Here is a 144179-nt window from a genome sequence, read left to right on the forward strand (position 1 = left end):
TTTTAATTAATTAATTAATTTTGCATGATCAAGGATTGAACAGGGCCTTGAACAGGTTAGGCAATCACTGTACCACTGAGCTACATGCTTAGTCCTTATACATTTTACTTTGAGACAGGGTCTCCCTAAGTTGCCAAGCTGCCTTTGAGCTTTGGCTTCCCCTGCCTTAGCCTTCTAAGTGCTAGGATTGATTACAAGTGTGCCACTATTCCTAACTTCATGATTTTATTTTTTAACTTAATTTTTTTGAATGTATATGGATGTTTTGCCTGTATTCATGCCTGTGGTACACAGGACAGAAGAGCACAGAACAGATGTTTATGAGCCATCATGTGGGTTCTGAGAGTCAAACCTGGGTTCTCTGGAAGGGCAGCCAGTGCTGTTTCTCAGACACCATGACTATTTTTCACATAAGCATAGACTATTACCTATCAGGTGCTGGCTGAGTATCTCTTTGGCAAAGGCCCATAACAGAAGATACTTTAGTAGAAAGGCAAAATCAAGATGGGGCTGGAGAGATCACTCAGAGGTTAAGAGCACTGGTTGTTCTTCCAGAGGGCCTAAGTTCAATTCCGAGTAACCATCGTCTTTAATGGGATCGGATACTCTCTTCTGGCATTCAGGTATATATGCAGAACACTCATACATAAAATATAAATATATTTTTATATTTGCAGAGGACCTAGGTTCAGTTCCCAGCACCCACATGGTGGCTCACAATCACCCTTAAAGCCAGTCCCAGGGGATCTGATGATCTCTTCTGACCACCATGGGCCCATGCAGGCAAAATACTCACATGTTAAAAGAAAGGCTATTAGAGCTAGGCAGTGGTGTCGAGTGCTTTTAATCCCAGCCCTTGGGAGGCAGAGGCAGGCAGATCTCTGTGACTTTGAGACCAGACTGGTCTACAAGTGCTAGTTCCAGGATAGGCTCCAAAGCTATACAGGGAAACCCAGTATTGAAAAACAAAACAAAAGAATATTCATAGTAAAAATATAATAAGGGTATAATGGCTAATCTTGAGAGTTCAGTTGACTGGATCGAACACCAGGAGATAAGTGAAACTCACTTCTGAATGTGTACTGATCAAACAAATAGTTTAATTCATTGATTGATTGCAAATAATGCATTATTGGGGAAGAGAGGTAAAAGTCCTTACAAGGTTGGAGGAAGTAGATTCCTAGCTCACTTCTGTCATCCTTACCTTTCTGTTTCTTGTCCCAGGTTATAAACCACTCTAACATGCCTCTCCACAATGATGAAAGCCTCCGGAAATGTAGGCCAAAATAAACCTTTTCTTCCCTAAAGTTGTTTATGTCAGATATTTTGATTATAGTTACAAAGGCCTGGTCACCATGAGGGAAGTCGAAGGTCCATCTTTTTTAGTATAGTGTTGGATATGGTAGTCCATGCCTCTAGCATGCTAGGTAACTTCCCTACCAGGGAGCTATACTCCAAGCGTCCTCCAAATTGTTATTGACAAATAATTGTGTGCAACTCTGTTTTGTTTTTCAAGGAGTTTCTCAGCCCTGGCTGTCCTGGAACTCTCTTTGTAGATCAGACTGACCTTGAACTCAAAAAGGTCTTCCTGACTCTGCCTTGGGAGTGCTGGGATTAAGGGCATGTGCCACCACTGTGAGGCTATGTGCAATTATTTTTGTAATTAAAAAAATCTACTAATGATTAGCAGGTACACAGCACTGGACAAATAAACATACACTTCTTCAACTAATATTTCACAACGACTTTCCTCCTAAAGAATTATTGCATCTTGGACAAGTATGTCAAAGGAGACAACATAAAAAAGTCAGTAGTATCTTGAGGTAGAATGTTGATTTAGGATGGTGATTGTGGAAATGGGAGACAAATAGAGAGATTTGAACAAATATTTGGGAAGTCAAACTGGAAAGAATGGATAATACATTTTGTTTTGTTCAATTTTGAGACAGGGTTTTTTTCCCCACTAAATAAGTCTTCTAAGTGTGAAATTACAAGTGTTAGCTTGTCATTTCTGGCAGGAGATTGGATAGGAGAAGTCAGAAGTTGTATGTTGCAAACATGACCAATTCTATATCTAATATAGAAAAAAAAGTATCATTTAAATTTTTTTTAAATGTTTAAAACTTTTTGTAACTATACATGTACACTGTGTTCATGCCTTGGCTACTGAGGCCAGAAGAGGGCATCATATCCCCTGGAACTTCAGTTAAAGACTACTGTGAGATGGGAGCAGAATTATGGTCCTCTGGAAAAGCAGAAGAGTCATCTCTCCCCTTCCTTTGGATTTTTTATTCATGTGTATGTGTGTGTGTGCCATACATGCCTATGGAGCCAGGAGTAGAAATCAGATCACTGGGCCTGGAGTTTTGAGCCACCTAGTGTGGGTCTAAGAATTGACTTCTGGTCCTTAGGAAGAATAACACCCTTAATGGTACAGCCATTTCTACAGCCACCAGTATTTATTTTCTATGCCTCTTTCTACTGCAACTCAGTGAATAATAATACCATTCACTGAGATTAGCAATGTGGGAGATGAGGAACATTTGCGGGGAGAGTGAGCTCTCAACTTGCTGGTTTGTGGAGCCTTTCATCAGTAGGAAAGAAGGCAATATGCAAAGGGCCTAGACCTCAAAGAAAGATAGATAGCATTTTGGGAGTTGTCATTGTATCAATGGGAAATTATCTTATGGCATGAATGAATTTATCTAGGGAAAAAAATGACCAAGAAGAGAAACTACAGTCAGGATTTGAGAAACTCCAACATTTAACGGCTGTACATATGAAAATTTAGTTTATGAAGGGTGGTGGTGGCTTGTGCCTTTAATCCCAGCACTCCAGAGGCAGAAATAGATGGACCTCTGTGAGTTCGAGGCCAGCCTGGTTTACCAAGCAAATTCCAGGACAGCCAAGACTGTTAACAGAGAAACCTGTCTTGAAAAACAAAACAAAACAAAACAGAACAAAAACCAAACAAACAAAAAACAAAGAAACAAAAAAGTTAGCTTAGTAGGATAATTCTTCAAATTGTGCACATTTAATGAAAAGCTTGTCTTTAGGCATCCTGGGAAATAACATATGAGTCCTTGAAACACTCTAGTATACTAGAGTTCCTATCTATTTGAAGAAGTAGACACTGTACATTGGACCTCTGGGAGGACAGAGTGAGTAGTTGAAATGTCACCAGAGGATTGCATGTCTATGGCACTGACTCCCAGTAAAGATCCTGACAGCATGGCTTGGGTGAGCTTCCCTGATTGGCAGCACAATATACACATTGACACATGCCATTGTTGGGGGAACTAACAACTCTAACATGAGGGGACACCTGGAAACTTTGAGCCTGTTTTCTACTAGACTTTGTTCTCCATGCCTTTTCCAACTTTGATGATTTTTACCTATACCTGTCAACTTTAGTAAATTATAGTAGACTTTTGAAATTGTGTAGGATCACTCAGCAAATCACTAAGCCTAATATGGTAGTGGGGGCCTCTGACAGAGTGTGTAGCATGGAAACAACAGTTCAAGTGGCAGGAGAACCAGCAGAGGTGGAGAACCAGCCAAGGAAGTGATTCCGGAAGAGAGAGTGAGCAAAAGTGTTAAATCCCTTTGAGAAGACAATGATGGTTAGGAGTCAAACATGTACACTTAATGCAAAAAATATAGAAATAAACCACAGTGTTGGTGAAAATTGGTAGAGTGATATAAGGGGAAATCTGGCCAGAGTGGACTCAGAAATGAATGGAATATGAGGAAATAGAGATCTTTGGAGTGATGTGAAAAAAACTGAAAGTTAATTTCATTCATATGTATGAAAAAAATGCATTAAAACTATTTTTTTTTTTTTAAAAAAGGATTCCTCTTTCTCCACATCCTTTCCAACATTTGTGTTTAGGTTTCTTGATGATAGCCATTTTTGACTGGGGTGAAGTGGTATCTCAAAGCAGTTTTTATTTTCATTTCCCTGATGACTATGGAACTTGGACATTTTAAAAAATAGTCATCAGCCATTAACTTGCATTTTTGTTCCTTTCTTGGAAAATATTCATTAGCCCTTTTGATGACTGGTTATTTTAGCTGCACTGTTTTCTAGTTTTTGGTAAATTCTGGATATTAGCCCCTTGTCTGAGGTATAATTGGTAAAGATTTTCTCCCATTCTGTGGACTGTCTTTGTACTCTACTGATATTTTCCTTTGCTATGTAGAAACTTTTAATTACATGTAGTTGCCATCTGTTGAAATTTGGAGCTAGTACTGTGCTATTGTTCTGTTCAGAGAGTTCTTGCCTAGCCTAATGGTTACTTATTAGCCTAAGAGATTTGAATATTATTAAAAACTTTTAAAATGGCCATATTTAAATCAGCAATTTCATTTTTAAGAATATTCAGAAGAAATAATTGGAGACATATAAAGTATGAACACAGTATTTTGTTTCTTTCTTTTTTGAGACAGGTTTTTCTGAGTAGCCCTCCCAGGCTGTCCTGTAACTCCTTCAGTAGGTCAGGCTGGCCTTGAACTCAGAGAGATTTGCCTGCCTCTGCCATGGAGTGCTGGGATTAAAGGCTTGCTTCATTACCTACTGGCTGCACAGTATTGTTTTTTAATAGACATTTAGAGCCAGCTGTGGTGGCGCAAGACTTTAATCTCAGCACTCTGGAGTCAGAGGCAGGTGGATATCTGTGATTTTGAGGTCAGCCTGTTCTACACAGTGAGTACCAGGACAGGCTACAAAGCTACAGAGACACCTGTCTCAAAAACAAACAAACAAAAAATTAAAAACCACCTTATTGCTTAGAAAGATAGCCATGAATCATATTTATATAACAAAACATACTTATTGTCTAAATTAGAACACATTTTACTACTTGCAAGAATTAGAGATAATAGATTTGAAAGTACTTTGTAAACTGGAAATTTCTGCTTAAATGCTTTTGTATTTATTATTAAAATAACCAATGTGCTCCTCAATAATCTTGGAAATATAGAAAAGCTGGCAGATAATTAGATGCAGAACTTAACATCTGTTCTCACTCTCTTGATACTAGTTCAATGGGTGACAAAACTCTGGAAGTATTCCTTGCAGGCCTAAGTAACATACTTCCTCCAACAAGGCTATCCCTTTTAATCCTTATAAGTAGTTCCGCTCCCTGATGACCAACCATTCAAATAAATGAGCCTATGGGGGCTATTCTTATTCATATCACCACAATAGTCTTATCTAAAGTTCTTCTCAGCTCCCTGTTAAACCATTCTAGTCACACAGACTCCAGGCTGATCCTCTACTAAACCAGGAATCTCTTTTTGCCTCAGGCCCTTTGTATTTGCCACCTGTTCCTCTATCTGGAATACTCTTGTGCAAGCCAGGCTTTGTACCTTATCAACAGAGCCTTTACTCAATCAACACCGATCCTTTACACTTTCCTTCTTTTTACTCGATAGCACTTGTCATTCTGACATATTATCTATGTTCATCCATTAAACTTGTCAACTTCTTGAAAGCAGAGAGCTTCTTTGTTCTAGTCTTTGCAGAAACCCCAGTGTATCTAACGCATAAGAGGTCAGCAGAGATTTTGAAGGGATTAATTAAAGACATTTTTCTGTATATTTAAGGACTCAGACAAATACATTTCCTGCAATAGTATCTATTGTTCAGGATGGATTTCTGAGCCTAACATTAAAACAGCTGCTGAACTTACATACATTCCCCCTCCCTCGTTTCTTTTTGGAGACAAGGTCTCCCTATGAAGCCTAAGCTGGCCTTGAACTCTGTCTGCAGGTGATTAAAGGTGGCCACTATCATGTTACACCTGGGCTGGCAGCACTGGGAAAGTGGTCTGATCCCAGCCAGAAGCCCAATTTCAAACAAAGCAAAACCCTTTCAGAAATCTATGTCTGAGACGGTGAGGACAGTCAGCTAGCTCATCCGGAGACACTGAGAGTCTCAGGATATAATATTGGTTAGAGACCTGGTCTCCTAAACTGGCACATCAGCCACAGGGAATTTTCAACGTTCACAAGCTCTCCAACTTCCTGATTCTGTTCTGGGGTGTGGCCCTGGCATCTCTGTTTAGAAAACGCATTTGATTGGCTTCCAGGTATGTAGCAACGTAGGAGAATCACCTTAAGAAGCTAAAAATAGCTATTAGGAGACTTCTTTCTCACCGGAGGAAGCCTATTTAGGGTGTGTGTGGGAGTGTGGGTTCTGCTCGGCTGCTCTCTGGAGTCACAGCCCTCCAGAGAGCGCGGTCCATGAACACCTAGCAGAGACCAGGTGGTCCGCACCTCCTAGCTGGAAGGCCGCCGCGTCCCAGCGCGCGACAGGTGAAGCTTCCGCGGAGGCGCGCCCGTCGCTGGGGACAGCGTCGCCGCGGAGACGCTCGCACGGGGACGAACGCGGGGAGACCTCTATGCTAGCACGCTTTCCCTCCCTTCTCCCCGCGTCACCGCCCCTCCGGCGTTAGCAGCCAATTCCCCGCCATAGGGACCCAGCTCCACCAACTTCAGGCTTTAAAAGCTCCTTCCGAGCTCCCGAAGGCCAGCTCTGTCGCAACACAGCGCCCCGAGGCGCGGAGTGGCTTCGCAGACCGTTCCGCGTGCGCGCACGACCCGAGTTCCCGCCTCCCTCCGGAGGACGTCGGCGCGTGCGTGCGCGCGCCCGCCCCTCCCGCCTCCCGACGCGAGGGTGGGGGCGCCGCGTGCGCGCGCGCTCTCGTGTGTTCGCCTGCTCGCTACCTCGCTCGCTCTCGGCGGCCGCTCTCGCTGTGGCTGCGGCTGAGGCTGGGGGCGGCGGCGGCGGCGCGAGCGGCGGGCGGCGCGGGGCGGTCCGGCGGGTTCAAAGAGGAAAACATGGCGGAAAACAAAGGCGGCGGTGAGGCAGAGAGCGGCGGCGGGGGCAGCGGCAGCGCGCCGGTAACCGCTGGGGCCGCCGGGCCCGCGGCGCAGGAGGCGGAGCCGCCTCTCGCCGCGGTGCTGGTGGAGGAGGAGGAGGAGGAAGGCGGCAGGGCTGGCGCGGAGGGCGGTGCGGCGACTGGGCCCGACGACGGGGGGGTGACCGCGGCCTCCTCGGGCTCGGCTCCTGCCGCCTCGGTCCCCGCGGCTTCAGTGGGCTCCGCGGTTCCCGGGGGCGCGGCATCGACGCCGGCCCCAGCTGCAGCGTCGGCTCCGGCTCCGGGTCCCTCGTCGGGGCCGCCTCTCGGACCACCAGCCTCGCTCCTGGACACCTGCGCGGTGTGTCAGCAGAGCCTGCAGAGCCGGCGTGAGGCGGAGCCCAAGCTGCTCCCCTGCCTGCACTCCTTCTGCCTGCGCTGTCTGCCGGAGCCCGAGCGCCAGCTCAGCGTGCCCATCCCCGGGGGCAGCAACGGCGACGTCCAGCAAGGTGAGCTGCGGGCCGCACCCCGGTGAGGCGCTGGAGACGCGGGTGGGGGTCCCGAGGCTCCTCGGACCGTACGGTGCTGAGAGGTTTCAGAGGCGAAAGCCGCGGCCCCGGGGACGGTTACCAGAGAAGCTGCACCGCCGGAGATACGGGGAGGCAGAAGGGAGGGGTGCCGGCAGCGAGGGGCTGGGGGAGGGGATGCTGCGAGGGAGGTCTGAGGCTCTTCTGCAGAGGGTGGACTAACGGGCAGAAAAGGGGTCTGCACAACCCGCCGTGAGAAGTGCTTTTTGGGTAGAAGGGCCTGGTTCCGAAGAGTTCGACGAATGAGTGGTCAGATAGGGGTTGGGATGGATTGCTTTGGAGAGGGGGATTGGCTTGTTCTCGGTTAGGAGAAAGAACTACAGATAAAATGATAATAAGACATTGGAGGCCTTGAGCTAAAAGAAGGCCCTACTATGACATTGGGGTGAGGAGCTCGGTAAGCGATACTAGTTGTGAGGGGCCTGCATGGTTAGGAGAAATCCTTGGATTTGAGGATGAAGAAACGAACTTGGAAGGGAAGAGTTAGGAGTTGGGCTTATGTTATTTCATTTGTTAGGCACTAATAGGCCCAGGTATCCAGGGCACTGTGTTAGGACTGAATAAACTATCCAGGATTTCATTCATCATTCAGTCTTAATAGGGGAAATCTATGTAGTCTGCAACAGTAGAGGTGAAGGTCTGGGAAGCTTCCCGGTAAGGAAGTTCTGGAGCATGTTTCACGATGAGTGATCGATCGCTTTGCTGGGTTGATATTCTCAGCACAGAACATTTCTACAACCCTTTAACTAAAGGATATGTAAGGTGATTGGTGGAAGTTAGGTTGTATTAACAGACTCTGAAACTGTTAGGTTTAGATGTGTTAATGGATTTGAGATGCAGTTTTGGAATTTTCCATTTTCCTAGAAAGATCTCCTGTAGTACTCTAGTAGGGTATAGGTTAACACACTCATTATGAAACAATGTTTCTATATAGAAATTAATACATTAATGGAGTAGATTCATCCTACAATTAAATGGAGCATAAAATTTCAAAGCTTTTTGAATTGATTTTGGAACTGTCTTGAAGGAATTGTGAATTACATACACCAAAGGGTCGATTGAGATTTATCCTGTAGACTAGAGGACGGACTTTCCTGAAGGGTCTCTTTTATCCTAAGCTGGCTTCAAACTCTACATAGTGTCTAGGATGACCTTGAACTTCTAAGCTTCCTGCTTCTGCCTCCTGACATCAGGGAGTATGGCCATGAACCACTATTCCTATATTTATATAGTACTGGTTGTAGTTGGAATTTTCTTTGGGGTGCCAACCAGCCCAAATAAAGACACAGAGACTCTTTAATTACTAGTGCTTGGCTTTTCACTTAGCCTTGTCCCACTATATACCTTAATTTAACCTGTTTCTGGTCATCTACGTTTTGCCTCATGTTTTTTACCTTTCTTTCATTCTGTATGTCTTACTTGCCTGCTGCCTCTGTGTCTGTCTCCTCTGGTTCTCTTCACCCTACCCCCCCCCCCCCAACTTTCCCTGTCAGGAAGACCTGCCTGTACCTCCTCACTTACTACTACTGGCCCTTCAGCTTTTTATTAGACCCAATCAGGTGCCTTAGACAGGCAAGGTAAAACAGCAATACATTTTTGCATAGTTAAACAAATATTCTGAAGCAGCTGGTGATGGAATCCTGGGTTTCATGCATGGTAGGCAAGTGCTTGGTCAACTGAGCTAGTCTAACTTCTGAAGAATTTTTATATCAAAAGGAAAAAAAAAAAAAAACCAGTTCAGATTTGTGATCCAGAAAGATGACTTAGGGCACTTGGAGGGACAAGGAGAGGCAAGGCTGCAGGCAGGGAGACCAGTTAGAATCTTGACAATGATCTAGTCAAGAAATTCTTTGGAATGGGTAGTAAAAACTGATACCAGATGTTGCATGGGCACATTTGGTATTAGGGTGGGTATTGACTTTGTGCGAAATGCTGAATTTAGGTTTTTCCCTAGGGTCATTTTCTACTAAGAAATTGGAGAGATGAATTATTTCTTCCTTCTTTGAGACAGGGTTTTTGTGTGTAATCCTGGAACTCTTTCTGTAGATCAGGATGGCCTTGAGTTTAGGGAGTTTTCCTTTGCCTCCTGAGTGCTGGGATTAAAGACATACACCACCAATTGCTTGGTCAAGAATAAAGTTCTGAGCTGGGTATGGTGGCATATGCCTATAATCACATCACTTAAACTGAGGCATGAGGATTGCTGTTGTATTCAGGGTGAGTCTGGTTTACATAGTGAGTTCACAAATACAACAATATGAAGTAAATTAGAATTTGAGTGTTGGTTGATGGAGATACTAAGTGATAATAGATGTAAAGAGGATAACTGCTTGTGGCCCTTAAGTGCATAACAAGACACATGAGAGTCAGTGTTCTTGTGAAAGCCTGTGTTAGGGGAGACATTTAGAGGGAACCAAAGATGCAAATGTATCTGACTGATTAGCTGAGGGACTGAAATTACAAAGTTGGCTCTCTAAAATTCGTGGACAGAGAATAATCTGTAAATTTCCTCAATTCTCCTGCCTTTTGTTTTGAACTAAAATAAGTGGAAATTAATAAACACAGTCACTTCTAAGTAATATTGTTTTCTAAGTAATTTTGCTTTCTGAGGAATATCTGAAACAAAGTATTGAATCAGCCATTTTTAGGCAGTCTAGGAAATATTTTGTCAATAGTAACTTTTATATGTACCTTTTTCATTTCATAACACAGTTTAAATCTAATTTTTTACTTGCTCATCTCTATTTCATATTTGCAGAATGAGTGTTTAGTAAATGACTCTTGAGCAAATAAGAATCATCTAAAGCCAGGCAGTGATAGCACACACCTCTAATCCCAGCACTTGGGAGGCAGAGGCAGACAGATCTCTGAGTGGGTCTGAGCCAGCCTGGTCTGTCTACAGAGTGAGTTCCTGGACAGCTAGGGCTATACAGAGAAACCTTGTCTCAAGAAAAACAAAAATAAAAAAAAAATAATCTTCCTAATGCTTCAACTCTTTAATATATACAGTTCCTCATGTTTTGTTTACCCATAAAATTTTGTTGCAACTTCATAAAATACTGTTATGAATCTGTAATGTAAATATTTCTTTAGATAGAAGTTTAGTAAAGGGGTTGACACCCACAGGTTGAGAAACTGTAGAGATGACTTCGGTTAAGAGCACCAGCTACTCTTTTTTTTTTTTTTTTTTTTTTTTTTTTTGTGTTTTTTTTCCAGACAAGGTTTCTCTGTATTGCTTTGGAGCCTGACCTGGAACTTACTCTGTACATCAGGCTGGCCTGGAATGAACAGAGATCCATTTGCCTCTGCCTCCCAGGGATTAAAGGCGTGTGCCACTAATGCCCTGCAAGAGTACCTATTACTCTTAGAAATGACCAAAGTTGGGTTCCTAGCACCATGGGAACTCATTGGGGGCTTACAGTTGCCTGTAACGTTGCCTGTAGCTCTAGCGTGGACACAGGCGCATACATCTTTTAAGATATGAATCATCTGTAGATCTTATTGAATGTTGGTTTTTGGTTTTTTGGGTTTTTTTTTTGTTTTTGTTTTTTGTTTTTTTTTTCCGGAGATTGTTTGATTTGAGATTGACCTCACGTAACTGCACCTTTTAAAATAATTATTTGTGGTGTATTTTGCCTGCATGTTTATCTGCATGTGTGTGCCTGGTGCCTTTGGTCTGAAGCGGGCATCAGATCCCCTAAAACTGACTGTGAGCCACCAACCATGTGGGTGCTGGAAATTGAACACAGGTCCTCTTGAAGAGCAGCCAGTCCTCTAATAGCTAAGCCATCTCTTCATTCCTCTCTGTTTCATTCCATTCCTTAGATTGTTTTATTTATTTATTTTTACTATTTTTTAATTTAACTGTGCCTTCTTTATTTTGAAGGGGGGGAGGTTGAATTCAGGGCCTTTATCACTTGAGGCAGGCTCTCTACTACTGATTATACTTCCATCTCTGGTATTTGCACTTTTATTGTTGTTTTTTGAAAAGGATCTCATGTAGCTCAGGCTGGCCTTAGACTTGCTGTGTAACTGAGGATGATCTTTAACAACTGATCTCCCAAGGACTAGGATTATAGGCTTGTACCACCATATTGAGCTTTGTACATACACTTTTTACACGCTCCTCCTGTGATTCTGGTGCAGGTAATATGTGTCATACTTTGAAGAACTTGGATTTTAAAATTTGAATTGTCGTCTTTTGAGTGTTTTGTCTGGATGTGTATGTACACACCCTGTGCATGCAGTGCCCATGGAGGTGGAAGGGGGCGTTGAGTTCCCTGGAAATGAAATTATAGGGAGTTATGAGCTGCTAAGTGCATGCTGGGAATTTAGCCTGGGTCCTCTGCAAGTGCAGGGTTTAAGTATTTTGAGGAACAAGTTTAATTTATTGTTAGGTTATTGGAAAATCAAACTAGTTCATACTTGTTGAATCTCAATAGTGAGCTTTTAAAAGTACTTTTGTGGTTTAAAAAAATGTTTGGTGCCCTGTCAGATTGTGTCAGAAAAGCTTTCAGTAGTGTGCACACTTAAATCTATATTGTAGCAATAGATATACACACTTTATTGATGTGTCAGAATAAAGTTTCAGATAATTCCCCCCACCTCCAGGATAGGGTTTCTTTGTGTAGATCTGGCTGTATTAGTACTTGATGTATAGACCAGGCTGGCCGGGAACTCATCTCTGCCTCCCAAGTGATTTGGGATTAAAGCCATGTGCCACCAGATTAATTTGTGATAGTACAACGATGAGGCTTTTGATCCCCTAGAGATGGAGTTATAGGCAGTTGTGAGCCACTTGATGTGAGTGTGAAGAATTGTACTTTGGTCCTGCGGAAGAAGAGTACATACTCATAATAGCTGAACTCATCTCTTCAAACTCACTTGAATTTTTTTTCTTAGTTTTATTTATTTTGTTTTTTTGAGATGGTTTCTCTGTAGCTTTGTAGCCTGTCCTGGAACACTCTCTGTAGCCCAGGCTGTCCTTGAACTCAATAGAGATCTGCCTGCTTCTGCCTCCCAAGTACTGAGATTAAAGGTGTGCACTACCACTGCCTGACTATTAATTTTAATTTTTTGAGGTAGTGTCTTGTATAACAGAGTCTTGAACTCAGTATATAGTTGAGCATGACTTTGAACTCATCCTTCTGTCTCTACCTCCTGAATACCTGTGATTACAGGTGTGTGCTACTACTCATGGTTTATATGGGGCTGAGGATTGAATTTAGGGCTTCATGCTTGTTAGGCAAAATTCTACCAACTTAGAATTTTCACCCTGTTATTCCAGATAAGGTCTTGCTGCTTTGCCAAGACTGTCCTTGAACTCCTGGGCTCTAGGCTCAAGTAATTGATCCTCCTGGTTCAGTTTCTTGAGAAATTGGGATCTTATCTTAGGCCAGGTTACCACTTTGGCTAAACAGTAGTTCTTAAGGGGGAGCCCACAGAATGTGAGTGTTATTAACTTTGAGACCCTTTCATGGTCTGCAGGGTTAAAAAGCATTTCTCTTTTTAGTAACTACACTGCTACATTATTTGCTTTAGTTAGTGTGCTGAAAAATTGATGGGAAAAGAGCAGTAATGGGTAAAACTGCTGGTCCCATAGCATAAGATGCCTTACTACTGAGCTGTACCCCCTGCCCAGCCTAAGTCATTGCATCTGTACTGCCACTTTTTTTTTTTTTTTAAGAGTTTTGAGTTGAGTTAGCTGTATTTTTTTAAAATGGAAAATAATTTTTAATTGAAAGTGACTGGCAAGCGATGTTTTCAGGCATGGGTGTTTGGCAGCCATTATCTCAAGAATGAATGAATTGAACCTGTCACTTCTAGGAAAACAAGTTGCAGTATATGTTTGCCAAGGATAAAAATTGAGCTTTTAAAGTTGGAATTTCAGAAAAAGGGTATCTGTTGCTATGAGCCTGACAGTTTTTCAGTATTTAAATCCTTTTCTGATGAGATTGGTAGTGTGTTGTGTGAGCATGTATTTATATTGGATAATAAAATGTCAGCATTTGGAAGAGCTATACAACTCAGTAAATGAATATTGTCCAACTGATCCGTGAGTAATGCTGTAATATGCTTAGGGAAGAGACTCGAAGCACAACCAGCTACATTTTTTATATTTTAATATGAGAGAAGTAAAAGTATGCCTATGAGGTTTAGGGATCCACATTACTATAGACAGTTAAATGTACTTTTGAAGTTTTTCTGTTATGTGAAAGAACTGTCAGTTTTCCTTTAATTATTTTAAAAGACTATGAAATGTAACCTTCACTTTTCTTAAGTACATAGTTATATGAGGTGAGGTTTTTATGTGCTTTAAAGAAAAAAATCTAAAGACAGATTAAATGAGCTTGGCTTGGTGTTGTATTTCTGTAGTCCCTGCTACTTGAGAACCTGATAGAAGATTGTCTAAGGGTGCAAGTACAGGGCCAGCCTAGTGGAACTTTGACTAGACAACTCTGGTTAGTGTGGAAGCTTATATCAGGCCAGCTTCTACTAGCAGACATTAAAGAGATTGGAAGTAATGTAGCAAAGTGCCACTCTAATTATGTATGTATGTATGTATGTATTTATTTTGGTGGTAGAGATTGAACCCATATTGGGCACATGCTATGTCACTGAGTTATAGCTCTAGTTTACATGCGTCCATCTCTGTCTATCTATCTACCTACCGGTCTATCTATCTAAGAAAACTATTTCTGATAGAATTATTTTTTGTTATGTGTGTGGTGTGTTTAGGTACATGTATGTGCAAGTATATGTTCACATGTGGGTGCCTGTACATGGAAGCTGAAATTTATGTTGGGTATTGTCCTTGAATACTCCACTTTACTGAGGTAGAGTCTCTTGGTGAACCTGGAGTTTGCCACTGCCAGCCAATCTAGCTAGTGGTTCCCCTGTTTCTGACATTCAAGTGTTGAGTGTCAGCAGTCAGGCATAATACTGCTTTTTTTCCCCCCCTTGTTTTTTTGAGACAGGGTTTCTTTGTATAGTCTTGACTGTCCTGGAGTGTACTCTGTAGACCAGGCTGACCTTGAACTCACTGAGATCCTCCTGCCTCTCTCTGCCTCCTGAGTGCTGGGATTAAAAGCATGTGCCACTGCCACCTGGCTGGATTTCTATGTAGACCAGGCTGCCTTAAACTCATAGAGATCTACCTGTCTGCCTGTGCCCTCTGCCTTCTAGCCCTCTAGCTCCCTAGCCCTGTGCCTTTCTGACCTTGCCTCCCAAGTGCTTGGATTAAAGATGTAAGCTCCCATGCTCAGCACTGTACTGCCCTGTTTTTTTTTTTTAACATACAGGTTCTGGGGATCTGAACTCTAGTCCTCATGCTCATTCAGCAAGTACTTTGTATCCATTGAACCATCTCCCCATTTCCTAATGAATTGATAAATATTTAAAAATTTTTAATATTCTATGTACAAATAGCTATAATGTAGGCAAAAGTGCTTTGAGTCTTTTAAGTACTAGAATATAAGTCGGGCGTTGGTGGTGCACATCTTTAGTCCCAGCACTCTGGAGGCAGAGGCAGGCGGATTTGTGAGTTTGAGGCCAGCCTGGTCTACAGAGCAAGTTCCAGGACAACCTCCAAAGCAATACAGAGAAGAGAAACCCTGTTTCGAAAAACCAAAAAAACAAAAACCCAAAAACCAAACTAGAATATAAAGGTTCTGAGATCAAAATAAGACCTGTTGTTTTTTTTTTTTTTTTTCCTCTAAAGGACAGTAATAAAATGATTATTTACAGTCATTGGGACAGTGAGAAAGAATAAGAGATGACAGATATATGCACTTATCTTGAAATTAGATGTATCCATCATTGTGTCTCTAACAGAATGCAAAAATGAAGTAAGTGCTTTTTAGCTGGAGTTACCAAAGACCTACTGATCTTGTTTTCTTTATGGTTATGACTTTCATCACTGTATTTTTCCTAGTGCCAGGTTCAGCGATTAGGCTCAGGGTGATGGATAAACTAACCTCTGTCTCTTCTGTGAGCCACAAACTACCCTTCTGTCCCTAGCCATTAGACCCAAGGGACAGTGAAAGGGACTGCAAGAATGAATGAACACAGATGCAGCCTTTGTAGAAAATGCTTAGTCTGTGACTTAGTGATGAAAAAGCATGCACTACATGGTACCAATTTGGGATTCATCCTACGACCTTTATATGTTATGTTTGTGTGTTAGACAAATGCTGAGCTATATACCACAGCTCCAGTAGTTCATTCATATATGTATGTGTATGTATGTATGTATGTATGTTGTATGCTTTTAATTTTCTTCAGACTGCTTATCTTTGTTTTTGCAAGAATTCTCAGTGGATTCTGTTTGATTGAATATATAAACTGAAGATTATCCTGAGCCTATGTATTTTGGTATGGTAACCAGCCTCTAACATAGACCCCTTGTTCCTTGTCTCTTAACTTGTGCCCACAGATTCTCAAGGCTGATCTGTATGACTAAGAGAACACAATTGACAATGACTTCCTAAGCAGCATCACCAGCTAGATACCAGAACCTAAGGGGGACATTTCTCACTCAAATCACCACACCAACTGAATAGGCAACTAGTCACCTGCATAAAACAGTGGTTATTTAGTGAAGAAGGAAAATGAGGCTTGAATAGAGTGCTCAGTATGAGTGTGTTGTGAGGTGGGGGACAGTAGGGGAAGAAGAGAAGGAGGGCAGAACTGTGATGAGGTAGGGTTGCAGGGAATGAAAAGGAAACACAAGAAATAAAAGAATAGAGGTATCTGTAATGGTTTGATGACTGTAATCATCAGTGCTTTGTTGGTTAGCAGCAAGACCAAGTGTTCAACATCATGGCCAAGTACATAGCGTGAGCTATATGAGACCTTGTCTCAAAAAAGCAACTACCTAAAATACCCCCAAGAATTTGATAGTTTTAGCTCAGTGCTTCTAATGAGGCTGTAGTCAGAATCACTAGGCTACAGTTGGTCTGAAATTGATTAGGCCAGAAGATGCTCTACCTCCAAAGTTGCTCACTCATGGCAGACAACTTCTTTTCTATATGGGCCTCTTTCAGAGTACCATAAAAGTATTCTCCCAGGACAACAACTTTCCCCCAAGAACCAAAGGTCTCATATATGTATTATATGTGATTGATTTTGGTCCTTATCTTTTTACAGCTCAGGGTGTTCTTACATCTATCCAACATTTTCTCTTGTTTGTCCCTCATTTAATATTGTATGCTAGATGGCAGGAAAAATTAGCTTTGGACAGCCAGTGAATTATTTGAATACTTCCTTTGAATTAGTCTAGAACTTTGTAAAATAACATGAAATCCGAGCCAGTATTGCTTGTCTATAATCCAGCAATTGGAATTTTGAATTTGAAGGTAGCTTGGTTTATTGCAAGTTCCTCTGAAAACAAAACAAGGAAATAATCAGTCTCAAAGTAAAATTTTTTTTGTGTGTATCTTTGGAGCCTCTCCTGGCACTTGCTCTGTAGAATAGGCTGACCTTAAACTCACATTAAAGGAGTGTGCCACCACTGTCTGGCTGTAAGTCATTTTCATGGTACCTTATTGCTTATAAAGATCTTCTCAGAGGTATAGTAAATGTTACTTTTCTAGTGTTAAGAATCAAACTCAGGACTTATCCATGTCAGTGAACCATCTCTCCATATTTGTTCGTTCGTTCGTTTGTTCGTTCGTTCGTTCGTTCATTCATTCATTTCTTTGTCTGCTGATCCTTTCTTGATCCTAGGTATTTTGATTTGCAGTTTCCTGAGAACTAGTAGTTTAGCATCATTTTGTTTGTTGTCCGTCTTTCTTCTCACCCTCTTGTTTGTTTGTTGTTTTGCAATACTGGGGGTTCTCTACCATTGAGCTACACTTTCTCCAGTCCTAGGTATCCACATTTTCTTAGTGGATTTTCTTCCCTTTTTTCAGTACTTCTGTATGTTTTTTCCAGATATAAGCCTGGTTTGTGGCCTGACTTATACTTGCATTTTATAATTAAAATTACTTTTTGCGGGGCTAGAGAGATGGCTCATTGATTAAGAACACTAGTTGCTCTTCAAGAGGTCCTGGGTTTAATTCCTAGCAACCACATGGTGGCTCACAACCATCTGTAATGAGATCTGGTGCCCTCTTCTGGCCCACAAGGATACTTGCAGACAGAACACTCATATACACACACACACACACACACACACACACACACACACACACACACACATATACACATATATATATACACACATATATATACATATATACATACGCATATATACATACATACACACATACATATATAACTATACATACATGTATATATGTGCATATGTTCAATATGTAGATAAATATTTAATATTAATAATTATATAATAATCAATGTATTGTATAATAATATAATAATAATTGTATAATCATATAAATATTTAATTATATATATATATAAATAAATACATCTTATGATGTAGGGAGGTGATGCATGTGTGTCACAGCACATGAGTGGAGGTCAGTGGTGTTGGTCCTCACCTTTCATCTTTATATGGGTTCTGGGGATAAAACTCAGGTCATCAGGCAGGTGTAGCATTGAGCCACCTTGCTGTCCCATATGTTCAGTTTTTAAAAACTTTTCATTTATATTAGCTTTTTATTTGTTCAAACATTAAATAAATATCCAGAGCTATACAAGGAAAAAGTTGCTAACATTTCCTGTTTTTGTGAGGTTCCTGACCCCTAACTCATAGCTTGTGTTAAATTTGTTTTGACTGTCAGTGTATCCAGTTTATTTTCTACTAGGTTATCAAGTGGTGGAAAAAATGGTCTCTTCAGGAAAATTATATTGGGAAAATTGGATTTTCAAGTACATACCATATGCAGAAATGAACTTCAGATGGGCAAACAGCCTAAATGTAAATGCTAAAATCATAAAACTCTTTGAAGTAAATAGTAGTAAATCTTCATGACTTTGGGTTTGATAATGGATTTTCATATTGGACACTAAAAGTGTGAGCAGCAAAAGACAGAATTAGGTAAACTGGACTTTATCAAAAAACCTGTACTTAAAAAGGGTATTATTAAGCTGGGCAGTGATGGTACACAGTTTTAATCTCAGCACCAGCAGGCAGAGACAGGCAGATCTCTTTGAGTTCCAAACCAGCCTGGTCAACAAAGAGAGTCAGGACAACCAGGCTGCACAGAGAAACCCTGTTGAAAAACAAAAACAAAAAAGAGAAAAAGAAAGGAAGGGAGGGAGGAAGGAAGGAAGGAAGGAAGGAAGAAAGAAAGAAAGAAAGAAAGAAAGAAAGAAAGGAAGGAAGGAAGAAAGAAAGAAAGAAAGAGGGAAAGGGTATTATTAAGAATGTGTAGAATATTAGTGAGGTACCTTAGCAGATGGGAGGCTCTTGCTGCCAAGCTTGTTGACTCAAGTTTTATTCCCTGAGACCTGCATCATAGAAGAAGAGAACTTATACACATAAGTTGTCCTCTTACAAATACACACACAAACTAAATGACTGTATTTTAAAAAGAAAGCCTGTAGAATATAAGACATTATTTTAAAAGTAATATATTGGACAGTGGTATAGTATGCAGAAAATCATAGTCATGCTAATAAAAACATGAAAAGATGTTCAGAACTTTATTTTTAATTTTAATTATTTTTTTCAGAACTTTTTGATACTTAGAGAAATATAATCATGGGCCAAAGATACAGCTCATTGGTAAAGCTCATGAAACATAAGGCTGTGTGTATATATGCTTTGGGGGTGTCACCAAAACCATATTGAGATACTACTTCACACCTCTTAGGATGTCTATAATAAGAAACAAACAGGAAGTGTTGGCCAGGGTGAAGGGAAATTAGATCATTTGTACATTGTTGGTGGGAATATAAAATGGTGCTGCCACTGTGATGTTTATTGAACCCAGGGTCTTGCACATAAAAAGCAAGTGCTTGGCTAGTAAGCTATACTCAAGTTTCAGGATTCTCTATATTAAAATAAATCAGTGAAATTTCACTGTTTGAAAAACAGCCCCCAAAGTGGGAAGCTGAAGTGCACTCTAGTATTTCATTCACCCACTCACCCATCTATCCATCTACCCATCTACCCACTCTAGTATTTCACTCACCCACCTATCCACCTACCTGTCTCTGCCTGCCTGCCTGCCTGCCTGTCTATCTATCTGAATGCTCTATTTACGTGTATACCTATATGCCAAAAGAGGGCATCTGATCCCACTGTAGATGGCTGTGAGCCACCCCATGGTTGCTGGGCTTTGAACTCAGGATCTCTAGAAGAGCAGCCAGAACTCTTAACCACTGAGCCATCTCTCCAGCCTGCCCTCTAGTATTTCTAAGTGCATTAGAGGTGTGTGTGTGTGTGTGTGTATGTATGTATGTATGTATGTATGTATGTATGTATGTATGTGTTGTAATAGAGGTTTTGTTCAGGTAAGAAGATTGATAGTTACTAAAGGCTGGAGAGTTGGCTCAGCTGTTAAAGCACTTGCTTCTCTTCCAGAGGACCCAGGTTTGATTCTAGCACCTACAAGGCAGTTTGGTTTGATTCTAGCACCTACAAGGCAGTTTATATATAACTCTATAATTCCAGTTCTAGAGGACCCCAAATCCTCTTCTGACATCTGTGGTTAACTAGGTATGCTCAAGATGCACAGACATACATCTATCTAGGCATATGCATAAAATAGTAAAAAATGGAAAGAGACACGCCACATCTTTAAAAAAAAAAAGTTTCAGAACTCTGTGGATTCAGTGTGATTGGTCCAACAGTAAATATTAAAAAGCGTCTTAAACAGAAGATTGTATAGAACAATAATGAATGGTTGAAAATGTGACCAGAGTTTTGCAAAAACCCATGTTGTATTTTTTTTAAAGGGTAATAGTTCAGTATTTGTTAGTTTTTGTTTACAAGCAGCTTTATAGAGATAGCTAGCCTACACATAATGAGAGTTGTCCATGCAAACAAAGTCAGTCTAAATGGAAACACTTCACTGAAGGCTGATCTCAATATAGCTACTCTCAGATATCTTTTCTTCTTTTTTTTGGGGATTTCAGATGTAGCACCTTGGAAGGGGCATGCCGCACTGGCCTCAAGGCCCTGGGTGTTCAATCCCTGGCACTGCACAAACAAACCTTAATTGGAGGCTGAAGATAAGGCTTGGAGGTTGTGAGCTACCATGCTGACACTAGGAACTGTCCCCAGGTCCTTTGCAAGAACTTCTCACAGAACCATCTCCTGCACACTACCTTGTTTTTAAGGGTTTTCTGCAAATTCTCTATATGTGTGTGCATGTGCACATTGGTTCGTTCTTATAGGCCCCACTGCCTGTGTATGAAGGTCAGAGGTCAGAGGACAAGGACAGGACAGCTATGGGTATCTGTCCCTGCCTTCCTCTTTGTTTTTGGTGACAAGAGTCTCTGTTTTGTCACTGAATGAATATGCAAGCCTAGTTGGCCTGCTCACTTGGAGGGATTCTTTGCCTTCCATCTCACTGTAGTAGCACTGTGACTGTATTACATACCTGGTTTTACATGTGTTCTGGGTATTCGAAAAAGGTCCTCACATTTGGGCAGCAAGTGCTTCTTTACCCACTGAGACATCTCAGTCACCTGGGCAGATTCTTTAAGCCTCTGCTTTGCAGTGCTAGATGGGAACAGTGGATTAGTTTTTGGGTTGATGTGAGCAGGATGTTGAGATGAGGGGAGCCATAGCTATTGATTTCTTTGCTTTCCTGGAATTTGTTGTTGTTTTCCTTTTGGTTTTTCAAGACAGGGTTTCTCTGTGGCTTGGAGGCTGTCCTGGAATTCTCTTGTAGACCAGGCTGGTCTCAAACTTACAGAGATCTGCCTGCCTCTGCCTCCTGGTTGCTGGGATTAAAGGCAAGGTGTGCATCACCACCGCCCTACAAGTGAGCTGTGTCATTGTCTTTTGGTCTGCCACGCTTTCGACAGAATGTTTACACTAGGAGTTGGGATTGGGAAAAGAAGGAAGCTTCAGATCTCTGACTGCATACTCTGTCTTGGCTTTGGGTTTGAAATCAAATAGGTGGGATAAGAAATACTTGTGGCTGTTCCTTCTTAGGGGTGGATAATTTAGTTCTTAATCTGTGCTTGATCAAAAACACAAACACAAAAATTTTTTTTGACTGTTCATCTGGAGTATTGCTTTCATTATTCTTGATAGGAGAGGTTGGGGAGTTGGGGAGTCAGTCATAGTTCAAGTGTCACAGACTTTAGTCTTTTTTTTTTTTTTTAATTTGTTTTTTACATTCCAGTCCCAGTTCTCTCTCCCTCCTCTTCTCCCCCCTCCCCCATCTGCTCCTTGGAGAGGGTGAGGCCTCCCCTAGGAAGTCTACTAAGTCTGCCCTATCATGTTGTTGATGCAGGACTAAGCCACCTGTCTCCCCCACCAGCCCATGTCTAGGCTAAGCAATGTATCTCTCCATACAGAATGGAGCTTGGGTCAATGGTTAGTTGTGGATTTCTGCATTGTTCTTCCACCTGTTTCTGGAAAGAGGGTTCTGGCTTTCCTGGGGTTGTGGATTGTAGGCTGGGTATCTTTTGCTTATGTCTGGTATCCACTTATGAGTGAGTACATACTATACTTGTCATTCTGGGTCTGGGTTACCTTGCTCAGGATTTTTTTTTTTTTTTTTTTTTTAGTTCTGTCCATTTGCCTGCAAATTTTAGGATGTCATTGTTTCTTACCTCTGAGTAGTACTCCATTATGAAAATGTACCACATTTTCTTTATCCATTTTTTTAGTTAGGTTGTTTCTAAAATCTGGCTATTACAAATAATGTTGCTATGAATATAGTTTGAATATAGTTGAGCAAATGTCCTTGTGGTGTGAATGTTACTCCTTTGGGTATATGCCCAAAAGTGGTATTGCAGGGTCTCGAGGTAGGTTGATTTCTAATTTTCTGAGAAATCACCATACTGATTTCCACAGAGTATATATATACAAGTTTGCACCAGCAATGGAGGAGTGTTCCCCTTACTCCACATCCTCTCCCTTGGTGTTTTTTATCTTAGCTGTTCTGATCAGTGTAAGATGGAATCTGAGTAGTTTTGATTTGCATTTTCCTCATGACTTAGGATGTTGAGCATTTCCTTAATTGTCTTTTTGCTGTTTGAGATTGTTCTGTTGAGAATTCTCTTTAGAGCTGCCCCCCCTCCTTTTTTTTCTTTTTCGAGACAGGGTTTCCCTGTATTGCTTTGGAGCCTGTCTTGGAACTAGCTCTATAGACCAGGCTGGCCTCCGAAAACACAGAGATCCATCTGCCTCTCCCTCCCAAGTGCTGGGACTAAAGGCGTGTGCCACTAATGTCCAGCCTGTACCCCATTTTTAAAATTGGATTATTTGGTAGTTTGATGTCTAGTTTCTTGAGTTCTCTGTATATTTTGGAGATTAACCCTCTGTCAGATGTGGGGTTGGTGAAGATCTTTTTCCATTCTGTAGGGAGCTGTTTTGTCTTGTTGACTGTGTTCTTTGCTTTACAGAGCTTCTCAGTTTCAGGAGGTCCCATATATTATTTGTTGTTCTCAGTGTCTGTGCTACTGGTGTTCTATTAGGAAGTGGTCTCCTGTGTCTATGTGTTCAAGGGTATTTTCCACTTTCTCTTCTATGAGGTTTAGTGTGGTTGGATTTACATTGAGGTCTTTGATCTCCCTCTTCCTCTCCCTATCCCCTCCCCTTTCTCTCCCCTCCCCCTCCTCTCCCCTCCCCTCCCCTCCCCTCCCCACTTTTTGAGACAAGGTTTCTCTGTAGTTTTGCCTATCCTGGCCTGGAACTGACAAATCCACTTGCCTTTGCCTCCCAAGTGTTGGGACTAAATAAAGGAATGTGCAACCATGTCCAGGCAGGTTTTTATTTCTTTTTCTCCATTTTTTTTTTATAGGAGTATGCATGCATAGGGATGTCCAAGGTTGATGTCAGAAATCCTCGATGGCTCTTCCACTGAGGCAGGGTCTCAGTCAAACCTAGAATTCATTAGTCTTGCTGGCCAGCTTCCTCTGGGGATCCCTTGTCTCTTTCAGAGGCTGGGTTTAGAGACCTCATCACCTGGCATTTACATGAGTTCAGGGGATTTGAACGTCAGTCAAAGCACTTCAATCATTGAACTCTCTCCAGCCCTTTGGTATAATTTTATTTACTTTTTAATTTCTTCACTATGTAGCCCTGACTGTCCTGGAACTTACTCTGTAGAACAAGCTGTCCTCTAACTCAGAGATCTGAGTGCTGGGAATAAAGGTGTGCACTGCCACTGCTCTGGCCCTTTGATATAATTTGATTTGGATTTCCCTCATGGTTAGGGATGCTGAAAAATTTATTCTAGGTATATTATAGGCCATTTTTAAAATACTTTTTGAGAGCTGTCCGTTCAATGCATTTGCTTATGCTTTGATTTTATTTTGGGTATTTAATTTTCTGAGTTCTTCACATATACTAGTATTTGAAAAATGCTTACATTTAGTGTAAGTGTGCGTTCAGTGGGTCAAATTTAGGTCTGGTTCACACAAGTGCCTTTACCAGCTGGAGCTATCTTGTAGAATTTAATTTTATATGGATGAATAATGTTTTCTGCTGTGTTTTTTGTGTGCATGGTATGTGTTTATGTAAATTCACCACATTTTAAAAAATCTATTTACGTATTGATGGACATCTTTTTTTTATTCCATATGTTGTTTGGGTTACTACTGCTACATTAGACAAGGGGAATTTCAGATATCTCTAGTGCATACTGATTTTGTTCCCTTTGACTATATACCCAATATTGGGATATCTGAATTTTAAGGAACTGTTATTTTACTTTTTCAGAACCTCCATATTGTTTTGTATAATTGCTGTGGTAATTCCACACTCTTACAGTCTTAAGATTTTCTCTTTTGCTTCCCCAACAGCATTTATATTCTATTGTCTTTTTGATAATAGCCATTCCAACTGGAGTAAGAGCATAACTCATTGCACTGGTATTGGTTTGCATTTCTTTGTTATTAGTGATGTAAATTTTTCATGACATTGTGTGCGTGTGTGCCTGCGTGCATGCTCATAGGTCCACATGTGTACAAATGTGGGTCATGGGGATTGAATTTAGGCCTTTGGGCTTGCAGCAAGTAATTTTACTTTCTGAGCCATTTTGCCCATCCTTGAACAGTTTTTATATAGTTGCTGACCATCTGTATGCCTTGAAGTATCCAAATCACTTTTCCTTTTTTTTTTAATTGTGGTGGGGACTGATTACACACACTAGGCTGTGGCTCTGTTTCTGAGCTTCATCCTTATCTGTTGGCCTGTTATTAGTTTGAATTATAATATTACTGGTGTTTGCTGTTGTTTAACATATATTCTGAGATGACTAATTTGCAAGTATTTTCCCATCCTGTAGATTTGTTTACTTTGTTTCCTTAATTATGTGGTTTAATTTTTCTGTTTTTGTTGCTATGTTTTGTAATTTGACCTTCCTGAATAATTTACTTCTGTTGCTTTTCTATTTCATTATCTTCTAGGTTTTAAAATGTAGAAATCATTTATTTCATTCTTGCAGAGGTATTTCCTTTCAATTGAATTTCTCTGAGAGTTCTTAATTGTGCTGCTGCTGCTACCACCATTGTAGTTTACCCCTCCTATTTTGATTTTTAAAACCACTCTTCTTTCTTCTGCCTCCTCCTCTACCTTCCTTCCTTCAATTCTTCTTTCCTTTTTTCCCTTAGGTTTTCTTTTGTTTTTTCCATTAGTTATGCCTCAGTAGGAACTTCCCAGCCTCTTCAGATTGTTCAACTTGGTTTCCTTCAAAGTACCATATCTTCTTAAATGGGATATACTTGTTTGCTTATTCATGAGTGTGACTCCCTTTACAAGATCAAGTTGGTGCATGGCTTTGTAGTTATTGGTCAGTGGTGAGCCAGCAGACCATGATAGACATGGTACCCTTTGCTTCAGTTACCCTATACTGACTATATTTTCACATTAAATGTTGTATCCCAAGAATAACAGATCCTCCCTGTTCTTGATTGGCTAGTACAAATGGAATTGGAATAGTCCTCTCTTGATCTTATCATAACTGACTGAGTCTCAGTACAGAATTCAGATGACCTAAAGGAGTCAGTGAGTAAGCAGATGCCTTGAACCCTGGAGGCCATAGGCTCTGCAGTCTTCATGGCTACAACTCCATAGTTCCTTGGGTTTGTACAGTTTAATACCTCCTTCCTGCATAAAGAGGAAAAAATGTAGTTGCAGGTAAGTTTACATATGCAAGCATCTGCATATGCCTGCAGACAAAAGCCCTGTGTCCTGTGAATGTATCTTTAGACTCAGGATTTCCATACTTTGGAATTGAATATTTTAAGAGCTATCTTGAAATTTTTGGTTATGAAGTACAGTTTCTGTCTATTTCAGTGAAAAAAAAATCACACAGTAAACTCTGTGTGAAGGACTATATAGTATATGTTTCTGTAGAAATACAAAATCAGTTTTAAAATAAACATTAACATTCTACAATTTCTTATGTATATAATGTATTTCAATGGAATTTTCTCCATTATGTTTATACCCTCTTCCACTGAACACTATATCAAATCCTCCTCCTACTTAAAAGTCATTCTCAGGTTAGTAGCTGAAATATTTTACTATTGATTTGGTTTGATTTTGCTTTTGGGTTGAGATAGAATCTTACTCCATAACTGAGGCTTGCCTTAAACCCACAGCAGTTACTGCCTCACTCTCCCAAAATACTAGAATTATGGCTTTAATTTACCTAAACGTTTAGAAAAATGTATTTGTTCATTTGTGCGTGTGTATATGCATTTGAACATGTGCACATTAGGCATTCTTTAAAAATTGTGTTTTATTATTTTATGTATATGGCTGTTTTACTTGTTTGTATGCCACTGTACCATATGTGTGCCTAGTGCCTATGGAGCCCTGAAGAGGGTATTGGATCCCCTGGAACTGAAGTTTCAGGCAGTTGTGACCCACCGTGTAGGTGTTGGGAATTGAGCCTGGGTCCTTCAGAAGAGCAGCCAGGTCCCTTAACTGCTGAGCCATCTTGCCTGTCATACCATGGCATTCTTGAGGTCAGGACAAGTTGTAGGAGTCAGTTTTCTCCCTCCAAATGTGAGTTTGAAATGCTGCTTTTGGTTTTTCAAGACAGGGTTTCTCAGTGTATCAGTCCTGGCTGTCCTAGAACTTGCTTTGTGGACCAGGCTGCCCTTGAACTCACAGAGATCTTCCTCCCTTTGCCTCTTGAGCACTGGTTTTAAAAGTGTGAACCACCACTGCCTGACTTGGAATAATGTTTTGTTGGCCCTATTTTACTTTTTAAACTTGCATTTAAAAAAATATAGTTAACAAACTATAATTATCTTAATTATATGTATCACTGTTTGAAATGTATGTTTTTTAGATAGGCTTCTGCCATGTTGAAAACTTGTAGTGCATTTTAAGTGATGCTGAATATTGTATTGCTATATTGATTCATTGTTTTCTGGTTACATAAGATTTAAAAATTTTAACTTGTAGTTGTATAGATTCTTGAGAAGATATAAAACTTTAGTCCTAGTACTTCGGAGGCAGAGGTGGGATGATCTTGAGGCTAGCTAGCCTGGTCTGTAAAGTGAGTTCCTCAACAGCCTGGGCTACACATAGAGAAACCCTGTCTAGAAAAAAACAAACCACACACACAAACTATGTGAGACTATGAATATCAGTAATTATTTACTGTAATATCTAAACATATTTTCATTATGCTTGATATCAGAATTGGGCTTAATATGATCATGTGTGCACATATATCACCACATTACTAATTTCAATAAATATTTTCATGCATAGTGCTAAAACTTGTAGGAGCTTGCTTGTATATTTATAAGCATAATCTAAACATATGTTGATTTATGGTATTATTTTAGGGATGAGCCAGCTCATAAATTGTGTATTATTCCTCTAATTTTCTTTTATTTAGATTTATTTTATGTGTGAGAGTGTCTGCATATGTCTGTGTACCATGTATATACAGTGCTCTCAGAGGCAAGAAGAGGACATCAGAATTTATGAAACTAGAATTACAGATGTTTGGATGCTGAGAATTGAACGTGGGTCCTCTGGAAGATCAGGTCTTTAACCACTGAGCCATCTCTCCAGCCCCCATGCAGTTTCACCTGTATTAAGTAATGGCTTTTTGTTTTTTTGTTTTAATTTGGCTTCTCTTGGCCATTCTGTCCCTTTACTTTTTTGCCAGTTGTTTTGTCATAGTTTTCAACACTTCTCATCTCCAGCTCTCTATGTGATTGTTAAAATCTGTCTGCTGCTATCTCCGTCTTCTGTTATTTTGCAGGGCGGCAGTTGAACACAGGGCTTACAAGTGTAGTGGCAATAAATGCTTACCACTGAACAATAGACCCAGCCCTTCCCTGCATTATTTAATTTGATCTTCCTACAATTAAATGTACAGGAACTTCTCATTGCTTGGACTGGCTTCTCACTTAAGTAATTAGGGACCATATGTGTTAATTTTGTCAACAACTTCAGCTGAAAATACCTGCATTAAAAAAAAATTCTTTACATATTTTCTGAAGAGGCTTGTTCATAATTGGAAGATGTGAATGACTATTCAAAGATATCAGAAGGAAAATCTAGGATTGAATAAAAAGGTTGTAAAGTAATGCAAATAACTGCTGGTCAAGTATAGTACATATTTAAAAGTAAGTTGCTGCAGAGATGAGAAGCTAATTATAAATGATTAACGAGAAAGTAGTTTAAGTTACATGTTTATATATTTAGTATGAAAATGTTGGAGAGCTGCTTTCTGTATCTCAGAATTCCTCAGATGTGTAAATCCTGACATTTTAAAGAGTACTGTGTTTAAGCTGGGGTTCTAACTTAAGTCCATATGCATGCTAGGTAAGCTTTCTACTGCTGAGCTATATCCTCACCCAGCCCAAGTTCTGTTATTTGCCTCTTAAGTAATCAAAGTTGCATTTTAGGTTTGACTCTTACATCCTGGTGGTTCAGTTGAGAAGCTAGTTAAATAGTGTTTACTTAAAACATATTTGTTACTTTTGACTAAAACATCTTTTCCTCATTTTCAATAATTAGGAACTAAAAAAAAAAATCTAAAGTTCCCAATTTCTTCCTTAACTATAAATACCGTATCACCAGAAATCATTTATTTATGTTTTTGTGTGTATGTGAACATCATGCAGTTCCTTCAGGTGCTGTATACTTTGCTTTTTTTTTTAAATTTAGGTGTGTGTACGAATGTATTGTATGTGTGTACCAGAAAAAACTATTTTATCTGTTAAGATGGGGGAAGACAAAAAGATAATATCTAGATCCTGAAGCAAGAGGACACTGATGTTTTCCTTTTCTTTCTTTTGGTTTTCGAGACAGGGTTTCTCTGTATTGCTTTGGAGCCTGTCCTGGAACTTGTTCTGTATAGATCAGGCTAGCCTCGAACTCACAGAGATCCACCTACCTCTGCCTCCCAAGTGCTGGGACTAAAGGTTTGTGCCACCAATGCTTGTCTTACCACTGCTGTTTTCTTCAGAAATTTTTTAGCGTGGAGATAACAGCAGACAGTTGTTAAGGGAATGGTGATTTTCCCTGGAACTCACCAGGTAGGCAGGCCAAGCTGCTAGCCAGCAAACCCTAGGGACTCTTTCTTTCTACCTCCCCACCAAACTACCACCAGGCCTGGCCTTTTGACTATGTTTTGGGGATCAGGTTCTCAAGAAAGCATTTTACTGACTGAATTCTCTCTGTAGGCCATGCAAGTCATTTAAGTCCATTTGATTCTGCTGCATTTTTCTTTAGTTTTTTTTAAACATTATTATTTAAATTGTTCTGTATGTGCAACACATGCATGATGTTCCTACAGAGGCCAGAACAGGGAGTCAAATCACCTGAAACTGGAATTACAGGTGGTTAGTTGTAAAATGCCCTGTGGGGTGAGTTGAACACAGGTCCTATCGGAGGCAAGCCAGTGCTTTTAACCTCTGAGCCATCTAGCCCTAGCCAGTTCTCTTTAATTTAACTCGTTAATTTACCTTTAAACATTTATTTTATTTTTTAAATTATGAGCATATGTGTGTGGGGTATGTGCAAGTGTATGCAGATACCCGAGGAGACCAAAGGCGTTTGACTTCCCTGAACTAGTTACATGTGGTTGTGAGCCACCTGATGTATGTGCTGGCAACCAAATTCAGGTCCTCTGTAAGAGCAACAAGTGCTCTTTACCACTGATCCATCTATCTCTTAAACCCTTTAATTTAATTTTCCGAAACATATAATTCGGTGTATGTGTCTGTATGTGTTTGTACATGTACATAGGTGCCTGCCCCGTAGAAGCATTGTATCTTTGGAGTTGAAGTTGCAGTAGTTGTTAGCACTTTGGGAAACAAGCCCTTGCCTTTTGCAGAGTTCTGTCCTTGCCAAGAGCAGCAAGTATTTTAACCTCTAGTTGAATTTACAGTGATCCTTCTGCTTCTGTCTCAACTGCTGGGATTAAAGGAGTGTGTCACTATGCTCAGCAACTTCTTAGATTTGTTTATTTTTTGTGTATGAGTATTTTGCCTGTATATGTGTATGTAAGCCCATATGGCTCTTTTCGTACAGCCATAGTTCTGGTTAACCCTTTCTCACCTTCACTCCCACATATTTGCTTAAATTTTCATGCCTAGTATTCTCATTTCTACTTGTATTGCATTATGTGTTCTACTGTTCTGCCAAACCTATATTTTCCACTTGCCTGCAAATTTAATTAATATTTTCCTTTTTCTTTGTGACTTGAACCACATTTTCATCACCCATTTATCATTGACACATTCCCCAACAATAAATAGGAGTTCTCCTTTCTTTGAACTCTTCCAAGCTTTTGTTGTGCTTGTTTTATAGATAATTGTCATTCATTCTGACTGGGGTGAGTTGGAATCTCAAGGTAGTTTTAATTTGTCATTTCCTGGCCCCTGAGAATTTAACGGTTTTCAAGAGCATGTGTCATAGATTCTGTGTGCCTTCTGACCCATTTATATCTCTGTCCTTGAGCAAGTTTTTTTTTTTTTTTTTTTCCTGATTATCCAGTTTTTTTACCTTTTAAAATGGGGGCAGTCATTGAAACTACTTATGCTAAGAAGTCTAAGTGAAACAATTATGCATATTTTATAATAAAATTTAGATCGTTGGCACATTGTGGTGCATTCTTTTAATCCCAGAATTCAGGAGGTAGGCTGATGAATCTCTTTTAAGAGTTTACAAAGTGAACACTTATACATATAAAATATGAATCTAAAAAAAAGCAAAGACCCTTATTAGTGAAAATTTCAATATAACTTGGACATTATTGAGTTATCTCTATCATAGCCCTCATTTTTTAAATGGCCAAGTTTAAAAATTGTTGAGAAAGTGCAGGTTAGAGCACAGTTGAACTGTGCTCAATGCATTAGACTGATAGGGAGTGGAGAGTTCTTCCTATCTCTTCACTGCTTTCACAGGCATTTTTGTTTGTTTTTTTGGTTTTGTGAATCAAGCTGGGGTGGTGGTACTAATAGAGATTATTGGAATCCTTGCCCATAGTATAGAATAGCTGTACTTAAATATGCAGTATGGTCCTCAGCTGCACCTTTGGTGTGATATCTAACTGTTAATCTCTGAAAGTAGTTACTGGGTAAGCTGGCCTGTACAGATTATTTGACTTTACAGCAACTGGACTAGTTTGTGTCATTCGATTTTATTTTTTAGGTTCTCAGTTAATCTGTTAAAACAAGGTTTTGTACTAGGCGGTGGTAACCCATTCTTTTAATCCCAGCATTTAGGAGGCAGAGGCAGGTAGATCTCTTGATTTCAAGATCAGCCTGATCCAGAGTTCCTGGACAGCCAGGGTTACATAGAGGAACACTATGTTGAAAAGCCAACCAACCAACCAAACAAAAAAAACCCCAAAACTAGGTTTTATTCTCCCCCCCCCCCAGTTCTTTTCTCCTTCCCCTTCCCTCTTCCTTGATTGGCTCCTTGACTCAGAAATAGCCTTAGCTCTGCACCCTTTTGAAAACGGAATGTCTTTTTAAATGTCTACTATGATTCTTATAAATGTACATTCATATGCCTTAAGAAAGTTTAAGCCCACACAGCATTGTTCAGTTTTCAAATGTTAAACCTTTTAAGTCTTAAGAACTCTTAGTAAGCAAAATGAACAAAACAATTTTTACTGATAGTAAACAAAGTTATGTGACATTTTCTCCAGTTACAAACTCCATTATTACAAAAACTAAGAATGTAAAGAACAAGAGTATTTTTAGCTAGGTCTGGTTCCATTTCCTCATTTGCTGTTTTAATGTCTAAATTTTGAGGTGGAATATTCTATGTCTGAAACAAATACAATAAATAGAATTTAAGTATGGACCAAGGTTGAAAGACAGTCCTAGGAAAACTGTTTCAAGCAAACAAAAACATATTTTCTTAATCTCTTGGGTTTTTAGTTATTGTTGAAAAGCCTGACACAAGCAACTCCATCTTGTTGGTTTATTTTCATAGTTTCTGTATGTCTCCTGGGAAGTTCTGGTCATTTTTTAGTACAGTGGTTCTCAATCTTAGGTCTCTGCTCTGAGGTGTGTCAAATGACGACCCTTTTCAGGGGCCACTTAAGACCATTTTTGTAACAATAGCAAATTTACAGTTATGAAGTAGCAACAAAAATAATTTTATGGTTGGGAGTTACTACAGCAGGAGGAGCTGTATTAAAGAATCACAGCATTAGGAAGGTTGAGAAACACTGCTTTATAATTGGCTGTGTTTGTGTGGTGTGGAGTCAGTTTTTAATTATGTTGCTCTGGCTGGCTGTTACTGATCTCTCAGGCTCAAGTGATTCTCCTGTTATCAGCCTCCTGAATAGCTGGGACTACATGTGCTTTCCAGCATGTCTAGCTAGAATTGAAATTTTGTTTACATTTTCATTTTCAGTCAGAATGATTGTATAGGTACTGTGGTTTGTATACTACATAGTCTTGGGAACTGTTTATATCTTGGTCTTTGCATATGGTGTTTCCTGGAATTTGTGTGTTATAAATCATAAACATACACTTATTTGAGCCTTTAAGGATTTGTTTTGGTTTTGTTGTTGTTTGGTGATAGGGTCTTGCTATGTGGTTCAGACTGGCCATGAATTTAGAATACTTCTGCTTCTCAAGTTTTAAGATTACCTGCCATCGTGTCCAGCACAAATCACCTCATTTATTTTTGAAAGTCTTTTGTTTTTTAAAAATATTTTATTTTTATATGCATTTCTCTGTGCGAGTATGTGTGCATACTTATGAGTGCAGGAGCTTTGAGGGGCTAGAGACATTGAATTACCCTTGGAACTGGGGTTACAGGCAGTTGTGAGTTTCTCTGACATGGGTGCTGGAAATCATACTAAAGTTCTCTCGAAGTGTAGTCTGTGTTAGTAACTGCTAAGTCATCTCTCCGGCCCAGATTATGTCCTTCCCTCCGCATCTGCCTCATTCTTATAGGGTCCCTTTTCTTTGTATCTGGGTGCGCGCGCGCGCACACACACACACACACACACACACACACACACACACTCTCCCTCCCTCCCTCCCTCTCTCCCTCCCTCCCTCTTGGGTACACACATACACCCCTCTGCATCTGCCTCATTCTTATAGGGTCCCTCTGAAAAATTCAGAAATAATTTACATTTCAAGCACCTTGAAGAACATTATTCAGTATTAACCCCTGTCTCTTTTTTTTAGTTGGTGTAATACGGTGTCCAGTTTGTCGTCAAGAATGCAGACAGATAGATCTTGTAGATAATTACTTTGTGAAAGACACATCTGAAGCTCCTAGCAGTTCTGATGAGAAGTCAGAACAGGTATGTACCTCAAATTTTTCTGAATATTTTCCTTGTTACCAAAATGTAAATTATAAGAAAAGCATTTTAGTAAGTTGTTTAGGCACTTAGGCTATATTTCCAGTGAGAAATAAACGATAACTTCCACACCCTTAGACTTGGTAAAATAAAATAGTTATTAAGATTTTTACATAGACTTTTATGTTCTGAGTATTAGATTTTTACCTATCTAAATGTTTTATTGATAAAGGGAATTTTGTTGAAGATAAATGGATAACAATGATTTTATTCTTTATGTAATGACTTAGTATCTTTGAGAGCAAGTTGCAAAGTTTTACTTCTTGATTTTGTGGCTCTACATTTGGCAAATGTCATTTAGATTAGTGTTTATTTCTCTTTTAGGTTTGTACTAGTTGTGAAGACAATGCAAGTGCAGTTGGGTTTTGTGTAGAATGTGGAGAGTGGCTATGTAAGACATGTATTGAAGCACATCAAAGAGTAAAATTCACTAAAGATCATCTAATCAGGAAAAAAGAAGATGTCTCAGGTATGATACATATAGTAGTTGCTGTGTCTTAAAAAGTGTGTGTGTGTATACTCATGCCACATAGCATATTTGTGGAAGTCAGAGGACAGCTTTCAGGAGTTAGTTTTCTATAGCATTTGAATCCCAAGAATTGAAATTTGGTCATTAGGCTTGGATGGCAGCATATGACTTTATCATTGAGTTGTCTTGCTTGTCTCTATACATGTAATTTTAATGTTTACATTTAACCTTTGAGTAAAAAATAGTGTGCTCTATTTATTTATGATCTTTGAATACTAGCACCAATAAAAATAGGGAAAGTTAGTCAAAAGTTTGATTATTTAAAAATGTTTCATTTTGTTACAGAGTCTGTTGGAGCATCTGGTCAGCGCCCTGTGTTTTGTCCTGTACATAAACAAGAACAGCTGAAACTGTTTTGTGAAACATGTGATAGGCTGACATGTAGAGACTGTCAGCTATTGGAGCACAAAGAACATAGGTACAGAAGTCTTAATTGTTTACTGGAAAATGTCAGATATAGTACTGATAAATTTATTTTTAAACAAATATTGGTCCCATAATTTTGTGTATTTAAGCCCAGATTTTATTTCTTGAAGCAATCTGTATTTGATAAGATAATGTCTTTCATGTTCATATCAATTATATTAAGAATATTTGTTAGGTGTATCATTAATGTGGGTTTGGGTTTTTTTTTATTTTATATAATTTTTTTATTTAATTTTATATAACAAAGTCCAATTAAATGAAAACAAACATTTATACACAATATTTGGGAATTTGGGCGTCGTTCTTTCCAAACTACTTCCTGCTGGTAAGGGGCGCTGTCTTGGGGGATTCGAAGAAGATTCAGATATCCTAGCTGTAGTCTGTAGGGCTGTTTTGTCCAGCTGTTTGGAATGTAGGATCAGCTTGTACTCTGTTTCAGGCGGTCTGGCGTGATCAAACCACATTAGTCTGGAAGGAATCCACATCTTTTCATTTTCTGTGGAAACAAAAATAGAAATCCTTTTCCCCCGTAACTTGTTGTGGGTTTGGGTTTATAAGATTGGAGTTATGTTACTTCCTTGTTCATTAGTCCTATCGTTCAAAGCTTTTTTTCAAATTTAATGTATTTAGGTTGTATGGAGATCACTAATAAATATTCTCACATATATGGCTGATACCATGTTTTAATATGTAAGCATAAATACATTGGTTTCATGTTAGATATATAAATTGCAGGAAAATTAGGACTATAAACAAGTAAACATTGTTACTTAGTAGAGTTTTAATACATAATTTTTATTAACCTTATTTTAACTGAATCAGCAATCCTCACACATGTCTGTTTCATCTGAAAGGTTTTAGAATTACAATAGACATTTTAGTTAGGCATATAACAAAATTTTTACAAGCTTTCTCACCATAGCATCTGTTTATTAGGAATAGTAGGTGGTATGGCCTGTCTACAAATTGGAATTATCTAGGTTTAGTTTTGTTGTTGTTTTTTTTTTTTTTTTTAAAGACTAGATTTTGTAAGTGGATGAAAAGTAAGTTTATTATCAAGAAAGGAGTTTCTGCCCCAAACCTCAACTAACCTATATTGTCCATTTCCCTGTTTCTTATTTTGTCAAATGAAGTCTTACTGAGTTGCCCAAGTTGGTTTTCAGTGTTTGATCTTCCTGCCTCACTCAGATTCCCAAGCACTTGGGATTGTAGGGATGTACAAGTGTGCCTGGAATAAATATTTTTCTTAACTGTGTTTTCTTCAGTGAATTTATTGAATCTAATTGCTAATGGTTAGTTATTGTACTTATACTGGGCACTTTTCTTAATGCTGTTCATTTAGTTCATGAAGTATTGATGTTAGTACTGTATGAAAGGTGAAAGAACCTACTTTCAGGAGGCTGTAGTTCTTTGTACAAGTGGTAGAGCCATGATTTGAGTACCAGTGTTTATACTCTAATCTCTTTAATCTGTTTGTTCACTTCTCCATATTGTATAGAAACTACAGAATATAGTATATAATAATATATAAAACAGCTCACATTTGATTATATAGCAATAATCTTTTTTTTCTTAAAGAGAACTCTCACTGTTACAGAGCATTTTCTAAATCTATATAACCATAGTTAATTATATTCACAAATGTTTCATGTCTCTCATCTGCAATTTGGCCGGTGTTTTATCTGAAGTGATTAATCTTATGGAGGACTTCACCTACAGGGCCAAATCACAGTATTATTTGTCCTCTAATTGTCTCACACATTAAATTATCTTTGTCACAGCTTCAGCCAGATGCTCTGATTCCTTAAAATTTCTTTCACAGTATCTTATTGTGGACTGGAGTTTGTAGGGCTGAAATCAGGGTCAGCCAGTTGGCCCCTGGTCTGTTCCTGAGTCAGGGTGTGTGGACAAGGGAAAGGAAGACAGAGACATAATGTGATGTCAGGAAGGCAGACTCAGTCCACACTGAATGCTCCCAGTTTGTTTCATACACCAACTTAAGTAATCAACCAAAGGTGGGGACAATGGCAGAAGACTTCTGTTATGTATAAAGGGCAAATATCCCTTAATCCTGTACATACTCTCTGCCTACAGGTTGAGTGTAAACCTGTCTGGGCCCAAGTCTGTTGCTATTTAGATAGGAGCCATTCCACAGAGGCCCTGGCATCCTGTAGCCTGTAAGTTAATGTCTTAAGGATAACAGGAGTGATTTGAGCTCTCTGAATTCAAGCAAGAAGGAGTGGATTCCCATATACGGGTCCTGACATTATTTAAAAACTTTTTAAAAATTACAGTTAATGATTGGAGAGTGGAGTGCCAAAGCTCAGTGTAGAAGTCAATACAGCTTTCAGAATTGGTGCACTCATTCCATCATACCACTCCCAGGAATTGAGCTTAGGTTGTTAGGCCTGACAGGAATTGTCTTTATCCTGATGAGTCATCTCTCAGTCTACATAGTATTATAAAATAGTTGGTAAAAGGAGTAAGGAAAGGAAGATGGTATACTTTTCCTTGTGACAAAACAGCTTTGTTGGTCATTGCTTAAAGAAGTAGAGGTTTCTTGGGTAGGGAGTAGTAGAAAAGTAGCTTCAACTACAGCCTTTTTTCCTTTATCATTTACATCTTAGTTCAAATTATCTTAATGTGTTCTTGTCTTCTGTTGTTCTCACCCTTTTCTCCTTTCGTGGCAACCTGGAACTTGCTATGTAGACCATACTAGCCTACACTTCTAAGGAACCTCCTATTCCTGTCTCCTAAGTGTTGGGATTATTAAGTATGTTACCCTACCCAGCCCTGATGTATGGTCTTGAAGATGGGGGGGGGGTGTAAAAATAAACCTTTTTCCTTCTCCTGTATTCAGCTTCAGAACATTTTTGTGACCATTTTTATGTTTGTTTTTATTCTTAGTGTTAGCAGTTCTCTGACACCAACTACATGTCATTTAATCCACTTAGAACACCTATATACCTCGAGTTAGTTTAGTCTGACTGATTAAAGGTCCTTGATGAGGTGCTCCTACTTCAGATATCAGCTGTAAGTTGTGTTGTGGTTCATAGACTAGGACATCTTCAATTTAAAATTGAGCTTATTGCAAAGAAATTTTTGACTTTTTTTTTGGGGGGGGGAGATGAGTTTATTATCCTTATGTTCAGTAACTAGAAGCTCTCCAAAGTCTGCCTTTTTTTTTTTTAAATGTAGGTTCATTATATATGCATGATTGTAAAGTCAATGGTTGTTTGTGATCAGCTCAACTTGCAAACTCTCCCTCTTAAGTTAGAGGGACAGTGATGAAATTTCCTAATGACATAGCACTTATAGTGTGCCACCCATTAAGAAGCATATGACATACATCATAGTATCACATCTTACTTTAGTGAATATTTGTTTTTTGCCCCTAGGTCTTGCTGTGTAATCTAGATTTGCTAGATAGCTTATCTAGCCTCAAACTTGCTGTCCTGCTGTAGTCTCTCAGATTACAAATATGACACATGCTCAGGCCTTCATCTGTATTATGCTTTGCCTGGGTGTGTGATTGTAGACCTGCACTTAAAAAGCTCTTGTTTCACATTAATGCAAAGAACTTATGGCTGGTCCGTCTGCTTTGAGACCTGTTATGTTAAAATTTTTTCCTATCTACATTGCTGCCTATTATTTAGTTCAGATATGTTGTTAACATAAAACTTCGGTGGCAACAACAAAATATAAGTGGCTTCTCTGTAGTCAAAAGTTTTCAGTGTGTTGCAATGTATAATCTTTTTTCTATCTTCATCTGTTTACAAGACTACTTTTATTTTTGATATCATCTTCAGAGTACAGCAAAAGCCCACATATTTGGGCAAATGACATATCCTACAGAGTGGTGGTGTTCTAAAGAGGATGCTAGTCATTCATGCTGTAATTATTGTCTATAAACGATACAACATTTTGCTAACCAAGAACAGTTTGCTAGATCCTAATCAAAGGATCCAGCAGCTCTTTGATTGATCCCAGGTTACCCTTGCGGAAAAGGGTACTTGCTTACAGGTATGATGAGCACTGTTTTGCTTTCTCCTGCTTGCATATTCCTTCATAAAATACTTTAATTTTATAAGAAACTCTGCTGGATGCTTCTTTCCACATTAGAGTTTCTCTTAATACTTGAACTTTTGAAAGTTATTCCTGGTTTCAAGATTAATTTATGTCCCCCAGTGATGACACAATGTTGACTAATGTCCTACCAGCTAACTTTTTCTCAAATGATCTATATCTATCTATCTATCTATATATTGATATCTTTAAATCTTTTTTATTTTAAATTTCATTTTACATTCTAACCACTGTTCTCCCTCCCATCCCCTTGCCCCTAGATGATTTATATTATTTCTTAGTATCTAGTAATTTCCTGCTCCAGAATTGTAATGCTTACCATTGGGTACCACTTACAGCCTTTGTCATAAGCTATAGTCTGCATAAAAGTGTTGCCAGATATTTCCAGAAATCACATCTAAGTTGTATCATATATTAAGTGTGGCCAAGAGTATTGAAAGACTTCACTCCCCCCCCCCATAGTATTATTACCACTCCTCCCCCCCTTTAGTTTGGCTTAAATTTTTTGTCTTCCCCCCTAAATTCTTACACTAAAGAGAAACAATAGCGTGCCTGATTTCTAGCATGTAGTTTCAATAATGTTTGAAGGGGGGAAAAGTTGTTTGTTTCTTTTTGTTTCTTGAGACAGGTCTTGTATATAGCCTGGGATGGCCTAGAACATAGTATGTAGCCCATGCTGGCTTTGAACTCAAGATTTTTCTGTATTAGTTTTTGAAATGCTACAATTCAAGACATGTACCCACTTTGGCCATGTACTTTTTGTATATTCCTTATATCTCTTCTCTCTCCTTGTTCTGATTTTTATGAGGTTATCCCAGACATCAAGAATGTGAGCCTTTAGCTATGTTATATGTTGCACTACAGATGAGCTAGAGGCTGTGTGTTATGTTAGTTGTTATGTAATTTTCTAAAAAAAAACCCAGTTATATATAGTTCTGATTTACAAATGTCCCCATTCTCTTTAATTGAAGTACTTCCTTATGTTACATGTCTAAGCATACTGTTTGTCTTTTGTGGTCCTACTTATTAAAGCTAGGACGTTGCATATGCTAAACATGTACCCTATCATTTAACTACACATCTCCTTTTGTTTTGTTCTCTTGACTTACTTTTCCTTATTAGATCTGTAAATCTTTCTTCTTTGGCCCTTAAAGCTGTACTTCTTTAATCATCTGTACTTCTTTATTCTTTTGTCTTACTGATGGCTTTTGGATGATATGTAATTCTATTGAATTAATATCTATTTAAATGTTTTACTTTTTTGTATTTTTGAGACAGGGTTTCTTTGTAGCATTGGAGTATTTTTAGTATTTTTCACTTCAGAAGTTCTGTAACTTTACAGAATAATTCAGCACAGCTGGGTGGTGATGGTGCACACCTTTAATCCTAGCACTTTTAATCCTAGCACTTGGGAGGGAAGCAGGCAGACCTCTGTGAGTTTCAGGCCAGCCTGGTCTAAAGAGCTAGTTCCAGGACAGCCAGAGCTGTTACGCAGAGGAACCCTATCTCAAAAAACAAAACAAAAAAAAGTACAGAAGAGAAACTTCAAGAATGTTACATGTTTAAGGCTAGACATAGAATAATTTCTAATTCTTTGTTCATGCTATCTGTGGATTGAATTTCTAAGCTGCTTCCCACTGTATGCTTAATACAGCTAATAAAAATATCTGTGCCAAATTTCTTTCCATGTACAGTGGCTATTGAGAGGGAAAGTATAGATTAATCAGTCCCTTAGAATCAGTTAAAAATTGAACGGGAAGATTCATAATCTCCCTTTACTCAAAAAAACTTTCTTATGAATGGGAAGCTTCATAACATCCCTTTACTCAAAAAATTTTTCTTATCTTATCCAAGAAAGGCAATGTAATATTTTTGTACCATGTTAAGTGATCTCCCTCCCTAACACACATGCACGCACGCACACACGTGCACATACACAGCTCTACTTGTACCCATTCTTTGTATTGAGAAATAGTAGTCAGTTGTTGGAATTAATATGCTGGATGAACATTGGACTCTTTAAAAAGGTAGTATATTTTATTATATAGATTTTCTTGTATATTTTATCACATTAAAAGTTTAAGTTTGGAAGTTGGTGGCACACACCTTTAATCCCAGCACTCAGAAGGCAGAGGGAGGCAGATCTTTGTGAGTTTGAGGGCAGCCTGGTCTACAGAGCTACTTCCAGGACAGGCTTTAAAGCAATACAGAGACACCCTGTCTCAAAAAAAAAAAAAAAAAAAAAAAAAAAAAAAAGAAAGAAAAGAAAAGAAAGAAAGAAAGAAAAAGTTAAAGTTAGCACCTTACTAGCTATTTTCTAGTACAGATATCCATACTTTATTTTGTTTTATTTCTTTTTGAAGTGGTCTCCGGAAGCCAAGCTTGGTCTTCTGCCTCTCCCTCTTGCAGGTCTGGGGTTCACTTTCCTTTATATTGTTCTCCATTCTTCCTTTCTTAAATCCCACTACTAAAAAATTTCTCTTTTTGGTAGCAAGTGTTCTTTTATGTAATTTTATTTAAATATTTTAGCTCAGACACTCACTGAAGACAAATACCTCTAAGTTCAAAGTTTTCTTACTCATTTCAGTTCTTGACTCTCCAAATACACAACTGTAATTTTTTAGTATCTTAATTTCCTCATCCTTGCTGACCTATCTTTTCCTCCCTTTTTGCTTTTTGGAGACAGGGTCCTCCTACTTTATCTCAAGATGGTATAGACCTCACTTTGTAGTCCAGACTGACCTCAAAATCTCCAGAGGATTGATGGGAGTTCTTCATGAGCCTCAAGTGTTCAGGCTGTAGGGGAAGAAGAACTGGCTCTGATTGGGTTAGGCATTCAACACTCTTTCTCTCCCTTCTCCCCAGTAGAATATCTTGTATTTATTCTTTGATAATTTGATATATGTAAACAGTGCATCTTGATAGTATGTAACCCAGTTCCTACTCTCCTCCCAGAAATCACTTCTCCACCCCCATCCCCCCACATGCCTACATCCTCAATACCCCTAATATTACGCACAGTGTTTCTTTCTCTGTAGCTTTGGAATCTGTCCTGGAACTAGCTCTTGTAGACCAGGCTGGCCTCAACTCACAGAGGTCTGCCTGCCTCTGCGTCCTAAGTACTGGGATTAAAGGTATGTGTCACCACCACCTGGCCAATGCTTGTTTATTTATTTATTTGCTTACTTACTATGAATGCAATGGTCTGACTGCACACACAAGAGGGCACCACTAGATCTCATTACAGATGGTTGTAAACCACCATGTGGTTGCTGGGAATTGAACTCCCAATTTTTTTTTTTTTTTTTTTTTTTGTTTCCCCCTTTTTTTCTTATTACCCACTCAGTCAAGTTAGTGCTGTCTGTTGTAGAATATTGATTGATCTTGCTGTTCTTAAGCCCTTCTGTGATTCTATCTCAGCTGGGGCAAGGGTGGGATGGTGGAGTGGTAATGTTGATACAGGTGTCCCATTCAGGACTGACCACTCAGTGGAGAGTTATTCTCAGAACTTTGACCAGTTTGCTGGGTATTGCAGAGAGAAGCTTCTCTGGTTAGGGCTGAGAACAGGGGTCCAATCTATGGGTCTGAATATAAATATTTAGAAGACAGTTTGACAACTTCTTTAGCTTTTGGCCAGATTTATAGTAGCGGGCTCAGATTCCATTCTGTGGACCAGACCTTAAATCTAACCTCAAATAATTAGTTACCCCTGTAACTTTCATGCCACCGTTGTACATACCAATGGGCTTAACAGTGACCTCTCACATCACTAAAACATATGATCCCATAAAAAGCAGTACTTTTTAGCTGGTTTGGCTATGTCAGCCAGCAAAAGTACCTTGATCTTTTGCTTCGCTTCTATCTTAGAATTTAAACTACTCATGCTGTCTCATATAGGTTTTATGCTGGTTTTAGTTTTATATTTCTGTTGGATGATCTTCCTAGAGTAACCTAAATTTTCATATTCTGCTTAGCATTCTTCAGGGGCTACTTATTGCATAGAAAACAAAACGAAACAAACAAACTGAAATAGTATATCTAGCCGTTGATTTTAAATTAGCTTATTTTAAATTAGGTTTTATGTTCTGACATTTTGTATATTTTTTGACCCTGTTGAAAATGTAGTTAGTAATGTACTAAACATTCCTGTGCTAAGTTCAGGACTTCTCTGTGAAGCTTCCCTATTCTTGAAGCCATTTTTAGACTGTAGATTTTTAGTACAGATTATATCTTGCCACAGTGATGTCAGTGCATATTTGTGCCTACTTATTACTATACTGTGAGCCATATGGGTCTTAAATGGAAAGTACACTGAACAACATCATAGTCAAAAGCATATCAGAATTAATTTGTTCATTTAATGAATAATTTGTAAAATTGAAATAAAACTATTCTAGCATCCTGTTAGCCAAGGGTTCTGGACCTGAACATTAAATCTATATATCTCATGTTAAAAATTGGAAAATTTGAGGATATATCAATCATTGCTGGATATTTCATTGTCTTTATTTGATAAAATTTCTTTGGAAAGCCTCATAAAACATAGTAGATAGTAAATCAGATGCAAACTATTTTAAAATGCTTAATTAGGTCTGTGGGTGTAGATCAGTTTCAGAGTACTTGCCTAGTATGTGAATTCACTAACAGAATTCAGTCATTAAGAAGACAAACACAGCCTGGTAGCAGCTATTTTGGAACTTTAGTGATTTTGATAGTATTTGTATAGTGTGTTGTATTTTATGATTTTAATTGTATGCACCTAATTCAGATATTTGGATTAAAAAGTAGAACTCTCAAGTAAAACTCTGTTATTAGTAAGAGTACTCATAGTTTTCTGAGGAAATTTTTTCTTTCATAGTGGCTTTTCCAGACAGTATTGGATTGCCTGCCATTTAGTTGCCTTTGTAGTGACCAGCCACAGATAGAATTACTTCAAGATTGACTCATGTATGTAACTGTTATTTCCTTAATGTTAATTATAAGTTTTCTGATTTGAATATAGTTTTTGTTTGTTTGTTTCAAGGTATCAGTTTTTGGAAGAAGCTTTTCAGAATCAGAAAGGTGCAATTGAAAATCTGTTGGCTAAGCTTCTTGAAAAGAAGAATTATGTTCATTTTGCAGCTACACAAGTGCAGAATAGGTAAGTCTTGAATAAAAAATTGCTGTAAGGATTGTTAAGGAAGAATCCATCTAGATTAATTTTGTTTTCCTATTACATTAAACATTTGTAGAAGATATAATTTTTAATAGGCAAAATGATAAAATTTAGCTTGATGTATTTAATTAAACAAAGTCTACCAAAAACATTAAAAATTTTTAGGTCACATCATTGACTTTTTATAATTAATAAGACTTCAGTGTATTTAAGCTTTGAACTTTGAAAAGCAAGTTAATATGAAGAGAACTGAATTGTAAAATTAAAATAGATTGTATGGAAGATACAAAGAGAGTATTGATAGTGGGTAAAGCTTTAGTGACTAAGAATTTTTGATGTGTAAACATGAGAACCCATACGGAAAGCTGAGTGTGGCTATACACCTGCCATAAGCCCAGAGCAGTGAAAGTTAGAAACAGGAGAATGATTGGGTCTTGCTGCCCACCAGCCAAGACCCAGGCTCAGTGAGAGACCATCTCAAGGAAATTAGGGGGGAAGTGATATAACTGGGCGTCCAGCATCTGTTGACCTCTACGCTGTGCTCTCACCTACACATATGTATGCAAACATAACAACACAGTACAACAAAACCCACAGTAGTGAACAAATTTATTTTCCCATTAAACAAGCATTCAAAACTACCTCTTTAGCCGGGCAGTGGTGGCACTCGCCTTTAATCCCAGCACTCAGGCAGAAGCAGGCAGATCTCTGTGTGTTCAAGGTCACACTGGTCTACAGAGTTCCTGGGCAGGTCCAAAGCTACAGAAAAACCCTGCCACAACCCCCTTCCAAACCAAAAACAAAAACTGCACAGTAAAACTACTTATCTTGCTAGCATTATTAAAAGGTGAATCTATAATACAGATTTTGATATCTTAAGCACCCAGCAGCTGTTACTTTTATCATTGCCATGACTGTGACCCTGATTATTTTATAATTATTCTATGTAGGTACATTTATTTTATCTAAATTTTTGTATTTAAGATTTTTAACTTTGTTTTTATTTTTTTATTAGTGTCTTTCACATGTGTCTCAGTCCTTTTCATTTCCCTGTCTCTTCATACCCACCCTCTGCCCTTGCAACCTCCCCCCCAAAATAAAATAAAATAAAATCTAAACAAGAAATAAAAAAACGGAAAAATCAATCTTGTCATGGGAGCTATAGTGTTACACAGTGAGTCATGCAGTAAACCCTGTTATCCATGTATTTTTTACTTGCAAGTGTTCAACGCCTCTGGTTTCTGCTACACTATTGATGCTGGGCCCTCACTGGGACTCCTTAGATATCCTGTTGTTGCCCTGTATCATGAAGATCTGCAGGTTTGGGTCTACAGGGCTAGCTTAGGTATATTTATAAACAAGCTAGGTTATTTATAAGGAAAAGTGGTAATAAATTGTAAAGAGGAAAAATTAGTAAGGTTAGGACTTTTGTCATTGGAAAAACATACTTAGAACTGGAACACTTGAAACCTGGGAATTCCTAAGAGCATGAATAGGATTAGATTGGAGTTAATTGTATAGACTCAATGATATTGAAACTTTGTCTTGAATATTAAAATCATTAGTTTGTGATGATAAAATGACATAAAATATACACAGTATTAAATATTTGAATGAATAAAAGTGATGGTTCATATATGAAACAACTTTTCATCTTCAATGAAACCAAAAGAAGAGACAAAACTAGAGAGATGCACAGCAGTTGAGTACTTAGTGCGCTTCCAGAGGATCTAGGATTGGTGCCCAGAACCTGTGAGTCCTGCTTATTAAGTGGGTACTGTGATCTGAACTTCAGTCTTTAACTCTGCAGCAAGTTCTTTTTAATTAGTATTTTCTGCACAACTCCCCTCCCTATTATTTTAAAGTCTTAACATATTTACATTTAAAAATACTTTTAAAAATATCTCTCTTGTTTATGTGCACATGCACCAATTTGGGCCCACAGAGGCAGAAGAAGTGATTAGAATCTTCTGGAACTGGAGTTAGAGGTGGTTATGAACCACCTGGTGGGTACTGGAAATGAACCCAGGTTCTCTGCAAGAGTAGCAAGTGCTTTTTAATCACAGAGCCGTCTCTAGCCCACACTATTTTAAAAACTTATTTATTACACACAAACACATGTATGTGTGTTTTTCCTGTGTGTATATCTGTACCACTGTATGCTTGGGGCTTGAAGACACCAGGTGTTGGCTCCCCTCAAATTGGTGTTACAAACAGTTGTGAATTGTCATGTGGGTTCTGGGAATCAAAACCTGGATCCTCTCATTAAAAAAAAAAAAAAAAAAAAAAAAAAAGTTATAACCTCCTAACCACTGCTCTATATTTGTGTGGCGCCCCTTCCCCCATATAACAGTTCTGACTGTCTTGGAACTCACTTTGTAGATCAAGCTGGCTTAGAAACTTGAAAAGATCATCTTGCCTCTGCCTCCCAAGCACTGGTATTAAAGGTGTGTGCCACCACTGCCTAGTAGGAACTTTATTTTTTATTGTTTACTTTAATAAGAATAGAATTCAATAAAATTTGCAAATAAGCAGGGCAGTGGTGGTGCACACCTTGCCTTTAATCCCAGCACTCTGGAGGCAGAGGCAGGTAGACCTCTGAGAGTTCAAGACCAGCCTAGTCTACAAGAGCTAGTTCCAGGACAGCCTCCAAAGCCACAGAGAAACCCTGACTCCAATACACACACACACACACACACACACACACACACACACACTGCAAATAAGTAAACAAGTAGTGATTTACAGGCAAAAGAGAAAAAATTGCATTATGTTGCTGAGAGTGTGTTTAAATTGTATGTGTATTTGGCTAATGAAAGACTATACAAAGGTAGAATACATAAAGACTAGATATTATGGTCAGATGTTGACATTTCACTTACATTAATAAAAGTGTTTGCTTCTCATTTTATAAATATGAAAGCAGTCCAACACTTAATAGTCGTAACCAAAACATTAACAGATTTAATTGTAATAGATGGACATATTTATTTTATGTAGGAGCTATTTTTAGAAATGGGTTGTTTCTTAATCTTTGGGGGATAAAACACATTCTTAGCAATAAAAGAGGTCATGGGTCACTGGTAGCAGGGTCCCTACCCCCAATTACTAATAAGCTTTTTTTTTTTTTTTTCTTCTATAATGTAAAGCAAGTTTGAGGGGAAACATTGAAACATTCTTAATTAGAAGCCACATTTGAAGTGATAAAGTTGGAAATGAAAGTAGATGCTTGTAAGTTAAATTCCTGCTCTTCCAAAGGGTTGTAACTATTCATTGTGATAATTCTTTTGTATTTTCTTTGCAGAAAGCATTTTAAATGGAATTAAAAAGGATTATACAATATATATAGCAAATTTGATTGACAGTCAAAAGTGTTAGGTATTTGTGTGTCACATTCATGCCACAATAATTTGATGATGTCCTACAGGTGAATAAACTGGCCTTTATGAGCTTATTTTAAATTACTAAATATTGAATTCATTCTTTGTATGACTTGTTTGAATCTAATTAAATGGTTAGGGCTGCTGCAACATAAGTTGTACATTTTGACAAATATTGAACTTTAATTACTTAGAAAAGTGCCTAGTTGGATGACTCAGAAATAAGTCAAGTAGATAACCTAATGATGTTTTTCTCTTATTCAGGATTAAAGAAGTAAATGAGACGAACAAACGAGTAGAACAAGAAATTAAGGTGGCCATTTTCACCCTTATCAATGAAATTAATAAAAAAGGAAAATCTCTCTTACAGCAGCTAGAGGTATGGTAAAGCCAAAATACAAAAACTGCTTCTCTTGCTCTTCAGCTGTTCTCAATGTTTATTGAAAGCTCTTTCTAAATGGGTTGGAAGGTATTCTTCCTTGCAGTATTTTCCTGAGGACCCAGGATTGGTACTACTGGGAAAGAGAACTTTTTATGTTTAGCTACTTTATAGTCAATTTTAATAGCACTTTGATTTTTATTTTTGCTCCACTTTGTGTTAGTCTTGAACCTATAGAGCCAATCTCTGTCTCCAAGTGTTAGTATTAAAGGTATGTACCGATGTATCTGACAGAAAACATCTTTTCTCGCTATTTTTTAAAGCCATATAACTAGATAGGTAATAGTGATACTTAACGTCTTAGGAATAAATTACTAAAGCATGATGTGAAGGAGACAAAGTAGTCGCTTTGAATTTCTTTTCTTCCCTTCTGTAAGAGGCCTCCATTTAAATTCTTTATATAAATGCAGTTGGGCTTATGTTTGAGCCATTTTATGTACTTTTGTAATTTGCCAAAAACATTCTACATTTTGAACTTAATTACTAATTTTATAGTATTTTTATTTGTGTTTCATATTTTGAGATTTATATGTGGTTACGAATTTTCTGAGAATCTGTTATAGTTTTGAAATCCAAATGAAGTTTTTTTGTGTGTTTTGGTTTTTTTCAGACAGGGTTTCTTTGTGTAGCCCTGGCTGACCTTGAACTTGCTCTGTAGATCAGACTGGCTGGGAACTCAGAGATCTGCCTGCCTCTGCCTCCTGAGTGCTGGGATTAAAGGCGAGTGCCACTACTTGTCTGTCCTCAAATTAAGTTTTAATCTAAACCTTTACTGCCCAAAGTTGATGTGTTCTCATGTTCTGAGAAAATCTGAAATGTGAATTTACTTACTTACTTATTTATTTAGGCTGAGTTTCTCTGTGTGGCCTTGGCTGTCCTAGAACTCTCTCTAGACTAGGCTGGCCTTGAACTCACAGAAATACGCCTGCCTCTGCTTTCCAAGTGGTGAGATTAAAGTAAAGGCATGTGCCATCACTGCCTGTCCAAATGTGGATTTTAAAGAAGTTGAATTAACAGATAAACATTAAATTATCCTTAGAGGGCTGTTTCTATTTCATTGATCCATAGACCCCTTTAAAGATATGAGACAGGAAGTTATATGCACATAAAGAAGTGTTGTGAATAAAATAACTGTATTTTTGTCTTTTGAATACATTTTGCATTGAACAATAGTGATATTAAAAATCTTGAACATACCATTAAGGTTTGGAGCCTCTTATTGCACATGTAGTCAGTGAGTCTTAACTGTAATAGATTTTTTTTCTTTAGAATAATCATATCAATTCAGAGCGGTTAATAGTAGCTATTTTTGATACATTTTAATATATTATAAATACGTTTTATCCATATATCTAAAAGTGGTCATTTTAAATTCAAGAGCTTTAAAATTTAAAAATGCATCTCAAGACTAAAGTTTATAAGAATATTTCTGATAAATATTCAATAATGAACATGTTAATTTTTAAAATAGCTATTTCTTGTATAATACAATAGAGTTTTCCGAACCTTTGTTAAAGACTTGAAATTTTTTTTTTTTTTTTTTCTTATTTGGTTTTTGATTTTGATATTTTTGAGGTGGTTTCTTTGTGTAGCTATGGCTGTTCTAGAACTTGTTCTGTAGACCAGGCTGACCTTGAACCCAGAACCCACAGAGATCTGCCTGCTTCTGCCTCCTGAGTATTAGATCAAAGGTATACACCACCACTGCCTGACAGAATTGATGGTTTCTAATGAGGCTGTAGATCAACATTCTGTTTGTTGAACAGGTTTATCTATTTATATTATAAATGTTCCCTTTTGAAAAATACTCCTTAGTAAATGAAGTTGAATAATTTGGGGAGAGAAAATGGTTAAGAAAGAAGTAGATAGATTATTTTTGGCGAGACATAGAACATTGCCCATGCTTTCTTGGGTAGTGGTTTCTTTTGAGTAGTTTATTCTTCTTGCAGCATTTTCTTGAAACTGGCTTCTCTTTATGAACTTTGTTGTATCAGTTTACCAAATTTCACCTTTAGACCTCTGGAATTAGTCATTTTTCCTTTTGTTTTGAGAAATTTTAACCTTGTCCTCAAGCTATACCACTAGGTGGCAATAGTAACTCAGTATTTTCTTTAAACCACAAAGTATAGTTAAGATTATATAAAAATGATTCTTCAAGGTCAGCTCATTCTGTTGGATTACCTAAAAGTAGGAAGACACTGTTTTACACAGTTATTATTTGATGAAAGAAAAGCCATGAACTATTGCTGATGTTCTGAATGAATGTATTCATTTAGAGCAGGTGTGTTTAGTCCCACTCTTGTTACTTTCCTTCTGATTGTTCATAGACTCATCAAATAATTATAAGCTTCCCTTCTACCATTTTTTTGAAGGAAATATAGTTATCTCTGTATGTTTTAAATTCTTCAGTGAGGCTCTTGTTCTATTTCAGAATGTCACAAAAGAAAGACAGATGAAGCTACTGCAGCAGCAGAATGATATCACGGGCCTTTCCCGGCAGGTGAAGCATGTTATGAACTTTACAAACTGGGCCATTGCAAGTGGCAGCAGCACGGCACTACTGTATAGCAAGCGTCTGGTGAGAAACATAGTATCTTCATTTTTACTTAATGGACCTATTATTTATAAGCGTAGAATGTTTATATTATAATTAGAAAAACCTGTTAGAGTATAAGTATGCATTTTGGCTGTTGTAACCATCTGTATATAAAGATACAGAGTAGCTGAGCTTGGTGGCATATAACTGTAATTCCAGCCAGCACTTGGGAGATTGAGGCAAGAGAATTGTGAGTTCAAGGATAGCTTGAACTACATTTAATCTCAAGACTAATGTGAATTTTTTTTCCTTGAAGATTACTTTTCAGTTACGTCATATTTTGAAAGCACGATGTGATCCTGTTCCTGCTGCCAATGGAGCAATCCGTTTCCATTGTGATCCCACCTTCTGGGCCAAAAATGTAGTGAATTTAGGTGAGAAGTCATTTCATGGTTGTGATTTGGACTATTAAGTTGAAAAGAGAGGACATTAAAGTAAATTCTAGATAAAAATTTTAAATTTTTAGGTGTGAATGACATAAGAAATGTGCTACGTTGGAAAAGAAACTTTAGTTGTAGGCTGATTTTTGCTGTCGGTGGTAGGGCTAGAAGACTGGCCTCTTGTACCCTGTGTGTACTCTCTACTCTTCAGTCATTGTAGAGTGGTCTATTTGTAGCCTTCATTTTCAAAACTAACACTGATTATTTCATAAAGAAATGATTATTCTCTGCGCAATTCTTAGCTCTTTACTGATTATGTCGAGTGGTGCTATGGAGGAAGTGTTCTATAGTCACATCCCAAGGAGCGCTAGACAAAAGGCACTCTTTCACGGGATAAGGAAGTAAACTTGGTTTTTATTGTTCCACATTGATCGCCTAAAGACCATGAAAGTTGTATGGGTAGATAGTAAAGACGAAAGCAGAACAAGCACAAAAACTTGAGAACTAAAAAGCCAAGCAAGTGGTGCATGTTTTAATTTTAGTTACTTAAGGAGACTGAGGCAGGAGGATCACTTGAGCCTCAGTAAGATCCTGTCTCTTCAAAGTAAAATAAAATGGAACAAACAAAATGACTCAATGAAATCTGCCATCCATTGGATTGTTTTCACTTTCAAAATAATCATTTGAATTGCACTATTTAAAATAAGGCATTCTTTGGGTAATTGAAAGAAAAGATGAAGTGAGAACCATAGAATTAGAATAATCAATTTATTAAAGGGTACAATGAAAAGATACATTCACAGTTACTGAACAAAGCAGATGCTACCGCTGAACCCACTGCCTTCATCCAGCCTTTCTGCCCAGGGATCAGGAGCACCAACCATGACACCTCTTGGCTGCTTGGTCTCTGACCATGCCAAACAAGAGTGAGAGAACTTTCCCCTCCAGCTTATCAGTTGTCATATAGCAGACAAGCCCATACCCTAGGGCTGGTATCCCAAGGCAATAGGTGGAATGAGTTCCCAGGACACTTACCTCTTTTCTCTAAGGTTCTAAATCTAATACAAAATTATATACAATAAGAACAATTATCACTATTGGCCAGGTGAACAAAGAGGTAATAACAAAAGTGGAACTATAACCAAGAAGAACAACATCAAGCAAGAAACACATACTAAATGTCCAGGCTATAGGTAATTGGCAAATAACAGATTATTGCAATAGCTGTCCTGTCCTGAAGAATCTAAGTCTTGTACCTAATATACCTCAGCTAAGATATGAAAGGATAGTAATTGTGACTATCTAGTCTTCATTCCCATCAAAGACCTGAGAAGGAAAATAATATTACCTGAATAAACAGGATGTGCAAGGAAGCACCTTCCAAAAGATGCAAGAAATGGCAGAAACAGCTGGCTGGTTTCTCTCAAAGTCTCTCTGCAACATTGGGGCAACCAGCTTTTGGACTCTAGGCATAGAATATCTGACAAACCAATTTCAGAAGAACAAAATTTGAAATACTGTCCTATCCTGTCTTGGCAAGGCTCGGCAGTCACTTTTTCCTTGTATCCTGATTGTCCGTGCTTACTCTCAGCAGTTGAGGCAAGGGCAGTTACTTGCCTGATAGGCCAGTTTTGCCAAGAAGAAAACAATTTCCTTATGGAGTGTTTCTGGTGCCTGTCATTCTCCCAGGAATAGCTTAGTGCTGCCATGAGCAGTTGTGAATTCTAAATTATTAAAACATTTAAATGCCATATTATGTAGGTCTTTGAAGTATTTGAAAATCACCTATCTATGCAGAGTACATCTCTGTGCATCTAGAAAACCTAATTAACATAAATATGACCTATAGTTCTTAATAATCAATATAGCTTAAAAACTAAAGTTCTACATAATAAAAATAAACAATCTTTAAAAAGATGTGAAGTATGAAGACAATGACCTGGTAATTGTAACAATATATAAAATACCTTAGAGGTAGAAATTTATAGTGCATTATGACACAGATATACTTATATCAATATACAAAGTATCTTTTTTTAAAAAATTTCTGTTTCATGTTTGTTTTTATTTATTTTGTGTTTTTTATATCATGTGTCTTGATCCCGTTCATCTCTTCCCATCTGTCCAACATCCCTAAATTCCCCTGAAATAAAACAAAACTCAAGAGAAAAAAGGAAGAAAATGAAACAAACAAACAAACAAACAAACAAAAAAAGTAAAAATAAAAAAGAGGGGGAAAAATTTAAAAATTTCATCATGGAAGCTGCAGTACAACCCAACATGTCATGCTGAATCTACAAAATATCTTAAGCAGAAGTAGAAACATACATACAGTGTGACAAAAATAATTTTACATATGTATCAATATATAAGAATCTATATCGATGTAAATTGTCTAAAGCTAATAATTGCTAAAATAGTTTATAAGTAGATACTGTAATCTACCTTCTTATCCTATCCTAAATCTAGCTTATCAGTTGTCGAGTGGCAGACAAGAACACTAGAAAAATCACCATTTTTTGGCTCACTAGCCAAGAGAGTGAGTGTGTGTATGTGTGTTTCTACATTTTCAAAAAGTTGGAAAAAAAAATCCTTCATTGTAACATTTTTTTTGTGGCCTGCCAACATGTACCTTAAACTTAGCCTCTATTCTCAGAAAGCAATGACTGTATAAAAAGGAAAGGAAATGACCACCTTAAGGGCATAAATGATTTAAAGCATTCAGAATTTCAATAGAAAATTATTTGCTAGCAGGATATTATTTTACTTTTAACATTGGCAATTGGAAACCATATGGGAAGATAGAGCCTAACTCAGTGTGGTTAAGAGCATTAGCTGCCCTTTCAGAGGACACAGGTTTGATTCCAGGCAACTTACAGCTGTCTGTTACTTCAGTTCCAAGGGATATGATACCCTCTTCTGGTGCACAGACATATGCAGTCAAAACACTCATACAGAAAATGAAGAAAACAGAATCAGTTTAGCAACCATCATGAGTCAATTGATTCAGACAGACTAGATCTTTCCTCTAATAATGTCTCTTTCAGTCTCCAGCCAGCTAGCCTGGGTTATGCAGCAGCAAAGACACCGTGCCTCAAACTAGCTGGAAAGGTGAGGACTGACACCAAAGGTTGTCCTCTGACCTCCACATGTACACTGTTGTGCATGCCCACAACCATCCACATACAAAAAATGCACATGCACACACACATGTCACATCCACACAGATGTAAGAACAGATAGTGTATATTGAATAATGAGCTTATTTTGGGGAGGTTTCAAGGGACTTTGGAATTTTACTTAGTTTCTAACTACCATTTTTAAACCAGTGCTCATCTGTGCTTTGCTGTTGGATGTTCTGAGGTGCTAATTGTCAGGAGGAGGAAAAGATAGTGATTCATCTTTCAAGTGGGCAATTTAGTTAATTATTTGTAAATTTTTCTTATTTTTTTTTTTTTTTTTTAAACCCTCAGGTAATCTAGTAATAGAGAGTAAGCCATCTTCTGGTTATACTCCCAATGTTGTAGTTGGGCAAGTTCCTCCAGGTACAAACCACATTAGTAAAACCCCTGGACAGATTAATTTAGCACAGCTTCGACTCCAGCACATGCAGCAACAAGTGTATGCACAAAAACATCAGCAGTTACAACAGATGAGAATGCAGCAACCACCAGCTCCTATACCAACAACAACAACAACAACACAGCAGCATCCGAGACAGACAGCCCCACAGATGTTACAACAACAGGTAAGCATGTGTTCCTCCCATATTGATAGAAACTAAAAAGATGATGCAGCTACACTTCATTCTGTGTATCTGAATTACACATTTAGAGTTACTAGTTGGTGTTCAAAGTTCATAGTTAAAGAATATAGGTGTTACATAAGAACATGGGAAGCAGTGACATTTTTGCCTCTATATACCATACCCCCCACCCTGACTCACTCTCTCTCTCTCTCTCTCTCTCTCTCTCTCTTTTTCTCTCCCCCCCCCTCACCCACACACACAATTGTGAGCTAAAGAACTAGATTGTTTTTAAGAGTTGTTGTATTCTTTAGGCATTTGGTCTTTTATCATTTACTACTTCGCAATCAATGGTGTTAATTCCATGATGAGATGAATTAATATCCTCCCTTCCTCCCTCAAAGGGTGGATAGAGTCACCAACTTTTTTAATAATTACTAGTCTTACATAAATGTTGGGGTGGAAAAGAGAATATGCTGTGTTCTATTTGCTTTATATTATTCTGGCTTAATTGAATTACTTTTACTTTAACATTTTATGATTGAAAAGTACATTTGTAGAAATATGAACTGGGTGTGGTGGTATACACCTTTAATCCCAGTACCCGGGAGGTAGAGGCAGGTGGATCTCTGAGTTCAAGGCCAGCCTGATCTACAGAATGGATTCCAGTACAACCAGAGCTACACAGACAAACCCTGCCTTGAAAAACAAACCTAAATAAAGTGGGGGAAAATATGAATTGTATTTTCTATTTTTTATAGCCTCCAAGATTGATCAGTGTGCAAACAATGCAAAGAGGCAACATGAACTGTGGAGCATTTCAAGCCCATCAAATGAGACTGGCTCAGAATGCTGCCAGAATACCAGGGATACCCAGGCACAGCGGCCCTCAGTATTCCATGATGCAGCCACACCTACAAAGACAAGTATGCCTAGAGTTACATTTGTAAGAGTCATACAATTTTAAAACTAAAAGACATTATTTTTCATAATTACTATTGGTGTGGGTCTTTGATACTTTTGATAATTTATTTTATATCTGCTTGTCCCAGAAAATATACATACACATGAAAATTTGTCTCTTTAAGCTTATGGCATAATATAAGATATTCTTGTATAACTAAACTCATTTTCTAGAGTGAAAAACAAGGAACTTTTGATTTAATTTTAGTTACAAATGATAATTCTGAACATCAAGGTTAGAGCTTTAATTTTCTGATATTTTTATTGTGCTTTTTATCATGACATTTTGATACTGATTGCATAAAAATTTCTTTGTAGTAGGGCTAGCTGTATGTTGTTATGTGTTTATATACTTTTTTTTATAGAATATATATATGCTTAATCTTGAAAATTAGTATGTGTTAGCCCAGTTGTAGAATGCTTGAAGCCCTGGCCAAAAAAATTAAGCCAGCTTTGACTAGTAGCTATGACTATAATCCCAAGGTAGAGAAGTAGAGGTAGGAGGGTCAGAAGTTTAAGTTACCCTTCGCTTCATAGAAAATCAAGGTCAGTCTATGCTTCACAAGACCTTGTCTCAAAAAGCCAAATTGTCTTAGATAGAGATGGAGAAAAGGCACAGTGGTTAGAGACATTTTCTACTTTTACAGAGGACCTACATTGGGTTTTTAGGACTCACCTTACAGCTCAAAACCATCTGTAACTCCAGTTCTACAAATAAATTGTATAATTACATCAACATAGTATGAACTATTCATGAGTTATGATCATAAAATGAAGTGTTTTTAAACAGTCAAGTTAAAATAGTATTCATTTATTTTTTTAAAGTCATTGAATGTTTTCTCAAAACATAAACATTCTTTGGGCTGTATGGTAGTGCTCACCCGTAATCTTAGGACTCAAGATAGAGTAGAAGTAGCATGAATTGAAAGCCAGGCTTGTCTATAGAGATCTTGTCTCAAAAATTAAACAATTATGCTGTAAATGCTCTTAATTTAAACTGCAATGGTGGTCTTACTATAGCAGATTTTGAGACATAACCACTGAGCTAGAATTTTAGGAGGCTACAATTTGATTCTATTAGCGCTTCCTTACTCCTTCTGCAAAGGATTTAGTTACTAGTACTCACATGGCAACTTACAATTAACAGTAACCTCCAGTTCCAGGAATCCATTACCCTCTCTTCTATACATGTGATATGTTTAAATTCAGTCAGGCATACACACATACACAGAAACTAATACATCTTAAATAGAATCAGATAATTTCCAAAGGAAAGACTAGGGTAGAGTTCCACTAAGTCTACTTCTTCAGTCTACATTTTAAACACTTAGAGTAATAATTCCCTAGCTTTTTGACCAAAATTACACCCAGAAAGATTTGTAAAAAATGCTTACCTTGTATTCAAAACCTTTATGCATTTGTAAGTGGCAAAAATGTTCTAGCATATTGTAAATATTGACTTGAAAACCAAAAGTGGGATGTAAGATGACTCAGCAGTTAAAGTCACTTGCCACTGATAACCTGAACTTGTTCTTCAGAAACTTCAGCCTCTGACCTACACACACACACACACACACACACACACAGAGAGAGAGAGAGAGAGAGAGAGAGAGAGAGAGAGAGAGAGAGAGAGAGAGAGAGAGAGAAAGTAGGGCTGGAGAAATGACTCAGTGGTTAGAACACAGGCTGCCCTTCTAGATTCGATTCCTAGCACCCACATAATGAGTCATACCACTTTTAGGAGATCTGATAAGTTTTGGCATTCATCTCACAGTTCATGTGGTGCATAGACATACATGCTGGGAGAGCACTCATAATACATAAAAATAAGTAAATATTTGTAAAAAAAATAAAAAGAAGAAGAATTTACAGAATATTCTCCTTGGATATGAATTTCACTTTTACTGCTTCCACAAAATTTTATCTTCTTTGTATATGTCTGATAGGTAAGCTTTTTTGGTAATTTTCTGCAAAAAGATATTTTAACCAAAATATTTAGTTAAATTGAATGATAACAAGGGCTCTTAATAAGATTTAACACCTTCTGTTGAAAAGTTATTATTGTATTATTTGCATATAGTTATGGAACCAAATATGTTTATATGGTTTAAGACTAAGCAGATGAGATTGGAGAGATGGCCAAGCAGTTAAGAGTATTTCTACTCTTGCAGGGGACTTACCTTGTTTTGGTTCCCAGCACCCACATGGCTTCTCAAACTGTAATTCCATTTCCAAGGTATCTGATGCCCTCTACTGACCTCTCTGGGCATTACATACATGTGGTGCACATAACTTACATGCAGACACTCATACACATAAACAATTCTTTTTTAAAAAATGGTAATAATCAAATGATATAAAATTCTTTATATATTTCTTAAGTGTAGTCTTTTTTACCTCTTCAGCTGTATTTTTACTATCATTTATTGTTAGAATAATTGATTTTTATTGAGTTTTGTTTTTATGTAATACTCCATTTGGAGAATAGCAGTTTTATTACAAAAATATTTTTCACTTTTTTGAAACTTTAATACCCAAGTCCTCCTTCAATTGTGCCTTTGTTTAATTTACTATTTGATTTTGTTTTTTTCCTATATTGGTTAGCAATATATCATTACTTTGTCAAGTAGGGGAAGGGCAGTTGTGAAAAGACCATGCATGATACAGTGTTAGGCAAATGTGTTTCTAAAATACTTCCTAGGAAGACTGAAGATACTATTTTCCTTATACTATTGAGATACCCATGTATTCTTTAGTTCTTGGGTTGTTTTCAAGTATTGTGAAAACCAATGTTTAATATTTGAAAGAATACAAAGAATCAGACTAACTAGCTATTAGGTTTTGGGCTTTCACTTTAGAAGTCACTGTCAGCATTTTTAGTTTTTAAATATTTAAATGATTTCATAATATATATGTAGTAACTTACTTCCTAAGACCTTCACATGTGTTACCTTAACTAATCCTTGTAATGACCTTCTTAATGAAACCATTGAGGGATTATTTATCTACAACATCACAATTACTGAGATTATGTGACTTCATAATACTGTGAAGACTTCACAGTATTAGAGTCAGGAATCAATGTCATAGTTTCTTTCTGAAATTCATCATTTTTCTACCATATTGTTACATTTTGTAGTTTGATTAAAGATCAAAGAAGAGTAGTATCTTCAGAACTGTGCCTTCCATGGCAGGCTATTTGCAGACCTGGTAGCTTCCACATCATCTTTAAATATCCTTGTTCTGAAGAGTATTATCAGTAGGCTTGCAGGTTGACAATTGTTTGCAAATCTGTTTTACCCTAGATAGCACATAGAAATGAATGAAAAATGAAAAGACTAATTCAAACTATTCTCTTGTATAAGTTTGAGAGGCTCCAGGATCAGTTCAGATACTTTTAGTTTGGAAAGGATACATTAAAGATAGTTTTAAGGTGGCAGAGTACATAATAATAATACCTTCTTTCTTAAACAGCACTCAAACCCAGGGCATGCTGGACCCTTTCCTGTTGTATCAGCACACAACCCAATCAACCCAACAAGCCCTACCACAGCAACTATGGCAAATGCAAATAGAGGTCCTACTAGCCCATCTGTTACAGCGATAGAACTAATTCCCTCAGTCACCAATCCAGAAAACCTTCCATCGTTGCCTGATATTCCACCTATACAGGTTTGTATTTACATTAAATGAATCATTTAAAATCTTGTACTTAACTGAAGAAGATAGTATTTCAGATTTTGTTTAGTCTCAGGACCAGTAATTTCCTTAAACCTTCTGAAGAGTAAAGGTTACATATGTAAAGTTTAATGTACCTATGCTGAAGCTAGTTTTCCTCTGTGTCTTAAAGTTAGAAGAAGCTATGTACTCTTTGTTAAGAGTCTATCTAATTAAGTACAGTACTGGACCAATATTAGCTCTGTTTATATTGCTAATTCTTCATACTTTTTAGTTACTTTCTAAAAGGGTAAAACCTCAATTAAATAATATGCTTAGGATATGAATTTGGAGCCTCGATCAAAGTGGGGTCTCATCTTTTGTTACTCTTCTTTTAGATCTATAAGTAAAGGTAGTCCAACACTCATGCAAACCATTTGAGCAGAGAAAGGTTTATGTTGAAAGGTTTAGATATCAAGCAGATATCAAGCACGTTGGGGGAATAGTAAAAGGGAGGAAATGATGGTCAAAAGGGGAAGATGAATCACAATGTGCTCTCTAAGGTTTCTCATTTCTTTTAGCCCTTATAAATAGTCTTTGAGGATTATACTGTTATTTCCCTTATTGTATGACTTTTAGAGTTGGGGGTTTCCATGACATCAACGAACAGTGAAGTTGCTGAAATAGTAGGACCTTTTTGTTTTGTTCAGACAGGTTCTTACTGTGTATTTTCTGGCTGTCCTCAAAGTCACTGAGATCATTTGATTCTTCTGATTCCTGAGCCAGGATTGAAGGCATTAGCCACCAATGCCTGGCTATGTAAGAGTTTTAAATGATGATTTTATAACTTCAAAGTTATTTTTAAAAAAATAGTGTAGTAAATACATACATCAATAATAGTTGTTATTTTCATTATTTTTTATGTGTTGTATGTGATTCTACTGTATTTTTATATAATTTGTCACGTGGCAGGTTTGTTTGTATCAGCAGCATCACAGGCATGAATACTGGCTTAGTATTGTGAATGGCATCATTAAGCAACAGGAATTTAGAAGACTAGTATAAAGCACAGTATAGTCATATGTTCCAAAGCACTGATTTGATCTGTGGCAGTCACATATATAATGATATTGTAATAAATAATGTAATGGAACTGATATTAGGCTAAATTAAGAATTTACATATAGAAAATCTAGCATTAATAGTAGTCATTGTAAATGAATATTATAAGTACTAAATTTAATATATAGAGATGAAGTCTCAGATTTACCTATTTTTGTACAGTCCAGAAAATAACTGAGTATATGGTCTGGTTGTCAGCATAAGGATTTTGTTTTAGATGGAAAATACTATTAACAATGGCTTGAAGACATGAAAAGTACTTCTGAGAAATAATAAAATGTTGGAGAGATAGATGAAATGGAATTGGTTAGGATTTACTAACATATACCATTTTCCCTAAGATGTTACTTATAATTTTGACAATTAGATAACACAAAAAGTAATAAAGTAAGCACTTAAAAAATTAAATTATGGGCTGGAGAGATGGCTCAAAGTCCTGATTTCGATAGTCAGGAACCACATGGTGGATTACAACCATCTATACTGATGCAGGCGAACACACAGTAAACAAGTATTTTTAAAGAATAAATTATTGTGCATGTGTATGCGCATGCGCTTGGGCCTTTTTCCTTATGATTGGTTGGGGTAAAATAGTTTTTATTATGTTCAAGGTCAGAATTTCAATATACTAAGGTTTAAAGGCAACATGTTCCTGCAAACATGGATCATTTTCTTCCAATATTTGGGAACTTGCCAAACGTTAGGTGGTATTAGGCAATGTTCTAATATTGCCTAGTATTAGAACATATTAGTCTCTAAGTACTGGTTGTCTAAAGATCAAAGAGAAGTAGTCTTTGACCTCAAAGATTTTCTCATGTAATAGAAATATCGTTTTCTTGTCATGTTCAAAACATGAAGTTATTTCTTCATTTGGATATAAATAAGGTTGTCAGTAGAAGAGCAGAAGAACATTTCAAGTCTCCCTGTGGAAGTCAGGTTTGTGGTTTTTTTTTTAATTATTATTATTATTATTATTATTTGTTTTTGGTTTTAGAGATTTTTCAAGACAGAGTTTTTCTGTGTAGCTTTTGGAGCCTGGTACTCACTCTGTAGGCCAGGCTGTTCTCGAACTCACATAGATAGCCTGCCTCTACCTCCTGAGTGATAGGATTAAAGGCGTGTGCCACCACACCTGGCTGGAAATTAAATTTTATATTAAATCAGCTTCAATGTGGATTTAAAGGGTAAGAATCTCAGGTATTCGAGGCAGCAACTCCAGGCAGGTAGGATTATGTGTGCAAAAGCAACAAGGCATGAGTCATTTGGTTGTAATACAGCAGACAGTATAGTAAAGTGAGCTAGTGTTTGTGCTTTCTGTTTGTTTTATTTTGGTTTGGTTTTTGAGACAGGGTTCTCTGTGTAGCCCTTAATTGTTCCTTAAAAGGGAAGGCACAAGGTAAATCTAGTAAGGTGTTAAACTTCCTTGAAATCTGTAGTATGAGTAAGAATTAGGAAAGGAATTGTTAGCAATAAATTGTATAAGGTAAAAGGCACAGAATTTCAAAGCTCAATGAGGTAGAAAGGGGCTTTTGAAGATCAAAAGTAAGGCTAGTAAGGAAAGGAAAAGGAGGCAGGAATGGCATGGAATGAGTCTTGAGACATAGGAAGCGGGTGCATAAGACCTTTGTAAGTTGTATGAAGGGGTTTTAATTTCATCCTATGTTCAGCAAGGGCCTTGTATTTGAAGGGCTTCATGGTATGTAAGGAGGGCTGGGAAGAATACTCTGATTTTTTTTTTTTTTTTCCTTTTTTTCCTCATCCGTTTTAAGTTTAAAAGGCCTCTGTAGACTTTATAAAAGTAAACCATTATAGGTGGTGGTGATGTGTTTGTTTTTAAGTGAAAATATCCCCCCCCCCTTTTTTTTTTTGTCAATACCTATAGCTTTCTTGCTTTTTTTTTTTCTTTTTTCTTTTTAATTTATTTAACCTTTATTTTATGTGCATTGGTGTGAAGAAATTAGATCCCCTGGAACTAGAGTTACAGACAGTTGTAAGCCTCTGTGTGGGTGCTGGGAATTGAACCCAGGTCCTCTGGAAAGAACAGTCAGTGCTCTTAACTGCAGAGCTATCTCTCCAGCCCCAGCTTTCTTGTTTTTAAAACAACATGATTCTTAATTTTGTTGGGCTCCAGGCATGTATGTAGTATGCATACACACATGCAGCAAACATTCATAAACAAATAAATCTTTTTTAAAAAATTAAGTTAAAAAAACTGACATCTGTTTATTTGAAAAATCATTATTAGTCACTATGGAAATAATGACTGAAACGTTACATATTAACCATTCTATTGGTGAGAAAGTAGAGGAATTAGGTTCCTCACACACTGTTGGTGGGAATATAAAATACAACGACCACTTGGAAAAAGAAAGAGTCCAGTAGTTTCAGGACCAGTCACATACAGCTACCATTGGACTAACTTGGTCTTTTGATCATTTATTTGTCCATTTGATGGTGCTAGAGATTGAACTGAGGTAGCATGGTAGGCATGGTTGGCAAGTACCAGTTACATTCATCCTTAATCCTACCAGTTTATCCATCAGAGTATCCATTTCTGCTCTTGCTTTTTCTGATACTGGATTTAATCAGTCTTCATCTTTGCCAGTCTGGTAGGTAAGATGACATTGTTGTGATTTAATTCTCCCTTCCCTTTTCTTTCTTCTTCCTCCTTCCCTTTGTTTTTTGTTTTTTTGTTTTTTTGAGAAGGCCTCACCAAGTAACCTTGACTGGCCTCAAACTTGTGATTCTCCTGCTCAGGAATGGGTGCAAGATTATATTGTGCACCATTACACTAGTTTGATTTTCACCTATCTCTTAAGGTATTCGTTTTATTTCTGTGAGAGGTCTGCATTTTTCTTTTATGTTGCCTTTGTTTTTACACCACAAATTATTTATAGAACTTAGGTCACACCCATGCAGTTATGTTTTTCCAGTTAGATGGATTTTAAATTAATTATTTTGAGATAGGGTCTCACTGCATCACTTTGGCTACAATGGAATTTTCTATATGGATCAGGTTGGTCTTGAACTCAAAGAGATAGTCTTGCCACCTCTGCTTCCCTAACATCTAGCCCATGAGATGACTTTAAGTCCATTTCTTGATGATTGTATTCGTGTCCACGCTTGCCTCACCTGTTGACTCATTCAACTTTAGGGTCACCTGTTTACCTAGAGATAAAAACTGTAGATTGAAAATATTAAAGGAGTAGAATAGGGCTGTCATTTTCCCAGTTTGTTTTTATGCGGTATGCATCACTCTGTCTGGGCCTGGATAGATGGCTGAGAGTACTAGCTGCTCCTACAGAGTACTCAAGTTCAATTTCCAGTACATACATGGTGGTTCTCCACTGCCTATAACTCTAGTTCCAGAGTTGCAATGCCATCATCTGACCTCTTCAGACGCACACATCCTGTACATAAATGTAGGAAAAACACTCACACTCATTAAAATAATAATGAATTTTATAATAAACAACAAAAGAGCTCCCTTCTTAAGTGATTATATCTAGTTAACTTGAATTGCAGCAAGGGATTCTCCTATAGTTATAGCTTATAAATGGGTGTTTAGCCAATAGCTATATCTGCAGAATAGGCAGAAAGAACTATTACTTTTTATTCTCTATAGTTCAGTCTTCTCACCTTAGACTGGCTTGGCTGCAGAATAGGCAGAAAGAACTATTACTTTTTATTCTCTATAGTTCAGTCTTCTCACCTTAGACTGGCTTGGGATTTATTTAGAACTTTGGGAAATTGTGATGTTAGGAGGAGCCTCCCTGCCTGTGATTGTATTATGTCCTGCTCTATTCTTAGTTTCCAGTTCTGCTTTGTTTGGTTTGTTTGTTCTTGTATCTATTCACTTTTGTTTTTTTCAGACAGAGTTTCTCTGTGTAGCCCTGACTGTTCTGGAAATCCCTCTGTAGAACAGGCTGGCCTTGCTCACAGAGATCCTCTTGCCTCTGCCTCCCAAGTGCTGGGATTAAATGTGTGAGCCACCACTGCCGTCATTTGTTTTATTGCTATAAAAATTATTTCACTTTTAGGGAGAAATGAAAGCAGGCAGTAAGTACATAGTTTTTCCTTCAGTCAGAAATAGATTGGCATAAGACATAATTTGACCTTTGTCTGGAGAACAGATTGAAGTGTGGGAATAAATAGAATAAGCAAGAAGATAAGCAATAATAATTTGACATTTTTTGGGGGATATTGTGGATTTTCAGATAATTTTAATAGTGTCATTTTACTTATGTAAATATTTTCTCATTGAAGCATCACATTCTGCAGGATAGATGGCTTATTTTAAGACAGGGAACTGATAATTTTTTGGAGAACTGTTCCAAAGTTGCAATGCTTTATTCTCTGACCTTATCCTACTACCTCTAAATATGAAATGAGTTCAGATTCTCTGCTTTCTCTTTGTTTTGTATACAGTGATGTGCCTTGGCCAGGCTGGGTGCTGATGTAGTCTTTGTTTGAATGATTCTGATGGGGCAGTAAAAGAGGAAGGGAGTCTGAGGTCAAGAGCACTCTAGCAATTTTGAAAAGTCAAAGTGCACTGTTAGTATGTTATAACTATTTTTGTAGTTATATGGGGCTTAATGGATTATTAAGCTTGTCTTAGCAGCTGGGTAGCTGTTATATAAATTACAGGATCAGTAACATGAACTTTATACTGAGTTTGTTCTCAGGAGAGCCTAAGGAAGCAACAGACTGAACAATATTGTATAATCTGTTATAGTAAAGTGAGTACAAACAGTGACATTAATTTATTCATTCTCAGTTTAATCAAAGCAAATTATTTTTATCTTTTTTTAGTTGGAAGATGCTGGCTCAAGTAGTTTAGATAATCTACTGAGTAGATATATCTCAGGCAGTCATCTACCCCCACAGCCTACAAGTACCATGAATCCTTCCCCAGGACCCTCTGCGTTATCACCTGGATCTTCAGGTAAAACAAACAGGGATATTGCTCTAACACCTTCAGGCAAGGGTGGAGGAGTGAGGGCTGTCTCCTGGTATCTGTATCAGGTAAAAACAACCTCAAGAGGGAGGTGCATGTGGAGGTACATCATATGTATGTACACTTTACACACATGATGTGGTAGGAAGGATAGAAGAGAATAAGGAATTTGGCTCTCCTGATTATTTTTCTGAGTAATGGCAAGTCCAAAATCTGCAGGGCATTTTAGCAAGCTGGAGACTCAGAAGAGTTACTTACTCTGCAGTCTAGTGTCCAGAATCAAAGTCAGTAACAGACTGAAAGCAATTGTTCCAACTTTTCAAGGGCTTCACCTGGTTAAATGAGGCTTACTTGGATTGTGATGGATAATTTGCTTTTCTCAAGGTCTGTTGACTTTTCTAGGTGGTTTTTAAAATACGAATACATATATAGTGGTTTTGTTTTTTGAGAGAGGGTTTCTTTGTGTGTAGCCATGGGTGTCCTGGAGCTCCCTTGTAGAACAGGCTGGCTTCGAATTATCAAAGGTCCACCATCCTTTGCCTCCCAAGTAGTGGGACTAAAGGTGTGTGCTGCCACCACCATGGCATATGCATTATGTTTAAATAAGGTTGACTGTCTTTAGCTAGCTAGACTGGTACAGAACATACCTATATCCTGTCTTTTGACAACACTAAAGCGTCCAGCTATACTTTTCTCATTCTTTGGTGGGTTTGGAGTGCATTAACTTTTTATGTCTCCTATGTTTTATAGTGTGGATGATGAGTTGAGTTATTAAATTTCAACTCAAAAGTTTAAAATAATGAAAATTTGTTTAGTAAAATTGAAAAACCTTTGAATGTTCAAATTGAAATTTTAAAGTAAAAAGCTTAAATTTACCATAAACAATTAAAAGTATATGTAAAGTGTGGCTCTCTTCTCAAACCCTAGTTTTACAGTTTCTACTGTCATGTGGTTTCAGCTGAGACATTAAAATTCATGATTGAAGTAATGCCAAACAGATTAACAAGTCATTATAGCATATTACCTCCCTCCTTTTTATTTTATTATTATTTTTTTCTTTTTCTTTTTTTCTTTTTTTCTTTTCTGTTGGATTTTTGGAACAGGGTCTGGAATTATAGTTTATGGTAGCTTGGTGTTTACTTTGTAGCTGAGGTGGGTAAAGAATACTAGGATTACACATCCAGCTTAAACTAAGTGTGTGTAGCTCTGGCTGTCCTGGAACTAGCTCTGTAGTGTATACAAGGCTGGTCTCAAACTCACAGAGATCAGCCTGCTTCTCCCTCCCGAGTGCTGGAACTAAAGGTATGTGCCACCACCTTTTTGGTGGTGGTATAAATTTTTACATATTACATATTATTAATATTTTTTGAATTTATGATTGAGTTTTAGTAAGAATTTTTTTCAGGCTGTTAAAAAAGGATGAATGCCTGGTTGGTTTGTGCCCCATTATAGTGTCAGCACTCAGAGAGAGGCAGTGGATGATGGAGGGCCTAAGGCCAGGCTGGGTTATGTAATGAAGCACTGTCTTAATTTTTTAAAAAGAGTAAAGGACTATATAATAGACTCTTGTGATGTGAAGAAATGACAGCTTTCTTAATCTGCTGCTTCTTCTTTATGGGTAATACTTAGAGGATGCTAAGGTCAATATGGATTCAGTTGGAGGAACCTGGTCAGTGCTTGCTAATCACATTTACCATCTCCAACTTCACAGTTTGTGATTTGCAGGAGTGTCTGAGTTGGGCTGTATTGTCTGAACATTCTGATCCTCAGTCTGACTACTGTTTTTTAGGCTTATCCAACTCTCACACACCCGTGAGACCCCCTAGTACATCTAGCACTGGCAGTCGAGGCAGGTGAGTATTTTTTTCTTTTCCTGGCATTGTGTTTTCCTGGTACTGCTTTTTTATTAAGAAAAATTTCAAATATAGTTAATAAAAGTAAACTAATTTTCATATACCCAATTTGAATAGTCAGTACATTATGACCAGTCTTCTTTCCTTTGAACTATTTTCTATTTCCTTGTCTAGATTATTTGTAACAAATCTCAGCAATTATGTCATTTTACTTGTAGCTACTCAGTATTGTTTAGATCCAGTCATTAAGTTCCAATTTATTCACATAAATGCTTTTTAAAACAAATTATTCCTTTGAACCACATTTAAATAAGCCCTATACACTGTCATCAACAGATGGGTTTGTATAAACACCAGTTTATTTATTTTTTTTTTGTTCTGTTTCATTGTTATTTAATTTGATTCCCTTTTTGTATATATGGACGATTTAGAGCAATAGGTTTGCAGGGGTTTGGGTTACTGGAGAGGTAACTAAGAGGTTAAGAGCTATATGACTCTTAGATCCATATCAGGTGATATGGATCACATATCACAACTCCAGCTCTAATGGGATCTATATACCACCTTTAGCTTTTGAAGGCACCTAAGTCACGTGTGGGTGATAATGTGCTCGCGCGCACACACTCACACACACACACACACACACAGAGAGAGAGAGAGAGAGAGAGACTGAAACTTAGAAATAAGAGATGTAATGGGATTCAGGTTATATAGGAAGAAGCAAGAACACTTCAAATGTAGTATTGTATGCTTCCATTGGGAGCACATATTTTTATATTTGTGGTTTGTGTACGTACTGGAAATGTATGTTTGTGGAGACAGAGGTCATGTACGATACCTTGTTCACTCCTCTTCCTTAGTTTTTGAGACAATCACTGATCCTAAAGCTCAGATTTGGCCATCAGGCTAACCAATGAGCTCCTCACATTTGCCTGGTATGTGTGAAGGGGGTGTCAGAAGGCAGCTTATGGGAATGACTTCTCCCACCACCATGTGGGTCCTGGAGATCAAATTGAAATTGTTAGGCATCATGGCAAGAGCTTTTACTGGTTCAGAACTGTTATTTTGATAATTATTACTTAAGGATACTTTTTGTAAAGAAACTTTGTCATTTACTGAGTTAGGGGGCTGCAGGGTAAATTTTCTTTCTTGACTTTTGTGATGAATTTATTTCAAGTTCCCTTCAGTAGTGTTCTAGGAGTTTGACTGTTAAACTTTTATGATTCTATTTATTCCAACACACTTTTAATGTTTTTCTAGGTATTAAGGACACTCATTACTTCCAAATTGTTTAAATTTTTTCTTTGGACTTTTGGACTAAGAAATAGTTTTTAAGATTAAACATAATAAATACATTCTTTTTACTGTTCTGTACTTTGTATGATTTAACACAATATGACATTTTAACTAAGATATTAAAGAATTGGGGCTTTACATGTATATATATTCTGAAAGATGTCCCTATTAAAATACTTAGTTGGCTTTTTAGTACTTTAAATAGGGGGCTGGAGAGATGATTTTGCAGTTAAGAGCACTGGGTGCTCTTCCAGAGGACCCAGATTCAAGTCTCAGCAACAACACAGCATCTAACAACTGTAACTCCTGTTGGAAGGGACACAACACCCTTACACAGACATAAACCAAAACACCTATGTGTATAAAATACAAATTAATAAATTATCAAAAAGTAAAGGGAGAGAACTTTAAATAACCAGTGCTTTCAGAAGAAAGCAGTGAAAACTTCATGTATTTATTTATTTTGTTTTGTTTTGTTTTTTGAGACAGGGTTTCTCTGTGGCTTTGGAGGCTCTCCTAGAACATGCTCTTGTAGACCTGGCTGGTCTCAAACTCACAAAGATCAGCCTGCCTCTGCCTCCAGAGTGCTGGGACTAAAGGCGTGTGTGACCACCATCTGGCAGTCTTTATTTCTTTTTAATTGAATTTTATATGCATTGATGTTTTGCCTCCGTAGATGTCTGTGTGAGGGTGTTGTATTTCCTGGAACTGGAGTTACAGACATTTGTGGCTGCTAAGAATTGAACCCAAGTCCTCTGAAAGAGCAGCCAGTCATTTTATCTGATGAGCCATCTCTCCAGCAGCTAGCTATACTAGTCTTTATTACTTCGCTCAGTGGTGAATTGTTGTTGTTCTTTTGCTTTATATAGACCCTTTAGCTTTGTGTCTGTAATGTCCACTTTCATTATATTGCTTCTAATAAATTTGGACCAGCTTGTTTGTTACTTTGTTTCTTCTAGTCCCCCTCAAATATTTGCGAGGCTTACTTACCGCTTTTTCTGATATTGTATTCTTTACAGGTTTGAGATACTTGTGTTGAAACTATTTCTATAGGAGATACAATTACTGACATTTTTTTGCCACAGGTTGAGCATTCTTAACCTGAAATTTGAAATACTCTAAAATGTAAGCACTAGTATGATTCTCTACGTGGAAAGTTCCATACCTAATCTCATGTTACAGTAGGTTGCAATCCACTCACGGGATGCCCTTAAATTATTGTATGAAATTACTTTCAGGCTGTATATGTGAGAAACATAAATGGATTTCATAGTTATACTTGAGTCCTATTCCAAGACATCCTACTCTTTATATACATCTCAGAACTCTAATCTCGAGTGTTTTAGATAAGGATACTCAACTTGTAGTGGCATGGAAAAATGTAATTTTTTACTAAAATCTCTAGTTTAAACTCTTAAGTATTCTGGATTGTGAAATGTAATGTTAAGGTTTGGCCTTGTGTCTGTTACACTCTTCTTTGAGGTAATTGTTCCCTATCTTAAATAATAGTCGTTTGACTTCATGCTATACAATCAAACATGACTTTTGTTTCTCATTAGCTGTGGATCATCAGGAAGAACTACTGAGAAAAGTGGTCATAGTTTCAAATCTGATCAGGTGAAAGTCAAGCAAGAGCCTGGGACTGAAGAAGAGATATGCAGCTTTTCAGGAGCTGTGAAACAAGAGAAGACAGAGGATGGCAGGAGGAGTGCCTGTATGGTAAGCTCCCCCAGGATTTGACAGGATGTAAGAAGGCCACATCACTCATCTTCTATCATAATAGGCATATTTATTTGTCTTTAAATTTTTTATGACTGACATAACCTAAGTAAATCTGTTTCTGCTCTTAGGAGTCACCTGCAATTAATCAGAAAAGACTTGATTGCATTCAGTACTCACTTTATATTACCTTGAAATTTACATTTAATTAAAACTACTGCCACAATACTATTAATGTTCTTATTGTACACATAGGATCTCAAGGCCTTAACTATGGTCTCTAACCTAGTAGCTCAACGCTAAGATAGTTCATATGAAAGAAGATTGTTGATCAAAGACTTTGTGATTGAAAGATTTCCTTTTTGTCTTATAATAACCATTCTAGAGTTTTTTAGATGGAAAATTTTATAGAATTTATAGAACAGAATGAAGGAGTGTCCAAACCCACATTCATTTATCTCATGTTTTGTTATTCTTCTGCCCAGGATTTTTAGTTTTCAATCTATGTTTTTGGCACATAGGCATCTCAACATTATTCATTGTAGTGTATGGATTAAAGACCTACAGCTTCAGCTGAATTTTTATAACAATATCATCTCTTCCTCTAAAACTCTTAGTTTACAAAGTGCCCAGTGCAAAGGTAGTGTGGTGAAAAGTCTATTTTACATTGCCGTAGTCTTTCGTTAGTTGAATGATATGTGTTCTAAAGGATAGTCTGAAATGCTATCTCATTTTGGTTGGAAAAATAGTGTACTGTAAGAAAATTATGATTGTTATTTCATTTCTCAATCATTGTGTTTAATGCTTTAAATTTCTGGATTATCGGAGAGAACCATTATTAAATATTAGAGGGACAAAACCCTGAAAAATCATGTTAGCATATGCAAGTTACAGGTTATTTGTATTTGTTTATTTCACTAATGTGACTTACAGAATTTTAATTAATGTATGTATGTTAATGAAGCCTTATGTATATATATATACACACTGTGTACAAGAAAGGATTAAATAATTCTTTTAAAACTTGTCTTTGTTTTCTTGCAGTTGAGCAGTCCTGAGAGTAGTTTGACACCACCTCTTTCAACTAACCTCCATCTAGAGAGTGAGCTGGATACAATAACAGTCCTGGAGAACCACGTAAAAACCGAGCCTACAGATATGAATGAGAGCTGCAAACAGTCAGGACTCAGTAGCCTAGTTAATGGGAAGTCTCCAATTCGAAACCTCATGCATAGGTCGGCAAGGATCGGAGGAGATGGCAATAGCAAAGATGATGACCCAAATGAAGACTGGTGTGCCGTCTGCCAGAATGGAGGGGATCTTTTGTGCTGTGAAAAATGTCCAAAGGTCTTTCATCTTACTTGTCATGTTCCAACACTTCTCAGCTTTCCAAGGTACCAGTGAAATAATTGATTTTTAGACCTGTTATCCTCAAATCTCCGTGTATAGCAGAAACTTGTTCTGAGCTTTTTCACGGCAAAATTCAGCAGATAATGAGCTGAGAAATGTAGCTCAGTGGTGGAGCATGTGCCTGGTGGTGGAGCATAAGGCCCCTGGGTTTATTCTCAAGCACCAAGATGGAAAAAGAAAATTAGATAGATAGATAGATAGATAGAGTGTCAGGATATTTTTTATTTTTGTTATAATCTTATTAGGTGTGATTTGCTAGTGATCTAATAAGGAAGCAGTTCTTTTTTTTAATTACATATTTTTGTGTATGTATGTGCACATGTGGTTGCTCATGTGTACACAGGTGTTGCATGTATGGAGGTCAGAGTACAATTTACAGGAGTCAGTCTTCCCTCTGTGGGTTCCGGGGAATTGAACTCATCATCAGGGCTGGTAGCCAGTGTCCTTACTTTTTGAGCTATCTCACCAGAACCTCTTTCTTGGTAATATCTTGGTATATTAAAATTTTGCCAGTTGTCTTTTTTATATTTGTGTGATGGGGTTTCTTTATGTACTCCTGGCTGTCCTGGAACTCAGTATGTAGATCAGGCTGGCCTTGAACTCACAGGATCCACCTCCCTCTGTCTCCTTGGTGCTGGCATTACAGGCATGTACCACTGCACCTGGCTAAGATTTTGCCAGTTTTCAAAGGCAGACACTCATGGAGGGATATAAACTATTGACATGGATTCTATATAAAACTTGTAAAACCGCCGGGTGTGCACCTTTAATCCCAGCACTTGGGAGGCAGGTAGATCTCTGTGAGTTCTAGGCTAGCCTGGTTTATAGAGCGAGTTCTAGGACAAGTTCCAAAGCTATATAGAACCCCTGTCTTGAAAACAAAACAAAAAAGCTCTTAATATTTGGATTTATTTGTTCATCTACCTAAATTAAAATGCCTCTGTTTATCTGTATATTTATATATAGATAGGGAATAAAGAAAATTACAAACTAATAATTTGTGAAGCTTACAATTTAATTAAAATCCTGATTTTAAAAACTGTATTTTATGTTAGTTAAAAGTTAAAAGTATGTGTTCATATATCCAGTTTTTTGAGTGGCTGTGAAAAAGACTTGATTTGGTGTTGGTATATGTATTTAATAAGCTTCAGAACACTGCAAGATAAATAGTCCCTACTGTTTTCTTTGTGTATATGCACATTGTATGGTGTTGTTTCTCATGTGCCTATTTGAACTACTCAAATAGCTACGCTTACTAGCCAGTATCTCCATTGTGATAGCAGTTACAGTTGCCAACTCAGTCTTTGTGTTTGCAAGAAAGTAAATGACTGACAGATTGTTTTCTTATCACAGAATTAGAACATTGGGATGTTGATATGGGAACTTGAGAGAAGTGAGGTATTTTGTTTGTAAGCTTAGCCTTTAACGCCTGAGCTGTCTCTCCAGTCCAGTTGTCAGGTATTTTGATGCAGGAGGTGATCATTGATTTGTGTCATGAACAGACTAGTATTTAATGTAGTGGTTTCATTTTTATCTATTTCCAGAAGGTTATCACTTGATGTGTGATTGAGAAAAGTTTTGGAGAACTTATTGTACAACTTAAGAGATTTAACAAATACAGGAACTCCTTTTCACCAAATATTGGAAACAAAAGAAAACAAACTAGAGACCTACAGCTAAGGACTAATCTCCAGAATAGGATTTGTTGTGATGCGTGGACTAATTGCCTTTCTCCCTGTGCAGTGGAGACTGGATATGCACATTTTGCAGAGATATTGGGAAGCCAGAAGTTGAATACGATTGTGATAATATGCAACACAGTAAGAAGGGGAAAACTGCACAGGGTTTAAGCCCCGTGGACCAAAGGGTAAGTGTCAAAGCTGACTTGTTAATGTTAATAGGGATTTTATGGTTGTCTGCCTATGTATCTTATACTCCCTCCCTTCCCCATGCATTATATAATCCCCACCTCTGTGGGGTACACATTACGTGGTAGGTTTTGTATCATTTGGTGCATTATGACTTCTAAAGTCATTATTTTTAGTTTTAGTATAGCAAGTTAGTCTTGCTATACTGCCCTGTTTGGGCTTGAATTTCCAGTAGTGCTCCTTTCTGAGTGCTGAGATTACAGCCATGTACTACCATGCCAGACTTCACAATATCTTTCAACTAAAATTCTGATTTCTGATCCTTTCCCTCCAAAATGATAGCAAGCACCAGGCAAATAATTCCTTTCTCAGTATTCTCTATCACTGTATGGTACCGCTGTAATGCCATTCCCCTTTAGCTCCCCATCATTACCTCCCTAACACATTCATAATTTGTTATGTGCACTATTGCGATAATTTTGTGATGATTTCCTTGTTTCTACTCTTGCCCTTTTGGTCTGTTTTTCTATATTTAAACAGTGCTCTTTTTTGCCTGCCGCTGGTCTTGTCCCGTCGCCGCGCCAGCCCCAAATAATACACTGAGACTCTGTATTAGATACTATACTGTTGGCCAGTTACTATTTCTTATCGGCTAGCTCTGTCTTAAGCATTAACCCATTTTTGCTGATCTATGTATTTCTCTTACCGGGGAGGCGGCTGGCGTCCAGCTCTCTCCAGACTCTCCATCTTGACTCCTCCTAACTACTACTTCTTTCCTCCTTGTCTCCTAGTCCCTCCTATCTTGCTTTCCTATTGGCCAACAGTGCTTTATTATTAACCAGTATGAGAAACATATATACAGAATGACATCTCCCATCAGTGCTCTTTTTCTTTTAAAAAAAAAAAAAAAGTAAATAAATTTATCACTTCCTTCCTTACAGTTCTTTAATTGCTTCCCATGTTAAAAATGAAACTCAAGTCTTTTCATTTCACTCAAGGTTTTGCTGATCTCTCCTCGGCCTAATATCTACAGAATACCTCTCCTATAGTTCTTGTGGTCATTATAATTAAGTATGGCTCTAATCTAATATGTTTACTTGAAAAATCCTTCTGTGAAGAGAAGCAATGTGTTTAGAATATACAAACTAATGTTAAACAAAGTTTAAGTGTAATTTACTAATGTAAAATAAATTTTATTTAATACTTAATCTTATAAAAGTAAATAGATGTTGTAAGCCCAGAACTCAAGTCAGCAGAGGGCAAGAGAGTGACCACAAATTTTAGTCCAAGTCTGGTCTACATAGAAGTTCTAAACCAGCCAGCGCTACATAGTAAAACCATGTCTCAAAAAGGATAAAAGAATGAAAAGAGAAGATTTTTTTTTTTTAATTGGATTGTAGAGAGAGAGCTCTTGTTTATTTGAATCTGAGCAGAATCATTGAAAAACAGGAATATTTGTTTTGCCTGCTTTAGGGAATTATATTAGGTACTAATGGTGAAAATTTCTTTACTCATTTATGACTCATATTTCTGCAAGTGAGAATTAATAATAAATTACTTTAGTTCTATTAGAATAAAGGTGCACTTGATTATGCTGGGTGTCAGTGGCTCATGCCTTTAATCTCAGCAGTTGGGAGGCAGGTGGATCTCTGTGAGTTAGAGGCCAGCCTGGTCTACAGAACAGGTTTCAGGACAACCTCCAAAACAATACAGAGAAAACCTGTCTTGAAAAAAACAACAAAAACAAAACCAAAAAGGTACACTTATTAAAGTCGAATAGAACATAGTTTCAAAATTTAGTGAAAAACAAAGCTATTTTGATACCTGTTGAAATAATACTTTGTAGCTATATTCTCCAAAATATCTTACCATGAAAAAAAAAAAAAAATCATTGTCTCTTTTTTCTTTTGGGGGCCAGAAATGTGAACGTCTCCTGCTTTACCTCTATTGCCATGAATTAAGTATTGAATTCCAAGAGCCTGTTCCTGTTTCGGTGAGTTAAGTGCCTTAGTGTTGCCCTGGTTAAGAAATCTAATACTTTATAGAGTATGGACTGTGAAGGAAGTCTAATACTTTAGATTACAAACTGTGATTTAGATGGGGCTCCTTAAGTAGAAGTTGCTTAACTACTCTATGACTCAATATGTTCTGTTATCTTCCTCCCCATCATCTTTTAGAATTTAATTGATAAGTTATTTATATTTGTAGGATATAATGATGTTTTGATATACATACAAGTTGAAAAATTTAATCAGACTAACATGACCATCACCACCTTTTTTCTGATGAGAATGGGATGTCAAAATTCCTGTAAAGAATTTTGAAATATGCAGTATATCATTAAATGTGATTTACATGTAAGTAAGGCAATAGATCAATAAAACTTTTACACCAGCCCAACTGAAGTTTTATATTCCCTGGGGTATGTGTGGGATAGGGGTGGGGTGGGGTTGGGTGGGATGGAGTTTTGAGATTGGCTATCCTGGAACTCCCAGAGATCTTCCTTTCTCTACCTACCCACTGCTCTGTAAACAACTTTTTAAAATAAAATACTAATTGTTACTTTGTTAAATTTATTATTTTATATATATGGATGTTTTGACTGCATATATATTTGTGTGCCATATGCATGCCAGGTGCTTATGGAGGCCAGAAAAAGGCATTGGATCCCATAGGTCTATAGTTAGCAATAGTTGTGAACTGTTGTGGGTGCTTGGAATGGAACTCAGGTGCTCTGGAAGAGTAGCCAGTGTTCTTAACTGCTGAGCCATCTCTCCAGCTCCTAAAATACTGTTTTTACAATTTGGAAAGTTTGTGTATAAGGTCCACTGATCTCTGCCTCCAAAGTGCTGGGATTAAAGATGTGCACCACCACTATTCTTAACCTCATTAAAATTTTCGGAAAATTATGTAAAATAATCATTGTAAAATGTGTATATAAATTGTATATAACATTTTGAAGGGTCTATTGTTTAATATGTATGTACATTGGTTTGGAAAATTGAATTTGGACTTTGGGTTAGGCAAGTGTTCCATGAGTTAAGCCGTATCCTCATTCCAAAGGCAGAAACCTTATTAGAGCTGAATGGATATAAGATTCATTTTGTTAAAATTACAGTTGGTTAGCCGGGCATAGTGTTGCTAGTGCTTGGGTAGCTAGAGTAGGAAGATGGTAGTATTGAGGCCTTCCTGGGATTATGCAAGACATTGTTTCTTGTCCTTTTTTTTTTTTTTTTTAAAGATTTATTTTATTTATTATATATAGAGTTCAGTCTGCATGTATGTTTGCCTACATGCCAGAAGAGGGTACCAGATCTCTTTATAGATGGTTGTGAGATACCATGTGGTTGCTGGGACTTGAACTCATGACCTCTGAAAGAGCAGTCAAATGCTCTTAACCTCTGAGCCAACTCTCCAGTCCTCCCCCCCCCCCCTTTTTTTAATTGTATGTGTATGTTGCTCTGATAGAAACTTTAATTTTTTAAAATATTTATTATGTATACAGTGTTCTATCTGCATACATGCTTGCATGTCAGAAGAAGCCATCAGATCTCATTACAGATGGCTGTGAGTCACCATGTGGTGCTGGGAATTGAACTCAGGACCTTTGGAAGAGCAGGCAGTGCCCTTAACCTCTGAGCCATCTCTCCAGCCTGAAACTGTTTTATTTCTATATTCTCCTTTTAAGATTGACATAAGAGAAATAATTTTAATGAGAACAACATTGAACTGGGGGGCAGAAAGCTTGTTCTTTTAGATCCTTCCTCTCCTCTCTTCCTCTATTTTTCTTTTCTCTACAGAATCCTGCCTGTAACTCTAGAGAACTAGGATTACAAGTGTGAACTACCACATTCCATGTCAACTAACTACAGCTGAGAGAGCAAATGTGCTTTTCTGCCTTTCATTTCTATATAGTAGAAATACCAAATTATTTGTGAGTCTGTGTCAGCTCTGTTCCATTGCTGCTCGTAGAGATAACAAGGTGTATGGATGAATTTTTCACAAATTTGAAAGTTCTCTTAATGCAATAGTTAAGGTTGAGAAAAGACACATAGAAACCTTGCATGTTAGTGTTTTTTTGTTAATCCTACTGGAGGCCATGGAAACCAACATATTTTGCAGTGAGATTTGGTATTCAAGACATGATAGGGACAGAAAACTTGAAATACATTCACTGTACTGCTGTAATTAATGTGCTTTATATTTTCAAATTAAATACTTTGATATTTCAGAAGATTCTGACCTGCCATGATTTATTTTTTAGATACCAAACTACTATAAAATAATAAAGAAACCAATGGATTTATCAACGGTGAAAAAGAAGCTTCAGAAAAAACATTCCCAGCATTACCAAATCCCAGATGATTTTGTGGCTGATGTTCGTTTGATCTTCAAGAACTGTGAAAGGTTTAATGAAGTATGTTAGCTTCCAACCTATAGAGTATTGGTTTGTTAGTGTTCCATTGCTTAGTTCTTTGGTTTTGGTTTTTATTTTTTTATTTTTTATTTTTTTTCCTGATGAAAGAAATTCCTAATTTTGGGTTGTTCATTGTTGTTTGTTTGCTGTTATTCTTTTTCATTTTATAAAAAGCAAAGCTTCATTCTATAAAAGTGAAATTTGATTTTATTCTCAGCTACAGAGAAGAAAGTTTATTATTTATAATTTGGAGTGTATTCTTAAGTAATAAGACACTAAGAGTGTTCTTGAATATCCTTTCCAAAGGAAGTTGTGGTTGAATATAGAAAGTAGTCTGAAGTAATTTGGTATGATATGATTATGTGTGCCCACATTTGGGGCACTTATGAAAGCTAACAGTGCCTGTGTTTAGTTCTATCACTGGCCACGTAAACATAAAGGCCTATTGAATAGTAGCCCCAGTATATAATGGTAAGGTTGTAGTTTCTACAATGAACTTTCATTAACTTTATCTATTTCTTAGAGGCTAAAGATGTATTGCCCATACCTTAAGAAAAAAATAATCTCTGTCAAGGGAATTACTTTTGTTATCTTTGGAATAAAGCCAAGTTTGTTACTGGTGTGCAAGATTTCCATTATAAGAGATGTGCAATGTCTTTGATGAGAATCCAAGTCTTATGATTTTGCCATAGAATCAGTAAAATCTTACTTCAAACATACAAACTAAAAATCCAGATTTTTTTTTTTTTAGTTTTTTTAAAAAAATATTTTCAAATGGATATGTTATTGTATACTATCATTAACAAAAAGACACATTCTGCTTGTTTCATTAAGAGTTAGTTCCAGCTTGGAGAGATGGCTCAGTGGCTGCTCTTCTAGAGGACCTAAGTTCAATTCCCAGCAAGCAGGTGATGGCTCATAACCATCAATACTGAGATCTAGTGCCCTCTTCTGGTGTCCAAAGCATGTATGCAGGCAACACACTGTATACATACATACATAATAAATATATATATATATATGTATGTATATGTATATTTTTTTTCTCTTAAGAAAATTTAATTTGTAAGCCAGGCATGATAGCACACATCTTTAATCCTAGCACTTGGGAACGCAGAGGCAGGCAGATAGATCTTTGTTAGTTCTAGGCCACCCTGTTCTATATAGTGAGTAGTTCTAGGATAGCCAGGTTGTGTAGGGAAACCCTGTCTCAAAATCAAAATGAAAAAAAAAATGAATTGTGATTAATATATTGCCATAAAGATAGAATTCTGATTATCTTGTGGAAAGTTTGACCGTTTTTAAAATAGCATTTCTTTTATTATTTGTTTCACAGTATTTTTCTCTTGAGTAGATTGATGTCTTCAGACAAGTTCCTACTAAGATTGACCTCAACAATCTGGAATGAGACTGTTATTGAGGTTTCAAAGTAACTTTATTAACAGTTTCATAAAGAAAGTGGTTCCATGTTCTATAGAATTTTAGATAGCACTTAGTCTGGTTTTAGCAATTTGTTCTCCCTAGTATGGCTGACTTTCGTCACCAATCCTATACAGTTTCTTAACTTTAGAAAGGATTATAATTTCCCTTTTTTTTTTTTTGACTCTGGTATCCTTTTTAGATGATGAAAGTTGTTCAAGTTTATGCAGACACACAAGAGATTAATTTGAAGGTAAGCTTTTCAGACCATGCAAACTTGGTGAAGGAATATGCATTATCAATAGGTGACTATTCCTGTCTTTTGCTTGCAGGCTGATTCAGAAGTAGCTCAGGCAGGGAAAGCAGTTGCATTGTACTTTGAAGATAAACTCTCAGAGATCTACTCAGACAGGACCTTCGCTCCTTTGCCAGAGTTTGAGCAAGAAGAAGATGATGGTGAAGTAACAGAAGACTCTGATGAAGACTTTATACAGCCTCGCAGAAAGCGCCTAAAGTCAGATGAGAGACCGGTGCATATAAAATAAAATGACGTGGATTTAAATCAGTTGTTTTTTCAAAAGAAAGAAATAACAGAAGAAGGAAACGAAACAAAACGCCCTTTAATTTAAGTGTTACTGGAATATCCTGTGTACAGTGGGTACCTCCTTTAAAGAAGCTGGTAGCTTTCATACAGTATTAGATTGAAATAATGGACACAGAAAATATTCTTGTCAAGAAACCGGGAGAGAACTCTGCAATTTTAAAGTAAGAACAAAGTCAGATGTGAGTTTGAACATGGTTCTCTGGCTGTTAAAAACTTAAATGATCATGTGTGTTAATTGGTGCAGAATACTGAGTCAGGCAAGCCTACAAGGCTCATGTTGCATCATGTGTCTCTACTAGAGCACACAGTTACTCATACAACTTCTAAGCCTCCTCCTACACAGACACAAATGGGTTGTTTTCTGGTTAAAAATCAAATAGATCAGTTTCCACTTTAATGTCACTGAAGATGCATTGAATCATGCCACTGTGTTTTCTCTCATTTTGATCTATTGGGCCTTAGTTTTTAAATTGGTTTAAAGAACTCAATGGTAGTTTTATTTTCTACTGAGATGTAGGGTCTAGCAACATAACCATTGATCATCTAGTCAACTTCAGTGGTGTACTGAGATGAAAATCATAACTTTGAGTAGTGGATCACACCGATTGATGGAACTCATTTCCAGAAAACCCTTCTAAGCATCATCCGATCATACAGTTGGTTACTCCCTCGAAAGGCAGAACATTTATTTTAGAACTTCTGTACATGTAAATTAGATTGAGAAGATGACAACTGACTCTTGCCCAGTCTTTCTTTGTACCAGTTTCCAGTAGACTATTATTGGTAAACAGAAATCTGTCAGCTACCAAATGTGTACAATTTTCTGTATTTCACTTTGTCTTATTTGTAAATAGTGAGCTCAGACTTCTGGCAGATCAGCAACATTTGCTGAGCCTGTTTTTTAAGCTAATGTGTATTCTTACTAATGTTCCTATCAAGAATGGATTTGTAATATATGCTGTCTATTTCTAATGTTCACATTCATATTTTGAGGTTCTATCTTATTTTAATAGAGAACAGACTTCTCAAAAAATCTTCAGAAGCAGCTTATTATTGAAATATCAAAATATTGAAATAAACCCGGTGGGGTTAGATTACTCATTTGTCCACCAAGTGGGACATGTGCATGGACTGGGGGCTTTAAATGACTTAGAAGAGACCTGTAAGTAAATCCTGAAAACGAGCCAATCCCCACTTGAATGGTAATTGGAGTAAACCCAACTTTATTTACTACCTGATGACAGGAGTAGTATCTGAAGCAGATAGACCAACTTGATCTGGTTTATTTTCTCCTCTTTGTTGTAATGCTCAAATCAAGTGTGCTCTAGACTGTGTGCATCTCCATTGGATTAAAAGTTGTGGTCCTACTTCTGTATGGACATGGTAGAATTATAAAGTGACCAAAGTAGAATTCACCATCAGAAATGTTTCAGGTGTCAGCAGATGTGCGGCAAATCATTTATTTGCCTCTTAAGAAAATCAGTTTAAGCAGTTCAGACTGTAGACTTCCTCAGAAAACTATTTGACGTAATTGTCGAAGAAGTGAATATTTTTAGTGTGCATTGAATCAAATAAAGTGCTCTAAAGAAATTATTATACAGATTCCTTTGGGTTTTTCTTTTCTTAACAAGGGATGTGGGTAAAGAGCGAGTATAATTTAGGCCTTCTCATTTAAGCTGCACTCAAACAATATTGATCATATTATTGCTTCATCTCCTGGCTTCATTCTTTCCTTATGAACTTAGCATCATTTCTTTAAAAATGTTCTAAACTGTTTTATCATTTTATTGAAGTTTCACTTCTGTTTTTTATGAGGGGAAGAAAAATTATTTGAAGATATTTTATTTATACCTGTTTCTCCTTTTTTATATCCATGATTGTAGTTTGTAAGTAGATGTATGTGTAAGGGCACATTTTTGGCAGGTGGGAGAGTAGTAGGTTAGCTTCATTTTGTGAAGCTTCTGGGCCAGTGTTTTATATTTGCTTCTCATATTAATCCATTACAAAATTCTTTGTAATAAGTTATAAATAAGCTCTGTCAAGTGGAGCAAACACAGACTTTAAGCAAATGTTTCTCAGTATTTGAATCCCTGAGAGAGATGTTTCCTAAAGTCACTCTCATGTTACTTGGGGCTTTTATTTTCCCTTTGTTTCTTTAAGAATGTTCACAGTATAGTAGGCTCCATTTCTGTTAGCTAAGATATCCCTAATGCTGAGGAATTAATTTAATTGCTATCAACAAGCCACTCTTTAGTGATAATCACTTTAACTTTCATTCAGCCTTTTTTACATGAAGATCATTGTGTTTCCAGGCTGCTCAGCTTTACCATAAGTATGGTTAAAAAAGTATAAAAACTTAAATTTTTATTCAAGTTATCTCATATTTATTTCCCTGTTTATATTTTCAAAGACAAATGCAAGTGTCTATTTAAGTTCTGGATGTTTGCATTCCTTGTTAGAGCCTCTATCTCAAATCCGGAGAAGAAACCACATGATGATTCCTTCAAATGGGAAAATTTCTTTTTCCCATCAGAGAACTAAGAATAAATGTTCCTCACCCTGTTCCGCTGTCCTTAATTTACCTATCTTAGCGCTCCCACTGTTTGACTGGAGGAATGGACTGCTTTATCAGATGCCATCTGTGTGTGAGGGCTCTATAATCTGGTTACATTGTGATCCTTGCTTTGTATGCAAACAAACTGTTAACGTGGAGCTATGGCAAAGCATTAGATCCCCTGCTGAAATTGCCCACTTTGGAATCAACAGGTAGGATTTTGTCTTCCCCCCCCCCCACTTTTGTTTATTATGAGGGAATTTTAGGTTATTAAAAGTCAGTTCTCATTCTTTCTTATAATAGGTTTTGAGGTTTTTTTTTTTTTTTTAGTTAATCCAAAGACATAATGCTTTAAAGTGTTCAAATTATAGATTTATCAATTACCTCAGCAGGTATCTGCCATGTAATTATTAGGGAGTATAGTTAACAAGCCAACAGATTCAGAGCTCTTCTGGCTATGCCCTTGGGTTGTGGCTTACCACCTGTTACTAAACAGTCTGTTCTACTCAAAATGGGGAGCGGATGCTGTAGTCCCCTTCCCTTGGCCTTTACATCTGGTACCCAGCCTCATTCATTTACAAGACATAAAGTACAATTCTATTTCTTCTTGTAGCCAGCATTGGATTGGATCAGTTAAGTAATTTTGTTAATAGACATTTAAGAAAATAAAAACCCTATCCACCCTAACTTCCTGAATTTAAACAGCTTCTTTGGGCTGGAGAGATGGTTCATGTGTGAAAAGCACTGTTTCACAAGCATGAAGATGTGGGTTTGGATACCCAGCACCTGTGTAAAGGTGGGTGCAGTAGTGTGCATTTGGAAGTCCAATGCTCCTACAGCAAAATAGGGAGGCAGAGGTAGAGTCTAGAAGCCCATTGACCAGCTAACCTGGTGGATTTGGTGCTGAGTCCCTCTCTCAAAGATGGAAAATGAGGACTGACATCTGAAGTTGTCCTCTGACTTCCAACATGCACACTGGTACTTATGCCCTCACACAAAACATGTGAGTGTACACACCTCCACACATGCCCTCACAAACATCTCTACATATACTTTCACACATAACATGCCAGCATACACACCTCCACACATGCTGTTAGACACAATATTCAAGTATACACACCATTTTTGCCTCTACTAATTATCTGCTGAAAGTGATTAAAATTTTCAAGGTGTGTTACAGTTGGATTGTACACCTTACCTGGATTAACTTACTTCTTCCAGTTAATGCTTCCTTGATAAAGCAATAACGCTGCTGCTTAGAGTCTGTTGCCTCATAGCATGCCATAGGCCTCTCCTGGGTGGTGATTTTATAGGGAAATTTGTATGTGTATCACCCAATCTATCTTTTAAAGAATTAAGAAATTTAAATGTATGCTGGAAGTAATGACAATATATTGTGGCATTTTATTTTAAAAATTTGGGGAAAGTTGCATATTTTTTTAAAAGTAGCTGTTTGAGTAAAAAAAACAAAAACTGAAGGTACTTTTTTAAGGAAAAAAATTTATATGCCACAGTTTACACAGACATTTCCAATGTCAGCATTTACTCTTGGGTATAACGGCTTCTTTACTTGGCTAAGTGCATGTTTTACTTGATCAGAAGTGCATCTATCCCATCTTAGTTACTTCCATTTCTTTACAGTCCTTTATATATTTTTATTGTATCTAGAACTAAATTATCTTCTAAAGTAAGTTGGGTATATTTGTTAAATTACAGAATGTATAGAATCAAGGTTATCCCTTTTCTTGCAAATGTTATTTAAAAACTGAAAATGAAACTGCGTTTCATTCAACAAATAACTATAAAGGCACCAAAATGATTTTTAAGTGCCACAGTACTCCATTCAGTTGTGGCCTAAATTTCATTCTTAAGAATGAAATGCATGTCTGCTGCTGATCTGAGAAATGTGGGCATTTTACTGTGTTTTAAAGCAGTGAAACATGGGTGAAAGCCTACAAGGTGTGCATAATCAGAAAACCTGTTAGTTTTTCTATGTAGACATATGCACACACTAAAGGGTTAAAGTCACAGCCTTACTAATCCCTTGCTTCCAGTATTTCAACTGGTCTCCTCGTTATTACTACTACTATTTTTGCACATGGTTACCTACCCTTCAGAATGATTCTTAAAAAGTGCTGTTTCTGTGGTATTGTATTCTCTAAATGATCATATTTAATTTTTTAAACAAGGTAACAATTTCTAATTGTTCTGTTCCTGTGTTTTTTGCTGCCGTGTAATAAAAGCAAGCTTTTTCTTTCCATGGTTATTTAATACATTAGCTGCCTGTAAATAATTCCTGTTACAATGCTCTGGAATGTGTTGTAGAAGTTGTATTAGATTAGTTTGAAGCCTTGTTTAAAAAACACATTGTTTTGGTTATTTCTATTAAATTAGAAAATTGCAAAAGTTTTCAAATGAATTTCCTTTTTTTTTTGAGACTTAATTGCAAAACACTGGAGAGATACTTAACCTCCCCTACCTTCAACTGTGAAGGTTTTAGATTGTTAGAATAATTGTATTGTGATCAGGGTTGTTGCACAAGACCTATGAGTGAATCTTGGGGTATAAAAAAGGAGAGATAGTGGTGGTATTTTGGCAAGAGATAGGATAAATTGGATTTAGCCATAAGGAAGTCATAGAGAACTCTGCATGAACTGTTTAAGATTGGGTGGCATGAACTCTGATGGCAGAGTAAATAAGGGGGATGGAACTGTTCCTGCTGGAAGTTGTCACCCTGGCCTTTCCTCAGGTTGTACAAAGCTTAAGCACATGAATGACCAAACTGGAAGTTGTCATAGTTACACCCTCTGTAGATGGATTTATATAGTAAAGATGGGTTTTGGTCATGCATTGTACAGACTTTGGTACAATTTTGCCATTTTGCTTTTTTGGACCTTTCCTATCACTTGGCTCATTGGTGAGACAAGAATGATCATGTCTAGCTCGTGGGGCATATACTCAGGCGTCAGGTAATTCCATAAGAGTTTATTCTCTTCACATTAATTTCTTCAATACCCAAAGAGTTTTAGTTTGGGACCAGCCTGGGCCACATAGTGAAATCCTGTCTCAAAAACATTATTTTGAAAGAAAAAAAGCAAAAATGAAAAAAGCTTTCCACACTAGACATATTCTAAATCTTTCCTCAGCTCTTACAAATTGACAAAATTTTATATTAATTTAGTTATCTGTCAATTTTGAGAGTACAACTAACAATCTTAGAGACTAAAAACATAAAGTGTTTTTTCTCTAGTTTCCCCTTCTTCATATTACATAGTCTCAGATGGTGATAAACACACTACTATCTTTGTGTGTGCGTCTTGTAAAGATGTTACTGTTAGTAATCTGGAAAAACAGTTATACTTAGTGACATTTGGTTCTGACAGTATATCCTAAGGAAGAAACCCTTATGGTGTAAAATGCCTCTAATGTTGGGTAGGATTGATTAAAAAGCAAAAACAAAAAACTTAATTTTAAAAATATTTAGATTAATTGTAAATACACTCAAAGTTCTACCACACCATTGGTGTAGCATTTGATCTCAGTCTATAGTAAAATGAGACTGGAATGTGGGGGCATCTATTAAGACCTTTGATCTGTGTTTTTTTTTTTTTTTTTTTTAAGATTTATTTACTATGTATACAGTATTCTACTTGCACACCAGGAGAGGGCACCAGATCTCATTATAGATGGTTGAGCCAGATATCATAGATGGTTGTGAGCCACCGTGTGGGTGCTGGGAATTGAAATGGGGACCTCTGGAAGAGCAGCCAGTGCTGTTAACCTCTGAGCCATCTTTTTCTGTTTTTTTTTTTTTTGTTTGTTTGTTTGTTTTTTGTTTTTGCTTGTTTTGTGGTTTGGTTCTTTTTTGGTTTTTGTTTTTTGGAGTCATTAAGCGCTAGACTTTAACTCCTCGGGGCAAATAATTCATCTTTGACACCAAAGTAGCTGGGACTGTCGGTATATGCTGGATCCAGCTTGGATTGATTTTTGAATTACTTTGAGCATGGCCACTAATGAACATTTCAGAAGGTTTTTGTGTGGACTCTTACATGATATGGAATAATGTTTTATTTTCTAAAGTGTGACAGAATATCTTTTTTCTTTTGGAGAAGCATGTTGAAATTACTGCAACTATGATGTCATCTTTTTGCTTGTTTTAGTAGTTAAAGTGGCCTTGTGTGTATAGAATATGATACTTGGTGCAGAAGTAGCAAATCACATTTGTGAGTCTCGGTGGAAGCCAGGTGAATATTGTAGTGGTTCAGCACCCTCATAGCCTCGAGAATCTCTATTTTTTTTTTTTTTTTTTTTTTTTTTTTTTAGAATATTCTTTGACAATCTCACACATGAATATCTGGTTCAATCCTTAGTACCACAGTGTGGTGGTATATGCCTGTAATCCTAGACTAGGAAGTAGAGACAGGAGGATCAGAAGTTAAAGGTCATCCTGGCTATTTAAGTTTGTTCATAAGACACTGTTTGAAAAATATTTTAACATCTTGAAGGCTTGCTCATGGTTTGTTCACTTCCTTTTTTCTATAACACAGGGCCACTTGCCCAGAAGTAGCTTCCCACATATCAGTCACTAATCAAGGAAATGCCCCACAAATGTGTCAGGTTGATTTAAAAAACTAACTAACCCAAATGGAAAGCTAGTGAGTAACAAGAACCTTTGAAAACTGCCACTGAGAACAGCCCTGGTACTATGGTTCCTGGGTATACCCATCAGTTGTTGCATGCTTGCTAGCAAAGCATGCAAAAAGCAACAAACGAATAACTTGCCATGTATAGTAGCATGGTCACATGTGAAGTCCTAGCTACTGGGGAATCTGAGGCTGAGGAAAAAAATGTCTGTTGGGCCCAAGGGTTGTAAGTCAGGCTGGACAACATAGTTAACCCTGTCTCAAACAAACAAAACCACCAAAAACTATCCTCTCAGAACTAAAGGAAACCAATGAAAAGGGGTTAATGCAGATATAATGACACTGCTGTATCAAATGGACAGAGAGGCACACTACAAAGTACTAAATAGAAACTCTTAACTTGATGGGTGACAACTTGAAGGACACTAGCACATTCAAAAAGGAGAGACTGGAAATAAAAATATATTCAAAGAAATAATGGGTGAAAAGTCACCAAATTTATTGGAAGACACTAACACCTCCAGGAATCTGTATGAACTCCAATACATAAGCACAGACCCACAAACAGATGGGTCATGTAAAAAGATCGGTGAGAGAAAACTGTTGTTTAAACAGTGAAGGTAGGCTAGCCGGTACTTGTCTGGCCTCCAGCTTACTGTATCTGAGCCCCTCTTCTTCCCTCCACCTCTGGATTTTACAGAGGCATTTTCTCATTGAAGTTTCCTCCTCCCAGATCACTCCAGAATGCATCAAGTTGACAAAAATTAATAGCACAACCTCATTCAGTTAGAAAACAGCTGCACATCACCCAATCCAACAGATGCCTGTAGAATGGTGTGCTTTCCAGAAACAACAGCAATGAAGCTGGCCTGAGGGGTGCTGCTTGGTGGTAGGGCTGTTGGTTTCTTCTTCACTGCAAATGCAGGGTGACCAGCTGCCTCAAGCTGCTGCCACACAACTGACCACCTTCCCTGATAGAACAGTGAGCCAGCATATATTTTGGCTCTACTAGTAGTGAAGGAATAATTCAATGTAGACCTGGGGTGCAAAGCTTTTTCATCATCTGGAAGTAAATATATTACGACAAGTATAAAAACAACATTTCAGTAGATAGCATTGGACAAAATCCAGAACTTTTTCATGATGAAGCATTCACTACACTAGAAATGGCAGCCAAAGAGTGAGCAATTGTCCTCTCTAATGTGACAGATTAAACACTTTCTTTTGAAAACAAAATGTCTGCTCTCACTGCTTGTGTTTGTAAGGATGGAAAAATACAGCCTAACTATCCAATGACCCCAGGAAGCTAGAAGTTTAAAAATACTAAATACCTTAAATTCCAGACCCTGCCCTCAGCCAATAAATAGGTCACACTCCTTGCCACTTACCTGACTTTGTAAACTGCTTGACCTAACCTAACTGCCATTTGTCACCCCACCTAGGAGCCTGCACAAATGCAGACCTCCAGGGCTATAGAAAACTGATTGGTCTATAAAGCGCAGGCTTGGATGGTTTAAATTGATTGGTCTGCACTTCAAGGGCTATGGATGCTATGAGATGATTGGTTTATGATGTGTGGGCTTTGTTGTAACCCTATAAAAGCTGTCTCAATTCTGTACTCAGGGTCCTCAGTCCTCTACCCCTGTGTAGTGCATGACTGTGGACCCCAGTGCACTTGGAATATAAAAGACCTCATGCTTTTACATCAAGACTGCTTCTCGTGAGTGATTTGGGGCGTCGCCTTTCCTGAGTGGGGACGTGAAGGTCCACGCTCTGCGGGTCTTTCATGTTGTCCTAGAAGTTTTGAATAATGATAACAGTACAGAAAATGGAACAAAATTTATCTAAATTAGAAATGAGGGCACCAAGCTAGTTACATGAACTTATGAGTACATGATCCTTAGGAACCATCAGAAATAAAATGAAGGGAGAATGGGAGGGAGAGGGAACTGGGATTGTGTCAGAGCGGTCTTTGTGGGGCTGCAATTGGAGCCAGCCGAGCAGCCCCAAATCTGTACCTGAGTGGGGGAGTGTGGATGAGGGAAAGTCTAGCTATAGACGATAAAGAAAAGACAGAAAAAATAAAGGTCAGGAGGGCAGATCAGTCAATACTGAAATGCCACGAGTTTATTTTTCACCACTCTTATATACCTTAACCAAAAAGGGGAACACAGTATCATGTATATGGAACAAACAGACTTTTCTTCCTCACTTATTCTAAGAGTTCAGTAACCATACCTTAGCTCTGACTTCTTGTTGTCTAGCCTTGAGGTCAGGAGTAGCCACACCTCAGATTCAGGTCTGTTATTTAGAATAAGACAGCCAAAACATCCTTCTGTAGCCACACCTTTGACCGTTAGGTCTTATGACTTGCTGACAGCTTTGAACTCTCTGCCCTTGTGCCAAGATGGAGTGCAGCCATCTTTATGGGCACCCACAGGATTGATATAAAATAAGATTGTTTTTAAATTTTAAAAAAATCTCAAAAAAATGAAATGAAAAAAGTATCAAGCTTGCAAGACTCTATAAAAGTCATTTGTATTCTTTATACTTGTAATGAATAAACATCTAAAAATGAGATTAAATGGTTTTGTTTTGTTAATGGAACAGGCTATGTATATTGGCCAGACCAGCAGCTTTACTCTAGTAGCTGACAGTTTCTGGCAAGTGGAGATTACCATTGGATCAGGAGATGAAGATGGGTTGTGTTTGAGTGGCAGCTCTGATGAAGTAAGTTATCCCTAGCTTGCACCTATCAAAGCAGGCGGTGGCTGGGACTGACTAGCTAGCAGGAGTCTTAGTCCACACCAGGCAGGCCCTCATCAAAGAGCTTTGTTCATTAACCTGTTCATTAGCCTCAGATGTCCTAGATGCTGTGAAGGGTAAAGACTACATCGGCCTTGGCCTGTCTACAGGCCACAAGTGCTTGTGTTTCCACTGGCCTGTTGCAGCCTTGCCTCACTGGTATTTCTCCAAATGGACTGTCTGTGGCAGTGGTGTGGTAACCTTCCAGATGTTGAGACCTACACCTTGTTCTCTGTCCTTCAGCAAAACTGGAGAACAACAGAACCAAGAAAACATAGACATCAGGGCAACCTGAATAAGCGACAGGAGGATGGGGCATTGTATGAGTATGTGCAAAGATTAGACATAAGGGACCCGATAGAGAAAGCTAGCAACCCTTTGAGGGAGGCAACCTGCTGCTGGCTACCTACAGGGCAGGCACTGGTCATGGGCCCCTGACCTCATCCAGCAAACATTTACTGCCTGTCACCTGCCTGTAAGTCAATGGGTCAGATCCATTCCGACTCAGAAGCTCTTTGTCCACCTGGTTCCCATTCCACGGTTCTTCACAAGCTAATGTGGAATTAGCTTTGGGATGTTACTATATATAGAAATCCAATCTACCTACTTCATGCATGGCCAGGGTTTCAAACTTCCATTTTTATCCAACAAATCTGCCTCACCGCCACCCATTCCAGCTGGGTTCGCATAATCATTGCTGTTGCTTGTGGGATAAAGCTGCCCAGGAGTGATGGAGGGGGACTCTCCACAGCCATGAGCAGGAGACCACATGGTGCCTAGTTTACAACCTGCCAGCCGGTGTGTTAATGACACACATTCTGACCTAGGGTCTTGACTTCACAGAGGCACTCTTTTCTGACTAAGACAGTTCCCTATGGGAAACCTCAGCTTTTGCATCACCCAAGCCACACACTCCCACACTTCTATGAACCGAGGAAGCAAGTAGTCAGCCATGAATATCCAGACTTACTTATTGTCATTATCCTTTATTCAAATTCATATGCCTCTAGATGACATTAGCCAACATTTATTAAATGGTTTGTTCTATGCACTATTTGAAGAACATAGCCATCCTTCTAATTCCTTCTTTTCCTTCCTTCCGTTCAACAAGGTCTCAATATGTAGCTCTAGCTGGCCTGGAACTTGATGTAGAGCCGAGGAGAACCTTCAACTCTGAATCCTCATGTGACCATCTCCCAGATGCTGGCTTCACAAGGATGCACTACTACAGCAGGCACTGTGAGCATTCCCATCTTCCCAGACAAACATTAGGGAGTTTCTGCTACCAGCACCATGTCACAAATGAGATCTGAAGGCTTAGTTTGCTCTACTAGGTCTTGGTCTTAGTGGGTTTGAATCTGGTTAATTTGGCTTTGAGTCTGTACCTTCAACCATTGTGCTACCCTGCCTTTGGCACACTGAATCTCTATTAACTTGGTATGGATTCAGTTTTTGAGCCTTCCCAATGGCAACTTAGGAACATGTCCTGGGATTGGGGTGACACTCCAAGTGAGTTAGGTCTTCATGAGGTTGAGACAGAGTCATATACTCCAGTGCTCCTGACCGCGATTAGTGGCCGTTGGCTACTACTGCTGCATCCTCTCAACGTGCTGCAGTTTGTGGCTGAGTTGGGTACAGTGCCACTAGCTACTTGGTGTGGGACAGGGCATGCCCTCTAACGTGCTCTGCTGTCATTGTTTGCCTTATGCAGGTGCACACGGCCCTTCTGTGACTTTTGTTCCTCCAAGCACTCCAACGAGGCAGGAATAAGTAGTTACCCCAAGAGCTGAAGCAGCCCAGCTTGGGCCTCCCATTGTGCACCCCAGATTAACTCACTCCAATATGTCTTCTAGCCCATAAAATTTTATTGCTGGCTTGTTGCAGCCATGGGGGTTACATCCTCTTTTCATCATTCCTTGTGGTATAGCAATGTTTGCATCTTGCTTGGTTTGAAGATATAGGTATTCATTCCCCTATTTTAAGGTTAAATCTTCATTTAATAGAGAAATGAACAGCTGCCCTGTCTCCTAGTTTGGAGAGGACTTCTAAGTCTGGCCAAACAACACATGTAACTGTAAGACCCTCAGAATGAGGAATCTCTCCGTTTCGGTCGGTTCCCCCAAGAACTCAATGTCCAGTCCAGTTGATGCAACAAGCAAGAGGCTTTAATGAATGGGAACTGTTTGCACAAATGGGCCCCCTCAGCACGCAGGCTACAGAGAAGCATCATTCTCCAGGCATGGGTATTTTTAAAGGCAAAACCCACAAGCTTAGGAAGGGGCCATGACCCTCTGACCACTGAGTACGTGACCAGAGTCATGGGCTCTAGCATGCTCTTTATCGTTTTAGATGGTCTCACTGTTTAGGTCAGTAGGCCTCAGGGTGTGCTAATCAATCTTGCCTAAGCAAACGGAGTTGCAGCTATCTCTTTGTTTCTTTAGGTCCCATCTGGAAATTCTTGGTATTTGGCTATCTTAGGGCCTTGTAAGGGAAAGGTTGCAGATGGTTAGCTAATTCCAGGAACTAAGTCACTGTGGCCTTGGTCAGCTTTCTGGGTCAGACTGCCCTGCATTCCAATTATTTGGGCTCCATTTCATTTCTTTGCTAGTTTAAGTCTTTCATAATGACCACCTCAAGTCTATAAAAGGGTTGATGGCAGTGTTCTTGACAAAGCATGTATTCAAGGGAATGGTCTCACAGTCTGAACCCACAGAAGTTCTGGGTAAGAGCCACTACTGGGCTGCAGATACTGTTCAGTGTATCTGCTGCTCTTGTAAAGGACCCGGGTTCAGTTCCAAGTGTCTACATGGCAGCTCCAACCTATAACTCCAGTTCCAGAGGACCCAGCCCCCTCTTCTTCATTTTGTAGGCACCAGGCACATACACAATGCTGTCTCATAAGGCAGGCAAAATATTCATACATACACTATAAAAACTTAAATAAGGTTAGGGGACTGTAATGGGAGATGTCATTCTGAAAATATGTTTCTCATACTAGTTAATGAATAAAGCACTGTTGGCCAATAGGAAAACAAGATAGGTGGCACTAGGACTCAAGGAAGAAAGAGGAAGTAGGGAGGAGGAGTCAAGATGAAGAGTCTGGAGAGAGCAGAACTGCCAGCCGCCTCTCCCTGGTAAGATAAGACCACGTAGAAATACATAGAAATGGGTTGATATTTAAGACAGAGCTAGCCGATAAGAAACAAGTAACTGGCCAACAGCATTATATCAAATACAGCGTCTCTGTGCATTATTTGGGGCTGGCGCGGCGGAGGGACAAGACCAGCGGTGGGAGGAAAAACCTTACTCCTTACAGGACTATTACAAGAGGCTGTGATGGTGAGTGCCCTGGCAAGCAGTTGGCATTGGACAACTGTGCCACTGGTTACCTTATATCTGTTTCAGAGGGCAGAAGGAGGACCGGAGCAACCATGGCCCTGAAACCTTTATCCTTGGGAAGTGTGATGCTCACGCTTCAGACTTCCACTTGCCTTGTGTTACGGTGGGTTTTCTTGTTAGTTAATTAATTAATTTTGAGGCAAGATCTCTCTATGTAGTCCTGACCTGAAACTTGATGTGTAGATCCAGCTGCCTCTGCCCCCCAAGTGCTGGGATTAAAGGTGTGTACCATCATGTCTGGCATTGTTGTTGTGGTTTAGTAAAGATATTTTAATATAAGCTCAGATGTGAGGATAAAGGGAAAAACAAAAGGTTCCTGGTTGTGGTAGCACATGCCTTTAATACCAACACTTGGGAGACAGAGGCAGTCAGATCTCTGAGTTTGAGGCCAGCCTTATCTGCAGAGCAAGTTCCAGGACAGCCTGGCTTACACAGAAACCCTGTCTCAAACTGCCCCCCAAACCAAAACCAAAACAAACAAACAAAAACCAAGAGAGATAGAGAGGTGCCCAAAAGGAACGACAAGATACCTCCAAGAACATAGGTCCAGACTGAAAGACCCTCAAGGAGTGTCTTCCCTCGGGAGAGACCCCGTGCCCAAGGATCAGTCGAGACCACTCGTGTGGATGCAATCAGCAAGAGGTTTTATTCAGATACACAGGTACCTGGGGCGACAAGATCTCCTTGAAGACTTGAGCGCCCACCGGCTGGGGAGAGGGATTTTTATAGAGACAGGGGAGCAAAAGCGCAGGTACAGAAGCGAGATGCATGGTTACAGGGATGCCATTGATCAATTCAAATGAGGCCAGGGTTATTCTGAGGACAAGTTCCCTTAGTACATAGTAACCAGGTGAATAGCAACCAGATGAATAGCAACCAGATGAATAGCAACCAGATGAATGGCTCTACCTAGGGTACACAGGGTGTTTTTCAGGTACTTTCCGTTCCTGGCTGGTACAGATATCCTGTTTGGCAGCCCTAGCTTGCTGACCCTGTCCTGAACCCGGGGCTACATGCACAAAGGTTCCTGCATAATGGTGCTGCAGCAGCTAAGCTAAGTTAATACAATATGATTGGTGGGGGTCTTTCATTCCCCCATTTTTCTTCTGGCTTTGAATGGAATCTTCCATTCATGTGGTCTATGTTAGTTCTATGAAGTCAGGGTCGGATTGGTCTATTTGTTTTAATCGCTGATACTGTTGGATGAGAACCAGAGCCTGGATGACAGAGAGTCTATCCTTCATGAATTGGACCAAGCGGTTGAGGATGCAAGATCCAAACAGGAGGATTAGGAGGAGGATGATCAAGGGACCCATCAAAGAGGACAATAGGGTGGTGAACCAGGGGGACCTGTTGAACCATCCTTCAAACCATCCTTGCTGAGATTCGAACAGCTTTTGTCTTTGTTTTAATCTTTCCCTTAGTTTTGCCATGTTGTCTCTTACTAACCCGGTGTGATCTGCATAGAAACAGCATTCCTCCTTGAGTGCCGCGCATAATCCTCCCTCGCGTAAAAATATCATATCTAATCCTCTCCTGTTTTATAGGACCACCTCTGAGAGGGAGGTTAATGACTTTTCGAGTGCGGTAACCGATTCTTCCAGTGCCTTGATGTCAGTGTGCATGGCAGCCTGCAGTTGTTTAAATTGGCCGGTTTCTATAAGAGTGGCAGTGCCTGTACCTACTCCTGCCGCTATTCCCCCCATGGTGATACCTCCCAGTAACAAGGCCAGAGTTAGAGATACTGGTTCTCTCTTAAATCGGGGTCTCCCTTCAAAATGACTGTAAATGTATTCTGGATCATGGTATGTTATTTTGGGCCATAATTCAACCAGAACACAATAATCAGAGGTTGCATTCAGTACTTGAGCAGACACACATGGGGTCAGGCCGGTGCTACATGCCCAGTAAGTCCCATCGGGGGCTGCTAAGTAATAGGCTCCTGTGGACATATGTTGGGTTGTTTTACATAAGGCCTGGTGGGTTTTGGGAAAAGTCCCTATACAGAGTCCCTGCCCAGATGCTTCAGATAGGGTCAGCTTGTGTTGGGGGGGTGGAAATGCAGCTGGTGGGTGCGGTGGAGTGGTTGGTGTAATTACCTAGAACGGCCATCCCTTCATAATAGGAGGTCTTGACAACAGACATAGCCAGCAATCTTGTGTCCTGTTCGGATCTGTGAGGTTGAGAGCCAGATAGGCTCCTTGTATCAAGTTGAGTAGTCTATCCCCAGTCCCAGGTTGGCGGGGAGCCAAGGTTGTGGTAGTAGGGGTATGCACACTAGGGATACTATTGCTGGCTAAGGAGGCTGTTGGGGCAACAGGGGCTAATAAGGGGGGTACGGCTGGGGCCGGCTGGGAGGGTGGGTTTTGGTTTGCTATGACCGTATTGGGTCCGATGGAATGGGTTGCTGTATTCACTTTAAGTTTAATTTTGAAAGTGACACCCTTATCTGTCCCTGGGAGATACCATCTGAGATCCCAAGTGTACCCCTGTTGCCATCCAGTGGCCTGCCGTCCTGGCCTTGTGAATGCGATCCTGAGGGGTAGTGACAGTGGTTTCTTCCAATTGGCATTTCCCTCAGTTCCTCTCTGGTAATAACAAGTGTGTCCATCAGAGTCAGGTGGAGTATAATTTCGTTTGACTGTGATCAAATCCCAGGAAGAGGAGGGCCACCAGTAGGCGTCCCCAGTGGTCTCACAGCCCCATTCATAGCAAAAGTATGCCTCATATCCCCCACATCGGTAGGCTGTGGCTCGATCTCTATTATCTCGGGGGCAAACATAAAAACCCGATTGGGCTAATTTGCATCTAGTGGTGGGGCTGCTGCATCCATGGGCCGTCATCTGTTGGGGTCTGGCTCCCATGTATGATGATTGTAAGTTATGGGGACCCATAGTTGGGATATCCCAAGTGTCCAGTCCGGCAGCCAGTTGGCAAAAGTCGGGGGTGAGTGTAGGCCACCAGGTGTTAAGCGCATGGTTGCCCTGGATTTCCCAAACAACCTCCCCGCTCTGGGACCAAACTTGCCATGTCAAAGAGTACACTTGGTGAGGGCTTCCTTCCTGCATCGCAATTCCTCGTCCCAACAAGGCCCATAAAATGGTTAAGGGGCCCCACGGGTAAGTCTTAGCTTTAGCGGGTTTTGGGTGCGCTGAATTCTCCATGGTCTCCATGGTCGTGGTCAGTTCCTTCTCTCCCGTGGTGTGGGCGGCCTTGACGTGGGAAGCGTGGATCCAGGCTGCGATGCCGTCAACCTTTAGTGCTGTCGGGGTAGTCAAGAGGACAGTGTATGGTCCTTTCCACCGGGGTTCCAGGTTCTTAGTCTGGTGTCTGCGTACCCATACGGTGTCTCCTATCTGGTAGGAGTGTGGCACCACCGGCTTATCTAGCTGCTCCCGATAGGCTGCCGCAAGTGGTTTCCAGACTTCTCTCTGGACAATCTGTAATGCCTGCAAATGAGCTTCCAGAGAAGGACTATTAGCAAAATCAGCAATGTTGGAATCCAAGAAATTTATAAATGGGGGCGGGGCCCCATATAATATTTCAAATGGGGTGAGTCCATGTGGGCCCGGCGTGTTTCGGGCCCTGTATAAGGCTAAAGGCAGGAGGAGCACCCAGTCTCTAGAGCCAGTTGCAAGCGTTAATTTAGACAAAGTCTCCTCAATTGTTCTATTCATGCGCTCTACTTGTCCTGAACTTTGGGGTCTGTATGCACAATGTAATTTCCAATCAATCCCCAAAAGCTTAGCCACCAACTGACTTACCTGGGAGACGAAGGCGGGCCCATTATCAGTACCCAGGACCTGGGGCATCCCATACCTGGGGAAGATTTCTTCCAAGAGTTTCTTGGTCACAGTCTTTGCCGTTTCATGTTTTGTGGGGAAAGCTTCTACCCATCCAGAGAAGGTGTCTATGAACACCAGTAGGTATCTGTATCCATATAATCCAGGCTTTACCTCTGTGAAGTCGATTTCCCAATGGATGCCGGGACAGTGTCCTCGAACTCAGATCCCTGGTTCGAGCTTAGTCCTGCCTGCATTTACCTGGGCGCAGGCTTTGCATTCATCAGTTACTTTTTGTATGGCCCCGTCTCTGTTTAAGAGGTATTGTCCCATCTCCTGGCATTCTAGGAGAGTCTTTATCTTTTTGGGGCTCAGATGGGTTAGTTTATGTAAACAGTCTATCAGTTCGTAGGTTTGTCTCATGGGTCTAACGATTGTTCCTTTGAAAATCCAATGCCCCTTTTTGGGGTCATAAGTGGCCCCCATTTTCTTTATGAGATTTATGTCCTCTTGGCTATATGACAGGGAGCGTCTGGGTGCCTGAGTCTCCTCTGGGCACATCAAAGGAAGGGCTCGGGTGGTGCTGAGGGAGTTTAGGGCAGCCTCCCTCGTGGCTGTGTCTGCTAGTCGGTTTCCTTTTGCCTCCGGGCTATCGCCTCTTTGATGGCCAGGGCAATGCATAATGCTCAATTTCTGAGGCAGAAACAAGGCTTTTAGCAGCGCCAGGATCTCAGCCTTGTTTTTAATTTCTTTTCCTTTGGAAGTTAATAGTCCTCACCTACGGTAAATTTCCCCATGTATGTGGGCAGTGGCAAAGGCGTATCGGCTATCTGTATAGACGTTCAGTCTCTTACCTTCTGCCATCTGAAGGGCCTGGGTTAGCGCGATGAGCTCAGCTCTCTGGGCTGAGGTGCCTGCCGGAAGGGCTTTTGCCCAGACTACCTCCGTCTCTGTGGTCACGGCTGCTCCCGCCTTCCGCTACCCGTTCACCAGGAAGCTGCTGCCGTCCGTGTACCAGGTGTAGTCGACATCTCAGAGGGGTTGATCCCTCAGGTCCGGTCTGGTCCCGTGCATTTCCGCAAGTATCTGGAAACAGTCATGCAGTTCTGGCTTTCCCGGCAGGGGCAGGGGGAGCAGAGTGGCGGGGTTAAGTGCAACCACTGGACCGAACTGGACTCGGTCCGCATCCAGGAGCATGGCCTGGTAATGAGTCATGCGGGCGTTGGAGAGCCAGCGGTCTGGAGGTTGTCTAATCAAGGCTTCTACTGCATGGGGTGCTAGGATAGTTAAAGGCTGACCCAGAGTTAATTTGCCGGCATCCTTGACAAGGACTGCAATGGCTGCTATCATTCGCAAGCAGGGTGGCCAGCCCGACACTACTGGATCAAGTTTCTTGGATAAGTAAGCTATTGGACGCTTCCAGGGGCCCAGTCTCTGAGTGAGGACTCCTTTAGCATAGCCCTGCCGTTTGTCCACAAACAATTTGAAGGGTTTGGTGATATCAGGGAGGCCCAACACTGGGGAGGCCAGCAAGGCCTTTTTAATATCCTGGAATGCCTTCTGTTGTTCCTCTCCCCAATTAAACAGAGTCCCTTGTTTGGTGAGAGGGTATAGGGGTGCAGCCATCTCCGCAAACCCTGGAATCCAGAGGCGACAGAACCCTGCAGTCCCCAGAAACTCCCGCAGCTGGCGGGGATTTTTAGGGGCAGGGATGTCAGTAATAGTCTGTTTATGTGCCTCAGTCAGCCATCTCTGTCCATCCCTTAACTGATAGCCTAGGTAGATGACCTCTTTTTGGCATATTTGGGCCTTCTTTGCGGATGCCCGATATCCTAATTGTCCTAGTGTCTGCAAGAGGGCTTCTGTGCCCTCCCTGCACTCCTGTTCTGACGCTGCCGCCAGGAGGAGGTCATCAAGATATTGGAGCAGTAACAGGGCAGGATGCTGCACCCTGAAATCTGCCAGATCTCGGTGCAAAGCCTCGTCAAAGAGGGTTGGGCTGTTCTTGAACCCTTGGGGAAGCCTGGTCCAAGTTAATTGGCCTGAGAGCCCAAGATCTGGATCCTTCCATTCAAAGGCAAACAGAGATTGACTCATAGGATGCAGCCATAGGCAGAAGAAAGCATCCTTTAAATCCAATATGGTGTACCAAGTGTGGGAAGGTGGCAGTGCGCTCAGTAGATTATAAGGGTTGGGGACCGTAGGGTGTATGTCTTCTACCCTCTTGTTGACCTCTCTTAAATCCTGCACTGGCCGATAATCCCTAGTACCAGGTTTCTTTAGGGGAGTATTCCAGGGTGAGCGACAGGGGGTGAGGATGCCCTGGTCCAGCAGCCTCCTTATATGAGGTTTTATTCCCTGATACGCCTCATGAGATATGGAGTATTGCTTAATGGAGACGGGGGCAGCTGTAGCCTTTAGTTGGATTATGAGCGGAGGCTGTCACAGTGCTAATCCCATTCCCCCAGTCTCGGCCCATGCCAGAGGGAATTTATCAAGCCAAGGAGTCATGTCAGGTCCCTGGGGTCTTTGAGTTTCATAAAGTCTATATTCATCTTCCAGATGCAGTGTGAGAATCTGGAGGGGGGCCCCATTGGGGCCCGTTATGTTAGCCCCTCTGTCTTCAAAGTGAATTTGAGCCTTTAATTTAGTGAGGAGGTCTCTTCCTAATAGTGGATAGGGGCAATCCGGGACATGCAGAAAAGAATGTGTCACCTTACCGGTAGCCAGCTGTACTTTTCGATCCGTCGTCCATCGGTATCTCTTACCACCTGTAGCTCCTTGGACCCAGGCCGATCGATCACAGAGTGGTCCCGAGGTATGGGTTAGGACTGAGTGCTGGGCTCTGGTATCTACTTGGAAGGTGACTGGTTGCCCCCCAACATTGAGAGTTATCCTGGGCTCGGCCCCGACTGTCCTAATCCTCCAGGGTCAGAAGGGAGGTCGGGGGCCTGGGCTTCTTCGGCCCCCTGGGTCGCTTTGGACAGTCCTTTACCCAGTGTCCTCGTTCCTTGCAATAGGCACATTGGTCCTTCTCCACTCGGGGTCCCTTCCAGTCTCCCCCTGTCTTAAGTCCTTTTCTATCCTGACCTGAAACGACGGTGGCCAGCAGTTTACTAAATTCTTTGTTCCGTTTCCATTCCCTAGCATTCTCTCTCTCCTCAGCTTCCTTTCTAAGTCTCTCCTCTCTCTGTTCTGACTCCTTACGCAGCCATTCCTCTCTTTCCTCAATTGTCTCTCTCTTATTAAAGATGCGTTCTGCTTCTTTTAATAAATCCTGTAGGGAGCTTTCCTTGAGGTTATCAAGCCTCTCTAATTTTTTTCTGATATCAGGAGCTGATTGCCAAATAAAAGACATAGAGACATTGGTAGCCTGTCCTGGATCCTCTGGATCATAGGGAGTATACATACAATAGGCTTCTTTAAGTCTTTCTAAAAATGCTGACGGAGTTTCCTCCGAGCCCTGTATGACCTGCTTTACCTGGGCCAAATTGGAATTGGTGGGGCGGCGTGCTGCCCCGTGGAGACCCGCTATGAGCAACTGGCCATAGAGGCGCAGGTGGTTCCTACCTTCAACCGTAGTAAAATCCCAACCAGGGCGTTCCAAGGGGAAGGCAGCATCAATTTCATTAGGCAATAGCGTGGGGCGGCCATTTTCGCCGGGAACGTTTTTCCGAGCCTCGAGGAAGACCCGCTGTTTCTCTTCAGAGGTCAGCAGGGCCTGCAGCAACTGCTGGCAATCATCCCAGGTGGGTTGATGAGTAACTAGAATGGACTCGATCAAAGAGGTTAGGGTGGTGGGGTCTTTGGAAAAGGAAGGGTTATTATTTTACCAATTATAGAGGTCAGAGGCCGAAAAGGGCCAATATTGAGGTTGGCCGTTCGGCCCTGTCCGGAGTGGGAGAGCATGAGAAGTGGAATCCGGCGGGGGCTCCCGCCGACCTCTCAGTCGCCCGGCCACTTGCGAGGGGGCAGGCGCTTCAGGGGTCGGGGGTCGCTCGGGGGGCCCCGACCCGCAGCCGCAGCTTCTCCTTGTTGTTCAGGTCCCGGACCCTGGTATGGGGGAGGTTCATCAGAGAGTAAGTCAATAAGAGGAGAGTCAGGACTGGGCGGTAACACCTCAGTGGGTGCTCTTTTGGACTTCTCCTTGTCCGCCTTAGAGCTTCCCAAAGGTTTTCCTGTCTCTGTACTCTTTGTGAGGGTGGGATAAAGGGAGGATGTGGTCGGGGTGGTAAGAGGAGGGGGTGGTAAGGAAGGGGCGGTAGGAGTCAGGGAAGGACGTGCGGGGATTGTGAAAGGCTTAACCCAAGGTGGAGGGTCAGAAGCCAAGGCTTCCCAGGTGACGATGTAGGCAACCTGGTCCGGGTGGCCATGTGGCCCTGGATCCATCACTCTGGCTTTCACCTGTGAAATAGTATCAAGGTTAAATGTCCCGTCTTGCGGCCAGGCAACGTTAAAGGTTGGCCACTCAGACGAGCAGAGAGTAATCCATTTCTTCTTTCGGACGTCCAATGACTGGTTGTTGGCTGTGTCTTGAACGTCGCCCCAGTGCTGGAGAGTGAGACTTAAGGGGGTTGTTATAGACTGTCCCATCCCTTCAAAGAGGAGGGTGTCAAAGATAATGCCACCAAACAAGAGACAGAGACAGACACAAAACAGACGCGCAGCGTGGCTCCGGCGTAAAACCGAAAGCAAAAACACAGACGGAGACTCTGAAGAGGGTCCGGATCCCTCGTCTCCCAGAAGAACCACGTACCCCTTGGACGAGGCCCCAACGAGTCCGACTCTGGTAGTGGGTTCAGACAGATGAGTCCCAAAAAGTCGGGCCCCAGATACCCCTGGAACGTCTTCCAGGGCTGCGGGAGAGAAGTCCGAGTTCGTCAACTCCTTCTCTATTCCGCCAAAATACTGATCGACTCAGCTGAATCGTACAGAATTCAGATTCGCAGCGCCATAGACAAACAAATGAACAATGAACACGAACGAAGTGCTGGCCAGCTTATGGGTCGGTGGTCCCTGGGTGGGGGGGTCTCCTATCCCAGACGAGCCCCCAAATGAAAGACCCTCAAGGAGTGTCTTCCCTCGGGAGAGACCCGGTGCCCAAGGATCAGTCCAGACCACTCGTGCGGATGCAATCAACAAGAGGTTTTATTCAGATACACAGGTACCTGGGGCGACAAGATCTCCTTGAAGACTTGAGCGCCCACAGGCTGGGGAGAGGGATTTTTATAGAGACAGGGAAGCACAAGCGCAGGTACAGAAGCGAGATGCATGGTTACAGGGATGCCATTGGTCAATTCAAATGAGGCCAGGGTTATTCTGAGGACAAGTTCCCTTAGTACATAGTAACCAGGTGAATAGCAACCAGGTGAATAGCAACCAGATGAATAGCAACCAGATGAATGGCTCTACCTAGGGTACACAGGGTGTTTTTTAGGTACTTTCCGTTCCTGGCTGGTACAGATATCCTGTTTGGCAGCCCTAGCTTGCTGACCCTGTCCTGAACCCGGGGCTACGTGCACAATGGTTCCTGCATAATGGTGCTGCAGCAGCTAAGCTAAGCTAATACAATATGATTGGCGGGGGTCTTTCACAGACTTCTCAAAGAAGTAACGGAACTAAGAGACCACACTTGGGTGAGGCAGATCTGCCTTTGATCTGAAGATCTCACAATGCGTCTATATTTTGGGTTGCAGTTTCCTCTAACATCTGCTTCCTGCTTCGCAGTGTCTCTGTGAGAACAGACTGAGCTGAGGCAAGGCTGGTTTCCAGCTCCTCCAGAGCCCTGAGCCTCAGAAGGGACCTTGCACTAGCTGGTTGCATGCAGAGGGCATTTCCCTCATTTAGAGTTTGCTGGACCATTTAGGAAGCTTGAGAAGGGTGGATGCAGACCTGATTTCACAAACATTTGGTGGGATGCTATCTCTTTGTGCATCTAATCAAACAAAACAAATGGAGACTGACACCTTATCAGCAATGAAAATGTCAGCCACTCTTGAGATCTGGCTTCCAGCATGGAGCCCAGGAGTGATGTCTCCTATCAGTCTTCACCCCAGTCAGTTCTTCTCTCTTTCCATCCTATGAGTTCTGCTCTCTCTTCAAATTCTTTCCTTAACATGCTGTCAAAATTTCTGTGATTGGTGACCAGAAACATGGCTCAGAAGTCGAGAGTGTACTGATCCTGACGAGGACCTAAGTTCAGTTCCCAGCACCCATGTTGGGTGGTTTATAACCTCCTATGATTCTATCCCCAGGAGATCCAGTGCTTCTGTGCTGGAGTGGAGGGGGAGAGCACTTGCACTCATATGCATATACCTACTCACAGATATACATGTGCACATAATTAAAAATAAAATATAATAAAATTTAAAATTTGTGATTATATGATGCTTTGGAGACTGTTATCCCCTTAAATGTTGTGGGGTAATCCTTCTGTACACTGGGAATATGCATTTTTCTCATTGGTTAATAATAAAGCTGAATTGGCATATAGCCAGGCAGAATAAGGCTAGGCAGGAAAACCAAATGGAGATACAGGAAGAAAGAAGGGCAGAGTCTAGAGGTGTGAGCCAGCTGCCACAGGAACAGATGTACTAAAAGACAGGTAAAACCACGAAGCTATGTGGCAAAATGTAGATGAACAGAAATGGGTTAATTTAAGTTGTAAGAGCTAGTTAGTGATAAGCCTGAGCTACAGGCCAAGCATTCTGTAATTAATATAAGCTTTAGTGTTATTATATGGAACTGGAAAATTGGGACAAAAGAAAGTCTCTGCTTCCATTTACATTGAAACAAGTCAAATATGACTATGCATGGACTGTGAAGCAAAAATCGCATTTCTCACCTCAGAAAGAGTAAGACACAGTTTATTCTGGAACCAAATTTGAGTGACCATGACCTGGAACAGAGACCTTAGGTCTCCCCAGATTTAATGTTCCAACATGGAAGCAGTTTCATAGAGTTTTTACGGTCACAGAACAAAGAAAGTTGTAAATTAAGACATTTTCAGAACACAATGTAAGCTGGTAGTTCTAACATGCAGGCAGGCCACTAGTGTATGCTTCAGGTGCTGGCTGACTGATGGTGCAATGACCTAAGGTTATTTTGTTTCAAGTCAGAATATAGGGAACCCAAATGCCTCCCAGGTGTGTGTGGGAAACCTGCCCCAGCAGGTATCCTGTCAGAAATAGCCTGCTCACTTCCTTTAAAAAAAATATTTACCTTTATTTTATGTGCATTGGTGGGTTTCCTGCATGTATATCTGTGTGAGGATGCCAGATTTCCTGGAACTGGAGTTACAGGCAGTTGTGAGCTGCCACGCGGGTGCTGGGAATTGAACCTTGATCCTCTGGAAGAGCAGCCAGTGCTCTTAACTGCTGAGCATCTCTTAGCCCCCTGTTGAAATATATTTATAATTGGAAGGCCACCTGTTGGGATGGGATGGCTTCAATAACTATATATGGCATGTGGGGTGGGGGGGAGTACCCTGCTGATTAGTTCCCACCTTCCTGGTTCTGTTGAGTTGGGATAGTATCTACCACATCAGGGACCCACCATTTGCTGCTCCCAGGACCCTCTGTGTGTGGCTGCCAGCCTGGGAAGCTGGTGTACCCTGGCTCATGGCTAGTTGAAATATATGCGCTGTACTTGGAGAGTTTGAACTCTCCCCTGCCTTCTGTTACTTTGCCTACCCTGTCACTGAGCTGAGAGTAACACAGGTAGGTGAAACAGCCTGGAGGCTAGTAACAGAAGCCTGCACTCTCTCAGTGCCTTCTGCACACCAGCCCTGCAGGACCCCATTGAAGCTGGAAGACAGCAAACTGGTCCCAGAAGGATTGGAAAAGCCTTGGAGATTCCCATTGCCCTCTGGGTGCTCAGGTGCTCCTAGAGGCTCCTGGGGCCATGCCTGTCCTGCCCATTGAAGCTTTTGCTGGGCAGATGTCTGGGTTCAAAACCTGGGGCCAGTGACATGGATGGCCAGGGGGTTGGGGGCTATGGTGATGGAGGTGTGTGTGTGTGTGTGTGTGTGTGTGTGTGTGTGTGTGTGTGTGGCGGGTGTGGGGAGGTGTAGGGCTCTGCATGGACCCTCGAGGCACCTTGAGCAAGCCTGAAGCTGTTGGCTGGAATATCTTGCACCAACTAGTTCTTGGTACTCTTCTTGGTTTGCTAACACACATCTGTTGAGGAACTAAGCTCGAGAACTTGCACCCTTGACTCTTTATTCTTTTCCATTGTGCTGTGAGTCAGTATATAAACCCACTCCCCTCAATAAATGGCATTCCACGTTCCAGCATTCCTGTTGCATGAGTGACCCACTGTCTTGTTTTTTTTTTTTTTTTATTTAAATCTCTAGGCCTTCGCCTGATTCATGGAACAGATTGTAGTGCGGGCGCTACAGGGGGGTTATTCTGGTGGAACATTCTAGAAAGTGTCTCTTTTTAGAACCAGCATTGAGACCCCTGCTGGTCTCCATTTGAGAAAGTGGAGGGGGAATAAGTTAATTTTAATGTGTGTGTGTGTGTGTGTGTGTGTGTGTGTGTGTGTGTGTGTATGAGCATATGTGCATGTTTATATCAGTGTCTATGGAGGCTAGAATAGACTGTCAGGTGTCAGTTGGAGTTATGGGTGTTTGTAAACCGCCTGATGTGTGTGGAGCCCAGGCTTCAGTCTTTATAACAGAGAAGCAAGCTCTTAGAACCATTGAACTCTAACTCCAGCCCTGGAAGAAAGTAATTCTAACAATAAATATGAAATTTCACCTGGTCATGGTGGTACTGCCTTTAATTCCAGCACTCAGGAGGTAGAGGCAGGCGGATTTCTGAGCTTGAGGCCAGCCTGTTCTATATAGAGAGTTTCAGGACAGCCAGGGCTACACAGAGAAACCGGGTCTGACACGGGTGTCTTGTTACATTACCATCGCTGTGATATAACCCTGACAGAAAACAGCTTGGGGAGGAAAGGGTTATTTCATCTTACAGTTGTATGTAGTCCATCATCCAGGGAAGGAACTCAGGCTAGGAACATGGCGGCACGAACAGAGGAGCTGTGATTGATTACTGGATTGCTCTTCATGACTTTCTCAGCTGCTTTTTATACTGAGGTGGCACCTATCCCCCTGGGATCGGCCTATACATCAATCATTAATTAAGAAACTAGTATAGGCCAGGAGGTGGTGGTGCACACCTGCCCCGACCTGTGGGACCAAGAACCTGAAAATAAATGGGTGAGAAAGAAGGAACGAGACCAAGCAATGTCTCACTTTGTCAAGGTCTCACTTTATTAGGCACAAAGAGGGGTTTTTAAAGCAAAGCAGGGAGGAAGTAGGGAGGGGTAACTGTGCTGACTCTGGGGCTCTGGCAGTTATCTCGGACCATTGTGGTCTTACTTGGAAAACATCTGCTTATCTCAATTCCTGGCATCTGGTTATATCAGTTCCTGAAGTAAGTGGAATAGACTGCCCTTTGAGCCATTTCCTATTTTGCCAAGATAAGGCTCAACTAGAGGTATGGCGTAAACAACTCTGTGAGAGGATGTGACTCAAGGCTGGCTGTGACTCGAGGCTGGCTCCCAAAATCTCCCCCTATTTTATTATTTTTATGGAGGGTCTGTCTTAGGCTACGTGGTGGGCTCCCACACTCAGGACCCTGGGGATGGGCTTGTTACTATGTGACAAGTGGGTAGGGCCTCTGTCTTAGGCTACATGGGGTGCATCTGTCCTCAGCACTCAAAAACATTGTCAAGATTGGACAAGGAGAGTGGGCTTCTGAGAGGCAGCCCCATGCTAATCCCATCGTTGAGGAACCTACAGCCGAAGAGAAGGGTCTGCATCGCTTTGTGGCACCGCGGTATTCCCGTCATGGATGTCTCCATATTTGAGAGAACCAGGTCCTCTGTTGTTCTAGTCTTGTGAAATCAAGTCCTTGTCTAGGGGGATCAGAATTGGTATTGTCACCATCCTCAACAGGTTTCTCAAAGGAGCCCTGTTCCTTTTCCAAAAGCTGATGATAGTGTACGAAAATAGGTTTTTTTGATTATGGAATCAATTTGAGTTTTGATCAATCGAGTTAATTTCTGGAATGCCCAAGGCCCAAAAGTCAGCAGCAGAAACAATCCCACAAATGGTCCTAGGAGAGATGGAAGCAGGGTAGAAAGCCAAGGGGAGGTGGAAAACCAATTTTTATACCAGGACTTGGCCTGTTCCCACTGTCATTTACGTTCCTCAGGACTTTTCTGCCCTCTATCTAAGCTGTCTTCTACCAAGCCAGTCTTATGAGCATAAAAGCAACATTCCTCTTTGAGTGCTGCACAAATTCCTCCTTGTTGTAAAAACAATAGGTTTAAGCCTTGCCTGTTCTAGAGAATGACCCCTGAGAGGACAGAGAGAGAGAGAGAGAGAGAGAGAGAGAGAGAGAGAGAGAGAGAGAGAGAGAGAGAGAGAGAGAGAGGAGGTAATTATGCTTCCGAGGTCTCAGGTCCGGTTTTCGTCTGTTCCACGCATCTCACCAAATGGTCTGGCAGTCACCGGGCCTCATTTTCTTCCTGCAAGAAAACACAAACATGCCCTTGACCCCCCTTAACCCCATATTAGGACAGGGTTGGGCCCTTTCCATAATCTCATGCATGGATCTTTCCATTTGACTTGAGTAAAAGTCTCTTGAGTTCCATCATATCAGAATCTGTCTGCTGCAGATTGCTCATAGGCATCCACATTCAAAAAATTTAAAATGAAGAGTGCATGATTTAATGTGTCATGTGAAGACTGGGGACATGACTCCCTTCTCCTTATAAGTTGCATTTTTAAGAAGCTATGAGCATGTTCCACAATTCTTTGCTGTTGAGGATTATAAGGAATGCCTGTTATGTGTTTAATTTTTTTATTGGGCACAAAATGTTGAAATGCTCTACTAGTATATCAACATCCATTGTCTGTCTTTATAATTTTTTGGAACTCCCATGTAAGCAAAACATTTTAAACAGTGATTTATCACATGCTTATTGGCTTCTCCAGTTTGTGCAGTGGCCATTAAGAAGCCTGAACATGTATCGACTGTCACATGCACATACTTTAATCTGCCAAATTTTGCAATATGAGTAACATCCATTTGCCATAAATGATTGGGAAGCAGGCCTGAGGATTTACTCCTCTATTAGTTACTAGTAAATATTGTGGGCCCAAATCACATTGTTTGACAATTTGTTGAGCAGTCTCTGTAGTTAAACAAAACTCTTTTTTTTTTTTTTTTTTTAGACTATTCCTATTTTGATGATGACACCACCTTCTTAGAGGAGGCTGACAAATGAATCCAATATATAGGGCCATTTTGCCAAAACCAGCAGTGGGTGAAAAGCTGGAGGAAAGTACAACTACAACAAGAGGCTGTTCCTAATCTAGGCGGCAAAGATGGGCTTTTTAAAAATGCTTTTTAATAGTAATTTGATGGCCTCTTTCGCCTTGGTGTAATTTGTCTGGGAGAGGTCGGGGTTGGATCCCCTGGAAGAATATCATATATTGGTCTAAGCTCCCCTGTTTTAATAGACAGAGAGGCGGATCCATTGAACATCTCCCAAAAACTTTTGCCAATCCTGAAGAGTTTTTAAATTTGAATAATCAGTTTGGAGCCTTTGTGGCCGGAGGCCGGTCTGTTGGATTCAATGGCCTAGATAGGTGTAAGGAGGTTTCTTTTGAACCTTCTCTGGGGCCAGAATAAATCCACGAGCCTCCAGGAGCATCTGCAATTTAGCAAACGCTTCAAGACATCTCTCCTCAGCAGGTGCTGCCAGCAGAATATCATCCATATAATGGATAATGTAAAGATCAGAAAACTTGCACCTGATAGGATCCAGGCAGGCAGCCACATAAGACTGGCATATTGTCGGACTATTAGCCATTCCTTGGGGGAACACCACCCATTGAAAACGAAGGGCGTGTTTCTGATTAGAAAATTAATCGAAGGAAGGCTAAATGCAAACCTGGGGCTATCTCGGGAGTGCAGCGGAATGGAAAAGAACCAGTCCTTTAAATTAATAACAATTAAATGCCAATCTTTAGGAATAACCACAGGTGAGGGCAAGCCGGGCTGAAGAGTTCCCATAGGCTGCATTGTTGAATTAATGGCCCTCAAATCCTGGAGCAATCTCCATTTTCCTGAAGTCTTTTTAATCACAAATATGGGGAAATTTCAGGGAGAGGTGGAGGGGATCACATGTCCTGCCTCCAATTGTTCTTGAACTAGCTGGGAAGTCACCAGAAGTTTTTCTGTGGTTAAGAGCCATTGTTCCATCTACATTGGATGTTAGAAATCCAGCTTACTTAGCCCCTTGTCCTTTGTCCCAGCTGGTTTTACACATCATCCAGAGAGCTTTGTTTCTTGGTGGAGTGTCTTGGGCGAGGGTTTGGGTAGTAAAGACAACTCCCATCTCTTGCAAGAGATCTGGTCCCCACAAATTAGTGGAGAGGCCATCCAGGATATAGGGTTTGAAGTAACCTGAATGGCCTTCTGCGTCTCTGTAGTTAAACCAAACTGTTTTCTTAGACAGTTACTATTTTGATGATGAAAGCTGTGTGACTGCTGAGCCAATTCCACCTGAGACAAAGTGACCATTTCTGTCAGTCTATCAGCTGACTCATTACCTTTAACCAGTGGGTCAGGAAGTTTGAATGAGCTCTTATATGACCCACAAAGCACAGTGACTCTTTATAATGAATGGCACTTTGAATTTGCTCAAACAGCATTTTAACCTGATTATTATTAGTTCCAATGTATGGAACTATCTCTAAAACTTGAAGAGCTCTGAAAACATAATGACTATCAGTATATAAGTTAAATGAATCATTTATTAGAAGCCAAAAAACTATTGCAACAGCTTGTAACTCAACTATCTGAGCTGAAGATGGATCTGTCTGTACTACATATTCTTTTCCCATCAATAACATAAGCTGCTTTTCCATTGGAAGAACCATCAGTAAAAACTAATATAGCATTTTTGACAAGATTACGCCTTTCAATTTTAGGGAATACAAAAGGATGAATTAACACATATTTCAACAGTCTGAGCTGATTATCATTTTTTCCCAAAAACTGAGTAAAAGCAATTTTCCATGAATCATTGTTTTGAAATAACCAAACAACTTGTTGGATATAGAGAACATGTATTATATTTGGTTTCCTGCCAAAATATCTCCTAGACTCCATATGGCATTTTTTGTACCACATAAGCTACTGCTTCAAACATAAGGATTTAACATTTTGGCTGGGGAAACAGGTAAATGCAACCAAAACAATGGTCCCCCTTGCCATAAGACAGAAGTCAGACTATGCTGTGTGGGAAGTACATAAGCCTCCCATGGTTTTGCATACTCAATACAGGATATCTGCTGATGCTGGATTGCATTCTCCGATTGTAAGAGAGCTTGTCTACTCTCTTCAGTTAGCTGTCTAGATGAATTGGGATCACTATCTCCTTTCAGGATATCACTTAAAGGTTTCAAATCACCAGTAGGTGCTTTTAAAAAAGGATGTAACCATTGGAATATTTCCTAATAACTTTTGAAAATTATTCAATGTTTATAAGCTATCTTTTCTAATTTGTAATTTTTGAGGCCTAATTTCTTTGAAAACTTTCTACTCTGACTTGTAAAGCTTTCATTAGCTGACCTGGTCTCATTTGCATCTTCACTGACACCTTTCTATGTGGAGGGCCTAACAGGGTTACAATTTCCTGAGGCCTCCTTTCAATAGATTTTCTCAAATCTTACATTAACCTCCATTCTTTCAATTTCTTTTTTTAACTACCAAAATTTAGGAAGATTTTTATATTCTCTCCTCTGCTAAACTCTTTTGAGACATCCATATAGATTTCTCTGGCTCTCAGGCTATTCTGGCTTTGACCATTTCCTACTGTTTCACTCTGCAAGACAGTCATGGGAGATGCAGATCTCCAACCCTGATGATTTATTTATTTATTTATTTATTTTATCTCAAGCAATTCAAGTAGTACCTATTGTTGGGATTCACACATTCATAATCACACTTTATACACGCATTTGTGTGGCCACACCATACATACAGAACATACATACATATACATACATCTTTTAGCCCTCCTTTTTTCTAGGCCAAGATTAGTTTTTTGAATTAAAACATCCTTAATTGAAATCTCTTGTAATGTGGCTGCTATAGATAACTCTTAAATTATGAGCATCCAAAATCTGAAAAAATCCCAATAAATTCACCAGTTTCTGACAAGCTGCATTAATTTTTCCATACACTTGGTTGGGGGTTAGCCACAGAAGCAGCTCCTAAGACTGAGGGCCTCTAGGTCCTGTCCTGCCTTTGCTCTCTGGGCCTAGGCTCCCCCCACCCCAGAAGTTCCCTACAGCGATTGTAAAAATCTGCCTTCCAGGCCAAATAAAGGCCACAACCAAGGATAGCTTGTGCAATGCGATGCCCCGAAAGCAAAGAAACTTAACTCTTTACATGAAACTCTAATTCCTCTTTCCCGAAAGGAGGACTTAAAGTCCCTAATGAACTTAACCTCCTCAGACAAATGTTGGCCCATTATTATGGAACCGAACGAGGGGGAACTCACCAGGAATCAGCCTGCTCTTGAGAGCAGGGCTGCCGCTTGCAGGTCCCTCAGTCTTCTCGGTGCGTGCTACCGATGATTCTCTTCAGTGTTGGGGGACTCCGTTCGGTAAAAGCCCATACCTCGAGCCGCACGTTGGGCACCACCTGCTCCGACCTGAGGGACCAAGTTATTCGTGGGGAGGTGGGCAAGAACCTGAAAATAAATGGGTGAGAAAGAAGGAACGAGACCAAGCAATGTCTCACTTTGTCAAGGTCTCACTTTATTAGGCACAAAGAGGGGTTTTTAAAGCAAAGCAGGGAGGAAGTAGGGAGGGGTAACTGTGCTGACTCTGGGGCTCTGGCAGTTATCTCAGACCATTGTGGTCTTACTTGGAAAACATCTGCTTATCTCAGTTCCTGGCATCTGGTTATATCAGTTCCTGAAGTAAGTGGAATAGACTGCCCTTTGAGCCGTTTCCTATTTTGCCAAGATAAGGCTCAACTAGAGGTATGGCGTAAACAACTCTGTGAGAGGATGTGACTCAAGGCTAGCTGTGACTCAAGGCGGGCTCCCAACAATTTTCTCAATTAGTGATCAATGAGGGAGGGCTCAGCCTATTGTGTGTGGTGCCATCCCTGGGCTGGTGGTCCTGGGTTCTATAAAAAAGCAGGCTGAGCAAGCCAGGGGAAGCAAGCCAGTAAGCAGCACCCTCCATGGCTTGTGCATCAGCTCCTGCCTCCAGGATCCTGCTCTGTTTGAGTTTTTGTCCTGACTTCCTTTGATGATGAATAGCAATGTGGAAGTGTCAGCCAGATAAACAGTTTTTCTTCCCAACTTGCTTTTTGGTCATGGTGTTTCCTTGCAGCAATAGAAACCCAAACTAAGACAGCATCCCTCACCACCTGTTTTGGAGGTTCTAGCAGGAGAGCAAAGTAGCCTTGTATACCTTTTATAAGTGAGCACAATGGGCTTGCATCCTGCTGGGTGCAAAGCAACCATATAAGCACAGGGAAGACACACAAGTGGAGGGGAATTTATTACCTACAGCAGGCAAAGAGCATTGGCATCATTTTCAAAGCAATGATCTCCCTGAACAAAGCAGAATGATGATTTCATTCAGTGTGGCTATTCGTGTAAGGGTTAGGCCATTCTAAGCAGGCTCCAGTTTGTGGTCACTAAAGTGATGGACAGGAATGCCTCTGGGCATGCTCTGCTGGCACCATGAAGTTTTAGCTGATAAAGTAGAGCCATAGTCCCTGACAGCACCTGCCTTGCACAGTGGCTAAGTCAATGTTGGGAGAGATGTGTGTGGACTCACTGGTGAGGGAACAAGGGGACCCTTGTCTAGCCAGCCAGATCAGACACAGCAGCCCTGGCAATCAGCGTGGTGACAGTACCCAGCCAGATGGCCTGTGCGTCCTTTACCTCCATCTGTCCTGCACACAGCATGTAAGGTTCGTAAGCATTAAATTTAGCATACACTTTCAGGGCTGAAGACAGAAGTAACTCAGATGTTTTCAAAGCAGCAGGAATAGTGAGTCTTCCAGTATATGAGGTTGCCAAGTAGGCCTGCACCCCTCAAGCAGGAACAATCACTCCATGACGGAAACTGGATTGTTCCTTTCAGCAATAACAATTTCCCTGAGAATTAGCAGGATATCTCAGAGCCTGAGATAGCCACCAGCCAGGCCATGGCCTGAGTAAGACTGCCTAAATGCGTACCCCTTGGTGCTTCCCCTGTAAAACCCTGGGGCTCTTTTTAGTGCTTCCAAAGACAAGCTAAGGGTGCTCTGGCTTGTGTTTCCTGATGCAGTTCTACTGAGTAGATTCCTTTCCTGCCCCTCACCACTGCTTCTGCTGGGAGTTATTTTTGGGGTGGGTGGCTGAACCTGGTCCCTCCCCAAAGTCAGTCCCCACTCCCTTGTTGGCCTAGGACTCCTGTTAACTGGGTGAGGTGAATCTCTGTCAGGAAACAACCTGATGGAATAGGAGGAAAAGCCCAGAAGTTACCTCGGCAGTGCTCAGGGCAGGGCCCTGTCCCTCAAAGGCGGCCTGAAGCTGACAGTTCTACGGAGAGAAACTCTTAGGTTGCCTGGTGTGACACACGCTTCTGCCTTGTTTCCAGTCTGAGCAGACTGTTGATAGGCTCTGGTTGGAAGGAGAGAGAAACATGATGTCATGTCTCAAGGAGGCCAGAGGAAGGGGTGCTGGGAGCCGTTGAGCTATTCCTAAGACCCCTTCTTTTCAAGTACAGCACCTGTTGCCATGACTCTGGGTCCCGGACACTGTGGTTTGGGATGTGTGCTTTGCTAACTCGTGTGGATCCCACTGACACAGGCTGCAGCCGTACTGTAGCCTGTCTGCAGCTCAGCACAGCTGGTGTGAATTGGTGTTGACCCGTTGCCTCTGATGAGGATGGCACTGCCCTTGGGGACAGGCCTAGGCAGGAGGAGGTGAGCTATGTGCCCGGGTCCCTCTCACTTTGCGAGAGTAAAGGCATGTGTCCTGGAGTCTACTGGCTTCTTCTGTAACCTTGGACCTGGGTAATCTCAGTTTCCAGTTTGAAATCCCTCACCTGCGTGGAATATCAAGTCATGAAAACTCAGTAGAACCCAGGACCTCTGGAAGAACAGCCAGTGCTCTTAACCGCTGTGCCATGTCTCCAGCCCTTTATTGAAATGCTATATTGCTATTATTATTAAAGTCAGGGGCACATACAGAGGTGAGAGAAGAGCTCTGGGGAGACAGTTCTTTCTTTCTACTTTGGGGTCTTGGGATACACCTCTGCACCTCTGCCTGTCAGACTCGTTTGCTGGCTGAGGCGTCTTACTGGCCTGTTTTCTCCATGTCTTTAGTACAAAGGGGTTTTTTTTTTTTTTTTTTCAAAATTTATTTTTGTATTATGTGAATGAGTGTTTTGCCTGCCTGTCGGTATGCACAGCATGTGTGTGCATTGCCTGCAGAGGGAGAGACTGGATCCCCTGGAACTGGAGTTAGAGAGGGTCGAGAGACTCGGGTGGGTGCTGAGAACTGAACCAGGGTCCTCTACAAGAACAGCCAGTATCCAGTATCCTTTTTTTTTTTTTTTTTTCTTTTTCTTTTTTGAGACAGGGTTTCTCTGTGTAGCTTTGGAGCCTATCTTGGCACTCACCCTGTAGGCCATGATGACCTTGAACTCACAGAGATCTGCTTGCTTCTCTGCCTCCCAAGTGCTGGGATTAAAAGTAAGTCATGGACCACCACTGCCCGGCTAGCAGCCAGTATCCTTAACCTCTCTAGGCCCTGGCCTCGGTTTTATTGTGATAGTCTCACTGTGTAGCTCTGGCTGGTCTTAAACTCATGATCCTCCTGCCTCAATCTCTTGAATGCTTATATACACACATAGCTCTAGCTCGTCATTTAAAAACAAAACAAAACAAAAAAACCAAAAAAAAAAAAAAAAAAAAAAAAAAAAAAAAACCCGATAACTACAATGGGTTCACTTACTGTGTTTCCAAGTCCTCAGGTGTGGTATCCAGGAAGAAGTAAAACAAAGGAAGCCAGGAGCTTCCGGGAGGCCCATGTTAACTGAGGCCTGTGAGATGGAGGCCAATCAAAGGGCCTGGAGAGGCTGCCTAGGGGTCCTGTTGCACTAGGGTTCCCTAACTGGCTCTGAAAGCAGCCCAGCCTAGTCTCCGATTCCCAGGTCTCATGCCTCAGCCACCCAAATGCCCGGGTTACAGGCATGCACCACTGCTCTGCGTACACATGTGGTTCTTTTCTTGTTTTGGTTTAAATGATATGTTTTTGAAGAGCACTTTAAAATCCAAGCAAAGTAGGCAAAGAAAGGTGATATTAAACACTTAAAAATACCAGAAAAGAAAGTTTGGTGGATAAAGACACCTGTTGCTATTTCTAACAAACTGAGTTTAAGTCTCAGGACCCACATGGTAGAAAGCAGAGAACTGACTCCTTCAACTTGTTCTCTGACTTCTACGTGCACGATGGGAACCTATGAATTTCTCCCCGAAATAAATAAAAATTAAAAAGTACATGAGGGAGAGGTAGTAACTTAGGTCTTCAAAAAACTCGTGAAAAAACAGCTAAGACAAGATTACAGTTAAACTACAGGAATACGAAATAGCTTCAATCTAAAAATTCTTGGGCTGCAAGTATAGGTAAATTTATGCTTTTGAAGGAAGCTAATACTTGTGCATGTTGCTGCCCCCTGCTGTCGCCTTCTTGAAATTCAGGGTTGCATCTGTGCAGACTCAGCGTCTTCCTTCAGAGGAACACTGGCACCCTCTGGTGGGCCATACTGAGCGGAACGCCTGTGCTCTACAAAGGCGCGTTGGCTGGGAGGCCGCTAGGGGAGCTGCAGAGGCTTTGTTGGTGAGCCCAGAGGGTTTGCACAGCCTTTAGAGCAGGCACTTAGGCTTATTTCTGCCTGCCATGTGTTTAGGCTGGGGCAGGGAAGTTTTACGATGCAGATGGAGCTCACTGGACAAAGTTTTGTTTTGCTTTCAGTCTGCCGCTTTTCCGAACGTATCCAAAAACAATTGCTAAATAACCTAACCCCCTTGCTTTTTCATGCTTTAAAATCCATGAATACCTTGACAGAGAATTTGGGAAAAGGAGGTAGAGAAGGACAGAAGGTTGCAGAGTCAGGGGCTGTGCTTGCCCTCCCTTCATGGCCTGATGTCCTAGTGGCCCTGGGAATGGGGTGAGGTAATCACAGGGAAGGACAGGAGTGGAGGTCACCCTTGCTAGCTCACACTGGTGCAGGCAGAAGGGGGGGGTCGTCTGGCTTTGGCATTGAAGAAGAGTCTAAGTGGTGTTTTCAGACGTCTATACTGGCTCCCCACACAGTAGGTATTTGTTTCAGAGAAAGGGTGCCCTTATTAAACAACCTCCTGGGATCCAGAACCCAGGAATTTTCTCTGACATAGGTGAAAGACCAAAAAAGTAATGTTAATGATGGACTGACCTGGAAACCAATATCTGTTCCTTGGAATTTGCTAGCTTCCTCTCACCAGGCCCTGAGATGACAAGAATTCACACTGCCCCTCCTTTCCTGTGAGTCAACAGGTGGTAAATAGGGTCCTTAGGAAACAAAGAGATAGCTGCAACTCTGGTTTGCCCAGACAAGATTAATTAGCAAACCCTGAGGCCCTAAAGTCTGCTGACCCTAATAGCAGACCATGCGGCCTCCAAGGGTCACGTACTCAATGGACAGAGGGTCCCACCCCTCCCTAAGCTTGTGGGGTTGCATTTAAAAACACCTGTGGGGGGGGCTTCTCTCTAGCCTGCGTGCTGGAGGAGCCCGTTTGCACAAACGTTTCCTGTTCATTAAAGCCTCTTGCGTGTTGCAGCAACTGGCCTGGACATTGAGTTCTTGGGGTATCGACCGAACCTGGAAGACTCCTCATTCTGAGGGTCTTACATAAGGTCCTTCTTACCCATGTCAGTCTTGTCTCTGCTTTTCTTTATATAATGAAACTTTTCCATTTTCTCTGTAATGGGATTTAAGGTGTGCACCACCACCACCCTGTGTCCCCATGTCCTCATGGGCTCACCAGGAAACAAAGATCACCGAATGAAACTGACAATGGGGAAATAGTAAGGATTCAGGCATTATGCTGGCCTACCCTGTCACCTGGCAGAATGCACTCGGGCAGTACTCTGGTCAGCCCAGGGTTCCATGAGTGCTAGTCTGCAGGCAGGTGCAAAGGACCCTTTAAAAGTCAGACCCCGCCCACTTACGCTCCCTTTAGAGCTTTTCCTCACCTCGCTCTCCTCTCTTCCCTTCTGCTCCTGGTGCCTCTATGTCTCTTTTCCCTTCCTCCTTCCCCCTTCTAAATAAGCTTCTCACTTAAGCTCTGTCTGCCTGGTGTGTTATTCCCTCCGCCTCGGTCACCCTCACCTGCTATGGAACCTGCTGTGCTCTCACACGTGGTCCTTACCTTGGGACCCCACTCTGGACACCACCCCGCCCCCTTCTCCACCTTTCTCCAGCTGTTTCCTATAACTGTAACAAAAGAATAAGAGATTACACTTGATAAAACCTGTCAGACTGAAAATTTACTGAAGAATAAATTGACATCACCAAACACAGACAATCTGATTAGAAAAAAAAAAGGGGGGGGATAACAAAAGGAAATTCCCAGCTGCAGATCTGTAGTTGCTAGGACCTGGCTCTTTGTGATCAGCCATTTTATGATGTAGAATTATAAATGGAAAGGATAATTGCTAATGGAAAGAATTTCAAGAATATGATGATGGATGATGGGAAAAACTGGAAGATTTCAATGAAGTTGAGGAGCTAAGGGAATGACTCAGTGGTTCATGTATGTACTGCAAGATCCTCAAAACGCACATAAAAGCTGAGTGGGCATGCTGGCCTTTCTGTAGTCCCAGCCAGGGAAGGTGTGTGGGAGCCTGTCTTTGAGGGCTTTCAGTAGGATCCAGCTGACTTGCCCTGTTCGTACCTGAGAGGGGGCGTGTGGATTGAGAAAGGGCAAGTAAAATGCTAAGAAAAAGATGGAGGCACAGGATAGAGTCAGGAGGGCAAACCAGTGAATACCGAATGCCCCCAGCCAAAAGGGGGGACATGACAGAAGACTTCTATTGTCATGAATAAGGAGCAAACAGACTTTCTTCCCTTAATCCTCCAAGAATTTGGTAGTCACGCCTGTTATCCGGGCTTCCGGGGGTCAAGCATAAACACACTGGAGCTAATCTGTTGTTATTTAGGTAAGACACCCGCTACTAAAGCCAAAACATCCTGCAGTAGCCAAGCCTTAGACCTTAGGTCTTTTGATTTATTAAGGATAATTTTGAACTCTCTGACCTTGAGGCAAGATAAAGCGGACCCATCTTTATGGGCCCCAACAAAGGTGGATACAGGGGGTTCCTTCAGCAAGCTGGCTAGCACAATTAGCTATGTGGGTGAGCTCCGGGGTTGACTGAGATACCCTCCTCGGTGAATAGGGTGGGACAGCAGTGGAGGATGGCTTCTGACATCAACTTTGGATCTCAATACACAAGTGTACACACATGTGCCTTCATATGCGTCTGTACATGTGCCTTCCACATGCAAATATACACACATACATGCAAAACATGCACATATTCACATGCATTCCACACACATATGAAAATGGAAAATAAGAAAAATAAGAAGAAATGAAATAGAATTAAAGGCATTTCCCCTGAAAGATGAGTTTTTCCCACTTCTGTGATGTCCATTCCCTGCCATCCTCTTTCCTTACAGCTCTTGGGGACATGGGCAAAAGGCACTGACCCACTTTGTGCCTTATTCACAAACAGTTTCAAATAGTGAACTTTGAAGTGAGTTTTTTTTTTTTTTTTTTTTTTTTTTACTCAGTCTCTTAACTTCCTGTGTCTTCCCCTCCCCGACCCCCCTCCCCTCCAAGGCACACTCCCGGCTTCCATCACTCCTCCTTTATAGATCACGTTTCTTCCTTCCCAGAGGTTCTCTGTATGTAGCTCACTTCTTACCCACACAGGCACAACTTCAAGCTGCCTCAGCACTGACTGTCCTGATGGCATTTCTTATCTACAGCCGAGCAGGCTGGGCAACTGAGGCAGCAAAAGGAATCGAATGGAATAATATTAGGCCTGTGCAGAACGGGCAGGCAAGCTGGAACCCAGATGTAGAGAATGGGCAGGCGTGTGGGGGAAGCAGCAGCCAGGCACCTGCTGCTCCTTCAGAGTGACTGGGTGGAACTCTTAACACCCTGTGTCTTTGTGTCACTTACTTGAGATGCTCTGGCTACAGATGTTGGTGGAAGGAGGGGCCTCCTCTCATCATCCACCTGTGGCAGATCCTTCCTTCACAGGAAACAGGTTTAGAAGCATGACACCAGCCACACCTTAGGATGTTTACTAGTTGACCCAAGCCCACATAAAGTTGTCCTGACTCCATCTTAGGCAAACAGACTGCATGGTTCAGTTACAAGAGTTTTCAGGCCTGGCTAGTGTTGTCCTGGGCGTTCCTGTCTTTTTGCTATTCTTGGTTCTAGGTGCCACCCACTGTGTCTGAATGTAGATTTCTAAGCCTGAAGACTTTGGTTTTGGCTTTAAGAGCTTCACGCTTCATGCTCTGCCCTACTTTACCTCACTCTCAGTTTAATGGTGCTTATCTTGAGGTTACCTGAAACAAATGGGGTGTGGGGGGGGGTCAGCACCCCAGCCCTTCTTTGGTCAGTGGGTGGGTCTGTTGTCTTCTCTCTCTCTCTCTCTCTCTCTCTCTCTCTCATGCACCCCTGCAGACCCCCAGACACTTGTGTGCTGGTGTGAGACACACACACACACTATCTCTCTCTTAGGTAGGTAGAGGAAATAGCATCCTCAGCAGACCTGTTCTCTCTTCCATCATCCTTGCAGTCTGTCTTTCTTCTAGAATCATCTTTCTTTAGCCTTTATTTTTATTTTATGCATATGGCTGTTTGTTTTGCCTGTATATCTGTGTACCACATGCATAAAAGAAGTGGCTTTGGAGGCCGGAAGAGGGCATCGGAGTCTCCTAGAACTGAAGTTGTAGACTGCTGGGAGTAGCCATATGGGTTCTGGGAATTGAACCCAGGTTCCCAGGTTCCCAGGGCTCTTAATCACTGGGTCATATCTCTAGCCCTGGAAGCAGCTGTCTTTTCTTTTTCTATTTTTTCTTTTTCTTTTTTCTTTTAGAGACAGGTTTTCTCTATGTAGCCCTGGTTGTCCTGGAACTCACTCTATAGACCAGACTGGCCTCAAACTCAGCGATTTGCCTGCCTCTGCCTCCCCAGTGCTGGGATTAAAGGGATGTGCCACCACAATCATTTTTTATTTAAATGGGAATGTGCTAAACTGGGAGTACTCTCATTTTTACTTTTAAATTCATCTTCTCTTGAAATAGGTAGGCTTATATATGTGAACACTGTCTCTAGTTTGAACATAGTTGCTCAGTCTTGGGATGAGCCTAACTGCAGGAAGTGAGCCACTGAGAGTGAGCCTTGAGCTTTCTCAGTCTGCTCCCACTTCCTGTCTTTCCCTGCTTCCTAGGTGTGGACCCGGTGTGAGCTCTGCTCATGCTCCTGGTACCATGACCCTCCTGCTGCAGTGTGTGTGTGTGTGTGTGTGTGTGTGTGTGTGTGTGTGTGTGTGTGTGTGTGTGCCAGTGGAGGCCAGAAGAGGGCTCTGGATTCCCTGGTGCTAGAAGACAGGTATGGCATGGGTACTGAGGACTCAGATCCTCTGGAAGAGCAGTGAGAGCGGTTACCTGCTGAGCCATCTCTCCAGCCCCTCTTGTCACATATCTTTTCTTAGGGAGGAGAAAAGCACCTAACACTCCAGGTTGCCCTCACTTGAGCTCTCCCTCACTTAGTCTCCTGGGGCCGGCAATGTAGGCACAAGCCTGGCTCCGACATTCTTTAGATGCACCTATAACCTTTCAGGTAATTCCCTGCAGTTGGGCCACACTGGCTCCTGACAGTCTTAGACACCTCTAGGCAGTGAGTGATGGAGCAGACACTCTCTTCCTCAAGGACACATGGGCAGGGAGTGGCAGTACCATCCAGTCAGTTGAGCTCATACACAGAGGGCACAGGTTTCTATCAGTTCCTCAACGATCAGGATGCAAGTCCTTCATATACTGCCAAACGTCCACCCACAGACTCGGGGGTCATAGTCTTTCCTGAACCACGCCCTCACTGGTACATACCATAGCTGAGGTGGGGGTCAATTCAGATTCAAGTTTGGAAGTGGAGGTGTGCCTGAAGATGCTGTTTCTTTGCACATTACTGGGAAATCTCGGGGTTGGAATGCGCATCCTTTCCGTTTTTCTGCAAAGACCTAGTCTTTGCAGAAGCAACACTCACAACAGTTTGTATGATTCATGCTTTTCATTTCGTTCTGTGTGAGTAGCAATATGGCCTTTCAAAAGGTTTGCCTTAATGAGTGAGTTTTTTATTCCAGGTGACTTAAGTAATAATTTAATTTTAGCAGTTCACCACCAAGGGCCAGCAGCAGCCAGATTCCTTGATTATTAGCTGGATTTTATCATCCTGTTCTGTAAAATCCAATCCTCCGGTCAGCCCTCTGATTTCCCCTCAACTCTGTCTTGTGGATTTCTTTACTAGTTGGGTCCTTGAGAGATCAGCCTTGACTGACTTGTTAGAAAAGGAACTGGTTTAGGGAGGACATTGGGCAGGGCATAGAGTCTGAGGGGCCTAGACAGGCTTAGAAGATCAGGAGCCAGGTTAGGACTGAGGGGTACTCCCACCATCTGCTGCTGAGGTACGCTACCGTTACTGAAGCTATCTGGATGAGGTATCTACTACCCTCTGATATTTTTTTCACTTTTTTTTTATTAGTATGAAAAGTGTTGAGTAGGATTATTGTAAGGAGTAAGGTTTTTCCTCCCGCCACAGGTCTTGTCCCGCCGCGCCAGCCCCAAATAACACACAGAGACTCTGTATTAGATATAATGCTGTTGGCCAGGTACTAGTTTCTTATCGGCTAGCTCTGTCTTAATTATTAACCCATTTCTATTAATCTCCACGTGGTCTTATCTTACCGGGGAGTGGACCTGGACTTCTGTTCCCTCCAGTCTCTCCATCTTGACTCCTCCTTCCTCCTTCCTCTTTCCTCCTTGTCTCCTAGTCCCTCCTATCTCCTTTCCTATTGGCCAACAGTGCTTTATTTATTAACCAGTATGAGAAACATATATATATATATATATATATATATATATATATATATGCATCTCCCATCAAATTATCTTATGGGTTACACTTGGGTCAGGTGACCTCTGATCCCAGATGTCCACTGACATGAATACTTTTTGTTTGTTTGTTTTGAGACAGGTTTTCCCTGGCTGTTCTGGAACTCACTCTGTCGACCAGGCTGGCCTCAAACTCACAGAGATCCTCCTGCTTCTGTCTCCAGAGTGCTGGGATTAAAGGTGTATGCACTTGGCTGATGTTAACTCTTGAGTCTGAAGTTCTGAGAACTGTCAGATCACCAGTTCCAAGGACCATAGATGATAGATAGATAGATAGATACATACATACATACATACATACATTCATACGTACATGATAGACACTGATAGACAGATAGGTATGTAGACAGATAGATATGTAGATAGATGACAGATAGATGATAGACAGACAGGTAGAGAACATACTGCCCTCCACTGTCCTTTGGCTCTGTTGGGCCTTTAATGGATGGTATTATAGTTGGTTGATTTTACTCTTTGCTCTTTGAGGGTCCCACCACCCAGCTCCCAAATAAATATACACAGAAACTTACTATAACTTACACATGTCTGGCCTTAGCTTGGTTTGTTTCTTGTCAGCTTTTCTTAACTAAATTATCCAGTCTACCTCTTGCCTCTGGGATTGATTTTACCTTTCTCTATTTCTGTATATCTTTTCTTTCCTTCTTACTGTGTGTGTGGGTGGCTGGCCCCCAGCATCCTCCTCCTCTTTGTCTTGCTTCTCTATCTCTTTCCCCAGATTTCTCCTCATTTATTCTCTCTGCCTGCCAGCCCCGCCTATCTTCTCTCCTGCCTTGTCATTCAGCTCTTTATTAGACCAATCAGGTGTTTAGACAGGCAAAGTAACACAGCTTCACAGAGTTAAACAAATGCAACATAAAAGAATGCAGCAATCTTTGTATCATTAAGCAAATATTTCACAGCATTAATGAATGTAACACATCTTAAACTAATATTCCACAACATGGTGTAGAATGGTTAATCTTTGTTGTCAATTTCTCTATACCTGGGATCAACTGAAACCCAAGTTGCTGAGGGATCCTCTCCTTTCCTCCCCTCCCCTCCCCTCCCCCTCCCCTCCCTCCCCCTCCCCCTCCCCTCCCCTCCCCTCCCCTCCCATACCAGAAATAATGTTTTACTAGGCATTTGGGCATTCCATAGGCTAATCAAATTGACACAGGGAATTAAGTAGTGAGGTCAGATATTATTTAATTGGAGACTAGTGGGAATGACCTGGAGAGGATATAGAAATATGTTATGCAGACAAACAGGTTGGAGCTGGAACTGTGTGGAGATTTGGCATCATCTGTTTTGGTCCATAACGGAAAACAATTAGAGTGAAGGACCAAAGGGAGGGGGGGCTTTGCTGCGTAACAGAGACCAAAGCCTAAGGCCGTTCCTTTGTGTTAATAAATTTCAGTGTTACATGTGTAAAGGTGGCCCGTGAGCCCTTTGAAGAAAATTCCTCAATGAACAGGGGCAAGCTGCTATTGTTTCGGGCCTTCTGTGACTCTCTTAGATTCCATCTTTAGTTGTCTAAAATATCATTCATGGAGATGCCTACAAAGGCAGGTTATAATATCTAAGGCCCAATAATTTTTTGCTGTTGTTTGAGACTGGGTGTTCTATAGTTCAGGTTGCCCTGGATAGTTATAATATCTAAGGCCCAATAATTTTTTGCTGTTGTTTGAGACTGGGTGTTCTATAGTTCAGGTAGCCAAGGATAGCTTTGAACACCTTATCCTCCTGCCTCTCTCTCTTGAGTGCTAGATTGTTGGTATGTATTAATACATCTGTCTGATCATAGACATCTAGCATTGGAGATTTCCAAAATGACTGAAAACCATCTAAAGCTTGTAGTAGATTCCTCCAGTAATCAAACCACAGCAATTTGGAAACAACAACTCCCAAACTTTTAACATAAACATGAAGGGGATTCCTGTATTGTCTGTGTTGCAGTTAATGAAAATCTATAATGCCAGCTACTTCTCCTAGCATGAAGAGAAAATGTTCAGGAGGGCTTGATGGGGGGGGGGGTCACAGTTAAGCTGATACCAGATTTCCTCAGAAGCTATGGGCTTCTCCTCTGGACCTCTACTAGTTGGGAGGCTTGTGAGACACACTGACTGTGTTCAGTTACACTCTCGTCAGAAAGTTTGTCTTCCAGCCTGATTTATTAGCCATAAAGTGATTCTCCTTTTTATACATTATTGAAAGTTCTGAGTTTGATAGAGTCAAAAGTTTAAAAATGTTAGAAATGGGTGGAATTGCTTTCGGAACAAAGCCTGGGAAGTGGGCAGGATGCACGCTCGGCCCTTTGGGGACTGACCACACCGAAGTGAGATGGAAGATGGTGGAGCAGTCTTTTAGTTACCCCTCCCTCTCTTGTCCACATTAGAGGAAATCATCTTTGGTTCCTGCTACTTTTGTGGTTTGTTTCAGCTTTGTGCTGAGATAAGAGAGCGAGCGAGAGCACTCTCTGTGAAGCAGATGTGAAGGAAAGTTTAAAGGATGCCACTTCAGTTGAGAGGCACAGAGAAGATGGACAGACTTCAAGACAAAAAAGTGTTATCAGAGACAAAGGCAAGATGGTTCCTAATGATAGGATGATCAAGGTACTGTTAAAACAGTAAACATAAGTGTGTCCCTCATAACAGCTTCAAACACCACGAAACATCAATCGCTCCCTCACAGGAACACCCAGAGAAACTAGAAAAAACAAAACAAAACAAAACAATGAAGATTTAAAGGATCTGAACAACACTATCAACTACTTTGTCTTAATTGATATAAACATCACACCTTCCACCTTGAGAATTCGAATGCTTTCTGGTTGGGTATGCTGTGATCCCACAAGATAGGCCATAGGGTTGACACAAAGCATGTGGGGCACATACAGCATATGTTCTCACATGCCAATACACAACAATACAAGGTGTAGGGAAACTGAGCCACCTACTCCTAAATGGTCTGTAGATCACTAGGGAAATGAAGAGCAAAGTTAGAAAATACTTGTACTGAAGTGATAATGCAAATATAATGTAATGAAGTGTCTAGAATGCAGCTGAAGTAAGCTGTGAGGGATTTTTAGGACTTTAAATGCTGTTATTAGAAATATGGATTTAGGGACTGGGGAGATGGCTCAGTGGTTAATAAACTGGCCACTCCTCCAGAGGACCCAGGTTTGAATCCTAGCACCCACATGGTGGCTCACACACATCTGTAACTCTAGTTCCAGAGGATCTGACTCATCCTCTGACCTCTGAAGGTTTCTTCATGCAAATGGAGCACAGACACACATGCAGGCCAAACACCATATACATGAAATTAAATACACAAATATAACAAAATTAAAATAAAGTAAAAAACAAAGTTATCCCATTAGCATATGAGAAGCTAAAAAAGAAAAAGGAAATCGGCTCTAGAAAGGATTATAGGTTCTTCTTTCTTTGATTCAAGAAATCAACACTGACAGCTCTGGGGCATACAGAACTGAGTGGTACAGAAATCGTTCCTGCCCACTGGTGGCTGTGGTCCACTGAGAGCCAAATCACAAACAGGCTAATATATATATAAATATACAGTTCAAATGATGGTATATGTTAAGAAGGGAAAGCAAGACTCTGTGAGGGATGGATCTCATTTTGTTGGGACACTAGTGAGGGTTCTTTGAGAAAGAGACACTAAAGTCAGTGAGACCTGAGCTAGAAGCAGGAGATGGATTCCAGGTGGAAGGAACTATATCAGGACATGGGGACGAAGGTCTCCGAGCACCCTCTAAAGAGGATCTGTAACCTGAAGTCTAAGGGAACCATCTGAACAGCCAGGGCTCTGAACAGCAGGGGTTTGTGTAAACTATCGGTCTATTCTCTGTGTGTTTTTCTCCTCTTCTGCATTTGGGTGTCTGGGAGCAGCTTTTCCCCCTCCATCTTGCCCCAAACAGATGCAAACAGTCAAAGCTACAGAAGGGCTAAGGGGCAGATAAGAATACCTGGTGAGGGGTTGCAAGACAGGCTGTCTGCTGTCAAAAAGGATTCCAGGGGCTGGCGGTGTGTCTGGCTGGCACACACAAAAGCTCTGGTTTTGTGGCATACACATGTGGTCCTAGAACTCCAGAGATCAGAAGTTCAATATCATCTTCTGTTACTTAGCAAGTTGGAAACCATCCTGGGCCAAGAACTATCAAGAAATATACTTGGCAGGAGCTCTCTCATCTTCATTAGAGGGCAGTCTTTGGTGTTGGCGTCAAAGATTAGGGAATGAAAATGCAGAGCTGTCTCCAGTATGGCCTCTTTCCCCATCCAGGGACCACCCCCCCCCACCAGGAGATAGATGCATGTACTGGGAACAAATGCTGTTATCATAGGAAGGGTGGGTTTATTCATTCATTTTCAGAACAGTGTCTTTCAAATCTTTAATTCTAAATAATGCTATTCTTTCAATCAGTTGACCAGTCATTTTTTTTTTTTAGTATAAATTGCCAATGAAGAAAGCGGTGTTCATTTGCCAACTCAAACCATGACACAAATGCTTTGCCTGGAGTAAGCCACATTTTAGAATGATGCACATTTAGGATCAAGACTTAATTCAATTAATATTTACTGTTTCAAAAAGTATATTTTAGGGGGTTGTTATGGAGCATTTGTGCACATATGTATGCACATATACAGAAGTCAACAGGTTCTTCCTCAGTCATTTCTCCTGAATCAATGAGCTCCAAGCTCAGTGAAAGACCCTGTTTCAAAAAGCAAGAAGGAGAAATGACTGATGCATATGGTTCTTATAAGCACTTTCCTGCGAGCCTGGTCCCACAGCGCGTCAGCCCCAAAATAGCACACAGAGACTCTATTAGTTACAAAGCTGTTGGCCAATGGCTAGTGTTTCTTATTGGCTAGCTCTGTCTTAAATAGTAACCCATTTCTATCAATCTAAGTGTTTCCACGTGGTCTTATTTTACCGGAGAGAGGGTCCGGAGCCGACTTCTTCTCTCACATCCTACATCTTGACTTCTCTCTATGGCTGTCTGCATGCTGGAGAGGCCAAGACCCCAGGCGATGTTTTGTCCATGAACCCTAAGACCTCCCAGGGTTGAGAGACACTGAATGGCGGTGGGGGGTGGGGGAAGAGGGAGGAAGAGTGTTGTGTCTTGCAAGTCAACAGTGAAGGAGCTTTAAGAAGCAGACAGGGTTCTGAGTATTGAATTTTGTCTAGAAGTTCAAGTAAGCAGAATTCCAACAAATATCCCTCTGTGAATTCTTATATTTTTTGTTGTGAGCCTAGCCTTTAACGGCTGAGCCATCTCTCCAGACCCCCTCTGTGAATTCTAAAATGACTGCAGATCTGCTCCTTCCCTCCAGTTCCCCTCTTCACTGCACAGGAATGGAGATCACTGTCATCTCTCCCGGTGCCAGGGGAGATGGGAATGATATTCCTTTCACCAAATGTAGCTATTTGAGAAAAAGAGATGTGGGACATACTGAATACCATTTGAAAGTTCATGTTTAAAAGTGGGTCTTGGGATGGGGTGTAGCTCAGTCGGTAGAATGCTTGCCTAGCATGTATGAAGCCTTGAGTTTAATCCCCAGCACCACATAGACCTGGTGTGGTGGCTTGAATTTGGGAGGTGGAGGCGGGAGGGTCAGAAGTTCAAAGCCATTCTCTGCTATATAGTAATCTTGAGGCCATCTTGGGACACAGAAAACCCTATCTCAAAATAGAGAATGGGTCTTACACAGAGGACAAAACAATACTCAGTAAGACATTAAAAAAACTTTAAGCAGGGGCTGGAGAGATGGCTCAGTGGTTGGGAGCCCTGACTGCTCTTCCAGAGGTCCTGAGTTCAATTCCCAGCAAACACATGGTGCCTTACAATCACCTGTAATGAGATCTGGTGCCCTCTTCTGACCTGCAGGCATACAGGCAGGCAGAATACTGTATATATAATAAATAAATCATAAAAAATAACTTTAAGCATACACAAAGCAAAATGAAAAGCACAGATGAATATAGTCCTATCTTTTGCTGACACAGCCTCAGTTTTCTGGGATACTGTCCTTGGGAATTCTGGCCTTCAGTGTGTCCAGTGCCTACTCCATGCCCCTGCCTCAGTGCCTCTGGACCTGCTGAGGCCTGTTCTGACTAGATGGACTCTCTCAGAGGCAGGAGAGTCTTTGTCTTGTTAATATTATTTATTAGTGCAGGCTTACTCACACCTGTATCCATAGCACACAGAACTTAGTAGATGCTCAATAAACCTTGGTGGAATGAATGTATGAACCAGCATTTGGACAGTTCAAGGTTAAGGACTGATGTCACTAATCTGAACTGTGGGAGGAACCACAGAAACTTGTTAGAAGATGAAGTTCTGTTCAGGCTTAAGAAGGTAGATGCCCAGACAGGGACCAGAGATGACAAACTAGACGGTTGACACCATTAGGGTGTGATGGAGGAAGGCTTTGGGTCACTGGAGGGGAGTGTCTATTTTGGGTAGTTAGTAGGAATTTTCCGTATATTTCAGATATTGCTGAGGAAGCTTGCTTCTTCCAGGCCCATGCCAGGATGTGCTGTGGTAAGAGTAGTGTCAGAATAAGCTCTTGCTCCTGGACCCTTCTCTAAGGCGGCTGTGTCTCACTGCAGCCATCCCGGAGTGGTGCCTAGGAAGAGGAGCTGACTTGTTGGCTGGAGGAAGGATTCTGTGATAGGATGCAGTCAGCCCTGGCCTCGCGTCAGGAGCACCATCTGCACCTCAGGCACTGCGATGCTGCAGCTGTCTCAGCCTAGTCAGGCAGAGTTGACACAAGCTTAGCAAATAGCTTTTGCAGAAGCTCTGTAAATTTCCAGTCTACTGGGCCATGTTTCCCCGCAACTGCCACCAGGCAAATGTTAAATTGGATCCAAGACCTAAAGGGTGATCAGCGAACGTTCGGACTCATCACAGACTTGGAAAGGAGTCTGGGGCTCCACCAAGCAGTCCTCCTACAGATTCTACAGTGAGAATTTAGGTGTCATGAACAGGATTTGTTCTCAATCTTTACAAGTGTGACTGTCATTACACAATGACATGTCCTTCAGGCACTACTTGTAAATCGAATCTTTGTTACTTTAATACAAAAGTAACGTGATTTTTAAAACATTCTTTTTTAAAATTGTCATTTTGGTTTTAGAGTCACAAGCAATAATTGTATGTATACATACATACATACAATGTGATGCTTTGATTTAACACAGCCTTTAATGTATTTGCAAGGACTCTCTAGTAAGCATTCCTTTGTTAGGATTAAAAAAAAAAAAAAAAAAAAAAAAGCCTGGCTTTGTCTTTCATATAAATGTAGACATGTTTCTGAGCATGTGTCGTATCTGCTGTGTGCTTGTGTTGGACAGCACTAATCTCCTTTGGGAAATGCTGAAGGGGTTGGCTTCTGACTCACTCTAACACATTTAAATGAGAGGAGAAGGGATTGAGTGGCAGCACAAAGTAGCAAGAACTAAGATTTCACTGTCTCCGACCCCCACACAACAGCATCCACACGACAAAAGGCATGGAAGCAATATCACACTGCATCCTGGGATGAATGCATTGATAACTGCATCTCAGACACAGCTTCCTGAGATTTTAGTGCCCACAGAGGTTGAAGGTGATTGCTAATTGAAGAACAGGGGACTCCATTGTTATTCCTGAGCAAAATCTTATTATAGAAAAGACAGGCGACTTGATAAATTACACAATAGAAATTATCTGGGTGACTGGAATGTCCCCAGTTCCTGGTCTATTTGGCTAAAACAACCATCCCTTCCCTCATTTCCATATTAACTAACAAGCAGCTTTTGTAAAAATTAGTTTCCAGATGACTGTGAGTTTAACTTTGGGAGCAATAATACCTTAGAGCAAGAGACTTTAATTAATTAAAAAGGAAAATACAAAACAAATCCGATTGTTTATTTTTGTAGTACTGGGGATGGAGCCCAGGTCTTTTGCATGGTAGGTGAGCATTCTATCACTTGTCTACACCCCAGCATAGCTAATTAACTTTAAATGTTCATATAGAAATTCAAGGCAGAGGGGTAAGTCAGTTTGACCTCCAGGGGGCTAGGGACTGGGGGCGCACCTTTAATTGTGAACCAAAGGAAAAACATGAATTTTGAGGAATTCCCAAGGTGCACATTTTCCTGTAACACAAATCTATAAAAGACCCAGAGACTAATATTGGGGTTCAAACTGAAGATCAAGGAAGCAAAGCAGCTGGCCCCTAGCTCTCACCTTGAAAGACAAAAAAAGTAAAGTTAAAGAAACCCCTCACTTGAAATGAAGGACTAACCTGGAAACCAATATCTGTTCCTTGGAATTTGCTAACTTCCTCTCACAAGGCCCTGAGATAACAAGATACCAAGAATTCACACTGCCCCTCCTTTCTTGTGAGTCAGCAGGTGGTAAATAGGGTCCTTAGGAAACAAAGAGATAGCTGCAACTCAGGTTTGCACAGACAAGATTAATTAGCACACCCTGAGGCCCTAAGGTCTGCTGACCCTAATAGCAGACCATGCGGCCTCCAAGGGTCACATACTCAATGGACAGAGGGTCCCACCCCCTCCCTAAGCTAGTGGGTTTGCCTTTAAAAACACCTGGGCCCAGGGGAGGGGGCTTCTCTCTGGCCTCTGCGCTGAGGGAGCCCGTTGGCACAAACGTTTCCTGTTTATTAAAGCCTCTTGCGTGTTGCAGCAACTGGCCTGGACATTGAGTTCTTGGGTGTACCAACCGAAATTAGGAGACTCCTCATTCTGAGGGTCTTACAACCTTAAGCTCAAGCTGAAAAGGCTGATCCATGCACTAGCTCTTTACCAAGCCTCAAACTGCTGCCTCTCCTCAGCGTGGCTGGAGACCGAACGCTCCTATCATGGGTGTCCCTGGAGAATGAATGCCTCCTACTGAGTGCCTGATACTGATTTATATACCTCTCAGGAGTCCTGGGATTAAAGGTGTGAGCTATAATTCTTTTTCAGACTGATTCACACTGATTCAGTCTTGTGTAGATCTTCGTGGTCTTGGACTCATGGAGATCTGTCTACCTCTTAATCCTGAGTCCTAGGATTAAAGGTGTGTGTCACCACCTCCTAGCTTCTGGCTGCTGGGATTAAAGGTGTGTGCCTGGCTTCTATGGCTTGTGGCAAACACAGGGCAAACACTGCACCAGTGAGCTACATCCTTAATGCCTTTAATGGGGCCTGATATAAAACAGGATTTTAAAATCTGACCAAGTCTCATCTCCCAATTTTTCCGTTTGTGGTTAGTGCTTTTTGTTTCCTAACCAATTACTTTTTGGTCAGATTTAATCACCGATTGTCAAAAGGCTGGTAAGATTTTTCTCCTGAGCCAAGCATGGTAGCACCTGCATTTAATCCCAGCACCCAGGAGGTAGAGGCATTTAGTCCCATCACTCTGTGAGCTCAAGGCCAGCCTGGTCTACAAAGTAAGTTCCAGGACAGTCAGGGATATGTAGAGAGCCCCTGTCTCAAAAGAAAAAAGGTTCCCTCTCTGGAACTTTGCAAGTCTAGATTTGCTCTGCTCTTTTAAGATTTATTTGGCTTTTTCATATATTTTGCATGTGTATGTAAATTTTAGAGTCAACTTTTCAATTTCTGTTAAACAAAACAAAACAATCTCAAAGAAGGCTCCTTTAAGAAGCATGTGAGTACAGTTAACCACTGAGTCAAACTCCTGGAATCCAGAGAGGGAGGAGTGATGAGCAAAGGGGTTAAGACCAGGCTGGGGAAACCCACAGAAACAGCTGACCTGAGCAAGTGGGAGCTCACAGACCCCAGTCTGACAGCTGGGGAACCAGCATAGGACTGAACCAGGGCCCCTGAGTGTGGGTGTCAGTTGGGAGGCCTGGGCATTCTATGGGGCCTCTGGCAGTGGGATCAGTATTTATCCGTAGTGCACAAATGGACTTTGGGAGCCCATTCCCTAGGGAGGGTTACTCTCTCAGCCAGATGCACGGAGGAGGACCTAGGCTCTGCCCCAAATGATGTGACAGGCTTCGATGATCCCCCCACCATGGGAGGCCTCCCTGTCCCTAGGAAGAGGATGGAGAGTTCAGTGGGGAGCATGGGAGGGAGAGAGAACTGGGATTGATATGTGAAATAAGATTGTTTCTAAATTAAATTAAAAATACTAAAAAGAAAAGAAATGAAAAGTAACATGTGAGTAAATCAACACACCCACAGATCAGTTTGGGAGGAGTGTGGCATCTTTGCAATATTGAATATGTCTGTCATAGTTGTGCTGTTCTTGTTTATTCAGACCTCTGTAAGTTTTCTTAGCTGTGTGCAGTTTCCATCATACAGGTTTCACATGCATTTTTTGCGACTATTTCTTAGTACCTCACACTTTTCAAGCTATTGTGAAATAGCTTTTAAAATTCCAAACTCCAGTTATTTGTTGGTATTTATAGAACAAGTATGGTGGTACATGGTTGTAATGCCAGCATTTGGGAAGCTGAGGCAGGAGGATACCCATTTGGAATAGCAAGACTGTTGTAGGAAAATAAAAATAAAAGGGCTCATGTGTGTGCTCTGTGTGCATGTGTGTGAAGGGTGTGGGTGAAGGTGTGCATGCTTGTGTGTACATGTCTGGAGGTCAGAGGTTGATATGGAGTCCCATTACTTCCCACCTTGTTCTTTGAGACAATTTCTCATTGAACCTGGAACTTGCCCTTTTGGTTACTCTGGCTGACAGCAAGCCTCCTGGGATCTGTTTGTCTTCCCCTTACCCAGTGCTGGAGTTACAGGTACATGCCACTGTGCTCAGATTAACAGGGACTGGAATCCAAACTTGAACAGCAATCGCTTTACCCACTGAGACCCTGAGTTTTGAACACATTTTTCATATGCTGTAACCATGCTAATGGATAGCTTTTTTTTTTTTTTTTTTTTTTTTTTTTTTTAGTCATTAACAGTAAAGCCTGGTCTCAATCTCTCGCTCTAAGCCAAGCTTGCCTTTGTCACACAATTCTGCTGCTTTGGCCTCCTGAAGTGCTGGGATTATAGAGTGATCTGGATTTCTAACTCCTTTGAATTTTTCATGAACATGTTTTCTATGAAGGAAGATAATTTTGTGTGCGTATAGCTGTGTGTACATGTATATTTTCATGTGTGTGTATCTGTGTGAGTGCATATGTGTAGGTATGTGTTTTCTTTCATGATTGGGGCAGAATTCCAGGATTCAATATTCAATAGAAGAAATGAAGTTGATGTTGTCTTTTTCCTGATTTTAAGAACAAGCTTTCTTTTGTTTTTTGTTTTTTGAGACAGGGTTTCTTTTAGTAGCTTTGGTACCTGTCCTGGAACTCACTCTGTAGACCAGGCTGGCCTTGAATTCACAGAGTTCCATGTACCTCTGCCTCTGGAGTGCTGGGATTGAAGGTGTGCACCACCACCATCCAGCTACCATGGAGCATGACATGAGACATAGACTTTCCATAGACACTGTTTATCAGGTTGCTTATTAAATATCTCCATGCATATGTGAGCAGAATTTCACCAAATGGTTTTTCTGCATCTCTTGAGATAATCACATGAAGTTTCTCTTTAATTCTATTAATATGGTGAATTACAGATTAATTTTTTTGAATGTTAAACCGATATTGAATTCCTGGCATAAACTCCATATTATTGTTGAGTTAGATTTGCCAATAGTTAATTTAAAATTTTTATTTTTATATTCAGGAGGTGATATTGATACTATGTTTTATTTTCTACTTTTTCATATATACATATATGTACATATGTATATACACATATACATACACATATATGTATATGTACTGAGGTAAGCTTGGCCTCAGAAATTGAGAGGAAGTTTCTCTCTCTCTCTCTTTTTCCTTTAGGTTATGCCTAGCATGGTTTTATTTCTTCCTTAAGTGTTTGAAAGAAATCACTATTTTATTTCTTCTTTAAGTGTTTGAAAGAAATCACTATCTGGACTTGAAGTTTTTAATGTGGGAAGACTTTAAATTATGCATTATAATTCTTTAATTGATAGAGATTTCACATGGTTTTTACTTTTTCTTGTTACTTTTTAGAATTTATTGTGTATGAGTGTTTTACCTGAATATATGTATGTGTACTACATGCATGTAGTGTCTGGAGGCCAGAAGAGGGCATCGGATCCCCTGGAACTGGAGTTAGCAGACAGTTGTGAGCAGCCATGTATCTCTCCAGCCCCTACTTGCATCATTTTGATAGGTTTTATCTTTCTGGAGGCTGTATGAGTGTTGTGGGAGCTCTTGGACTTTCTTGCTGGTGTTGGGATTGATCGTCATGTGAGTCTTGCCTTGCCTTTCTTGTTAGAGGTCACAGGGTCCAAGTGATGCTTCTGACTCTAGAACTGCACAATGCCTCTCCTCCCTTTCCATTATCTCCACAAACCAGGTGCTTCCTGTTTCCCAACTGCTGGGCTTTCTTCTGGACATTTCTATTAAATATGAGTCTCTTAGTTGAGTTAGTCCACACAGCTTTTGTGCTATTTTCTGTTCTTTGCTGAAGTAATTTTTCTGTCTAAATCAAGGAGATGCTATATGGTCTTTAAAATTAGTCTCTTGCTGGGTGTGGTGGATATGCCTTTAATCCAGCACTCCAGCACTCCATGAGGCAGGGGCAGAGGCAGGCAGATCTCTGTAAATTCTAGGATAGCTTGGTCCACAAAGTGAATCCAGGCCAACCAGGACTACATAGTGAAGCTCTGTTCACATCAAATAAAATGAAGTAAGGTTATGGTACAGGAAGATGACTCAGAGTAAAGGCATTTGTTACTCAGACTGATGATCTGAGTTTGGTCCCCCAATTCCCCATAGCAGAAGGAGAGAATTGGTCCCTTGTGAGTTGTGAGTTGTCCTCTGACCTTAACACACACACACACACACACACACACACACACACACACACACACACACCATGTGAAGACATACACTTTCACAGTTTATTGGTGCTGAAGGCAAATTGAGACAGACATACTGAGAGGAGAATCCACTTGAGCAGCCTTTTGCTCTTTCACGATCCCAGTCTGCTCGGATGTATCAGAGTGGCATGGAGCTCAGCTTATCAGTGCACATGGGGAAATGAAGACACTTGGGTGTGGCTGTGAATTGGCAAGGCCATTCTGGAATCTCATGTGCACTCACGTGGTGAAACTGAATGGATACCTGCTTTCGGACATGGTGGTTACCATCCAGAAAGATTCTCGAGAAAGGGAACATTGACGAGTTGCTCCTGATGAGGAAGCCACAAGGAGTCTTTTGTTAAGGGATGGATAATCAAATACATCCTAAGCAACATTCCATGGAGGCTGGATGCTGCGCGTGTCCCAACTGCAACTGGGAAGGATCTTCCAGATGTGGTGCTGGATACTATGCACATCAACTGAAGTCAAGTACATACACAAAACACACTTTATGGTTTAAAAGCATATTACTTTTTCAGGGATATGTATATGTTAATGCATATGTTAACATAGTATCTATAATGTGCATATAATTACAGATGTATAGTTGTACTTGTATGATTATATTATGTACATTTTATTGTATTATAATATTCTAGAATGGGTCTGGTTTGGGGGAAGGAGTGTGAGTGGAAATTCAAGATCGTGCAAGCATTTTTTTCTTTCTTCTCTCCCTCTTTTTTTCTTTTTAGGTAGGGTCTTAAGTAGCCCAGGCTGGCCTAAGACTTGCTATATAATTGAGGCTAATCTTGAGCTCCTCCCACTTCACCTCCTTATGCTAGGCTGGTTTGAGCACCACCAGGTTATGCAGTGCTGGGATGGAACTCAGGACTTCTTTTGTGCTATGCAAGCTCCAAGCATTTTTCTGGTATTCCGATACAGTTTGAAGTCCAAGGTCTCATTAATACCATGGCTGATAACTCCTGGATACAGCAAATACCTTGCCACTTTTTGTATATAATCCATCTGACTCAGAATTCAGAGCCTAAACTGTCTATTATTGGGTTCTCATAGCCTGTCTGATTGCAGGTGCCAGACAACGGGATGTGGTACTGTGTTGTGAGCTGTGTTTTTGGGGTTACAGTCGGAGCCAGCCGAGCAGCCCTAGGTCTGTACCTGAGTGGGGGCTGTGTGGATGACGACAGACCAAATAAGTTTTATGGGGGTCACTTGCAGGAGTGTGGGGGTGAGGTGTCATTTACAGGTGCAGAAATGATTCATGGACAGCTGCATCGCCAAAGCCCACCCAGCATGACAGCTCACAAAGCTGGAAACCTGGAGCTCTCTGTACAATGGCTCTCAGATAACTAAGTCAGACTGAGCCTCTTCCAGGAAGCATCAGTTTTCATGAATATTGAAAAATACTTTTAAAATATTTTATAAGGAAAATTATCAAGAGAAATTTGCCTTTTAAGCATCATTTCCTTTCTTCCTTTCTTCTTTCTTTCTTCAGAAAGGGAATTCTTATGTGGACCAGGCTGGCCTGGAACTCAGAGAGATCTGCCTGCCTCTGCCTCCTGAGTGCCGGGATTAAAGGCGTGCACTACCTCATCCGACTTTAGAAGGCATTTCTAGGAAGAATTTAAGCAGCAGGTCTTGAAGTAAAGACTTGAAATCTACCAAATAGGTATACAATTTCCAAAATGATTTCAAACCTCTACTTCAGTCTAACTTTGAGACGGGATGTTAGTGTAGCTCTGACTGGTCTGGAACTCCCTATGTGACCCAGGCTAGCTTCAAACTCACAGTTTTGGTCAGCTTCCCAGGGACTGGGTTTGCAGGTGTGACACTGTGCCCAGTGGAGATCCCCATTCTTAAGGCCATACTTCACACATACTCACAGACAGATCCAATTCGTGCTATTTTGCCTTCCTGTCAGATTTCCCAGTTACTAAACTTTTATAAGTTTTGAAATTGTTTGGTTTCCCTTGAGAAATAGAATGCTGACCCTATATTCACGGGCCACGAATGCCTGATCTTGATTCTTCAACTCTTTGGAAATATTATACACTTAAGAAAGGCTGTTTTCAAACTGAGCTCCATAAATCACTAAATATGGGAAACGAAGCAAAATTCACTGAGGTCAAGTGTGACATAGTAAAATGAATTCTCCTTAGAAAATGTGTTTGCTCTTTTTTTCCCAAAGCAACAAGAGGTTCTGCTTTTGCCTCTTTTGATGGTTTCTGAGGTTCCTGGGCCCCCTAAATTATTCTCTCTGAAATAATCTCTCTTCACTAATGCAGAATTTTTTACACAGAAAGAACTGGTGTTTTAAAAAATACCTTTTTTTGAGTAACAGAATAAAATATTCATCACACTGTCTCCCAATCTCCCAACCCGAGCTTATGAAAATGTGCCATTGGGAGTTTTATGGTGACAACAGACGTTCCCAGGGACATCCATTTACATATGGCCCATATATTCCCAGTCCAGCTTTTAAATATTTCAGACATCACCGTGTTTGCATGGAAAAACAACTTCCAAAGTGTCTTCTCAGAGGCTTGCTTTGTTATAAACACACACTAGTGAAGAACTGATGGAAAGGACAAGTTAGAACATGGTGTGCCTAATTCGGCAGAGAAAATTCCAGAAGCTCTCCACCTAGTGCTATTTTTGACAACTGAAGGAAATATGGGTTCTCTGGAAGAAGAAGATATGATTTATAAGGATGGCTGAGCCAACATCTTCCCAGTTGGAAAGCTAGCCAGTGGCTCGGTATTAATAGGTATATTCTATACCCTTGAATCATGTGGTTTCTCTGCTGGTGAGTAATGAAACTATTTGGTTTTCTGTTCAAGTAATAACAAGTTTTGCTCAAGGAAGCTAGTTTTCTTTAAAGCGTTGAAATTGGGGTGGGACTGGCTATTTTTTCCCCCTTGGTTGAAAAAAAAATGTGGTCAATACTCAAAGACTTATTTCATTATAATAAAAAGCTACTCATTCTCCCGTGGTCTCCGTGGAACTTGCCCCCATACATACCAACATTTTGCATCTTGGTAATGAGGCCCAAGTTACTGTTTGGACACTCTAACCTCTTAAGTATTAAGTGAACACTTAATACAGGGTTTGCTTAAGCTGAGGAGTACAGGGCGTTCCATACTTGTGAACTCCCCAGATCATCCAGAAACCTGTGGAAGATTTGTCCTGCTGATTTCTTCTTTTCTCTCAAATGTAGGGTCAGAATGATTTATTGCTGTGGGTAGGAGCAGAATTTCAGTTTTTGCACTCTGTCCTTAAGAATCATCCCAAGCAGATAAAAACGAAGAAAAATGAGAGCCGACCTTTAAAATATGCTTTGGAACCAGTAACGGTAGAGAAAGATTCACACATAAAGTGCTCCCAAACTTAATGGTTTGAGTTTGATAGCACTTGTAAATTGAGAAATGTGTATAAAAACAGACCAATGTCCAAGCATGTAAGTTAGCTAGTTTGTGATTATTATATTTTAAGAATTCAAAAATTGTCTGATTTGCCTGAAATATGCCATCAAATGTGAGGCTACAGATCATGTGATGGACTTTTATCCTCAATAGTGTTTCTAATGCTTAGGCATCTGGAGGAAAGGTCATTGTGGGACAGAAGGCTGTCCCACTTGGAAGACCAAGTCCTACTTTGGTCTTTCGGTTTGTGTGTGTGTGTTTCAGAAAAAGACTATGACACCTCCTTTCATGAAAGCTGGGGATCAACCAGTAATCCCTAATGAGGTTCCCTGGGCTTGACATGTATTGAGACTGCAAGCACACTTACTGACTTTCAAACAGTGTCCTGGTCTCTGCTGAGACAGTGGGACGTACCAGTGTGAGTCTTACGTTAAACTTAACAGTGTCTACACACACTCATTATCCCCAGCTTGATTCTTCTGGCCCCGGGAGGGGAATTCTCCTTTATTCTTGGGGATGAGGGCACCTGTTACGGCAGGTATCCCAGGTACATACTGGATGTGAAGGTGAATTGTGAGCAGCCTGCTGTTCTGGCCACACACATCTCAGGTCACAGCCTTAGCACCATCAGCACCTTAGTGTAGACGTGCCTCTGTGCAGGAGGGTGCCTAGGGTGTGGAGGAGGCCAGCAGCACCTCTGGCTTTGTGGTTTGGTGCTAGCACATCCTCTGCTCCACCCCCATGTTTGCCATTCAGTCGCTGGAGCTGCTCGCTGTGCCCAGGGTCACCTGGGCCCTGTGGCTGTGTTAGTGCTTGGACTCTGGGGTAAGTTTCTCCCCTCCGGGCTTTGACTCAACTACAGCTATGCCCAGGATCCCCCCCCCCCCCCCGCCCCCAGCTTCTCATTAGACCTGCTCTTTGCTGTCTGTCCACAGCAAGCGGACTTAAACCTACCAGCCTATGGTAGGCAGGAGCGTGCCAAGATGAGGAGATTTCAGCAGACTGGGACTTGTGTCCTTTCTCTTTGGCTCTCAGGCACGCCTTCCACCACCCCAGCCACTCTTCCCACCATGCACACCAGTTTGTGCAAGTTGACATCCACAGGGCCACAAGCCCACCACTTCAAATGGCATGTGGAGTCTCAGCTCAGCCAGGACAATGCTCATCTATTTGCTTTAGCGTATCCTTCTTGAGATGCCCACAGTGTGCCGGCAGATAGGACAGACATTGCTACACAGAGCAACTAAATAAAGCAGAAGACATCAAGGAGTCAGAGGGTGACGTCTGATGTGTCTACTCAGTGACCTGGGCTTCCTAGAACTCAATGATGCTTTGGCTATGATGATGTTATGTACATATGATGAATGAGATGCTCTTCATCCTTAATTAAAGATGCAGATTTCTAAAATAAATCACCACCACCAGCAGCAAGTCTCAGGGAAGTGAAAGCATCTGCCCCACCTGCCTGCTCACTCACCCATCCTGTCCTCCTACTCAGAGTGTATACTTAGCTTGCTCACCTAATTAGGTTAACAAGCATTTTAAATGAACTCAGCTTCTACTACAGAGATAAGATCAGATTTGAGATTTATAGAACTCAAACAGAAACTCTGGGTTTAGGCTTGGCAGCCCTTCAAATATTTATACATCTAGTCACTTGGCAGGAAGGATGAATTCAATCACTTGCTCCTGTTCTCATCCTGCCTGCTTTCTTCTGACCCCTGCCATTGGCTGTCCTTGCATTTTAATTTAATTGGCTTCTTTCCAGCCACTGCTAGAACAAACAAAGTAGCAGCCAGAGTTCTCTCATGGCTGCAGAGACAATTTCTTGATGCCTAAGAACAAGAACGATTTTCCTTCTTTTAACAAGGACAAAAAAAGTTCAATGAGGATTAGCTGGGTATTGTGGTGCATGCTTTTAATCTCAGAATTTGGGAGAGAGAGGCAGGAGGATCTCTGTGAGTTCAGGCCCAGCCTGGTCTACACAGCAGGTTCCAGGCCAGCCGGGGCTGTGTAGTTAGAACCTGATTAATAGAAATGTGTGCCGAACTGAAACTTCCCTTCACTTTAGCAGAACAGAAAGAGAATTGGGAGGAAATGACTTACTCACCAGACGAATCAACATCAACATCATTTAGCCCCCATGTGCCAACTTACAATAACAGCAAATAAAAAAGGCAGAGATTGAAGCAATCTGAGAAATAATATTTGATGTAAGTATCCAATGTAAGCATCGTTGACTCCTAGGGAGACTCAGGAAACGTGCATTAGGGATGGGAGTGGGGACGTGGGTCAGGGTTATAAAGAGAAACAGTCTTCTGGGATAGTCATAAAGCACACTCTAGACTGGCGGGGCAGCAGTGCCCGGGAGGGCAGCTTACACTTGACTCAAGGGCTATCTTGAGCCCATTGCTGAATTAGAAAGACCACAGGAAATGAACTTCAGGGAGCTAGTCAGAAAGAGTGAATCAATGGGAGAGGAGAATTAGACTGGCCTCTGTCTTGACTTTAAGGAACATAAAGCATCATGGTTACTTGTCTCAGGGACTTTCTATTACTGCGAAGAGATACCATGGCCAAGGCAGCTTATAGAACAAGGCACTGAATTCGGGGTTTGCTTACAGTTTCAGAGGCCGAATACATGACAGTCATGGAGGGGAACGTAGTGGCAGGCACGCAGGAATGGTGCTGGAGCAGTACCTGGGAGAGCTCACACCTTGAAACACATGCAGGCAGGCAGGCAGGCAGGCAGGCAGGCAGGCAGGCAGACAGACAGAGCGAGCACATGCCTGATGTGATAAAGCCTGCTTCTAGTGACACACTTTCTCTAACAAGGCCATACCTCCTAATTCCTCCCAAGCAATTTTGCCAACTGGGGACCAAACATTCAAATATATTAGCCTATGGGGGCCAGTCTCTTGCAAACTACTACATTACTACAGAAAATTGTGACTGGAGACTATACTTGTCTGTTACTAGCTAAGGACAGAGTTACAATAGACATCCTTAATATCAGGGAGCGAGAGGAATAAAACACCCATAGTTGTATGTAACAGTGTGTGGAGTCAGGAATCGAGAAGAGGTGTAAAATGTTTGGTTAACATTTTATTGTTAAAATACAGAGCTAAAACTCACCCTAGGGTTTTGTTTCAGAATGTAATATAAGGATAAAAACACTGGTGAACTTGTTAATGTGATGATCTATCAGAAATTCTGAGGTCAATTAAAACACTGTTTCTTTAATTTTTTTTCCTGTGCTGGGCTTCTTATCTCCTAGACAACCACTGTACTGTACTTTTAGCCTTTAAATCTTTGCACCTTTTTAAAAAAGGATTTATTGTATTATTTACTATGGTGTGTTTCATGTCTGTGCACACATGAGTAAAGTTCCTGAGGAGACCAGAAGAGGGCATCAGCTCCCCCAGATGTTGTGAGCTGCCAGAAGTGGGTTTCCTGAAATAGCACCAAGTGCTCTTAACCACGGAGCTATGTCTTGGCTCCTCACCCCTTTTCTTTTCTGGTGTTTTGGCTACCCATAACAGCACAACAAACCCTGTAAAATCTTAGTGCCCTAAAATCATGTGTCTGATCATAATTTGGCAGCTTGGGCCAGACTCAGAGTAGGGACGTTTACCTCTTGTATATGTCTAGTGTAATTGAATGGTTACCTGAGGCTGGAATGCCTATCCCTGTGACTGGTGCAGCCATGCAGTCTGGGCATTTGGTTGGGGCTGTTGACCAGGAGCCTCTCCTTTCCTCTGGTGGGCCGGCCTGTGCAGCTGCTTGAATTCCTTACAGCATGCTGGCTGGGTTCCGAAAGGAGGGAAGTGGCAGCTGCCAGTTCTCTGAAAGGAGGGGCCCAGGATTGGGGCTGACATAATTTCTACCATATTCTACTGGTCAAGGAAGTCACAGGCCCAGCCCGGACTCACAGGTATGGAGACATAAGCCAACCCCTCAGTTGGAGAAATGATCAATTTATGAATATTGTGCCACTATCTCTGTCACTATATATTTCTTGTAGTAGAAAAGTTTTAAATTTTACTTCTATTTCTTTTTCAAGTTAAATTTGAGAATAGAATTAGACTCGATATTTTTACCAAAAAATAACACATAATCCATTTCTGTAAAATGAGCTTCATACATCTACCTATTTTTTTCTGTCAGAACACACGCATAGAAGTGTCTAGAATAGTGTTTAGCAAGTTTTAATGATACGTAGTTCTAGATAAAATGTTGAGGATAAATTTTTTAATTTTTTTACACTACATTTATGAATCTATTTATCTATTTATTTTGTGTGTGGGCATTGTGGTGTGTGTATGGAGGTTAGAGGACAATGTTTAGAGGCCCATTTTCTCCTTCTACCATGTGGGTCTTAGGGATGAACATCAGGTCATCAGGCTTGATGGGAGTGCATTTGCTATTGAGCCATCCTGATGAATCAGGATGAATTTTTAATAACTTCCATCACATACTCTTTTATTTGCTTCAGCATCATACATGTAGCATTTTCTAAAACCACTAATGTCATTGATTTTTATTAAAATTTGGAAGTAGCAAGCCAACATTCATATATGTCAGTGGGTTGGAAGTGACCTGAGGACATGACCCTGAAGAAGATGGTGAGACCCAGGGAATGACATGCTTGGGTTCACGAATCTCTCCCTAATCTTTTTCTGGAAGAAAAGCATCAATTCCCAATAGTCAATTACCTGGTCCATTACCTCCTCCCTGGGTGTGACAGGGGGACTTACTGAGCCGCATGGTACAGCTTCCCCAAATGTGGAGTGGATTGGCTTGTCTACCCATTTGGATGTGACACGGGAGCCATAAATTTGTTCAAGACAGGAATGGCTAAAAAATTAAACCACCAGCCTGGGGGCTTGGCACCTTAGCAAAGTCAGAATGTTTTCTTCCAATCCTGGAAGTGTAAGTCCCTTACCTGGATGTTGTCCTCACCCCTGACCATCCAAAGAGGCCATGTTCCTGTGACATATACAAGGATGTTTCCAGGGGAAGGATTGACCTTAGAGTCCCTTTGAAAATGGGGGCTCTGAGTGCAAGGTCTGCCCTGGAGAGAGAAAGATCTCTTCAGAGGCGTTAGATTAGGCTCTATGTTGCAGATTGCCCCTGCTCCTCCTAATCATTGAGATAATTATTTGTTGGGTTTTTCAAGTGATTTCCTAGGATGGCTGGGAGTCCCACTGTAGTAAGGAGGTCTGTCACAAGCCTTTCTCAGTTGCTAGGGCTCTGTGGGAGACCTGGGGACTGGTCAGCCTGTCTTTGTCTGGGTGACTTCTCGATGACCTCCATGTGTGTGATCCCTGCCAGCCCCTCTCCTTACCGAGGGGCACTAACTCTTCCCTGACATTGTGCTGAACTCACTGTTTCCCAGCATTCAGTGGCTCTCTGGTGACCTTAATGGGAAGGGAGCCAGCCTCCAGCAAATCTTTTTTTTTTTTTTTTTTTTTTTTTTTTTTTTGACAATAGAGAAACATGACTGGGGAGCAGGCAATAAATACAGATCCAGGGCAGCAAAGATGGAAACCTGATGTTTTGTCCAACTGCATCAAGGAATAGAAACACGCGGGAATCTGTCTTGTCTGATTCGATTTGCTGATGCTCCTGCTTGCATTCTTGCTTTCTCAGCTGCCACCAGAGGGCTGGAGTGGTTTGTCTTTGTAATCCATCCTGCTCTTCCCTATGCAGCACAGATGACTTCAGGACTTAGCACACTGCCTTCAAAGCCATGTCTCACTCAGGATATGTTTGAAAGGTATGGCAAGGAAACATAGTCAGGCGGGGTTTGAACCACTTAGGAGAAACAATGCATCCTCTAGTAACTGACAGTCCAGACTCTTGACTACATCCTATGCACCAGGTAATAATATATCCAGCTCAGGGCAGC

General features: G+C 40.5%; 2 protein-coding genes and 1 long non-coding RNA gene across 4 annotated transcripts; 1 reads left to right on the forward strand and 2 right to left on the reverse strand.

Annotated features, from left to right (window-relative positions):
- Positions 1-6700: 6700 nt before the first annotated feature.
- Trim33 (tripartite motif containing 33) lies at positions 6701-80974 on the forward strand. 2 transcript variants are annotated; one of them, XM_051199407.1, is made up of 20 exons: positions 6701-7372; positions 33185-33303; positions 33685-33829; positions 34175-34307; positions 43425-43541; positions 47201-47315; positions 49807-49953; positions 50228-50345; positions 53825-54099; positions 54858-55022; positions 58534-58731; positions 64651-64783; positions 66585-66648; positions 69504-69663; positions 70708-71057; positions 72817-72940; positions 74860-74934; positions 77206-77358; positions 78980-79030; positions 79110-80974. In XM_051199407.1, exons 1-20 carry the CDS (start codon positions 6844-6846, stop codon positions 79320-79322), a joined length of 3384 nt encoding a protein of 1127 aa, XP_051055364.1. In that variant the 5' UTR covers positions 6701-6843; the 3' UTR covers positions 79323-80974. The 2 variants fall into 2 exon arrangements, with proteins under 2 accessions (XP_051055364.1, XP_051055365.1); XM_051199408.1 differs by lacking the exon at positions 78980-79030.
- Positions 80975-95888: 14914 nt separating this feature from the next.
- LOC127233122 (uncharacterized) lies at positions 95889-101840 on the reverse strand. The gene is given in 7 exon segments (XM_051199553.1): positions 95889-95948; positions 95950-96994; positions 97091-99434; positions 99775-100371; positions 100533-101118; positions 101229-101423; positions 101736-101840. Coding segments are annotated over 7 exon segments (4932 nt in total).
- Positions 101841-105822: 3982 nt separating this feature from the next.
- On the reverse strand, positions 105823-111538 carry LOC127232941 (uncharacterized). The gene is made up of 2 exons (XR_007835435.1): positions 111157-111538; positions 105823-107106 (listed from the first exon to the last, which is right to left on the reverse strand). It is a non-coding gene; the product is annotated as an uncharacterized LOC127232941 (long non-coding RNA).
- Between the last annotated feature and the right edge of the window lie 32641 nt (positions 111539-144179).

Source organism: Phodopus roborovskii, unplaced genomic scaffold, assembly GCF_943737965.1.
Source record: "Phodopus roborovskii unplaced genomic scaffold, PHOROB, whole genome shotgun sequence".
NCBI classification, from domain to species: domain Eukaryota; kingdom Metazoa; phylum Chordata; class Mammalia; order Rodentia; family Cricetidae; genus Phodopus; species Phodopus roborovskii.

What these genes read in the sequence shown, in the direction of transcription:
- Trim33 (XM_051199407.1), top strand. Translation starts at nt 6,844, where the DNA reads ATGGCGGAAAACAAAGGCGGCGGTGAGGCAGAGAGCGGCGGCGGGGGC. An exon ending in TAAGCCCCGTGGACCAAAGG is followed by an intron (nt 72,941 to 74,859) that starts GTAAGTGTCAAA and finishes TTTGGGGGCCAG; the next exon opens with AAATGTGAACGTCTCCTGCT. An exon ending in AAGAGCCTGTTCCTGTTTCG is followed by an intron (nt 74,935 to 77,205) that starts GTGAGTTAAGTG and finishes TTTATTTTTTAG; the next exon opens with ATACCAAACTACTATAAAAT.